The sequence below is a fragment of the Rhincodon typus genome, chromosome 1 (assembly GCF_021869965.1).
Source record: "Rhincodon typus isolate 14 chromosome 1, sRhiTyp1.1, whole genome shotgun sequence".
In the NCBI taxonomy this organism is placed as follows: domain Eukaryota; kingdom Metazoa; phylum Chordata; class Chondrichthyes; order Orectolobiformes; family Rhincodontidae; genus Rhincodon; species Rhincodon typus.
Genome location: NC_063332.1, coordinates 68,251,826 through 68,396,004, shown reverse-complemented (window position 1 = coordinate 68,396,004; position 144,179 = coordinate 68,251,826).

Below are 144,179 nucleotides of genomic sequence, written 5' to 3'. Positions count from 1 at the left end.
AACTGTGAACATTCTGTTATAAAATCAACATTAAGAGGGTTAATTTTTACTCTATTATTGTTCCCTCTAATTCCATAACAAAATTATGCTTTCTGAAAATAAAACCATCTCCAGAGTTTGGCTGGGTGTAAATTTGTCTTTGGTTCCATTATCCATTAATAACTAACTTTTTCAAATTCCAGCAGAATTGCAGCAATGCTATTAAATAGGCAAATATATTAAAGCCTGCTAAATGTTTTAGCTTAAAATCTTATCGTAACGTGGCAGACATTTACGGTTCCATTTACGGACGAGAGGAAATTCTCCACACAGGAATCCGAGATTTAAACCAGACGAATGACTCCATGACAAAGATTACAATTTAAAGATAAATGGAATATAAATGGAAAGTGTTTTATTCTCTCTAAGGAACCACATTTATCAATAGAAAAAGGCCACATTAGTTTAGGATGAGGTTATTAAACTCCTACTGTTAAGTAAGATAGAAGTAAATACTTTTCGAAAGCAACATTCCCTCATGGGGAATATCAGTGTGCTAAATAATGTGGTGTTGAAATAAACATTAGTTTGCCATACAGTGAAAGAGTGGATTTATTTTATCAAACTGTATTATCATAAGTACCAAAAAAGCTATCAAGTAGAAACTGATTCAATGCTACCTCGGCTTCTAGTCTGCTTGATAATCTGTGGAGATAACAGGCAGATACATACATAGCCATGGTTTTGAATTCTCTTCCAAGCTAATACCTTTTTCTGAAAATCAGTGGATAAGTTGCAGAGTTGAATCTTACATTTTTTTGACAAAATCTGAGTAAAGTTCCGTTCTACTGTGTGATTCCGCCTCAAAGCCGAATGAGTTTGTCCCCGTATTTTACCAAACTGGTCGCAATTTGTGCCCTTGCAGCGAGAATCACGTGCTGTCTCTGCCCCATCCCATCATGCATTGTTCCCAGGCCACTCACCGCTCAGCCCAAGACCAGCATCCCTTGTGGCCACACGCTGCCCACCTGCAAGATGATGCCATCTGGGATCTATGGTCCTCGGCAGTGGAAGGAGTGAGAAGAGATGGTGGAGACGGGGAGACTGTCACCATACTCTTCTCCAAGAGGGCCTGGAGTTCTTTGTGGACAAGGTGCTGGAGAGGAGTTCACTGCCCAGTCGACCAGAAGACGAGGCCATGCCACCGTACCATGCCAGCTGGGTCAGGCATCACCACTCAGGTCAGTGAAATCTTCAGGGGGAGGAGGACTAGGCAGCAGCTTGGGAACAAGCTCAATGATCATCTCTGCTCCACAGGATAAGTGCAATATCCTGTTCTCTGCTACCTCTGTCTTACCTGTGCCACCGCACCCACCTCACACCAAGGCTCATGCTCCCACAGTTCCTCTGTCGTATCAAACACTTTACCTGGAACATTCTCACGCTCCCTATCCCCTCACATCACTAACCCTGCATGATCTCTGTGCTGCCTCATCACTTCCTTGGAACATCTCAATGACCTTCCCCAACATATATCAATTCAAACAAAAGGCCTTCCACTTCCACTTCACTTATTTGCCCTCTGTTATGTAATGGCTGGAGAAAGCATCCCATAATAGGCCAGGTGATGGGATCCTAGTTACTCACACGGCTCACGACTTTATAAACCTCTATAAGGTCACTCCTCAGCCTCCAACACTCCAGGGAAAAAAGCCCCAGTCTATTCACCCTCTGCCTATAGCTCACACCCCTTCCAAAAGGATCTTGCCCAGGCAGGAGAAGACAGGGACCACTCTTGTGAGAATGTAAGGACATCTATGTCCCAACCCCAAGTAAATAAATTTGATGTCTCACTAGAACATTGACATTAACCTGGTGCTCAAAATGATGACTAACAAGTGGCTGCGACACCCTCTGTCTCATATCTTCCAGGTTCACTCATCCACCAAGCAGTAGTAGCCTGTCTCCCTCGGAGGAGAGTTCCTTGATCTCTTCAGTTGAAAATGCAAATGAATTAGAGTGGCCATCGTCTGCGCTGCCTCCTGGAAACCCTCTCCCACAACTGCGGAAATCTCCATGGGCTCCATAAGGGTATGCAGTGAGTTCCACATAGAGAGGTCTGCAGATGGAGGGGAAGGAATGCCTTAGGCCTCTAGCACTTAGAGGAGTTAGTAAAGTTAGATCACATGGAATCCTGGGGAAGCTAGCCGATTGGATACATAATTAGCTCAAAGGTAGGAGACATAGTATGGTGGTGAAAGATTGTTTTTCTACCTGGAAGTCTGTGACCAGCGCTGTGGTGTGAGGATTGGTGCTAGGTTCACTGTCTTTCATCATCTATATAAACGATTTAGTGTGAGTATAGAAGATATGGTTCGTAAGCTTGCAGATGACACCAAAATTGGTGGTGTAATGGATAGCGAAGGTTATTTCATGGTACAATGGAACATTGATCAGATGGGCCAATGGGCTGAGGAGTGGCAGATGGAGTTTAATTTAGATAAATGTGAGGTGTTGCATTTTGGTCAGGCAAATCAAGGCAGGACTTATACACTTCGGGCCTTGCTGAACAAAGAGACCTAGGGATGCAGATGCATAGTTCCTTAAAAATGGAGTCGCAGGTAGACAGGGTGGTGAAGAAGGCAATTGGCACATTTGTTTACATTGGTCAGTACATTAAGTTTAGGAGTTGAGACATCAAATTGCAACTGTACAGGACATTGATGAAGTCACTTTTTGAATATTACATACAATTCCGATTATCCTGCTATAGGAAGGGTGTGGTTAAACAGAAAATATTTACAAGGATATTGCCAGGATTGGAGGATTCGAACGATAGGCAGAGGGTGAATAGACTGGGGCTTTTTTCCCTGGAATGTTGGAGGCTGAGGAGTGACCTTATAGAGGTTTATAAAGTCATGAGGCGAATGGATAAGGTGAACAGACAAGGTCTTTTCCCCAGGGTAGGTGAGTCCATAGGTTTAAGATGAGAGGGGAAAGAATTAAAAGGGGCCTGAAGGGCAACGTTTTCATCCAGAAGGTGGTGTATGCGTGGAACAAGCTGCCAGAGGAAATGGTGGAGGCAGGAACAATTAGAGCATTTAAAAGACATTTGGATGAGTACAAGATTAGGAAGGGTTTAGAGGGATATGGGCCAAATGCTAGCAAAATGGGACTAGATCAGTTTAGGATATGCGGTCGGCATGGACAAGTTGGACTGAAGGATGTGTTTCCGAGCCATATAACTCTATGACTCTGTTACAGGCACCTGCTGAGCCACTAACAGGAGATGACCCTGTCTAGATGCACAGGAAAGAGCAGCAGCAGCAGGAGGCATTGACTATCATCATGGAGAAGCTGGGATGATGCAGCCAGTCTGTTGACGCGGTGCCTGTTCTCACTTTGACTCTGCTGCAGTGCAACCATCTTTCTGTCTCCATGGAAACTGCCATCAAAAGACATACCAGCTCCCTCAGGGGCTGCAGGAGAGTCAATGACACCTCTACTCCACTGCACCACCATTTGTCCTCAGGACCAAAGGTAGATTGAGAGTCAGACAAGGAAGCTTCAGTCTAGATTAAAAAAAACCATAAGAGCTGCGGATACTGTATATTAGAAACAAAAAAGAAATTGCTGGAAAAGCTCAAGCAGGTCTGGCAGCGTCTGAGAAGAGAAGTCAGAGTTAACATTTTGGGTCAGGCGACCCTTCCTCAAAACAGAGAAAGGGTCACTGGGCCGAAACGTTAACTCTGATTTCTCTTCGCAGATGCTGCCAGACCTGCTGAGCTTTTCCACCAACTTCTGTTTAAGCTTCAGTCTAGTCCTGGCACCCCCTCCTCACAAAGATGCAAAACAGTGCCATAAGGCACCAAGCCAGGGATGGTATCACACACAGGACCTCCACAGCCTATACTCAGGGCACTGGGGTTATGGACAGGCCCTGCTTGCGCCTTCTGGCTATTGGAAGTTCCAGCCAAGGAGTGTCTACTTGCCCCTGGTGTTTATCTGAAGGAGTTCCCCAGCAGTGATGGTGATGGGGAGGAACAACTGTGATTTCAATGCCGCAGGATAGTCCGAGGCAGGCCTCTTCATGACAATGTGATCAAGATAACATGTGTTGCAGGACAATGTTGTTTCCATGTGAGTGCCCATTGACTGCTTGGAGATGCGGGTCCCTCTATCACAGGCCACTTAACGTGCCCATTGTGAGTCCCTTCACAGTTGTTCTCCTCAACATTGCACTCTGCTCATGTGTTTCAACATTGGAGCCACACTGAGCAGCTTTCTACCAGTTGCTTTCACCCTCAGCATTAACCTGCCACTGAAGTCTCCAACATCACGCTCTAGATGCCCATCCTGTGAAACCTACAGACTTTCTACTTCCCCAGTAGATTACCCAAGCCATGTACATGTGATTCCAACTGCCTACCTGTCCCATCCCTTCCCCAAGAACCTTTCTCAATTAATCCCTGCAAATAGAGTTGACAGAACCACCAGGGTCTTCTGCTTTGAGTGCCTGAACTTCCAACACCATCTTCATTTGCTCAGACTCCTGGATGGTAGACACACATATCCATGATGGTGACAGTCTTTTCCCCATACTGGTCCATATGTCCTGTTCCATGGAGCATAGGGGTATGGCCACCCTCTGCAATGCCACTTTGACCAGCTGCCTGACCATGGCCAAAGCTCAGGGCTGGTATTGGAGGATGTCCTTGACTAACTGTTTTGACTCCCCCTGACTGATGAGATCCCCCATGGACTTTGTTGCAGACTACTCCCTTGAGACTTTCAGACATCTTCTAATTGCTTCCTGCAGGTGCCACATGTTTGGCACAAATGCTGAGGGCATGTGGTGCAGGTGAGTGAAGTGGCACACTGATGTAAGGCCAAATCCACCTTCCCATGATGGAAGACTGCTGCACAGTATGGCCACTTCCTTGGTTGTGCAACTGTACCAATTGCCAAGGCAAGACACAGCAGGGAAAGGCTAGGCAAGGTATGCATTCCATGGCCATGCCAGTAGGCAGCAGGTAAATGTGTTGAAAAAGAAAGATAACAACCTTGATAGACAGCCTGGTCCACCCTATGCAATGGGATCCTTTCCCTGTACGGTATCTGTACCCAATGCAGCTGTACAGTGCCGGTAAACAGTCTGCACTCCTAGACTTGTCTGCCCTTGTAGGGCACAGTGCCAGTGAATTGGAGGATGCTTTGTTGATGTCAATGTCTCTCTGAAAGTAGAATGCCAATGTCCATGAGAGCAGGGTACATGCAGCTGGTGCTGGCAGATTGTGCCCTGCTCTGCAATTTGTCCATTGATGAGATGGAAATCTTTTGGAGCAGGCAGCAAATGAATCTCGCCAAGAACCTACTTTGGTTTCCACTCCTAGTCTTCACAGTGTCTTGTTTGCATGGCAAGTTTATTAAGATTGCAATCTATGGCAAGTTTAATGTTATGAAGCTATTTCACAAGGAATAAAGAGCAACAATCAGGAACTTATCGCTGACTCGCTAGAATTTCCTCCACTTGAGAAAAGTGATCAAGATGTGTCAGGATGTTCAAGATGTTAAGATTTGCCTCATCAAACATCTTGTCCAAAACTATCCCCCATTTCGCCATAATCTGCACTGCTCAGAGCCTAGGAAGATTCAGCTCAAAGATTACATTCTGCTACATAAGTCCGTGATATAGAAATGTATTTGAAATTTTAAAAAAGTTATAGAAAATTCTGATTAGTACTGAAGAAATTTCTAGAAATTTCCTCATGATGGTATGGGCAGGAAGCTAGTTCATTATGATGGAGAATATCTGAGCAATTCCAGCAACCCACTGCTTCAGTGGGAGAATAGCAGAGCCCTTGAACAGATGGTGGAAATGAACACTTTTAGCCAATAATAGCATTTCTCTGTGGCGTTCTGCCAATCTTCCAACAAAACTAAAACAGCAGCTCCCCTAGAAACTCTATAGGAAGGTATTTAGCAGTGACTTTAAAACCTGAGTGTAAGCAAAGGAAAAGCAAGCAAAATAGCATTCTTGAAATGGTTAATATAAAACTTTAAAAATGGAAACTGTGTGGAAAGTCATTTGCAAATGTTAAATCTCAAAACTGAGGAAGATAAGTACAGGGAACGACTTTTAAAAAGATGTGCTTTCGGCAGAGTGTTATTCAAAAGAAATAAAAAGTCTTACCAGCCTTCTTTTGAAAAGTGTGTGCTACTAACCTTAATGCTTCAATTGGTGAACGAGATGTGATACTTGCCAAATTGGGAAGGCCTGAATGTGGACTGTAGTCCATTGGGGATGATCTGGTTCCGTAGGCAGGTACCAAGAAAGGTGATGTGGCTGTAGTACCTGGTTTGCTTCAGGACATGGTTGAGCAGTTTCAAGGCCGAAGAGATTATGAGAGAGTTGCAGTTGGAGAGAGATCCCCTGAGGTTTGTCCAGAGGGAGGAGGGTAACTTCTTCAGGGTAGGCATCCTTAGGAGAGGCTTCGCAGTGGGGTTAAAATTGTATCAGAGATAGTAGGAACTGCAGATGCTGGAAAATCCAAGACAACAAGGTGTAGAGCTGGATGAACACAGCAGGCCAAGCAGCATCAGAGGAGCAGGAAGGCTGACGTTTTGGGCCTAGACCCTGTTGTCTCGGATTTTCCAGCATCTGCAGTTCCTACTATCTAAGATGTGATACTTGAACTTTAGAAAATGTTATAAACCATTACAGCTATGAAGGTCTCACAGGTATGGAACCTGATAGATTTTCTGTGCCATTTCACAAGATATTTTCTAAGCCCTTGCATCTCCACCTCATTGTTAGATGAAGCTTAACCTTTTTACCTATTGAAAAACCAAGGTGAAAGACTGTTATCTGAAGCAAGGAAAGAATCATTTGAAGTTTAAATGCAAAAATAAAGAAAAGTTTAGAAGAGTAACAACCTTCTTGGTGTACATAAAGCACAGAGTCAAGAAATGTTGTAACAGAGGGTAGTTGAAGACAAGATTTAAGAGGACAGTATATTAAACAATTTGATTTTTGCGGTATCCTGTCCAAGAATAGAAAAAGAGTCCACAATATAAGACAGCAATATTCATGTTTTGGGTGCACCTACAGAATGAGGCATTTCTGCAGATAAATGTTTTCTGCAAAAGGAATGAAGTTACATTGAGACAGCTTTGGGTGTTTAGCTCAAATCACAAAACGGGCGAAGGTTGTTGATGGGGAAGGGGAAAGGCAGGAATTGATGACAAAATTAAGTATCTTTGCACTTGGTTTATGAATTCTTTCTTTCCCCTGGAATTAATAGTTTCACAAAAGCATGGACTTCAGAAATATAGAAGACAATTTATATTGTTAACCCTGAAGCCAACACCTGTCAATGATGAAAAATCAATTACAGGATCCATTCGCTTAAATATCTGACATGATTCCCATTTAACACAGCGGTCTGTTAGGGAAATGAAAAAAATACTCAAGGATTCTCTCCATAATTAGAAATTATTTTCTTTATTTCACAAAATCAGTGGTAATGTATAATAGATAATTTGAGGTCCTTTATGTCGATAAAGTGGAAGATTTATTCAATTTTAAGCTATTTTGCGTTTATCTAAGTTAAAATAATAAATCATAGCAATTTGCTTTTAAACACAAAAGATCTCTGATTAAGTAGAGTATTTTTCAGATTGAGCATAGCATTCTGAAATGATCTAAATCCAATCCTGAGGCAGAAATTCCTTGGTAAGTTATTTTCCATTGTTCAATGAATTGAATTGGATGAAATTCTTCTGCCCTAATACATTAATTAACTGTTTATTTTAAATCAGTTAATGACTTTGTTTAAACAGTGGGTTAAGGATCTAAAACCAAACACAATAAAGATTATCCATAGTTGAATTTGCACTGCACCGAGACAATTGACATTTCTATCATCATCAAAGAGCATCAATAGCCCTCCCTTCCACTATCTCTATATTCGCGGGAAGTTCTAGCACCAACTGTTAAAGCATTTTTAGAGATTGAGAGCATGATCAGACTTCAACCTTAACCTCATCTTCTGTACTAACAATGAATCTGAATATTTACTACTTCTATTTATGGACTAACCAAATATTAATCTCAATTGTATGGACAGAGAACTAAAATTCTAGTTCTCTTGCTTTACTGTCCTTAACCTATGCGTTTATGAAATGGAAAATGTGTATTTTTTTTTGTTCTTGGGATGTGGGCTACATTGCCTAGACCGGCATTTATTGTCCATCCTTAATTGGCCTGGACAAAGTGGTGGGGACATGCCTTCTCGCATATGTATAGCCCTTGGAGTGTAGCCACACCAACAGTTTTATTCGGAAGGGAGTTCCAGGATTTTGACCCAGTGACAGTAACAGAACAAGGTATAGTTCCAGCTCGAGGTGCTGGGTGACTTGAAGGAACCATGCAGATTATGGCGTTCCCATGCATCTTCTGCCTTTGTCATTTTAGCTGATAGAAGTTGTGAGTCTTGAAGCTGATATTGAAAGAGCCTTGGTCAGAAATCACACGACACCAGTTATAGTCCAGCAGGTTTATTTGAAAACACTACCTTTTAGAGTGTTGCTCCTTGCTCAGGTGTACACGTTGATTTTTGACCTTGTCCAACCCAGGCACCTCTACATCACAGCTACCATCAAAAGAACCTTGGTGAGATACTTCAGTATATCTTTCAAATGGTACTTTTACATCTGCAGCTATCTGAAAAGTTCTGCAAACAGTACTGAGAGTTTGTTCTTAAAACTGCGATCAACATGCTTGTCTTTCTATGTGATCCTTCACAGCTCTTTCAATTATGGCATTGGTCTTAAGTTAATTAGATACAATCTGTGTCCTTGTGTTTGCAGGCATCCACCCTGGAGGCGTTTAGACTATTGTCTTGGTTTCAGAATATTCCATTCAAGGTGAATGGCAATGTGAGTGCTTTTAAAATATGGGTATTTTATAGATCTTTTTTCTGGAATATCCTTTGTTTTTCAAGACAGTTAATGTGACAGTTTTTTTTGAAACCTGTACCTTGGTGGCCATTTTTTTTTCAAGTCTTCAGTTTCCATTTTAAAAGGCAAGTGAATTCTCACAGAAGCTTTTCATAATGTATTGGGGAGTGTGGAGGGTATTCAATACACTCACCACGGCATGTTTGGAAGTGGGAAGACATTTAATTAGAAGGGAGACTGCAGAGATCCTTGTTCAAACAGGCTTAATGTGTAATCCAGGGACCCAGCACTGGGGAGAAGGAGGCAAGCTGAGAGTCACCATTCTGTTTTTGCTGAAACCCCTTCCACTAACCCCACCCCACCTTTATTTACTGCTGGCCTTGTGATCCTCAGTCTCACCCTGGGTACAGTGCCAACAGCTGTCACTGTTGCCGGTCTCCAGTGGCACTGGTGCAAAAGCAGCAGCTGTTCTCTGATTGGCGGGCAGGACTCCAGGAATGACCTGCCACTTATTTCAACTGAGCTTCCCTAAAGCAAGTAAAAGCCTTTTGCCCCTTCTCCAGCTGGAGAGTGAGACCCCCATTATCCTGATTAAATACTGCTGATAGTACTTTTATCAGAATCATTTTGCCAGGAGGAGTTTCATTTCTTCAGTTCTTAAGATTGTTGTTATATATCTAACTCTGTTTAAGAAACTTCTTTTAACCATTAATGAACACATTATGATTCGTTGTTTTCTGATTTCTCATCCTACTGTTTGAGTATGTGAGTTTATCAGAACAAATGCTGCAACTGACCCTTTTCTGGACTAACAGAAAGAAATAGTCAATGAACTAAGAGAAAGCAGTGAACAATAGTCACTGTGTGATTTGATTGCTTATTTTGACCTTTGTTCATGACACGCCAGAAATAATGGGCGTCATGCATTTAGGGTCATAAGTCATTCTGTACAAATCATTTTCTTACTTTTCAGTTGGCAGTTTAGTTAAAACTCTCAGGAAATGGCTGTCACAATTATCTGTATATTGGTGTTACTTTCATTTCAAAGTTACTTTTCCAAGTGATGTGATATGGTGCTATTGAAAGTCATTTCTTGCCTGGCGTACTTCACTCCCTCGTTCTCTGCATTCCAAGGCCTTTGCTAAAGTTGACCTGTAACTATCCCTGGTGGAGCTTTCCTAGAATTCTTCCTGTTAGCCCCACTCTGTTGACAACAAAGGATGTGCTCTGTATTTGATGGTTATCTAAGAAATGAACATTTTACAACAACAAACTTATATTCTAACATTGTTATATGAGATTATCAAAGACCAGAATATTGTGGTGTTGGTCTAAATATAATGATCAATTGTTTAAAGCTGATCTGATGGGAATGCTTTTCCATTGCTTCAACAGGCAAGCAATAAGACACATGGGATTGGATTTTTCTGTTGCAGACCAGAATTTAGGGACATACCTTATTTACCCATTTCAGTTCTGCTTCTGTCTCAAGATCTCCAGAGTCCAGTCCCTAACTGGCCTGGAAGTAGGCTTGGTTATGAGGCTAAAAGGCCCTCCCTCATTTCCAATAAACTTCATTCTCATGCTTCCAAGGTAATCAGCTGCTCATCCATATACAACTAGATCTTCAAGTCATCTTAATCTTCCCCCTCATCCTGATCCCTCACATCCTTAACTCTTACTCTGCCTTATTAGCCCCTCACCCTCACTGCTCTCATCTCCACCATCTCATCTTTATCTATTCTCCCTCTCAGCCATTATCCATTGAACACAACCATTGAATAGACCATAAAACTTCCAAGTTAAACAAATAAAACTTCAAACCAACTTTGTAAACAATTCAATCACTAATAAAATGGTTAAACAATTGGGATGCAGCCAGGAATGCATAATTACCCACCCCTGCCCCACCGCCCCCCCCAATCCCTTGTTAACAAAGAGACTTCAGAACTATTATCTCGACAGGTGTCCGGATTGAAGACAGACAAAGAATTGGAATAGCTTAACAAAAACAGAAGTTGCTGGAAAAACCCAACAGGTCTAGCAGCATCTGTGGAGAGAAAGTACAGTTAATATTTCGGGTCCAGTGACCCTTCTTCAGATATGATTGTAACGAAGAAAATGTTGGTATATATGTTGAAGATGGGGTTGGGAAGGGGGAGAAATCGATGTCATGGAGCTCAGAAACAGAACAATAGTTGGGCAGACAAAGAAAAAGGTAAAGTTCAGCCTGGGAGAATTAATAGCTCCTAATGGGGACCATGAGTGGCTGACAATGGGTTGTTTGTGATAGCAGTCCTAGTGATGTCAATGCCTAGTGTATAGGGATTCAGGTAAAGACATGGGATAAGGTGCTCAGGCCCTAAAATTATTAAACACAGTAAGGCTGCAGGGGCCACAAGTGGAAAATAAGATGCTGTTTTTTCCAGCTTGTGCTGAATTTCACCGGAGCACTAAAGCAAGGCCGAGACAGAGATGTGGGCCGGGAACACAGTGGTGCATTGAAGTGACAAATAACTGGAAGCATCTGGGTATTTTTGCAGACAGAATGTAGGTGTTCTGCAAAGCAGCCACCCAGACTGTGTTTCAAGTCCCCAGTGTAGAGGACACCATATTGTGAGTAGCCAATGAGATTGAGTTAAGTGCAGGTAAAGCATTGCTTCACTTGGAAGGTGTGTCTGGGGCTTTGGATATTGAGGAGGGAAGAAATGAAGAGGCAGGTGTTGCACCTTCCACGGCTGCATAGGAAGGTGCTGCGGGGTTGTGGGGATGTGTTGGGAGTGAAGAAGACATGGACTAGGGTTTCCTAGAGGGAATGGTCCCTGCAGAAGGCTAACGAGAGAGGGGAAAGGGTAAGAGGGATATATTTAGTAGTGGAATAGCTTAAACATTTGCACATTGTTATCATTTTGGTTACCATCTCAATCATGTGAAATTTAACATAATTTTTTAACAATTATATAAACATTTTAAAATCTTTTGAAGACTTTTCCACATGTATAATGTTGATCTATTACTTGACAGCATGTTAGTTGGCAGAAATAGCAATGGACAAATGTACTAAGGGCATTTACATCTTACATTTCAGACTTACCTCACTGAGCACAGAGTAACTTGTGTTACAGCATTTAATGATGAACTGTAAAAGGTGCAAAACCACTTTGTTTACTGTTTAAACCCATTCTCCCTCTAATCCATGTTTCATACTTTGATGTAGTTGGTGTAATCCCAACATCTGCTAAAATCCATTCCTGACATTAAAATTAGGAAAATGCGAGTCCATTGCACTGTCAGTTGGCTCGATCAATCAGTCAGACAGAACTCTAGTCCTCTCCCTCCCACACTCAACAACCATTTATCTTCTGGATTATTATCCCAGTTTGGTTATTTAGGAGGAGTGATAACAGAAACTGGCAGATGTAGGAGGGGGTTGAGTATCTAGGTGGGATGCTCTTTGGAGGGTTAGTGCGGGCTCGATGTATCGAATGGCCTGCTTCCACCTTGTAGGGATTCTGTGATTCAATGTGATGCATAAGCTGGAAGAAGCATAGAGCCAGCCAGAAGTGATTTTGTAAAATTGAAGGATGTGTTATTATCAAGAAACATCAAGGAACAAAAACTCAAAATTTTGTTCGGTCTAACCACTTTCCCATGTGCCTCAGAAACCTGGATTTTTGATAAAGACCTATAGAAGAAAATCAAGGCCTTTTAAATGTAGATGTTCAAGCATGTGCTAAAATTTCACACACAGATATAAGACAAATCAAGAGGAATTTCAAATTCTAATAGAAGAATAGCGCTAAGAAGTGACATCTAGAAAAAACATTGATGTATTGAAAGGGTTTTCTGGTGCACATTTAATGGAATTATGTAGGGCAGGAACAGCTCCAAGGAAGCAGTGGTCTAAAGCCATGTCAATGTTTTGGATCTGATGCTTCTTTATAATTGCTTGCATTATGCTTGATGTCTTGGCTTCTCTATACAGTTTCTAAAGGAAAATAAACAGTTCTGCAAATATGACAACTAATATGACTTTCTGCAATTTCAGATTCTTCTATCAATTCTAACCCCTGCTTTGAGGATGACATTTAAAGTAAAATGTTATGTCAAAATGAGGCAGTTTGGCATCGTAGTAACACTAAGCTTGTTGAGTATTTCTGCAAACAGTAGGAATTGTCAATAAAAATCAATGAGCTGTACCAATCTCGCTGACTCTGGCCTGAATCTATCCCTCTTTCAAGGTGCAGACTGGGATGTTGTCTTATTTGGGTCCTGGCTTTAATTTTACCTGGTGGTCCTGCCAGATTGGACTCATTAAACCATCTTGTCACCCAGCCCCAGTAGGTGTTCTGGATGATGGGAGGGCAATAATTCCTGAATCCCAACAGCAGTCACTGCTTCTGATCAAAATGCTAGGACTGGAGGCAGACAGCCACTTAATAGATTGACAGCTCTTGGAAATAGGACCCCCTCCCAGAGATGGGCTCAACCCTGGCTTTGCAACCAGGAGGGAGACCACCACCCAGGTGCAATTTAAGGAATTTCTGAAGCCCTACATTGACCAGATTCAGGAATTGTTGGATGCAGGATGGAAAAGGTCAAGTGAGCCATCAAATATTCCCAATCTTAGCAGACTGAGTGGGCCTGATAAATCACTCACATTGCAATGGTCAGCCATCCACTTGTGTCAAAGTAGCAAGTGGCAGCACTGTAGCAGGTGGGAGCAGAGTACTGGACAATGGAAAATCATGGGTACAGCTCAGAGAGGAACTGCTGACAGTGAGGTAAGTCTCAGGGAGATAGACGTAAGGGACTTTCCTTTGCGAGGTGATGGTGTAGTGGTATTGTTGCTAGACTAGTAATCTAGAGACCCAGGTGAAGTTCTGGAGGTTCAAATCCCATCACAACAGATGGTTTAAAAATTTGAATTCAATAAAAATCTAACAAGGACCGTGAGACCATCGTCATGAAAAAATCTTGTTCATTAAGATTCTTCTGGGAAGGACAAGCAATCTCTTTGACACTTAGCAAGTAACTCAGTAGCATCAACCACACTAAAGTCTCAAGAAAAGACTGAAATTGGACACACCATGTGGTATTGATCTAGGCGTTAGATATGACAATGGCAAACGCAACCACGTCAACCCTACAAAGTCATCCTTCCTAACATCCGGGGCTTCTTCGCTTCGGAGGAAGACTCAAAACATGAACTGTTTTCTCTCTCCCTACAGAGGCTGCCAGACCTGCTGAGTTTCTCCAGCTGTCTCTGTGTTTGTTATTAAATTTGTGTACACTTGCATGTGTTATTTGCGGGAAAGGAAACCAACAAAATCTCCTTAGAATTAAGAATGGGTGTGCAAGGGCATCTAGACCGTGGAGAAACCATCCAATTCTAATAACAATTCTAAAATCTTGCAATCATATCATGGACCTGCACTGCGGGGAGTATATAATGGCCAAGAGTGGGCAGAAGGAGCAAGCTGCAATGCTCTGCTCTAGAATAAGAGGAAGTCTTGAGAGCACACACACGTGACCATCTGAAGGTGATAGATTAGCCGTTGCCTAATGTAACTATGTCAGAGCTGATTGATCTGCTATTACTGCATATAGCAGTATTTAGCATTAATGTATAATAATAATGTTACTTTGAAGTCTTAGCCTGAAGACAATTCTTGACTTTGCCTTCTTGCTCGGTCTATGAAGGTCCCTAATTCATACTGTGGCTCAAACCACATGATTATTGTTGAAATAGGTTTGTATAGCCAGAAAACAGGTCCAAAAAATGCCCAGCTGAAAAACCAGCCTAAGAAACTAATTGCCAGTACAGCACAGACCATTTAAAAAGCTGCTGATAGGTCCCTCCTGAATGTTAGCACTGTGAATTGATGTGTGACATTATTACATTATTAGTCAGGTGCTGGGCTGACTGATATCACTAAAGTGTCCTACATCAGGCATTGGGAGCTGTTACACTAACGTGTTACACACTTTCTTCATGCAGCCTGGATACTACAAGACAGTTGATCCAAATAACAGAATGTGCATGTGTATGCCATATCAGATACTTAGGGGCTCATTTGTTATTAAAAACAGTATGTAGAAGCCTATTGAATTTTGAAACGCTTTTCTGCCATTCGTAAGGATTTCTATATTATTACATCATTAACATTGTATCTCAAAAGTAGAGAGGAAGGAGCACCATGGAGAGGAATGCAAATAAATATAAAATAAAGAAGCAAATAAATACAGTTTTCATTAAATACAGAGTTATTTGGAGCTTCAAACAAGTCATGGTGATGGTACCTACCCGATGACTGTTCGTTTTGGGAAGAATAGCCGTTTTAGGGATCAGGATATTCCACACGTGCAACAGAGATAACTGATTCTTTGGTTAAGAGACTGGTATATAGGAAGTGGAATAGAGCTGAGTTTAAAATCTGTATAGAAATTGAAAAGATCAAATCAGGTGGCATTTATTGGGCCAACTTTGAAATGAACCAAAAGTACAATATTGTTTAAGATGAGACAAATACACAGGCTTTTAAATTGCGGTCATCCCCCAGGTTGTTTTCACTTGTGAAATGCTATTGATTACGTTGAGTTTTAAATTTCCCAACTGCAAGATACACTGCAATAATTAACCAAGGCTTCCAGAAACATTCCCTGTATCATCTGGAAGGGCAAGAGCTGTAGGTGCAGGGGAGCACCTTCACCTGCAAGTTCCCCTTCAAGTCACAAACCATCTTGAACTGTTAGTGGGTGAAAATCCTGGGACATCCTTCATAACAGCATTGTAAGTGTAGCTACATCAAGGACCACAGCTGTTTATGAAAGCAGCTTACCACTTTCTTAACAAAAACAAAGTTGCTGGAAAAGCTCAGCAGGTTGGCAGCATCTGTGAAGGAAAAAAACAGAGTTAACATTTTGGGTCTGGTGACCCTTCCTCAGAACCAGACCCGAAACGTTAACTCTGTTTTCTTCTTCACAGATGCTGCCAGACCTGCTGAGCTTTTCCAGCAACTTTGTTTTTGTTCCTGATTTATAGCATCCGCAGTTCTTTTGTTTTTCTTTAACCACTTTCTTAAAATCATTTAGGGAAGAACAGTAATTGCTGGTCTAGCCAGCAACACCCACATCCTGTGAACAAATCAAAAAAATGTTATTGTGCTCTATGGAGATATGGCACACACACAAAATTCCTTCCAAATGTCTGTTTCCGACATTCTACATTCTTTCATGCTCTTGAAGAGAAGAGTATCAAGAGTTTTAGGTTCATGTGCTTTTCCTCAAATTAAAGCAGATTGAAATTGTTCCCTTTTTTGTAGTTGAAACATTGCATAATGCATCTTCAACTCCCAACTTGAATTTTGTGATAGGACTTCAATTCCATCAGTGTTTAAGGGCAGTTTGCCATGCAGTTTTCAAAAGAAAATGATGAAGAAATAATTAATAATTTAGGTTACATATTAAAATTAGGTAAGTCCCAATTTACTACAGCATTGTTTCTTCATATTTGTTCTACATTAATGTTCTGTATCCACTGTTAATATTTACTGAAGAATGCAAAATCACACAGTAATATCTGCAAATTTTCAGAAATGTTGCTAGAAGACTAAAGTTGATTATCTGATGCATTAGAAAGATTTCTAATATTCTCTTCAGTGCCAAATTCTACAATAGCATTGAAAATTTTTTTTCCCATTATTTTGAAGTATAAAAACAAAGGGGATCACTCCAGTGATGTGATGTACACTATAGTGGGCAGAGAACCTTTCCATTATATTTTGACTTGTGATAAAAATGAATAGCTTGCATTGCATATGAACCAGGACAGTAGATGATGGGCAGAACTCTTCAAATAAATATATAGATATTACATAAATGCAAACATGTGACTTGGCACAAGTAATTTACTTTCCATTCGTGCATATTTACTTAGCATATTCCCATATTCCTTTTCCTCTATCTACTTGTCCAATCATAAATCTTGACTGTTAGAAAAAAATTTGTTTCAGCAATTGTGCCTGGACATGTATTCCTTAGACCCTCAGCCCCCTGTGTAGATGTTTTTCGTGATCAAAAACAAAGTTGCTAGAAAAGCTCAGCAGGTCTGGCAGCATCTGTGAAGGGAAAAATAGAGTTAACGTTTCGGGTCCGGTGACCCTTCCTCAGAACTGCCCAGTTCTGCCCAAACCTCTCAACAGGTTTAGTTTAGACACGAATGCAAGCGATAAATTCCAGAGAAGAGATAAGAGTGGCTAGCTTAAATGTCAAGTCATCATTCTGGTGAGTACAGCACTAAGAATCAGCAGTGGATCTGAAAACAATGAAGGGCACGGGGAAACATTTAGCGATAAACCATTGGATTGGAAATAATTCAAAGGTCAACAGGAAATGAGTGGAAATAAACTATGAGGGCAAATTAGCAGGTAATATAAAAATGGACAGCAAGAACTTCCTCAAATACATGAAAAAGGAGGATGGAGGAACAAATATGAGCTTAAGCCCCTTTAGAGAATGTGGTTGGGGAAATAATAATGGTGAATCAGGAAAGGGTAGAGAAATGAATAAATATTTTGCAACAGTCTTTATGGCAGAGAACATTAATAATATTCCAAAAATATTAAATAATGAAGGGGCTAAAGGGGAGAAGGAAATAAATGCAACAACTATCACTGGGGGAAAAGTACTAGGGAAACTAATAGGACTAAAGGTCAAATGTTCCGTGGACCTAATGGGTTGTATCTTAGGATTTTAAAGGACATACTTACAGAGATATTGGATGCATTGGTAGTAATCTTGCAAGAAATCCTAGATTTTAGAAAAACCCCAGAGGAATGGAAAACTACTAATGTCAAGCCAATATTCCAAAAGGGAGGAGAAAAAAAATCAGTTAGCCAGTTAACTTAATGTCTGTCATTGGGAAAATGTTAGGGCCTAATACAAAGGATGCAACAGCAGTACATTTGGGAATACATAATGCAATCAAGCAGAGCCATGAAGTGTCTGAGTCATGGTTTTACGAAGGCGACATCATTTCCAGTAAATTTATTATAACTCTTTGAGGAGGTATCAATTAGGATAGAACAGGGGAACCGGTAGATGTATTTCCAAAAGGCATTCAATAAGGTACCACAGATAAGGCCACTTAATATGATAACATCCTCATAGCATTCCATTGGTAGAGGATAGGCTACTAATAGAAGACAGAGAACTGGGATATGGGGGCATTTTCAGTATGGCAACTGTAACTTGTGGATTCCCACAGTGATCAGTACTTGGGTCACAATCATTCACAATATAAATATTTTAATAGTTTAAATGGTGGACATGAATGTATTATCGCTGAGTTTGTGGATGACGGAAAAATAGTTAGGAAGACAAATACTGAGAATGACATTGAGGCTACAGAAGGATATAGACTGGCTAAGTGAGTGGGCAAAATCCTCTCAGGAAATATACGGTGGTGAAATGTGAGTTATACTCTTTGGCAGGAAGAATAGAGGAGCTGAATATTATTTACATGGGGAAAACACTGCAGAAAGCTTGAGTGAAGAGGGATTTGAAGATCCTTGTCCATGAATCACAAAAAGCCAACATCCATATTTAATGGTTAATAGGGAAGGCAATTGGAATGTTATCCTTAATTTGAAAGACAATGGAATATATATGTAAGGAGGTCTTGCTAAAATGTTAGAAGACACATCAGACCACAACTGGAATACTGCAAACTGTTTTGGTCTCCCTATCTAAGGAAAGATATGCTTTTATTGGAGGCAGTCCAGAGGAAGTTCAATAAATTGATACTGAATATGAAGGGATTTTCTCATGAGGAGGTTGAGTAGGTTAAGCTTATGCTCACTGGAGTTTAGAAGAATGAAGTAACACTTTATTGAAACATATAAGATTTGTAGGGGCTTGACAGCAGGGATGCATGGGATTGCTTCCCCTTGTGGGAAATTCTTGGACTAGAGATCATAATATCATAGAGTAAGGGGTTGCTCAAAGACAAAGATGAGGATGTTATTGTTTTCGGTATCAGAGGGTGGTGAACCTGTGAATTTCTTTATTGCCAAGGAATGTCAAGGCTAGGTTTTTAAGACCATAAGAAAAAGGAACAGGAGTAAGCCATTCCGACCATTGAACCTGCTCTGACAGACAGATATTTCATCAATAAGAGAATCAAGGGTTCTGGGGAAAAGACAGGAAAGTGGAGTTGACAATGATCAAATCAGCTATGATTTCATTGAATGGCAGAGCACCCTCAAAGGGCCAAATGGCCTACTTCTGCTCCTTATGACATCTTATGACTGGAATCATCCCAAACACAAGGAATATGGCTGTGATCATCAGAGACATCACAGCTCTTGGCTGTCATTGCTGGTGTTCCTCAGGGCAGGAATGGAGCAGCTGATTGTTGATCTTACATTCAGCTCCATTGACAATTCTTCCAATAAGAAAGCAAGTCTTGCTTTTAAAACTCACTTCCCGTGACTACCAGATGTCTCAATGCATGTGCAGGCAAGAAATTCTTTGAAAGTGTAAGACACTGTTGTAATGTGGGAAATGTGGCAGGCAATTTGTGCACAGCAAACAACCATAATTGGCAATGTGATAATTAGCAGATAATCTGTTCTTCTGAAATTAAAAAAAAAGCTACAAAGACTCTGCTGATCAATAAACTTCCATTTGTTGATTGAAATAAAATGCAATTTCATCTGCAAATACTACCTGGTTTGGTGACAATGTTCATTTCAGATTTCCAGTATCTACAATATCTTGCTTTAGTATCATTTTTTTTGTGTTGTTGACTGCAGGATAAATATTGGTCGGGAGATTAGGGCTAACATGTTTATTTATCTGCAACATAACAACAGGCAGGCAGATAAGATCTCAGTTAAAGTTCTCAGATGAACGTTAACACCTCTGACAGTGCATCAACACTGGCGTGGAGCACCAGCTCTGATCTTTGCACTCAAATCCTCGAGTAGAACTTGATTCTGTAAACTTAAGACTCAGAGATGAGAATGTTATCATTGAGCCCCAGAACAGCTTATCTCACCATTTAACCAGAAAATGGCAGACTGCATATGACTGCGACTTTTCATAAACTGTTTGGTATTCTTAAAATTTATCTGCAGTATGATACTGATGATAGCCAAGCCAATATTTATTGCCTATCCCTAACTGCCAGTCAACCACATTGCTGAGTGTCTGGAGTCACGTGTACGCAGCCTGGATAAGGATGGCAGATTTCCTCCCCTAGAGAGCTGGATTAGCTGCTACAACAATTGACAGTGGTCACGTTGGCAGTAAACTAGCATTTTATTCCAGACTTTTATTGTATTTAAATCTCACCATCTACCATCATAGGATACACGCACTCCTCATCATTAGTTCCGAAGATGAATATAGCATACTCAAAATTTTGACTCTCTTTCGCAGCACAGATGCTGTTGGATCTGCTGAGTTTCCTCATCACTCTGTATTTGTAACCTGGCACTTGTTCTTCTAATGTTATAAATCTGCCAGATGTGCAGTGGAAGTCATTATAGGATTACTTTAATTGTGTTAGTTAATGTGGAAGGGACTTTACTTTGATCTGTTAATTGTCTGTTAAGTTTAATTATGTGCCTTTTAATTTGTCTATTGCATTAAAAGTCTTAAAATGTGAAATCATGTTGTTTCGTTATTGATGTTAGTGACTGAAAAACTCATCTCTTTTTCAAAGTTATAGGTCTCAATGGGGCTTGCAAAATCATGGCCAGGAATCTGGTTTTGTAATGTTGATTGAGGAATTAATTATTGGTACGTACATCTGGGATAACTCTGCTTTTCTTCTTTCAAATAGTGCTAAAAGATCTTTTACGTTCGATCAAGAGGACAGGCAAGTCTTAGATTAAGATAAACCTTGGTTTAATGTGGCATCCAAAAGACAGCATCAGGACTGCACTGACAGCTTAGATTTCTATGTTCACTTGCTGCAGTGGGATCTGAAGCTTCAATGCTCTGATTCAGAGGCAATAATGCCATCAACTGAGTCATCGCTAACACACTGGCACAATTTGGACCAACCACCAGAGCAGGCAAACAATAAATATCTCAGTTCAATGTATCATCCAAAAAATGACAGCCTACAAACTGGTTTGCAAATGTCAAGTAAACCACAGATGAGCCAAAGGAAGAGTTGTTTTTTTTTTAAAATGTGGGTTCAGGATAAATGAATTTTGTAAAGATGGAGTCAAGCAAGCATTTTGCTCTTTGATAATACAAAATAGGTTAACTCGATCAGAGAAGAGACACAGATTGCACTTTTGAAGCCTCTAAGACATGCCTACGTCAGAGTGTACAGTCACACAATATTCACCATATTAGATCCATTAGTGCCCATTTTATGTCTGTACTGAAAGTTACTCATGATCAACTTTCTAATCCAACATCTCCTCAGTACCACGCTGAAACAATAAGAACAAGTAGGTTACAGACACCACGGAACTGTGAAAGGGATCCAACTTCTGGTACCACAATGGAACAAGATAAAAGATAAAGATATTTAATTTGATTTATTTGATTTATTACTGTCACATGTACCTAGCTACAATAAAAGGTTTTATTTTGCTTGAGGTACAAGCAGATTGCACCATGCAAAGTGCATAAGAGTAATAGAACAGAGCGAGGAATACAATGTTATGCTGAAGAGGAGGTGCACAAAGACAGAGGTCAACATTAAATTTGAAATTTGAGAGTACCATTCAGAAGTCTAATAACTGCTGGGAAGAAGCTGTTCTTGAATTTGTTGTTATGTGTGTTAAAGCTTTTGCATCTTCTGCCTGATGGAAGAGGTTGGAAGAGATTATAACCAGGATGGGAGGGGTCTTTGATTATACTAGCTGCCTTCCCGAGGCAGCGAGAAGTATAGATGGAGTCAATGGATGGAAGGTTGTCTTGCATGATTGTCTGGGCTGTGTTCACAACTCTCCGTAGTTTCTTATGGTCCTGGGCAGAGCAATTGCCATACCAAACTATGATGAACCCGGATTGAATAGTTTCTATGGTGCATCTATAAAAATTGGTAAGACTCTTTATAGACATGCTGAATTTCCTTAGCCTCCTGTTGTGCTTTCTTGACCGTCGCATCAATGTGGTGGACCAGGACAGATTGTTGGTGATCATCACTCCAAAGAACTTGATGCTTTCAACCATCTCCACCTCAGCTTCATTGATGTAGACAGGGACGTGCCCTCTACTTTGCTCCCTGGAGTCAGTGACCAGCTGTTTCATTTTGCTGACATTGAGGGAGAGATTGTTATCTTTATACTGCACCACCAAGCACTCTCTCTCTTTTCTGTGTTCTGTCTTATCATTGTTTGATATCCGACCTACAACAGCGGTGTCAGCAAACTTGTAGATAGAGGTCAGACAAAATTTGGCAACATAGTTATGAGTGTATAGGGAGTACAGTAGGGGGCTGACTATGTTGCCTTGCGGGGCCCCGTTGTTGAGGATTATTACGGAGGAGGTGCTGTCGCCTACTCTCACTGATTACAGTCTGCGGGCCAGGAAGTCGAGGATCCAGCAGCAGTGAGTGGGCCAGAGACTGAGGTGTCAGAGTTTTGAGATTAGTTTGGTTGGAATTATAATGCTGAAGGCGGAGCTGTAGTCAATGAGTAGGAGCCTGGAGTAGGTATCCTTGTTACCCAGATGTTCCAGAGTTGAGTGTAGGGCCACGGAAATGGCATCTGCCGTGGACTTGTTGTGCCATTAGGTGAATTGCAAGGGATCAAAGAAGAATGAGAGGATGGAGTTGATATGACCCATGACTAACCTCTTGAAGCACTTCATAATTACGGAGGTCAGAGACACCAGGCGGTAGTCATTGAAGCACGTTGCATGTGTCTTCTTTGGTAGTAGGATGATAGTGGTCTTCTTGAAACAGGTGTGGACTTCAGATCGTAGTAAGGAGAAGATAAAGATGTCAGTGAATGCTCCCACCAGCTGGTATGCGCAGGATCAGAGTGCATGGATGGGAACTCCATCTGGATCAATTGCTTTCCGTGGGTTCACTCTCAAGAAGATTGATCTGACATCTGCAGCAGTGGCTGAGGGAACATGTGCATCCAGGCTTTCAGGGCAGGTATCACTGTTTCACTGACCTCCTGTACCAAACAAAGGTAAAATACATTGAGTGCATCCAAAGGGATGTATTTTTGTCTGTTATTCTGTTCTGCATCACTTTGTAGCCCATTATGTCATGTAGACCTTGCCACAAATGGCAGGCATCCTTGTGGTTAGTTTGGATCTCTCGCTTAATTCCAATTGGTGGAAGTTATCTGTCTCCTCAGTGTACCAAAGATACCAGGAACATGAATAGTGGCAGGATACTCCATTCCATTCCTCCACCTTTGTTCTCCACTACCCATCAACATTTATACGGAGATCCAGGACCGTGTTGCAACTTAAAATTCTGAAATAAATTGTATAGCATGTCTTCTCTGTCTCTTGCTTTTTTTTAAATTTAGCTGCCTTAAGGAAAAACTTTAAGTTTATTAGCAAGAATTGGGACTTACAAACTTTACTGATGTGACATTGACCTGTTGATTTCATGCCTCTAGAAAGAGGTAGACTCATGAGATATTCTCCTGGGGAAATGCGAATGTTCAATATAGGTATGAATTTCTGAAACTCCACTGACTCTGGACTCTAGACCAAGGTGGATAGTCCCAATGGAGAATTTATTCGAAAAATGTGGATTTTCAACCCCTTGGTTACTGCAGCATGAGGAACACCTTTGTGTAAATCAGGTTTGCCTATCCATTTATGCTGTTGGCTGAAACAATGGTAGAAGTTGCTTCTAATAAAACATCAATATTGCTGCCCTGTCACTGGTTTGTCAAAAATAATGATCAAATGACACTAAGTATTATTAAGATGACTGATCTACAGGACACATAACAATGCAAAATCTACAACTTGATTCTCTTAATTGAATTTCTTCCCCTGTCCATTCATTATTTGTGTTTTCTACTATAACAGGAATGCAACAATGGCAAATTTAACAGTAGGATAACCATACAAAATTTGCATGTATATTGGGTGTTGGTCACTGCTTTCAGTTTGAACAATTTTGTAAGTGTCAGGCATCTTGTACATGTTATATGAATATTGCTGGTGTAAAGCCTATTGAAGGACTTAAACAGTTTGTTAAAAGCAGAGATCTGAGAACTGAAGCTCAATTTTAAACATGTATTGAGTCTACACCTTCTATTTCACTACTTACTTGCAACCTGAGGCACTCGGGCATATGGCCTTCAGGGGTTATTTAAGCACAGAAAATTGCTCCCCAAATTAGACTTCTTTGAACCTTTTTTGTATGAGCCAATTTGTTGACAGCATGGGTCAATTTCAACCTCACAGAGTGAAAAATATTTCACTTTCGTGTATTTCGTATTGCATTTTGACTGATGCTGAAATTCTCCTTGAATGACTGTCAGTCTTGTCTATTGACAGTTTACTCCTGGGATGTAAATTGCTATTGCAATGAGTTTTTTAAAGGAACTGGTCTATTTTATTTTTAATATCAAGTGATTATTCTGATATGCATTCAGGGAAGTAATAAATATTCAACAATTTACTTTTCACTTCATTTTTATGTATTTGTTGAATATTTAACACCTAAGGGGTTTTTTTTGCTCAGCACAAAGGAATAAAAATGAATAAGACAATGTAATTGTCAATTCATTACACACTACAAAATCTCGCCTTACATTAAACTTGCAAGTGGTGAGACAGGACATTCAAGAGAAACAGAAAATTATTACAGCAAAGGACATTTTAAGCATTAGGTCAAATATGATGGGAACCAATGTAACTCCTTTAAAAGAGCATGGTTAGGAATTTTTACCTTGCAAATCAGAAGTTTCCAATGTAAAACAAACTAGTCACTTTGTATGCATTAAGCTTCAAGTCTGCCAGGAACCTTTTAATAATGCAATAAGCAGCTTAAACAGCACAATTTTCTGTTTAAGCTCGTCGACATTATAGGAAAGATTGGTGAGAATGGTATAGATCAGTCTGCATATCGTTTTATAAAGCTTTGCCTGGTAATAATGATTTATGCTGTTATCATCTCAATTGGTCAGCTCTTCAGATAATACTTCACCACTAATGCATAATTTCCCCTCCAACTTGCATTGCTGGTGATTAGTGAAATGCTGGTGTGTTACTGGACTATAAAAACTGGCAAAATGTTATTTCTCTAGTATGTGCTGTATTAGCTAATGTCAGGAGCTCAAAGGTAAGACTGGCCTCAATGATGGAAAACTAAAGAGAAGAAAATCAGTCAGGTTTCTCCTTCTGATTGTGATCCAGCTAAGGACAGGATTAGACTGAACTTTGATATCTTGCACAAATAGCTCCACAACACTCTCAACTTAATTTACACCATGAACAAGATATATTGATGAAATGTGAGAAATCTGTTGCCTTCAGAATTATACCCCTGGGGAGTAATTTTCAAAAGGATGTTCACCATTCAAAACTGTATTCAATAAATAGTATTACATTGTGCACTGTCATATATTTTTAATTAGTGTACAAAGTACATAGACCAAAAAAGCCAATAAAACTAATACCGCAGCATTGTATACAAGTTTAAATAAAAACAAAATACTACAGGTGCAGGAAATCTGACACAAAAGTAGAAAATGCTGGAAATATTCAGCAGGCCAGACTGTTTATTTTCACAAAGACTGAGTTAACTTTTGAGGCTCGTTGTTTTTTTCTTTCATGATCACACATGAACAGCCTCACAGCTAAGATATTAATTGTGAAGTATTGAATCATCCACCCTTCTGACAATCAAAGTTGATATAATCTATCAAATATTGAGCATTAGCTATTGTTGATGCACCTTATACCAAAGAAATACTGAAGGAAATAAGTCAAGATCCTTGCAGATCATTACAACACAATTAGCAAGTGTTTTTCAAGGAATAATATATTTAGAATTTCTACTAATTTCATAGACCTTTTACAGTAATAGAGTCCTACAGCACAAAAGAGAATTCCTTCAGCCCATAAAATCTGCACACACCTATCTACACAAATCCCACTTTCCAGCATCTGGCTCATAACTTTGAATGTTATGGTATCTCCATGTAATTTTTAAAGGCTATGACATTTCTTGTCTCTATCTGCTCACAAGTAATGCATTCCAGGCCCCCATTGCCCCTATTTTTCCTCATATTTCCTCCAAACATTCTTGCTCAACACCTTAAAATGATGTCCCCTTATTATTGACCCTTAAGTTAACTAAGCATTAATGACTGCTTCCTTACACCCCCTTTCCATGCTCCTGACAATCTTATATATTTCAATCAAGTCCCTCTTCAGCCCCTTGTGCTCTAAAGAAACAGCTCAAGACTCTCCAGCCTTCTTCATTGTTAAAATGCTCCAGCCCAGGTAACAGCGTGGTGACTCTCCCCTGCAGTCCCTTCAAAGCAATCACATCTTTCTGATAGCGTGGCTCCCAGAACTGCACACTGTTAACACAACTGTATGGTGATGTTGGTATCCCTTTGTTTCTCACGTGATTTAAGATATTGTGAGAATCTTCTTGTATACATTCGAATACAATCGGAATATTTTTGTGATCTGCAACATCCTGAAACAATTATTATAGTTACAAAATTATAAATGCAATGACAGTCAAAACGAAAAAGAGTCAGTATCAACTGAAACTCAATCTCTCAATGCTAAATACAAGTTTAGCCTGTACACTTACCTGAAAATAATTTGTGCGTCAGTGTCAGGACTGGTTAAATTAGAGACATTTGACATCTCGCATCTTGTTGTGTGGGTCATCCATGCGTAAATAAACACAATCTCCCATGCAATCATTGCTACAACTGTCATTACAGAGAAATGCACATATGTATTGAAGTAAACAAAGTTGTTCACCTCCTCTCATACATGTAGACGTTAACCAGGTTATTTGCAAGTTATACTATTGGAATGATTGCTTTTATTTGGAAAGGCACCAGGAATCTCATCAGGAAGTCTTGATTATTTTACTCCATTCCCTTCCAATAATCCTGTCATTTTATAGATATAGCAGTAGAATAATATTCCTAATGTAAAATGTTGTCTCGATATAGAGAGTGAAATTGTTCTACACCATTGGCATGAAATAGGCTTATAGCAAATCAATATCCACTGAAGTTCAAAGAACAAGCCTTCAAACTCTATTGGGAGACTCATTTCATCATCTCACTATCATTTTTACATGGTTTGAAATTCAGAATCTTGATAATATTTTCCAAGTCAATGGAAAGTAGAAACTGGATTAGAGAAAAATAAGCTGCTAAATTGCTATGAGTTTATTTTGCACTACTGGCGTCAATCAATTTCCACTTGTGATGTTCAAAGGCTAATCACTAATAAATTGTGCTAGTGTAGTACTGACATAATGATGAGTTGTATAATTTTTGTTGTTTGTTAACATTATTGATAAAGTAAATTGACTTTTTGATGCCCTGTATCTCATTTTTTTCTCAATAATTGGAAAACATTCAAAAAAAAACCTGCCTTTCTTCCTGCAGCATCCATTTGAACAGCATTCAAGTGGAACTCACTGTGCGTCCACTTCATCTGGCTTGATCCCTACCATCTAGCTCTCCTGTCAAGAAATTTACACCAAGCAAATGCTCTCTAACACAGGCCCACCCTCAGGCAGAGTGTTGTCGCTGGAGACAGAGTATGTATTAAATCAACTACTATATAACAAAGACTTGTACAGGGACACATGCTGCATAGAACTGATTCAGCAAAATATGGAGCTGTAAGCTATTGGGTGTCCTCTCTTGTGAAGTGAACTGGGGTAGTTAAAATAAGAGGCTGGGGTTGAATGTCAGGGGCTTGGTTGGATTGGTGGCCTGATAGTTCATGAATTGGTTGCTTAGAATGTATAGTAATTAATGAGACCAAAACTAGGGACCATAAATATGAGACAATCAGTAATGAATTTAATAGGGAGTTCAGAAGAAATATAGTTAGAAGAGGCGGGTTGGAATATGGAGGATACTGCCGCAAAGAATTATTGAGGCAAATAGCGTTGATACAATTAAGGGGAAGTTAGAAAAATACATGATAGAGAAAGGAATAGAAGTTATGTTAAAAGATGGTATATGTTGAAAGATGTATGAGAAGAATGGAGAACAGGGGACCTAATTATTGGAGCAGAGAACAGCACTCACGAATCACAGGCTGAGTAGAGTTCTCCCTGCGACACAGGGAAGAATCTGAAAAAAAATCTACATCTGAAAAAGTGACGTCAGAGCAGTGCTGGAGAGCAATGAGCTACAGCTAAGTGATTATAACTAATTTCAGATTGTAATTGATTACATACTTGAGTTTAGTGTTTAACTAATTAGATCTGGAGGATAAAGATAAAAATAAATATGTAGTGGATAAAAGCACAAAAGTGTGCTGAATTTTCATTCAATTAAAATCTGACATAGATAAATTTTAAGTAAAATTTCAAAATGTAATAAAATAAAGGAGTTGATGAATGAAAGTATTAGGCAGAGTGGGAACCAGAACTGAGTTTTAAAAATTCCTCAGTTGTAATTTCATTTTAATTTTAAAGTGAAATAAAAAACAGATGTCAATGTGGATTGTATCCTCACCTCAGCATATTAGAGGCTATGGATCTAATGCTAGCCCTATCAAAATTTGAGACAATTATTTCATCAGTACGTGCATCTGTTGAAAAAGTAGAATCTAAAGTGCAGACATTATGTGGCATCAGGGAGGGGGAGGTTATCTTGACCATTGACCAGAAACTGAGGTGAACCAGCCATATAAATACTGCAACTACAAAAATATTGTATCAGGCAGTCAGTACCTGAGAGAGTTAACTGACATCACAAGACAAGCTCCATCAAACAAGATTTAAGAGGGTTCCTAAGAACAGGAGTTCAGGAACACCTAATACTTTCATGATTCTGCCAACACATTTTGCATATAAGGAAATATACACATCCACACAGAATGTATGTTATCACAATTAGCTTCTTTTCTTAATGCTCAAACACTTAGTGCTCACTGTTGGAGGCTGCCAGGCTCTGTGTGTTGCACTGCTTTGCTGGTGACTAGCTTGGAGGGGAATTTGCAAGTCATGGTGTCCCCATGTATCTGTTGCCCTTGTCCTTCAAGATGGTAGCTGTTTTGGGTTTGGAAAGGACTGGCTTAGGATCTTTGGTGAATTTCCGCAGTATATCAGTAAATGTTTGTGGATGCGCTGCCACTCAAGTGGGCTGCTTTGCCCTGAATGGTGTTAAGCTTCTTAAATATTGTTTGAGTGGCACTCATCTAGGCAAGTGGGGAGTATTCCATCACTCCACTGACTTGGGCCTTGTAGATAGTGGACAGGATTTGGGGTGTCAGTTACTCATTGTAGGATTACAAGCCTTTGATCTGCTTTTGCAGTCACTGTATTTGTATGGCAATTCTAGTTCAGTTTCTGGTCAATTGTAACACCCAGCATGCTAATGAAGTGGGGGTGGGTAGCATTCAGTGATGGTAATACCATTCAATGTCAAGGGAAAATAGATTCTTTCTTGTATGAGATTGTCATTGCCTGGAATTTGTGTGGCACTAATGCTACTTGCCTTTTATCAGCCTTAACCTGGATATTGCCCAGCTCTTGTAGCATTTTAACATTAACTGCTTCAGTAGCTAAGGAGTCAAAGGAGTTCCCATTTTCCTTATGAGGCGATATGGTGGTTCAGTGATTAGCACTGCTATCTCTATGAGTCATGAAGGTTGTTGAACATTGTGCAGTCATCAGTGAACATCCCCACTTCTGACCTTATGTTGATGGAAGGTTATTGATAAAGTAGCTAAAGATGGTTGAACCTAGGTCATGACCCTGAGGAACTCTGTACTGATGTCCTGGAACTGAGGTGGCTGACCTCCAACAACCACAGCCATCTTCATTTCTGCCAGGTATGACTCCAATCAGTGGAGAGATTTCCCCTGATACAAATTGATTTCAGTTTTGCTAGGGGTCCTTGATGCCACACTCGGTCAAATGCAGCCTTGATATCCAGGGCAGTCACTCTCACCTCACCTCTGGAATTCAGCTCTTTTGTACATGTTTGAACCAAGGCTGTAATGAGATCAGGAGCTGAGTGGCCCTGGCCAAACCCAAACTGAGCGTCACTGAGCCGTGCTGCTTGATAGCACTGTTGATGACACATTCCATCACTTTAGTGATGTTTGAGAAGAGACTGATGGGTCTGTAATTGATCTGCTTGGACTTGTCCTGATTTTTGTGCACAGGACATATCTGGGTAATTTTCCACATTGCTGGGTAGACACCAGTGTTTGAGCTGTACTGGATCAGCATTATTAGGGGCGCACAAGTCCTGGAGCAACATACATTCGGTACTGTTGCTGGTATGTTGCCATTCCCTTTGCAGTTTCCAGTACCTCAAATCATTTCTTGATATGTTGTGGAGTGAATCAAACTGGCTGAAGACTGGCAACTCTGCCATTCTTTGACATGAGACTTCAAGGCATCTGGAATCAATGTTGAGGTCTCCTAGGTAGACTCTTTCCCAATTGTATAAACAGTGCCATCACCTCTGCTGGGCCTGTCCTGGGACATGACTTATCATGCTTTCCCACTCTCACTAATGTATACAACGTTTTTTTTCCCATTCACTATCATCCACCCAAAATTGCTGCACCACTAACCTTGCTTGCCCTCGGCGCTACCTACTCACTCACACAGGTAATCTCCTCACATGCACTACAGTAATAGCTGTGCCACATATTTTCAGCTTCTGTAATACCTGTTTATCTCTCATTCCTGGAACAAGACAGCCCACAACAGGACAGAAAGACTTAAAACAGGTGGTGTACTTTCTGCCACTCAGCTCCTAACCCATTATGAAAAAAGAATCCTGACTCTGGCCACCCCAAGCAGGGCCTGGACTGGCGATGCAGGATGACCTTGACTTACAGCATTGGGATCCCCTGAGCAAAAGCTACCCCTTTGATATGACTGAGGTCTCCTGACAACTATGGCAAGCTTACTGGCTTTGTGACTGCCCAAAATGGCAAGGCAAGACAACAGCAATATAAGGCTGGCATCTCTGGCTGGGGATGAAGAGTATAAAAAGGTAAGGCAAGGCAGGGATAACATGAGCAGCTAGGTAGGCTCAGAGTGGTTGAGCACTGTAAGAGTAAGTGAAGAGCCTGGAGATACAACCTAGTCCAGTTCATGAGCTGGATACATGTCCCTGAGCATATGGTGTCCTTGCTGCAGCATTAAATGAGAGTTATTGGTCCATTCTGAGATAAAGCATTGAAGTGCAGAATCATCCTGTGAGTGGATCAGAGATGTACGATGAGGGTTCTTTAGGGGTGGTTGAATGCCATTATCCATGGGCATGTTGCGCATGTGACTGGCACCAGAAATGCTGGTGCCTAGTGTCCAACAAGGGGATGTTTTTGAGTAAGTGGAAAATTGAACCCACTAAGAACCTGCTCTGGTTTCCAACTTGAGTTTTCCCAATGGTTAATTTGTCTGGCGAATTTGGTAAGATTGTGAGTTGAGCTGTTAACAAACTGTTTAACAAGAAATAAAGAATCTCAAATGGGGACTTGCTGTTTCCTGGAAAGAATCTTACCACACTACTTGAGCAAAGTGGAGGAGTTGCAGAAAGATGATCTTGACATCGAGACTACCATCTCACCCCATTGTACCACTCAGCTCACCAGCGTCAACATTGCCTGGTAAGGTTCTGATCTGTGTAAGACTGAAATCAAAAGCCCTCCTCTCTAGATTATGGGTATTTGCCTTAACTTTATAAAAAAACAAGTTCCAGAAGTTTGTAACAAACCTTGAGGCCCCATTATTTTCCTTGCTGAGTTGTGAAAAAGACTAAAATAAACAAAAACTATTGACTAGTGAAGCAGACAAGCCCATTCATTCTAAAACCAGACTTCAAAAACCGCTTCTAAAGAAATCATCAGGGCTACAGAAATACTGAAAGTTTAATTAATAACTTTCATAGACTTGTAGACTCCTATAACACAGAAGAGGCCCTTCAGGCCATCAGATTTGTGCTGACTTATCCAGACCAGTTCCACTTTTCAGCACTTGAATGTTGTGACTTTTTGAGTGTACATTCACATAACTTTTAAAGGTTGTGAGGTTTTCCACAGTGCATTCCAGAACTCTACCACCCTGTGGCTGAAAGAATATTTCCTTAAAACCCCTATAAACCTCCTGCTCTTCACCTTAAAATTATGCTTCCCCGTAACTGACCCTTTGACTAAAGGGAACAGCTGCTTCCTATCCACCCTCTCCGCAGCCCTCATCTTATGCACCTCAATCAGGCCAACCCTCAAAGATAACGAGGTGTAGAGCTGGACGAACACAGCAGACCAAGCAGCATCAGACGAGCAGGAAGGCCGACGTTTCGGGCCTAGACCCTTCTTCAGAAGAAGGGTCTAGGCCCAAAACGTCAGCCTTCCGGCTCCTCTGATGCTGCTTGGCTTGCTGTGTTCATCCAGCTCTACACCTCGTTATCTCAGATTCTCCAGCATCTGCAGTTCCTACTATCTCAGGTCAACCTTCAGGCTTCTCAGCCTGAAAGAAAACTGCCCAAGCCTGATCATTCTCTCTCCACAGCTGAGCTGCTCCATTGAAAGCGGCATCCTGGTAGAATCCCCTCTTCCAGTGCAATCACATCCTTTTATAGTGAGGTGACCAGAACTGCACACAGTACTCCAGGTGTGGACACACAGAAACTGCACAGGTTACTAACTCAAAAACCAGAAGCACCAGCTTTCTTTTAAAAATTTGAAATTCTTCCATTCTTATGCAATCAGCAACAATGAATTAATTTTAATCATCATGCATCGTTAAAAATTTCTTGCAACTATGCAGGCATTGTAGGCACTATTTTTCTCATTATACAATCTCTCATCTTTTCATTTCTAGCCTCCCATTTACTTGTGTTGCAGATTCACCCAGTGTAAACTCCATCATAATGTTTGACTATCAAGCAGTTCCTTTTTGTTAGAGTACCATACACGGGGAATCCAGAGCTGTAAATCAAGATTCACAAATTCAACGGTTATATTGAAATTAATATGTTATTTACTTGATTATAGACTGTCAAAAATTATACATTGGCTGATTGCGGCTGAGCAGTTTTCTGTCAATGTTGCTGTCAAATATCACATTCAAATATCACATAATTCATTGGATGGACAATGATCATCAACCATCGTTTTGATTGGCAGATGCAAAATAATCATGTAGAAAAACTTTTCTTTCTAAAAGAGTGAACCAAATCTCTGTTCTTTCTGAGTATTTGTAGCATTCAAATAGAATATATTTCACATTTGATTCAGTAGATGTGTTCAAACCTATTTCTTAGTACTGAATCTTTGGAGTGTGAAAAACTAATAACATGGGTCCAGTCACTCCAGTGGAATGTTATTACAAGATATAGATCAAAGTTAAAATTCCTCTAGTTCATGTATACATTCTGAGTCTCCTCCTGGTTTTACAATTGGTATCGTGCTGCAATCCTTTTGGCTTAATTCCATTGTTAGCTGATTAGCTACTCTTTAAAATTCCATGCTGCTGTACAGACGCGATTGTGACTGAACTCATGCTGATGGATTCAAGTATTCTAGTTGCTTTGTTGAAAACCTGCTTTTGGATAATCCACCAACATATGCACAGACCAATTATTGCATAAACCTTGCTTTTAATATTTCTACTTGGTTTTACATCGTCTGAATGTAAGCTCATTCTCTAGAAGCAGGCATTATAATGACGGTATTATGATGATCACCAAGACACTTATGTTGTGGCTCCACTGGGCAAATAATTACATAAATTGTATTAAATTTATTAATGTAACTGAATTAGGAATGGCATAACTACCCCGAGACCTGAGCTTCTCTTTTCTGTACAAGGCCCAGGCCCATATGTGCAAGATGATTATGTAGCTGCCTAAATTGCCAGCACTGCGACATAAATTTCCATTGTATATGATCTGTCATAAATTGATTGTGTCACCAGACCTCCTTTTGATTCTCACTTTTTGCCAGGTGTTAAGTGTATTTTACATAACTGCTCAGTTAATTTTGACAAATAGTGGAAAATTGCACTAGTTTCCAAGAATTGCATTCACTTTATCCTTGGATCATCAATCTTTGTGTATAAAAAGTCATCAGGTATTTTAATCTTAGGCCCTATAATTTTACATATGGTAAAATTCAGATGAAGTATCCTAAGGGTTTGTTGTTGCTGATTGAACTTTAAGTGTGCTAAAAGAAAAGTGATCCTTTCTTATACTTTGAAATAAATAAAATGTACAGTTACGGTAAAATTAGTGCCAGCAGTTGTAATTCTGTTTAGTTAAACCTTATCCCTCCAGGAGATCCCAAAGTCAAAGAGATTCAGACATATTTCAACTTTTCTGCCATTGTTTGATTTTTCATTGTAAGTGCAGAGGGTTTTTACCATAAACGTTTAGTTCTTCATATTTGGCATTTTTCAAAGTGAAATAATTTAGATTTTTAATACAGTATTTTGTCTTATATTTATATAATTATACTGCATTTGGAGGAAGACTCACTTTTGAGGCTGAGCTGTAATATAAATGAGATGAGCTAATTATTTCCAAATGCACCAGTACTCACATCACATCATTAAAGAAGCCTTGTAGCCTGTGCATAAAAAAATGGGGAACATTATTTTTTAGTAACTGTGCCTGTGTGATTCTGCGCATGCTCTCTTATTTAAATGGTCTCCTACTGGTTCTATCCTACAAAGAACACAAACCACATGGAGAGCACTAGCAATCTTTGCAGAGCTGCTCCTATGGAAACATTTCTTCTAAGGTCGTAATTTGCAATAGTTAACTCATATGCTTCAGAAAATGTGTTGCTGAATAAAACACAATTTCAAGCAGGTATATTCAAATGCAGTCATTGTTAAAAATCTGCCCTAGAGATTTTATGGTTTATTTCAGTGATATTTTGGCAAGGTTTAGGGAGGTAGAATTTTAGTAAGGTATTTGTGTGTGTGTGCATGAGGTAAAGTTATTAGTTTTCTGGGTTATTACATTTACAGTGGAATAAGCAGAAGCTTTGTTTCTTAGGGAGAGAGGTACAAATATCTTTCAGCTTACTGCTGACCCAAATAGACAATTGTATACCCTCCAACCCCCTTGCCTCACACCCCTCACAACGGTCTCATCCACAGCCTAGCATTCCTGGCTGAGTCCTACAGAATAATATTTGAAATTGAGAATCTCTCCCCACTCAATTGGCAAGTTTGTTGATGAGTGCTAAAATAATTTTCCAACTCCCCAGGAATATGAAACTGAAGTCTGTCACTCAGGATGGTTCATCTCGATCTGAGTTTGGTCAGACAGCATAACCATATTACATGCTGTCCTCCAAATGGTAATTTGTCCCAATGGTCTTTGCCTTCAAGGCTGAAATCACACAGTTACACAAGTGAAAAAACTCACTGAATACAAACATTTAACACAAGCATTGCTACATGAAAGTGTTGGTTTTAAATTGTTTGGAATCTATTATTTATATGTTTAAATACAAAAATGAACATAGAGAAATATAAACTTCAATGTGTTGCATTACTTACAGTCACTGGAGGATGCAGCACTGTGGTTTGCTCCCTGTGTTACATGCAAACATACAAACCTATGAAATACAAGCTGGATTACACCAAATAGCCCCTTGAGATTACTCAGCCATTCCTTAACATCGTAGTTGATCTAATTGTAACCTCAAAGGCACATTTCCACATATCCATGATACATTTTTACCCTCTTGTTTAACAATAGTCTACCTACCTGTGCCTTAAAAATGTTTAGGTACTTTTTGGAAAAGTTCCAGAGACACAAGACCTTCTGAAGGGTGAAAAAGAAACAGCCAATTGCTGTCTTAAAAAGGGAACTCCTGATGTTTGAAATGTGATCCCTAATTCTAGAATCTGCCATAACAGGAAATTTCTTCATTCTTCAATGACCTCACTGAAACAGCACTATGCAAGCTAATTTCCTTCCTTAAAATGTTGGAGCTACACAGCAGGTCTATCTGTATCTCTAAAGTGAAAAATCAGAACTACACTAATTAAAATAACTGATTCCAGGATCTTTGTAACAGAGCCAAATTGATGTCAACCAAGTAGCAGAAGTAAGTATTACATAGAAACATAAGAATAGGTCACTGCCCCCTCCAGTCCATTGTGGTGTTCTATTAGATCATGACTGCTCTGTAGGTTGAGTCCATTAACCTATCTTTGTTCCATTTCCCTTGATACCCTTAAGCTAACAAAAACATATTGATCTCAGTGTTTCACATTTCAATTAATACTGCATCTACTGCTCCTCAGAACAGCATTGTAGATTTCCAGTGCAATTTGTCTAAAAAACACTTCCTGATTCTTTGACTTTTGAATTCCAAACCTGTTGAGATAACAACATTCCAAAAAGTACTGTATGTACCTTTCATTCCAGAAACAAGGTATTTTTCATGTGTTTATTAAAGCAATAATTAAGTTATCAAGTTTTCCTGGAAAAGCCATATCCCCAGAATGAGAACAAGAAAATTTATGCCGTAGAAATTTGTTTGCACTAAATTTGCACTAACATTTAGTGATTTGCATACCTGGGGATCTCATTCATTTTTCTCCTCCATAGTTTCCAGACTCTCCATTAGAAAATATTCCAAATATTCTTCCCAGACTTAAAGTGAGTCATCTCACTCTTCCCACACTGGATTCCACTTTCCAGTTTTATTGACGCATATGGTCTGTCTTTGTTGCTTTGTAATTTCCTGCACCCATCTGAAAAAGCTAATTATGTTCTTTTACTTCGTGTAATGCACAAATGTGCATCCAACATAGAGTAAAAGGCTGAATCCCAGTGCAGAACGCGAAGGATATACTCCACAAAAAAATGGGTATTTATTGGTTGACAAATCAACTCTGGTTGGTTAAGATGTAGCCATGGCAAATGCAATCTCATAAATAGGACATGAGCCATTCGATCACCATGAAAGCTTGACACCAAAAGCTTGGCCACAACAAAGCAATCCTGTGTAATACCAGCTCCCCCGATCAGATCATTGCCCATTGTATATCGTGTACATTCTTGAATGGATCTAAGGCTGCCGTTTTCTGATCTGAACATTATGAAGTGCATCACAAATTACTCTGGAAGGATAAGGGATCCCAAACATTTCAGCAATAGATAAAACTAGCCATTTCAGTGGCAACACAAGTGGTCACTCCACCACAAAAATGAGTAATGTGATATTTGTAACATATTTGCATGAATTTCAATGCTGGAACAATGCCAGTATTATAACTCACATATCCCACACATCCCTTGGCTATTTGCACCATGCAAAATACATACTGCTCTCAAACAGTTAGTGTTGCAAAAACTCAGAACAGAATGTCTAATGTTGGATTTAATTCCACAATTAGGTAGTAATTGCTTAACAGTCCTGAGAGTGATAATAGAGACACTAGCAACCAAATTAAGATTCTTATTTGGGAGATCACAGTATGGTTCACTTAATGTTTGCTGGAAGCGACATATATTCAAATGCAGGGAGCATGTCCAGCTAGTGCAACTTTTTTAAATTAAACAAAAGCGTGTGGTACAATAGTCCCCTATTGTGTTTGGCACAGCAACATCGCAACTAACCTGAGTCAACTTGCTAACCAGTCAGATCCCTTCCTCATACAGCATAAATTGTTGCTTGCTTTGAAATTTGGCATTCTTGCATTTGTGCTGATGAGTCCAAAATAAAAGGATTTGTCAACATATACCTTTTTTTCAGCAATTCTCAGGTCTTTGATTTCTACTCTTAACCTCCTACCTCCCAAACAAGAACCAGCATCACAATATCATACAGCTATTCAATAAACTACTTGAACTTATTTCAGGAGTGGTCAAGAAAAGAAATCAATGTTTCCTAATGTAGTTGAACAAGAGGAAAATCCGTGATGATAAATGGAGTGGTTAGGCTAATGCAGTAAATAAACATTTCTCACTCTGGGATAATTAATATACTTTTGTAACACCAGTTCAATTCCATGTCTTAAATTAGATACTATAGAGCATGTCCAGCTTTTGTGACTTTATTGACATTGTTTTCCTAACATTCCTACAGTGTAGATTTCTACTGCATAAATTTCCTTCTTCTCCTTCTGGGGATATGGCTTTTCCAGGAAAACTTGATAATTATTGTTTTAATAAACACAAGAAAAATACCTTGTTTCTGGAATGAAACGTCTATCTAAGTGTCATTCTCAGAAATCAGACCCTTTCAAGTCACCTGTTCCAGTAATTTTATGTGAGATTTTTATTTAGGTAATCAGTGTTTGTTTGTTCAGAGAATTTCTATCTGTCACTTGCTCTCAATCCCACAAGTAATTTACTACTCCACACCCTTTCTCACAAAGGAAGCAGAACAGCCAAACATATATTTTCAAAAATAATGGATTTGGATCTAAATAGGGATTTAGCCAGTATGCACTTGAAGTGAGCAGAGATTTTAATCAGTCCCTTCGGTAGCTGCTCCAATTGACTTTCAAGGTGCCTTTACTGCTTGGTCTAACAATTTTGTCACATATTGCATCCATGATGAGCAAATTGCCTCAACTTTCTTTTAATTTAGCAGAGCATGAATTCACACACAAATAAGCTGAGGACAGCAATGTCAGCATAAAAGTGGAATGGAAAATTAAAATGACAAGCTCCCGGAGAGGCAGTATCATGCTTGCAGACAAAACAGAGGTGTTCCACAAAGTAGTCCGCAGTCTGCATTTGGTCTCTCCAGTGTAGAGATGACCATGTTGTAAGCAATGATTACAGTCAATTAACTTGAAAGATATACACGTAAATTGCTGCCTCAATGAAAGGACTGATCGATGCCTTCTAAGGTAAGGAGAACGATAGTTAAAAATACTTTCAAATCTCTCAGTTTTCCTACTTCAGTAACATTAATTTGGATTTCCTGGTCTTTGTGGAATTACCCAATGAAAGCAAAGGACCAATTTGTGAGGAGGCTGACGTAAGGCTCAGGGGCATATGCAAATAAATACGCAGCACTTGGCTACTTGTGGGAAAATAACAGTGCTGATAGTTTACACTAAAATGTGAACATGCAGAGATTTCTTTAAGGCCTAATCTGCAGTTTGGAGCTCTGTTCAATCAGTTCAGTATTAGTGCAACTTATATTGCCTTTTATTGAACGTCAGATGAGGTTGTAAATGACCAAGAAAAACATCAGCAGCAGCAGGACCAGACTGCTCATGACAGATCTATCGCTCTACGGGAGCAACAGAGAGGTACAGCTTACAGAAGGCTATAAAAAGGGAATTCAGGGCCTACAAGAATGGGATATGTTTTCTTTCCATATCTAAACCAGTATGTCAGGCGACTCCATCTGTTATGTCACAAAATGGTTTGTATTTGGGTCTGAAAGGTCATAAAAGGTTAATACTGAGGATGATTTCAGATGGAGTTCTGCAGAACAGCTCAGGAACTCGAAGGAATGAAGCCTAACATCCAGGTCGTCTCATGGTCTCTATGACAATGTCTATCATATGAATCACAAAGAGTTAGTTTGTGTGTTCAGCAAGTGATCAGAAAGGCAAATGAGATGATATTATTTATTGCAAGGGAGATTTAATATAAAAGGGGAGGCAATGGCCTAGTGGTATTAAAGCTAGGCTGCTAATTTAGAGATCCAGGTAATGGTCTGGGGACTAGGGTTCGAATCTCATCACGGCAGATGGTGGAATTGGAATCCAATAAAAATCTGGAATTAAAAGTCTAATGATGACCATAAATCCATTGTTGATTGTCATAAAAACCCCTCTGGTTCATTAATGTTCTTTAGGGAGGGAAACTTCCATCCTCACCTGGTCTGGCCTACATGCGACTCCAGCCCATGGCAATGTGGTTGACTCTTAACTGCCTTCTGTGCAATTAGTGATGGGCAATAAGTGCTGGACTAGCCAGTGACACCCTCAGCCCAAAAATCATAGAATCCCTAGAGTGTGGAAACAGGCCCTTCGGCCTAACAAGTCCACACCAACCCTCGGAACATCTCACCCAGACCCATCCCCCTAATCTACACATCCCTGAACACTGTGGGCAATTTAGCATGGCCAATCTACCAAGCCTGCACATCTTTGACTATGTGAGGAAACCAGAGCACCCGGAGGAAACCCACACAGACACAGGGAGAATGTGCAAACTCCACACAGACAATTGACCGAGGGTGAAATTGAACCTGGGTCCCTGGTGCTGTGAGGCAGCAATGCTAACCACTGAGCCACAGTGCTGCCCCAGTTATGAATGCATAAAGAAAAAGAGGAGTTTAGCTACAGGGCATTGGTGAGACCACATCTAAACTGTTTTGGTCTCCTTATTTTAGGAAGGTCTCAACTTCATGCAGTTCAGAAAGAGTTCACTTTGCTGATTCATGGAATAAGGCGGGTGTCTTACGAGGAAAGGTTGGGCAGGTTAGATTTGTATCCATTGGAATGTAGATGAATGAAGGGTGATCTTATTGAATTATACAATCTCCTTAGGGAAAAAACAGAGTGGATGCTGAAAGGATTTGTCTTCCAGGAATATTAAAACTAGGGGTTACTACTTCATAACAAGGGACGTCACTTTTAAGATAGAGTGGAGAGATTTTATCCTCTTAAGATGTCTTGAGTCTGTGGAATTTTCTTCCCCAGAGAACAGTGGAGGCAGGATCAAGGAACATTTCTAAGTCAGAGTTTGACTAATTCTTGACTAACAAGGCAGTCAAAAATTATCAGTGGTGCCAAAAATGTGGAGTTGGGGCCATGATCAGATCAGCCATGATCTTATTAAATGAAGGACAGGGCTCAATAGCTAAACAGTCTACTCCAGGTCCTAATACACATGTTTGTAAAGGTGAGACTGCCATTTACATCAAGGCCATGTTTGACTGAGTATAGCATCAAGCAATCCTAGCACAACTAGAATCTATGGGAATCCGATGAAGAAGTCTCCATTGACTGGGGTCCTACCTGGAGCAAAAGAAGATGGACATGGTTGTTGGACATCAATCATTTCAGCTCCAGGACATCTCTGCAGGGAAGGGTAGTACCCTCAGGGTAGTATCCTAGGCCCAACTACCCTCAGCTACTTCAAAAATGACATTCCCTCCATCATAAGATCAGAGCTGGGATGTTGACTGATGACTCCACAATGCACCATTCACAACTTCCCAGATAAAGAAACACCTCCATGTAAAAATGCAGCTCAGTTTGGGCTGGCAATTAGCAAGTAACATCGACACCATACAACTACCAGACCTTGACAATCTGAAAAAATAGAAAATCAAACCATGGCATTGCCATCACCTCAGCATCAAAAATGTGGGGTTTATCATTGACCAGAAATTGAATTGGTCTAGCCAGATAAATACGCATCTACAAGAACAATGCAGAGGCTAGGCATCATGCAACATGTAACTCACTTCTGGACTCCCTAAGACCTGTCCATCATCTGCAAGGATGATGGAATACTCCCAGCTTGCCTGGATGGTTGCAGCTCCAACAACATTCAAGAAGCTTGACACCATCCAGGACAAAGCAGCCCCTCAATAGCAGCAGTGTGTACTATCTACAAAATGTACTGCAGGACTGTGCCAAAGACCCTTAGACAGCCCCTTCCAAACGCATGACCACTTCCACATAGAAGGGCAAGGACAGCAGACACGTGAGAACACCACCACCTGCAAGTTCTCCTCCAAGCCACTCAACATCCTAACTCAGAAATATATCGTCATTCCTTCACTGTCGCTGGGTCAAATCCTGGAATTCCCTCCCTCTGTAAGTGCATTATGGATGTACCTCTAGCTCATGGACTGTAGCAGGTCAAGAAAGCAGCTGACCACCAACTTCTCAAGGGCAACTAGGGATGGGTAATAAATGCTGGCCCTGCCAGTGACATCCATGTTCTATGAGGGAATTTAATACATGGTTTCAGCTGTGATGGTGCCAAACAAGATGATAGTGTGTTCAGGTATTCGTTTCTGGCTGGTTTCTGATGGGCTCAGTATGTCTTGGATGCATGTGTGACATCCATAGATCCCTGAGGATTATTCATCAAATCCATTGATATGCATTTGGCATGCAACCACAAAAAAATATTTATGCAGGTGTGTGCATGTTTCCCAGGCAATTGCCATGACGCTTTAATGAAAGGAAAATAGCGTGGATGCTGGAAATCTGAAACAAACACAGAAAACACTGGAGAAACTCAGTTCTGAGAAAGTCATGCCAGACACGCCAGGTTCTGTTTCTCTCTCCACGGACGCTGCAAACCTGCTGAGTTTCTCCAGCGTTCTCTGTGTTTATGCCATGATGCTTTCCTTCATGATCTCTTCGCACCTGAAACAAACTTACCTGGCTGCTTAGAGACAAGGGAAACCGACTTAAAATGTGCCTGATGCCATCTCTGAGAAATCTGAGGAATGAGAGCTAGGAGTATTTCAATCAATGCCACGTCACCAAGACGTGCCATTAAACAAACCAAGTTACAGAAGGTTTTTCACAAGCCTGTTTAGTGCATAAATACCAGCAAGAACATGTTGAGATGAATGAACTGTTTGTGCGCTATAAGTGCTTCATAAAACTTTGCATGTAATCCCCTCAGTATCCCAGAAAGTTAATATCCACAATTAAACCTACCCATGGATACATATCCCCTGTTCAGGGACTCTCTATTTTCTAAGAATTCACCTCAAACAGATCATTTCAACTTGGAAAACTATGATCAGGGGAGTCCCTGTGAATTTCATCTGATCTGATTTTGCATTAACAGATTTGCTTTTGCTAAAGCAGATTTATTAAAGCTGTCTCAGGTAGATATTACTGTGAAAATCCATGCAGTCACCAATAATTAACTTGATAAATCACTAATGTATTTGTTATTTGCAAGATCATGACTTAATCCTTACACTGACATAGAAAAATGTCATGTCTAAAGGAATTAGTTCAGATAATATGAGTTGGAATTTATAATGTCGTATCTGAAAAAGAGTGAGTATATTAGACAATAATCCATTTATAATGTGAGATTAATTTACACAAATGCTTTTCAAATAGATTTTACTGCATTTTTATTCATCTTTTTGACAAGAACACTTTTAATTAGATTATTGTAAATAATCACATCCTATGTTGTTTGTGAATAAGAGCAAAAGTGACAGGTCTTTTGTTAGCTTTTTCTGATGTTTAGTTATTTCTTACTTGTTTAATATCTTTGATGTGTGCTAATATTAGACCTGGCAAGAATATTAAAAATATACGTTCCTGCGAAAAGGATAAATAGGGTGGTCACTAGGACTTTAAACTAGTGAGTTGGGGGGGGAAGGGAAAGGGAAAACGACAGGGAGTATGATGGTAAATAAAAAGGTAAGCAGCAGGTTAGCATGTGTGCAGGAGGGTTTAAGTTCGAGGCAGACTATGAAAGAAGCAAAAAGGAAGAATAACTCGGGAGATATTATTAGAGATGTTGGAAATCATGAGGGTAAGAAAGCTAGCATAAAGGCACTTTACCTGAATGCTCGTAGCATTCGTAACAAGGTTGATGAGTTAACGGCACAAATCATCGCGAATGAATATGATTTGGTAGCCATTACGGAGACATGGTTACAGGATGGTCACGACTGGGAGTTAAATATCCAAGGGTACCAGACTATTCGGAAGGACAGACAGGAAGGTAAGGGAGGTGGTGTAGCTCTGATATTCAAGGACGCCATCAGGGCGGTGCTGAGAGATGATATAGGTTCTACGGAGAATGATGTTGAATCCATTTGGGTGGAAATTAGAAATTCTAAGAGGAAAAAGTCACTGATAGGTGTAGTCTATAGACCACCAAATAATAACATCACATTGGGGCGGGCAATAAACAAAGAAATAACTAATGCCTGTAAAAATGGTACGGCGATTATCATGGGGGATTTTAACCTACATGTAGATTGGTCGAACCAGCTCGGTCAGGGTAGCCTTGAGGAGGAGTTCGTTTAGCGTATCCGTGATAGTTTTCTTGAACAGTATGTAATGGAACCAACGCGGGAGCAAGCTATGCTAGATCTGGTCCTGTGTAACGAGACAGGAATAATTAATGACCTCATAGTTAGGGATCCTCTTGGAAGGAGTGATCACAGTATGGTTGAATTTAGAATACAGATGGAGAGTGTGAAGATAAAATCCAATACCAGGGTCCTGTGCTTGAACAAGGGGAACTACAATAGAATGAGGGAGGACTTGGCTAAAGTAAACCGGAAACAAAGATTTTATGGTGGGACAGTTGACGAGCAGTGGAGGACTTTCAAAGCAATCTTTCAAAGTGCTCAGCAAAAGTATATTCCAATGAAAAGGAAGGACTGTAAGAAAAGGGGTAATCTGCCATGGGTGTCTAAAGAAATAAGGGAGGCTATCAAATTGAAAGAGAAGGCATACAAAGTGGCCAAAAACAGCATGAAACTAGAAGATTGGGAAAACTTTAAAGGTCAACAGAAAGCCACAAAAAGAGCTATAAGGAAAAGTAAGATAGAACATGAAAAAAAACTAGCACAGAATATAAAGACAGATAGGAAAAGTTTCGATAAATATATAAAACGAAAAAGAGTGGCTAAAGTAAACATTGGCCCTTTAGAGCATGAGAAGGGGAATTTAGTTGTGGGATATGATGAAATGGCCGAGGCATTGAACAGGTATTTTAGTATCGGTCTTCACAGTGGAGGACACTAATAACATGCCAGTAATTGACAAAGAGACGAAGGTAGGTGAGGACCTGGAAACAATCATTATTACGGAAGAGGTAGTGTTGGGCAAGCTAATGGAGCTAAGGATTGATAAGTCTCCTAGCCCTGATGGAATGCATCCCAGGTTACAAAAAGAGATGGCGGGAGAAATAGCAGGTGCACTGGCGGTAATTTTCCAAAATTCACTGGACTCTGGGGCAGTCCCAGCAGATTGGAAAACAGCAAATGCGACGCCACAGTTTAAAAAGGGAAGTAGACAAAAGATGGGGAATTATAGACCGGTTAGCTTAACCTCTGTAGTGGGGAAGATGCTTGAGTCTATTATCAAAGAAGAAATAGCAAGGCATCTTGATAGAAATTGTCCCGTTGGGCAGACGCAGCATGGGTTCATGAAGGGCAGGTCATGCTTGACAAATCTTTTGGAATTCTATGAAGACATTACGAGCGAGGTGGACAATGGGGACCCAGTGGATGTGGTGTACCTAGATTTCCAAAAGGCCTTTGACAAGGTGCCGCACAAGATGGAACTGCATAAGATAAGGATGCATGGCATTAAGGGTAAAGTATTAGCATGGATAGAGGATTGGTTGACTAACAGGAAGCAAAGAGTGGGGATAAATGAGTGCTATTCTAGCTGGCAGTCAGTGACTAGTGGTTTTCCTCAGGGATCGGTGTTGGGACTGCAATTATTTACAATTTATATAGATGATTTGGAGTTGGGGACCACGTGTAGGGTGTCAAAGTTTGCAGATGACACTAAGATGAGTGGCAGAGCAAAGTGTGCAGAGGACTGTGAAACTTTGCAGAGGAACATAGATACATTGAGTGAGTGGGCAAAGGTCTGGCAGATGGAATACAATGTAAATAAATGTGAAGTCATACATTTTGGTAGGAGTAATAGTAAAAAGGATTATTACTTGAATGGTAAAAAGTTGCAGCATGCTGCTATGCAGAGGGACCTGGGTGTCCTTGTGCATGAATCACAGAAGGTAGGTCTGCAGGTACAACAAGTAATTAGGAAGGCAAATGGAATTTTGTCCTTCATTGCTAAAGGGATTGAGATTAAAAGCAGAGAGGTTATGTTGCAGCTGTACAAGGTGCTGGTGAGGCCACACCTGGAGTACTGTGTGCAGTTTTGGTCTCCTTACTTGAGAAAGGATGTACTGGCACTGGAGGGGGTGCAAAGGAGGTTCACTAGGTTGATTCCGGAGTTGAGGGGGTTGACTTATGAGGAGACACTGAGTAGATTGGGATTATATTGGAATTCATTGGAATTCAGAAGATGAGGGGGGATCTTATAGAAACATATAAAATTATGAAGGGAATAGATAAGATAGAAGTAAAGAGGATGTTTCCACTGGCTGGTGAAGCTAGGACAAGAGGGCATAGCCTCAAGATTAGAGGGAGCAGATTTAGGACTGAACTGAGAAAGAATTTCTTCACCCAGAGGGTTGTTAATCTATGGAATTCCTTGCCCAGTGAAGTAGTTGACGCTACTTCAGTAAATGTTTTTTAAAAAAAGGAAGATTTTTTTTGAACAATAAAGGAATTAAGGGATACGGTGAGAACGCGGGTAAGTGGATCTGAGTCCGCGAAAGGATCAGCCATGATCTTATTGAATGGCGGAGCAGGCTCGAAGGGCCAGACGGCCTACTCCTGCTCCTAGTTCTTATGTTCTTATGTTCTTATCTGCTGGGAAATCCCAGCCTTACAATTACACTCTTGGTCAGAAAGAGAGGAATCTGAGAACAATGAATTCATAAAATGAATCTTTGTTCAAGAATAACTTTGTGCAGTATCAGTAATCTTCCCTTACTTCCTCTACCCATTACATGCACGGTTATGTTCAGCTTATCGTCAAAAGGAGTACAGCTTCAAACTTCCAAGAGGGCCATGTGGCAATAATTTTCAGAAAAAGTATATATTATCAAAAAAAATGTATGTGTTTCCAGGAGAGTAACTGTTTTCGGACGTTTTCTTTACTACAGACCCACTCTGCTCCCGCACAGCTTTATTTTTAATAAAAATATGCACCAATCAGATGAATTTTTCAAAAATTTGTCCATGTGATGTGGGTGGTGATGGCTAGGCAAGTATTTCTTGTCAATCTCTAATTTCCTGCAGAAAGTGGTGATGAGTTGTCTTCTTGAATCATTGAAGTCTGAGTCGTCTAGGTACACATAGTACCTTTAGCGAGAGAGTACCAGAACTTTGATTCAATGATAGTGAAGGCATTGCAATTTATTTCCAAGTCAGGATGGTGAGTGGTTTGTAGGGGAACTTGCAGATGGTAGTCTTCCCATGTATCTGCTGCTCTTGCCCCTTTGTTTGGTAGAGATTTCGGGTTTGGAAGGTGCTGTTGGAGGAAACTTCATGCGTTACTGCAGTGCATCTTATAGATGATACACACCACTGCCTCTCTGCCTTTAAGGTGAAAAGAGTGAATATTGTAGATGGTGGTTACTGATCAAGAGGCTGCTTTGTCCTGGATGGTGTTGAACTCCTTGGGTGTTGTTGGCTTTGCTGTCATCCAGGCAAGAGGGAAATATTCCACCATACTCCCTTCTGTGCCTTATAGATGGTGGACAGACTTGAAGGAGTCGGTAGGCAAGTTACTTGCCACAGACTTCCTTTGTTCTGACCTGCTGCTGTAACCACAGTATTTATATGATTACTGTCCAGATCAATTTCTGATCAATGATAATTCCAAGGATGGTGATGGTGGAGGATTCAATGATGGTAATGCTCTTGATTTGATCAGGTGACTGTCGATTCTCTGTTATAGAGCCATACAGTATGGAAACAGACCCTTCAGTCCATCTAGTCCATGCTGACCATTTTCCTAGACCAAACCAATCCAACTTGCCTGCATTTGGCTCATATCCTTCCAAACCTTTTCTTTTCATGTACTTATCCAAATGTCTTTTAAATATTGTATCCACCACATCTTCTGGCAGTTCATTCAACATATGAACCACTCTCTGTGTAAATAGTTGCCCTCATGTCCTTTTTAAGTCTTTCTCCTCTCATATTAAAAAATATGCCCTCTGGTTTTGAACTCCCCTACCCTGGGGAAAAGACCCTTGCTATTCATCCTGTCTATGACCCTCATGATTTTATAAACCTCTATCAGGTTACCCCTCAACCTCCTATGCACCAGTGAAGAAAAGTCCCAGCCTATCCAGCTTATCTTTATTATTCAAACCCTCCATTCCTGGCAACAGCTTGGTAAATCTTTTCTGAACGGTCTCCACTTTAGTAATATACTTTCTGTAGCAGAGCAACTACAACTATACACAGTACTCTGGAAGAGGCCTCATCAACATTCTGTACAATATCAATATGACATCCCAACTCCTGTACTCAAAGGTCTGAGCAATGAAGGCAAGCGTGCTAAATGCCTTCTTAAACATCCAGCCTACATGTGACGCAAATTTCAAGAATTATGTTCCACAAAACTCTAGGTCTCTTTGTTCAACAACATCACCCAGGCCCTACCATTAATTGTATAAGTCCTGCTCTTGTTTGTTTTACCAAAATACAGTGCCTCGCATTTATCCAAATTAAACTCCATCTGCCACTCCTCAGCCCATTGACCCAATTGATCAAAATCCCTTTGTAATCTTAGATAACCTTCTTCATTGTCCATTGTACCACCACTTTTGGTGTCATCCGCAAACTTACTAACCATGTCTTCTAATTCTTATCCAAATTGTTCATATAAATGACAAACAAAGTGGACCCAATACTGCTCCCTGTGGAACACTATTGGTCACAGGCCTCCAGTCTGAAAAAGAACTCTTCACCAGCACCCTCTGTCTCCTATTGTCAAACCAATTTTGTATCTCATTGGCAAACTCTCCCTGAATCCCATATGATCTAATGTTACTAATTAGTCTACCAAATCGAACCTTGTCAAAGGTTTTACTAAAGTCCATGTAAACAATGTCTACCGCTCTGCCCTTTGGCTATCTCCTCAAAAAACTCAATCGAGTTTGTGAGACGTAATTTCCCTCACTCAAAGCGATGCTGACTATCCTTAACCAGTTCTTGCCTCCAAATGCCCATAAGTCCTATCTTTCAGAGTCACCACCAACTTATCCACCACCGATGTCAGACTCACAGGTCTATATTCCTAGGCTTCTCCCTACAGGTTTTCTTAAATAAATGCACAACATTAGCCACCCTCCAGACTTCCGGCATCTCACCCATAGCTGTAGATGATACACATATTTCTGCTGGAGGCCCTGTAATTTCTTCTTTAACTTCTCACAACGACCTAGGATACACTTGATCAAGTCTCAGAGATTTATTCACACTTACGTTTTCTGAGAACTCCAGCACTTTCTCTTCTGTAATGTCTCTGTTGTAGGAGATGGTCACAATTCCCAACATTTATGGAACAAGAAAACTGGATTGGCAATTAAATATTATCAGGTATGACACTTTTAGGGAGGGAAGGAAAGAGGAGAGTTGGATAAGCTTTGCTAGTTAAAGGTAACGTAACAGCAGCGGAAAAAAAATATATTTACCAGTCAGATAGTTAAATAATTCATTGTGTTAAAGAATGTGAAGTGAGTCATGCCCTTAACAACAATAACTTTACATTGATATAGTACCCTTAATGTAGTAAATCATTCCCTATCTCTGGAGCATTACCAAACAATAGTTTGTACCAAGTTACGTGAAAACGTATTAAAAATGGAATTCCATAAGCTCAGACAAAGAAATAGCTTAAGGAGTGACTTGAATGGAAAGAGAGGAAGAGAGTGGAGAAGTTTAAGGATGTAAATTCAGAACTTAGGATCTTGGCATCTGAAGACGTAGCTACCAATGACATGCTTTAGACCACCAAATAATGGAAGAGAATCAGTTAAAGAAATAAAAAAAAGGAAGAACTGTGAATTTTGGAAATCAGAAATTGCTGGAAGATCTCAGCAGGTCTGGCAACATCTGTGGAGAGAAATCAGAGTTAACGTTTCGGATCCAGTGGCCCCTCTTGAGAACTAATGCTAGCTAGGAATTGGATGTTATTTATACAGAAGATAGGGTTGGCGAGGGCAGTGGGAGGGGGTGCTAGTAAACAATAGGTGGAGATAGAGCTCAAAGACAAGGAAAAACAGTTGAATGGACAAAGGAATGGTTAAAGGTCAGACTGGGGGAATGAACAGATGCTAATGGGGGCAATCAGTGACTGACAATGGGTTGTTAGTGGTAACAGCCCAAGTGATGCCAAGGCCTGGTGTGTGGGTGTTGGGGAAAGCATGGGGAGAGGTGTTCAAGACCTAAAATTGTGGAACTCGATATTAAGTCCAGAAGGCTGCCTGGTTTTTTTTGTGGGCAGCATGTAAGTTTTCTGCGAAGTGGTCACCCAGTCTGCACTTTATTTCTCCAAGATGTAGAGGTGCCGGTGTTGGACTGGGATGGAAAAAGTCAAAATCACACGACACCAGGTTACAGTCCAACAGGTTTGTTTGAAATCACAAGCTTTGGGAGCACTGCTCCTTCGTCAGGTTCAGTGAGAGAAGGTAGACAGACACAGAGTTTACAGGCAGAGAGATCAAAGGATCATACAACTGGTGTGAGTGGACTGAACAAACATAAAATAGCTGAAGGAGAACTCTGTTAGAAAGGAGACGCAAATTTCAATTGATTAAGATGAAAATTTCAGAATCTATTTCAAGTCACTGCCCGGAGATAATTAAAGGTTTTAATAGTGTCTGCCTAACTTTCCAAACTTCAATCATGCAGAGATACAAAAGGTGACATCTCAGATCAGACACTGAATTGTAGGTGTGAGGTCTCGTTCAGAATCTGTGTCCAGGTTCTAACCTGAAATCAGGCTGGCTTTATTACGAAAGCAGGAATTTATAAAATGCCACACTGACTGACTGTGACTACAAATTGTGTGTTTTTTTGAACAAAATAGAATGTTTCTGCAAATAGACAAACATCTTGGATGAAATGATTCACCCCATAGATTTATGTGTGTGTGTCTGTGTGTGTGTGTCTGTGTGTGTGTGTCTGTGTGTGTGCCTGTGTCTGTGTGTGAGAGAGACAGTGTGTTGTGTGAGAGAGTGTGTGCCTGTGTGTGAGCCTGTGTCTGTGTGCGCGCGTGTGCGCGTGTGTGTGTATGTGTGTGTGCGTGTGAGAGAGAGAGACAGTGTGTTGTGTGAGAAAGTGTGTGTGTTAGAGAGGTGACGCTGTCAAAACAGGGCAGCATCACCTCTCTCACACAGACACACATTCTCTCACACAAACACACTGTCTCTCTCTCTCATACACACACACACGCACACACACACGCACATGCACACACGCATACACACACACGCACAGACACACACATACACACACACACACACACACACACACACACACACACTCACATGCTCTCTCTCTCTCACACACACAGACACACTCATAAATCTATGGAGTGAATCATTTCATCCAAGATGTTTGTCTATTTGCAGATACATTTTATTTTGTTCAAAAAGCACTCAATTTGTAGGCACAGTCAGTCAGTGTGGCATTTTATAAATTCCTGCTTTCGTAATAAAACCAGCCTGATTTCAGGTTAGAACCTGGACACAGATTCTGAACGAGACCTCACACCTACAACTCAGTGTCTGATCTGAGATGTCACTTTTTGTATCTCTGCCTGATTGAAGTTTGGTAAGTTAGGCAAACACTGATAAAACATTTAATTATCTCCGGGCAGTGACTTGAAATAGATTCTGAAATTTTCATCTTAATCAATTGAAATGTGCGTCTCCTTTCTAACAGAGTTCTCCATCAGCTATTTTATGTTTGTTCAGTCCACTCACACCAGTTGTATGATCCTTTGATCTCTCTGCCAATAAACTTTGTGTCTGTGTGCCTTCTCTCACTGCACCTGATGAAAGAGCAGTGCTCCAAAGCTTGTGATTTCAAATAAACCTGTTGGACTATAACCTGGTGTCATGTGATTTTTGACTTCATTTCTCCAATGTAGAAGAGACCTCAAAAGATCACAGAAAAGACCCTGAGCTCCCATTTGCCTGCCGGTTCAACATGCCACTGTCTTCCCTGATCAACATGTCTGTCTCAGGCTTGCTGCAGTGCTCCAGTGAAGCTCAGCACAAGCTGGAAGGACGGCACCTCATTTTCTGCTTAGGGAGCCTGTAGCTTTCTGGACTTAATATTGAGTTCCACAACTCCAAGTGACATGCCAATGCATAAAGCAGGACTTCAGGGGAATGTTACATGTATCGTGAATCCTAAATAAGGGCGTTGTCATTGAACAAGATTGATAGTGAAAGGTATTGTCTTCAATGATAGATGCTGAAATGAAACAGGCAGATTTTGAAGAATTAAGAGTTTTTATTCCTCAATTAATATACAGCAGTGGTAAATGTGCCTTTTGAAACTCAGCAGAAACAGTTCCCAAATAGGCTTTCTATGCTGTAAAGGCCAAGATTTTTAAGAAAATTTGTATTTATATCCCAACCTGTTTTAAAACACATAGACAGCTTATTGGGATATTTTCCTGGGTGACATTTAATTCTGTTAAAATTCTAGATGAAAGAATCATAAATCATATAATTGACTGAGAGTGTTTTGTTGGCTTCTGCTCATAATGGCCATTATTTTTGCAACAAAACATCCTCTTTCTCATAAAAACTGAAAGAACTGCGAATGCTGTAAATCAGGAACAAAAACAGAAGTTGCTGGAAAAGCTCAGCAGGCCTGGCAGCATCTGTAAAGAAAAATCAGAGTTAACGTTCCGGGTCCGGTGACCTTTCCTCAGAATTGATAGTGGCTGGGAAAACGTCAGTTCATATGCAGTAAATAGGGAGGGGGACGTGGTAGGGATTAAACGATAGGATACAGCCTAAAGAGGGAGAAGAACAGTTGGACAGGTAAAGGAGTTGATAACAATCCAGCTGGGAGGGCGAATAGTTGTTAATGGGGACTGTTAGTGACTAACAATAGATAGTGTGGAATGGCAGGCTATGTGATAACAAGGCTTGATGTGTGGGGTGGGGGGCTAGGACGTGGGAGACTTTAGGCCCTAAAATTACTGAACTCAATATTGAGTCTGGAGGGCTGCAGGGTCCCCAAGCGGAAAATAAGGTATTGTTCTTCCAGCTTGCACTGAGCTTCACTGGAACACTGCAGCAAACCAGAGTCAGAGATGTTGGCCAGGGAACAGGGTGGTGCGTTAAAGTGTCAGGCAACAGGTAGCTCAAGACCTTTTTTGTGAGCAGAACATAAATGTTCTGCGAAGTGGTCACCCAATCGACCCTTCGTTTCCCCAGTGTAGAGGAGACCACGTTGTGAGCAGCGAATGCAGTAGACTAGGTTCTGGGAAGTGCAGATGAAGTGTTGCTTCACCTGGAATGTACGTTTGTGTCCTTGGAAACTGGGGAGGGAGGAGATAAATGGGCAGGTGTTGCATCTTCGCCGGCTACAGGGGAATCTGTGCTGTAGGGCTGTGGGGAGGTGTTGGGGGTGAAGAAACTGTGGACCAGGGTGTCCTGGAGGGAATGGTCCCTGCAGAAGGTGGACAAGGGCGAGGAGGGGAATATGTGTCTGGTGGTGGCATCTTGCTGGAGGTGGCTGAAATGGGTCTGATGATCTTCTGGATGTGGATGCTGGTGAGATGGTAGGTAAGGACAAGGGGAACCCTATCTCTGAGGGAACAGAAGGGGTGAAAGTGGAAGTGCGGGAAATGGGTTGGACCCGGTTGAGAGCCCTGTCAATAACAGTGCTGGGGAATCCTTCGTTGAGGAAGAAGGTGGACATTTCGGAGGCTCCTTTGTCTAGGTTGGCCTCATCTGAACATAGGTGATGGAGATGGAGGAACTAAGAGAATGGGATGGATTCTTTACAGGAAGCAGGGTGTGAGGATGTGTCGTCCAAGTAGCTGTTGGAGTCAGTGGGTTTATATGGATATTAGTGGCCAGTCTATCCCCAGAAATGGAAACAGAAATGTCGAGGAAGGAAAGGGAGGAGTTAGAGATAGACCAGGTGAAAGTGAGGGCAGAATGGAAATTGGAAACAAAATCGATGAACTTTTCCAATTTCAGACGAGAGAGGGAAGCAGCACCGATGATATCATCGCTATATCGGAGAAACAGTTGTGGATGGGGGCCGGAATAGGACTGGAACAAGGAATGTATCACATACCCCACAAAGAGATAGGCATAACCAGGGCCCATGTGGGCACCCATGGCAACCCCTCTTACCAGAAGAAAATGAGAGGAGTTAACAGAGAAATTGTTGAGGGTGAGGATGAGCTCGGCCAAGCAGAGGAGGGTGGAGGTGGGTGAGGATGGTTCAGGTATTTGCTCCAGGAAGAAGCGGAGAGCTGTAAGACCCTCCTGATGGAGAATGGACATGTAAAGGGATTGCACGCCAATGGTAAAGGGGAGGCAGCTGGAACCTGCAAACTGGAAGTTTTGAAACCAGCGTAACGTGTCACAGGAATGTCACAGGAAACAACTAAAATAATGACACTTAAGCCAGTAGTATCTAAATCAGTTTTAGTAACAAGTATAGGTTAGAACTTAAACTTGAGCATAAAAATTTAACCTGTCAATATACCCTAATTAAGTTTTGATGCCAGAAATAGCTAATGCTAAAGCCATCTGTGACTCCTAACTGAGATCACTTGCCTACAATAATTTTTATGCAGAAACAATCCTGTCAACTCTACATGTCCTCCTTACTAACATCTAGGGGCTAGTGCCAAAATTTGGAGAGCTGTCTCACAGACTACTCAAGCAACAGCCTGAGAAAGTCATACTCACAGAATCATGTTTTACAGACAATGTCCCAGACACCACCATCACCATCACTGGATATGTCTTGTCCCACCAGCAGAGCAGACCCAGCAGAGGTGGTGGTGAAGTGTTATACAGTTGGGAGAGAGTTGACCTGGGAGTCCTCAACATTGGCTCTGGACCCCATTAAATCTCATGACTTCAGGCTAAATATGGGCAAGGAAACCTCTTGCTGATTACTAAGGACTGTCCTCTCTCGGCAGATGAATCAGTACTTCTCCATGTTGAACAGGATTTGGAGGAAGCACTGAGGGTGGCAAGGGTGCAAAATGTCCTCTGTAGCAGGTGATGATGGAGCTAACAAAAGGGAAAAACGTACTTGACCTCATCCTTACCAATCTGTTGGCTGTAGATTTTTCTGTCCATGCCTTTATTGGTAAGAGTGGCTGAAAAACTCCACAGAGGCTTGTGTCATGTCACCAAGTCACTTTTTATTTATATGTGGAAAGTCCTCTTTTTATCTGTCAGCCAGACCTTCCTGATTGGACCAGATTCACAGCCCCAATCAGGGAACTCATATTCTATGAGGTCCACCTGGCTGACATTGTTACATTTACTGCAGTGACCATTTCACATTCCTTTTGGAGGAAAAGTCCTGACTTCACATTGAGAATATCCTCCATTGTGTTGTGTGGCACTATCATTGTGCTAAACAGGACAGACTTCGAACAGATCATATGACTCTAGACTGGGCATCCATGAGGTGCTTTGGAATAGCAACAGCAGCCAAACTGTACTCGGGCACAATCTGTAATCTCATGGCCCAACGTATCCCCCGCTCAACCATTACCATCAAGCTAGGGGATCAACCTTTGTTCAGTGGAGAGTACAAGAAGGCATGTCAAGAGCAACACCATATAGTCATAGAGATGTTTATTTAAGAAAAGTAGTTAGGAAAAGCAAGTGAACCGTAGACCAGTGATGGATAAGGTGTTGGAGGTGATTCTGAGGGACAGGTTTTACGTGTATCTGGAAAAGGCAAGGACTGATGAGGGATAGTCAACATGGCTTTGTGTGTGGGAAATCATGTCTCACTAACTGAGAAGTGACAAAGAAGATTGATGAAGGCACAGCGGTGGACATTCTCTTATATGGGCCTCAGTAAGGCATTCAACAAGGCTCCACATGGTAGTCTGGTTCTCAAGGTTAGATCACATGCAATACAGGTAGAGCTAGCCATTTAGATACAAAGTTAGCTTGAAGGTAGGAGACAGAGGGTAGTGGTGAAGCGTTGTTTTTCAGACGGGAGGCCTGTGAAGAGCAGTGTGCCTCAAGGATCGATGCTTTTTCTCATTTATATAAATGATTTGGATGTGAATATAGGAGGTATGATTAGTACGTTTGTAGATGACACCAAAATTGGTGATGCAGTGGACAGCGAAGAAAATTATCTCAGAATACAATGGGACATTGATCATATCGGCCAACGGGCCGAGGGTTGGCTGCTGGAGTTTAATTTAGATAAATGTGAGGGGTTGTATTTTGGTAAAGCAAATCAAGACTTATACACTTAATGGTAAGGTCCTGAGGACTGTTGCCAAACAAAGAGACCTTGGGGTGCAGGTTCATAGTTCCTTGAAAGTGGAATCTCAGGTAGACAGGATAGTGAAGAAGGTGTTTGGTATGCTTGATTTTATTAGTCAATGCGTCGAGTATAGGAGTTGGAACATTATGTTGCAGCTGTACAGGACATTGCTTAGGTCATTTTTTGGAATGCTGTGCTCAATTTGGGTTTCCCTACCATAGGAAAGAAGTTAGGAAACTTAAAAGGGTCCAGAAAAGATTTACAAGGATGTTGCTAGGGTTGGAGGGTTTGAGCTATACGGAGAGGCTGAATAGGTTGAGGCTATTTCCCTGGAGTGTGGGAGGTTGAGGGGTGACCTTATAGATGTCTATAATCATGAGGGGCATGGATAGGATGAATAGCCAAGGTCTTCATCTTAAGGTAAAACTGAGTCTAAAACTGAGGACATAGGTTGAAAGTGAGAGGAGAAAGATTTAAAAGGGTCCTAAGGGGCAACTTTTTCACGCAGAGGGTGTTACATGTATGGGATGAACTGCCAGAGGAGATGGTGGAGGCTGGTACAATTATAACATTTAACAGACATCTGGATTGGTACATGAAAAAGAAGGATTTAGGGGGACATGGGCCAAATTCTGGCAAATAGGACTGGATTAATTTAGGACATTGTACCTAAAAATGGGGTGTCAAACTAGTGAAGCCACCAAACAAGTTTGCTTGCACACCAAACAGCTTAAGCAGCAAGCGATAAACAGAACTATGTGATCTCACACAAAGAGATCAGACCTAATCTCTGAAGTCCTGTCACATCTAGTCGTGAATGATGGTGGACAATTAAAGAACCACTGGAGGAAGAGGCTCCACAAATTTACCCAACCTCAGCGATGGAAGTACCCAACACATCAGGCAAAAGGTCAAGCTGAAACCTTCACAGTAATATTCAGCCAGAGGTGCAGAGTGGATGATCCATCTCAGCCTCCTCCATTGGTCACCAGCATCACAGATTCTAATCCTTGGCCAACTTGATTTACTCCACATGATATCAAGATACTGGAGACACTGGATATTGCAAAGGCTGTGGGCCCTGACAACATTCCATCAATAGTACGAAGACTTGTGCTCCAGAACTAGCTGCTCCCCTAGTCAAGGTCTTCCAGTTACAGCACTGACATCTACCCAGCAATATTGAAAATTACTCAGATATGTCCTGTACATACTAAGCAAATTAATGTCCCATCAGTCAACTCTTGATCATCAGTAAAGTGATGGAAAACATCATCAATAGTGCTATTGAGCAGTACTTGTTCAGCAATAACCTGCTCAGTGACGCCCAGTTTGGGTTCCACCAGGGCCAATCAGCTCCTGACCTCATTACAGCCTTGGTTCAAACATGAACAAATGAACTGAATTCCAGATGTGAGGTGAGAGTGACAGCACTTAAAATCAAGGTCACATTTGAACGAATGTGGCTTCAAAAGGACCCAAGCAAAACTGGAAATAATGGGAATCAGGACAATCTCTCCACTGCTCGGAGTCCTACCTACCATATAGGAAGATGGTTGTGATTGTTGGAGGTCAGTTTTCCCAGTTCCAGGACATCTCTACAGGAGTTCCTCAGGATAGTGTCCGAGGTCAAACTATCTTCAGCTGCTTCATCAATGACCTTCCTTCCATCACAAGGTCAGAAATGGGGATGTTCACCAATGATCGCACGATGTTCAGAATCATCTGTGACTCAGGAACAAAAACAGAAGTTGCTGGAAGAGCTCAGCAGGTTTGGCAGTATCTGTGAAGAAAAAATCAGAGTTAACAGTTCGGGTCCGGTGACGCTTCCTTAGAACACAAGAGTCACTGGACTCTTGAGTTAACTCAAGTTAACCCAAGAGTTAACTCTGATTTTTTTCTTCACAGATGCTGCCAGACCTGCTGAGCTTTTCCAGCAACTTCTGTTTTTGTTCCTGATTTACAGCTTCTTTCGGTTTTTATCATTTGTGACTCCTCAGATACTGAAGCTGTCCATGTTCAAATGCAACAAGATCTGGACAATATCCAACCTTGGGCTAACAAGTGGCAAGTAATATTCCGGCCACATATATGCCAGGCAGGACTATTTCCAATAAGAAACAATCTAACCACCACCCCTTGACATTCAATGACATTACCATCAATGAATCCCCCACTATCAACATCCATGATGTTACCATTGACAAGAAACTCAACTGAACTCATCATATAAACACAGTGACTGCAAGAGCTGGTCAGAGGCTGGGAATACTGTGGCAAGTAACTCACCTCCAGACTCTCTAAAGCCTGTCCTCCATCTACAAGGCACAAGTCCGGAGTGTGATAGAATACTCCTCACTTGCCTGGATTGATGCAGCTCCAACAACACTCAAGAAGCTTTACACCATCCAGGACAAAGCAGCCCGCGTCTTTGGCATTGCATCCACAAGAATCCACTCGCTCTACCACTGACGCTCGGTAGCAGTGTGTACTAGCTACAATCCTTACCTGGCACCTTCCAAACCCATGACCACTTCCATCTAGAAGGACAAGGGCAGCAGATATATGGGAACACCACCACCTTCAAGTTCCCCTCCAAGCCACTCACCATCCTGACTTGGAAATATATCACCATTCCTTCACTGTCACTGGGTGAAAATCTTGGAATTCCCTCCCTCAGGGTGCTGTGAGTCAACCCTCAGCACCTGGACCACAGCAGTTCAAGAAGATAGCTCTCCACCACCTTCTTAAGGGCAACTGGGACAGGCTAAAAACACTGGCCAATCTGCAAAGACCACATCCCATGGTGAATTAAAAAAAACTTAAAGAAGATATTGAGAGTTTGCTGAGCAATCCTCTGAAATCTTGTTAATTTACCGAGCTATCTAGGTAAATGAAAAACAACTGGAACAAAAACAAACAACAGAATTGAGTTCTGAGGAAGGGTCACTGGACCCGAAACATTAACTCTGTTTTTTCCTTCACAGATGCTGTCAGACCTGCTGAGCTTTTCCAGCAACTTTGTTTTAATTCCTGATTTACTGACCTCCGACCCGCAGCCTCCAACCTCATCGTTCCTGAAACCCGCACCCCCCGCTTCTATCTCCTTCCCAAAATCCACAAACCTGACTGCCCTGGTCGACCCATTGTCTCCACCTGCTCCTGCCCCACTGAACTTATCTCCACCTATCTGGACTCCATTTTCTCCCCCTTGGTCCAGGAACTCCCTACCTACGTCCGTGACACCACCCACGCCCTCCACCTCCTCCAGAACTTCCAATTCCCCAGTCCCTAACACCTCATCTTTACCATAGACGTCCAGTCCCTATACACCTGCATTCCCCATACAGATGGCCTAAAGGCCCTCCGCTTCTTCCTGGCCCGCAGGCCCGACCAGTCCCCCTCCACTGACACCCTCATCCGCTTAGCTGAACTCGTCCTCACCCTCAACAACTTCTCTTTCAATTCCTCCCACTTCCTACAGACAAAGGGGGTGGCCATGGGTACCCGCATGGGCCCAAGCTATGCCTGCCTCTTTGTAGGTTACGTGGAACAATCCCTCTTCCGTACCTACACTGGCCCTAAACCCCACCTCTTCCTCCGTTACATCGATGACTGTGTCGGCGCCGCCTCGTGCTCCCACGAGGAGCTCGAACAGTTCATCCACTTCACCAACACCTTCCACCCCAACCTTAAGTTCACCTGGACCATCTCTAATACTGCTCTCTCCTTCCTGGACCTCTCTGTCTCCATCTCTGGCAACCACCTAGAAACCGATATCCATTTCAAGCCCACCGACTCCCACAGCTACCTAGAATACACCTCCTCCCAAACACCTTCCTGCAAAAATGCCATCCCCTATTCCCAATTCCTTCGCCTCCGCCGCATCTGCTCCCAGGATGAGGCATTCCGCTCCCGTACATCTCAGATGTCCTCGTTTTTCAAGGACCGCAACTTCCCCCCCTCAGTGGTCGAGAACACCCTTGACCGTGTCTCCCGCATGTCCCACAACTCATCCCTCACAACCCCTCCCCGCAATAACAACCAAAACAGATTCTCCCTCGTCCTCACGTACCACCCCACCAACCTCCGGATCCAACGCATCATCCTCCGACTCTTCCGCCATCTGCAATCCGACCCCACCACCAAAGACACTTTTCCCTCCCCACCCTTATCTGCTTTCCGGAGGGACCACTCTCTCCGTGACTCCCTTGTCCGCTCCACACTCCCCTCCAGCCCCACCACACCCGGCACTTTTCCTTGCAACTGCAAGAAGTGCTACACCTGCCCCTACACCTCCCCCCTCACCCCCATCCCAGGTCCCAAGAAGACTTTCCACATCAAGTAGATGTTCAGCTGCACATCTGCTAATGTAGTATACTGCATCCGCTGTTCCCGTTGTGGCCTCCTCTACATCGGGGAAACCAAGCGGAGGCTTGGGGACCGCTTTGCAGAACACCTACGCTCAGTTTGCACTAAACAACTGCACCTCCCAATAGTGAACCATTTCAACTGCCCCTCCCATTCCTCAGACGACATGTCCATCCGGGGCTTCCTGCAGTGCCACAACGATGCTACCCGAAGGTTGCAGGAACAGCAACTCATATTCCGCTTGGGAACCCTGCAGCCCGATGGTATCAATGTGGACTTCACAAGCTTCAAAATCTCCCCTCCCCCTACCACATCCCAAAACCAGCCCAGCTTGTCCCTGCCTCCCTAACCTGTCCTTCCTCCCACCTATCCCCTCCTCCCACCTCAAGCCAAACCCCCATCTCCTACCTACTAACCTCATCCCGCCCCCTTGACCTGTCCGTCCTCCCTGGACTGACCTATCTCATCCCTAACTCCCCACCCACACTCACCTTTACTGGCTCCATCCCCGCCTCTTCGACCTGTTTGTTTCCTCTCCACCTATCTTCTCCTATATCCATCTTCTGTCCGCCTCCCCCTCTGTCCCTATTTATTTCAGAATCCCCTTCCCCTTCCCCTCCCCCATTTCTGAAGAAGGGTCTAGGCCCAAAATGTCAGCCTTCCTGCTCCTCTGATGCTGCTTGGCCTGCTGTGTTCATCCAGCTCTACACCTTGTTATCTCAGATTCTCCAGCATCTGCAGTTCCTCCTATCTCCTTTCCAGCATCTGCAGTTCTTTCGGTTGTTAAATGAAAAAAAATCTCAAGGATATAGGAAGCAAAGGCTTGATTACAGAAGCCATTGATGACTTTGATGGAATTTCAAGACATATTTAAAAGTGAAAACATGGATCACATATCATGGGTGAACCCAATTATCTCTATTTAGAAAATATTTTAAAATAATGGGCACTGAGGATAAAAAAGAATTTTAATACTAACTTCTAAGTCTTGCCTTTTACCTCTTACTCAAAGGCATAATTCATAAAATTCTGTAAATTTCTAAAGTTTACTGATATAGAATTAAAGATTTGAAAAAAAACTTTCAATTACCGTGTTGCATTTTATCTCACATATCACTTGCCGAAGATTTAGCTTCTGCGATTCAAATACCTTCTTCAGGGTTCCGGAATGGAACTCTTCCTCCTTCAAAGGGGCACTTAGTCTGTGAGCCACATAACAAAGTAGTGACTGGTGGTAGTTTTTCTCATTCTGAAGCTTAATCTGTTGATCTGTGAGGCAATAGACAAAGGACTTCTTCACAAGCAGTAACTTGTTCTTTCTGGGGAACGTATGATCCTGGGACCACTGTTCTGGGTCATTTTCCACCTATTTTTGGGCAGGCAGCATTAGGTAGCTATACTGTGACATCATTGAGGGCAGTATATTTGGCAGGGCACCATCCTCCTATTGCATTTGAGGATGGAGCTGGAAGGGGCATGAAAATATCAGGACAGGCTGGCATGTCAGTCTCAAGGCCAATCTTATTGGGGGAAATGTGTTCAGAAACTTAGGAAAGTCATCTGCCTCTGTGAAATGTCAAATAATTAACATCACAAAGCGGCTTGGCAAAGGTAAAGTTAGGAGGCCAATCAAGAATTTCTGATCAAACTGCAGTTTTCCTTTTGTGGTGATTGGGGGAATGTGGGTTCCAGATAGCTGCGGTGAGGGGGCAGGCTGCCAACGCTATAGGAGGTGTTGCCATGCTGGCCCATGGTAGTTGAAACAAAGATTACCATGTCAAAGGATTTCCCCATCCATTCATTCTCCACTGCACCACAGTGCTGACCCAGCTGCTTTACTGTTTTGTTTAAATTCTTAAATTTTAAAATGTTTGTTGTGGGAGCACTTTCTCATTTGGGTGCCTCTCAGTAACTTACCTTTTCCTGCTCTGACATTGGAATGCCTTTTGTTAGCCCTTCCATTGTGAGAGCCACTCTTACTTTGCCAAGGAATTTATCTCCACATCAATTAAGAGCTCTCTCATATTTAAATTATACATTTGCACATTTCCCTACCATTGGCTCAGAGACAGGTTTCTGACCCTAAAAACAAAGCTGGCTCCTATTTCTCCCTTCTGTGGCAAAAATTCATCCTAACAAGTATGATATTCTTGGTTGGACTTTGGTTATAGAAGCATGCTGGATCCATCTCAGTAAAAGATTCCCTAATGCACAGAGTTCTTGCTCTAAATATGCTTTTCTGATTGATGATAGTGGTGATGGTGAGACAGTGATGGGGTAAGGGCAAGGTGGATGGGTAGGAAGGGGGTTAGTAGCAGTGAGATGGAGTCAGGCTACCTGATCGCAGAGGCAGAGAATCTGCTGTTGTGGGGCTGGGAGAATGCCTGGTTACAAGGTCGCTGGGATTTTGACCAAAACATATCAGATGATTTGGACCCTCTGGCCCACAGCCAACCATACCCTCATTCTCCCTGCCCATCCTGCATGCCAACTCATTCACCAACTACTCCCTTTGGCCATTTATATCATCTATGCCAACGCATGTCTATTGACACAACTACACACAACGTACATAACCAAAGAGCCAAATAGTACCATAGGCCAAGTGTGTATTTGCTGAGAGAAAAATAAACACTCCTTCACAAATCTCCTTGTAAAAACAACTGCTCTTCCTACAACTTTACAAAGTTTCAATCTGACAGGCCATTAATGTATCTAAACCAGAGGATGCAAACACTTCATACCACCTGATCTTGTCCAAATAAACATTGAGACATTGACAAAAAAGATCACTGGAAGAACAAATTATTGTAGCCACTTAAAGATGTCAATCAAACAAAGTCAACAATTTGTTTCAGTTACCAAAATATAACCCCTACTCAGCAAATGCTTTTATTGATCTTCACTTAAAGACAAGCGTGCATATAATCTTTCATTGCTCGAACTTTTGCAGATTTATTTCCATTCCAAAACTCTAACTTCACAGGAAGTGTAGCAGAAATACCACTGACATGCAGAGATGAAGTCTCTCATAAAGTTGCAACATCAGAATGGGAGCTATTGCAAGGAAGTTGCATACTGGTGATTTTGAGGAAAAGATGGAGAATTCGACAGGATGTTGTATGTAAACTTCAAAACAGCACCTGGCAAAGGACAAAATGAAAGGATAAATTCAAACCTAAGGTTTTAGTATAAACCCAGAGAGCAGATACTAACCAAATGATGGGGAGAAAATAGTAAGCGCTTAAAGTTTTCGAGAAGATTTGTAACTTGGGTTGTGGATGAGGTTAAAGACATGCTTGCCAAGCTGGTAGGTTTGGCTCAGCGAGCATGTTTACAACCTCATAATAAGTGCTTATTACATAATCCATGTCTGGCTGAGAGAAAAGTACTTCAAAGTATGATTCTGTTACAGTTTCCAACTTAGTTCAAGAGCATGGATGCAGACATTCTGCAAGTTAATCATATTTGTAAATGCTTCTAAGCCGTGAGGAACAATAGTTCCAGAGTAGCCTCAGGGAGTATACAATGAGTTGTTTAAAATGTTAGATAATAGTAAAATGGAAGGACAGAAAATAATATTCGACCCATGTCCTCTTTTGATACTGTTCTGCAAAGATAAACACAAGTAGACCTACATGGAAACGTGTCCAAATCAATGCAAAGTAGCAGTCAAAAGAATCAATAGAATATTGAACAACACAGCTAGAGTAGTGGAACAGGATGCAGAGGAAGTAATAAATAAATACTATGGTGCTCATTGAGATCACAAACTGATACAGCAATAAACACTAAGACAAATCAGAAGAGCAAAAAAGCTGATGCCTCATAGCAAAACATAGGCTTGCAGGAAGGCTGAAGAATTTTGGGCTTTTCAGGCTTAATAAAGTAGATGTTTGAGATGTTTGTATTTAAGACCTTATATTTAAGACAGTTATGGGAAAGGAAAAAATACATACATGGGATTCCTGTCCAGCCACGTGCTTGAGTATAGTCTCTCTCCTAACCAATGGGGTAGGACATTACCATGTTTGTGTTGGACACTTGGCACTCACAAAGGTACATCTACCCAGAGCTTTCCTTTTATGACATCAAGTTGATCTTAGTTACGTTATCTAAGATGATCTGAATTTCCTCTAAGTGAAAGAAAAAGCACTGTTCAAACATTTATCTCCAGTAGCAGCCACCTTAAAAGCTTAAATGTTTCTTTGTAATAGCAATTATTTTGGATGGGAGCAGAGTTTTCAAAACAGTAATGCACTCAAATCAGCTCAATAGAATGCTAACTCGAGTCAGTGTTCAGTGGAGGCCTAACAAGAGTGAATTGACAGAATTCCCAGCCTATGAGTCCTGATCAAAGTTGTTGGTACTGTGTTATATAAGCCGTGGAATTATTTATGACATTGAAGGAGGGAATGTGGCCTATTAAGTCTATGGCAGCTCCCCGCAGGGAAAGAGAGTCAATTTGCTCATAGATGGAGGATTTTAAAGAATGTTTGCAAAAAAGAAAATGGGCAGTGAGATGGAGCGATTTAGTGCGGAAGTTTCAAAGCTCAAGGTCTGGGCAGTTCAACAATGATGGGGCTAAGGTTAGGGTTAGAAGAGATTGCCGAGGTAAGGAAGTAAGCTAGTTCATCAAATTGTCTATTGGTGATAATGAAAATTGGCTCAGTGAGTGACTTTAAGTTGTGAAGTGCTGGGCTCAAGGCTTACTTCTTGACAAATATACAAACTGCTCCTTTTATCCTCTTTCAAATGAGAAATTAAACCAATGCCTGTTCTATTTTGATTCAGAATGGCAATGTGTCAAGCCTGTGGTATCTTAAAACACCCAGGATACCATTGTGATTCAGGGCAAACACATCTGCATTAAACGTTTCTGGCTCAAGAAGCTTTGGTTTAGAGTAATTAAGTTTGAGGCTAAAATGCAGACTTGGCAACACATTGGGGGAAGCTAATGTTACCTGATGTTTTCCACCAGGAAGCAATGCATAAGACCACAAGATGTGGGAGCAGACGTAGGCATTCAGCTCAACAAGTCTGCTTCACCATTCCAAGGTATTATGGCTGGTCTGATAATCCTCAAATCCAATTTTTTGTCTTTTCCCTATCATCCTTGATTCCCTTACTGATTAGAAATCTGCCCTTCACAGCCTTGAATATACTTAACAACATGATAGTAAAATGTAGGGTATGCAGGGTAGTTTGATCTTAGAGGAGAATAATAGGTCGGCGCAACATCGTGGGCTGAAAGGCCTGTACTGTGCTGTACTGTTCTATGTTCTTTTAACCCAACCTCAACAGCCCACTGTGATAAAGAACATGACAGTTTCACTACCTTCTGAGAGATGAAATTCCTCCTTAAATGGGTGATACCTCATTCTGAGTTTATATCCTCTGGTTCTAGAATCTCCCACAAGGGTAAACAACCTTTCTGCATTTACCCTAAAAGTTTAACATGTTTCAATAAGATTGCTCTCATTATTCAATATTCCAACATGTACAGTGCCAACGTATGGAACCTGTCATCGTAAGACAGTCCCTCCATGTCTGGTATCAAACTAATGAACCTTCTCTGGACTGTCTTCAATGTCATTATATCTTTCCTTGGATAGAGGACCAAAACTGTTCAGTATATTCCAGCTGTGGTCAGACTAATGCTTTGTATAGTCTTAGCAAACCTCCCTATTTTTATACTCCATTCCCTTTGAAATAAAAGCCAACACTATTTTCCCTATTAACCATTGAACCTGATTGCTAGCTTAGAAAGCTGTAGCTTTGTGCAGTCTCTCTCTATTGAAATAATACTCAATTCCTCTATTCTTTCTGCCAAAGTTTATAATCTCACAGTTACCTACGTTATATCCCATCCATCAAGATTTTTCCCGTTTGCTTAACCTGTCTATATCCCTCTACATATTCTTTTTCATCATCACCACTTGTATTCCCATCTATTTTTGTGTCAACTGCAACCTTGGCTTTGGTATATTCACTTTATTCATCAAAATCATAAATATATATTGCAAATAATTGTGGCCTCAGTACTGACCCCTGTGACATTTCACTACTTACAGTTTTCCTTCTTGAAAATTCCCCCTTATCTCAACTGTCTGTCTTGTATTAGTTAATAAATTCTCCACCCGTGCTAATATTCTACTTCCAACAGGGTTTTTATCTTATTAAGTAGCCTGATCAAACGCCTTCTGAAAATCAAAATATATTACAACCACTGCTTTCACTTTTATCTATCTTGCTTGTTATCTCCCCAAAGAATTCTAGTATGTTTTTCAGACACGATTTCCTCTTCATGAGGGCTTGCTGACTCCATTTAATTCTGTTATGTATTTCTAAATGTTCTGCTATGACATTCTTTATAATGGACAGTAGATTTTCCCAATAGTATGCATTAAGCTAACTGGTCTATAGTTATCAATTTTTGTTTCCCTTCATTTTAAAATAAATCCGCTATCCTCTGGGACGTTTCCAGAACATAAGGATTCCTAGAAGATTATTGCTGGTTCGTCCGCTATCACTGTAGCTCGTTCCCTTAATATCCTAGGATGCATCCCAGCAGGTCCAGGGGGCTTATCAGTCACACCACTTACAATAGGATCTTCTGATTTGCCCAATGGTCACAACAGGAAGATCTAACTGAAACTGAGAGAGATATGGGGACCAAGATGGCAGGAATGCAAGAATGTCAGTCTCTCCAATCGTTTAATAGAAATGAGTTTCCATCAGCTTGGTTGGATGGGAGTAGACATTGCAGGTTAGATCAGAAAATTGAAGGCTGCATCACGTTGCTGAAAGCCATTCAAGCTAAAGAAGCAATAATATAGTAGCAATACGTGATAGTTTCATGAGAGGGCTTGATACTGTTCTCTGATGGAGAGATGGCACTTTTAATAAAGATTGGTATTTGTGCAATAGTTAGAGATGACCTTGGTTCAGGAAATACAACTAGTGTGGGTGTGGAGATAAGAAATAATAGAGGAAACAAGTCACTAGTGGGAGTGGTCTGCAGGTACCTTGACAGTAACCACAATGTAGGATTAGATTTAGAAGAACAAATATTGGGTGCTTGTATTAAACGGACAATAATAATCCTACTTAAATCTCTGCAAAAATGAAAAAGCAACTTGTTGGCAATGAGAGCCTGGGTGAATAATTCATAGAATTTTTTTAAGTTCATTTCTCAGAGAGCATGCTCTGGAACTGACCAAAGAGCAGGTTATATTAAACTTGCTCTTATGTAAGATGATACACCTAATTAATGATATCAGAATGAAGCACCCCTTGGCAGCAGTGATTATTATATCGGTTAATTTTACACACAGTTTGAAAGGGGGAAGATTGGGTCTCAGACAAGAATGTTAAACTTAAATGCGGAAAACTATGTAAAGGGTAAGTGCAGACTTGATGAGTGGAATGGCTTGTTTCTGCACTGTAGGGATTCTATTTCATAAATGTAGTGTCTTTCTACTATAAAGAAACATTCTAAAAAGATGACCTACCATCTGTGGGTAACTAAAGAATGCATCAAGCTTAATGAAAAATCATTAAAGTGTACAAAGATGCAGGGCAGATGATTAGTCAGAATATAAAGAACTGCATAGAATGACTGAAAGGTTAATCAGGAGGATAAAGGTAGAATATAACAGGAAACTAGCTAGAAATATAAAAATAGATAGTGAGGGTTTCTATTGACATTTAAAGGGGAAAAGAGCAATAAATTGAGTGTTGGCCCTCTCAAGAGTGAGAAAAGAAATATTGACAATGAATAATAATGAAATGGAAAATAAAATGAACAAATATTTTGCCTCTGTCTTCATTATAGAGGACACAAAATATTCCTGTAACAATAAATCAGGAGGTGGAAGAGAGAGAAAGAAACTTAGTGCAATTACAATCGAGCAGGCACGAAAAAAGCAAATGGGACTGTGAGCTAACAATTCTCTTGGTTCCTTCATCGCTGGGTCTTAAAAGAGGCAACTACTACTGAGATAGCAGATGCATTGATACTGAATTTCAAAAATTCTATAGATTCGGAAAAGATTCCATTTAACTAGGAAGTAGCAAATATAACCCCTGTATTCATGAAAAGAAGGAATCAGAAAACAGTATAGGTCAGTTAGCTTGACATCAGTCATGGAGGAAGGTGTTAGAATCTATTTTAAAGAGTTTAAGACTGGGCACTTAGAAAACCTCGAGGTAATTGTGAAGAGTAAGCATGGTTCCATTCAAGATAAACCATAGAATCCCTATAGGATGGAAGCAGGCCATTTGGCCCATCAAGTCCACACTCACCCTCTGAAGAGCATCCCACCCATAGCCACGCCATCCCTATAACCCAGCATTTCCCATGGCTAATCCACCAAGCCAGCACATCCCTGGACACTATGCGCGTGTGTGTCATTGCCAATCCACCTAACCTGCATGCCTCTAGACTGTGGGAGGAAACTGGAGCACCTAGACGAAACTCACACAGATGTGATGAGAATGTGCAAGCTTCACACAGACATTTGCCTAAGGGTAGATTTGAACCCAGGTCCCCAGCACTGTGAGGCAGCAGTGCTAACCACTGAGCCATGGTGCCCCTCCATGTTTGATCAATTAATTGGACTTCTTTGAATGAATAGCATGCACCGTGGATAAGAAGGGGTATGCAGATATACTGTACTTGGGTTTCCAGAAGGTATTTGATCGGGCCATAAGGAAGGTTATTGAAGAAAATACAAGTTCATGGGACAATATGTTAGCATGGATGGAAATTGGCACAGGCTTGGAGGGCCGAAGGGCCTGTTCCTGTGCTGTAATTTTCTTTGTTCTTTGGGCCATCTGGCAGAAAATAGGAAGTATTCCTAACGGGGTCTCTGCCTGATTGATATAACATCATAAGTAGAATCCTGCAAGGTCTGTTCTGAGTCTACATTCTTTTAGAATTTGCATCAATGATTATGTGAGAAGAGCAAAGGCATGGTAGCTAAGTTTGAGGGCACCACAAAGATAGGTAGGAAAGCATATTGTGTAGAAAACACGAGGTGTTTGCGGATTATTATATATAGATTGAGGTGAATGTGCAAACATCTAGCAGATGAAGTACAATGAGGAAAAATGTGAAGTTGTTTACTTTGGAAGGAAGAATAAAAAAAGAGAATAGTACTTAAACAGAGGATGATTGCAGGATTCTGAGGTGCAAAGAGATCTAGGTATTCTGGCACATGAATCACAAAAAGTGGCATGCAGAAAGCTAATGGGATGCTGGCCTTCATTACTGAAGAAATTTAATGTAAAATTAAGGATACTATGCTTCAGTTATGCAGAGTATTGATAAGATCACATCTCGAATACTGTGTGCCTTTTTGCTCTCCATATTTAAGGATGGTCGTAAATGCATTAAAAACCATTCAGAGGAGCTTATTTTTATTAATGCACAGAATATGGGCGTTGTTGGCTAGGCCAGCATTTGTTTACCAACCCTAATTGCTCAGAGGTCAGTTAAGAGTCAACTACATTGCTATGGCTCTGGAGTCATACACAGGCCAGACCAGGTAAGGACAGTAGGTATCCTTCCCTAATAGACATTGGTGAACCAAATGCGCTTATGTATACCAATTGAAGAGGTTACATAATCACCATTGAACAGACATTTTATAGGTTGGACAGACTGGATTGTTTCTACTGAAGGGGCCATTTGTTTGAAGTTTATAAGATCCTGAATGGTCTTGACAAAGTGGACAGCAAAAGGATGTTCCCTCTTGGGATGTTCTAAAGTAAATTAAATTAAAATTGATTTTAAAATGCCCTCAGCACACGTATAATATGCACATGTTTTAGTACCCCTGCCAGTACTGCCAGTGACATTGTTCCATCTCATTCCATCATATCTATTGTGCTTATTTGGGGACTGCCATATTTTTACTGGCAAATATTTCACAAAGTATGCATGCGCAGAGCTTTCCGAATGCACAATGTAAACCTTTCAGGGGTGTCAGGTGACAGACTTTAAAATTAAGGGTTTTCAGACAGAGATGAAGAAAACTTTTTTTCTCTCCGAGGGTTGTGGGACTTTGGAACTCTCTTCCACAGATGGTGATGTAAGTGGGATTGTTGAGTATTTTTAAGGCAGTTAAGATAGATTTTCTTAGCCAAGGGAATCAAAGGTTATCAGGGGTATATGGGAATGTGGAACTAAAATGCAAACATATTAGCAATGACCTTATTGAAGGGCAGAGCAGTCTTTAAGGGCTGCCTGGTCCACTTCTGCTTTTATTTGATTTGTTTGTACAGTGTTTCAGCTCAATTTAAAGATCTCATGGAATCAACTGGATTCTCATCAGCCTCCTTCCTGAGTACTGAGTCCAGTTCTGGTCGCTCAGTTATAAGAAGGATACTATTAAGGGTTCAGAAGTCATTTACCAGGATATTGCTGGTTATGGAAGGTTTGGGTTATAAAAAAGGCTAGACAGGCTGGGACATTTTCATTGGACAGTAGGAGGTTGAGAAGTGACCTTATAAAAGTTTATAAAATCATGAGGGGTATATATACAGTTAATGGCAGTTATCTTTTCCCTAGGATGGGGGATTTCAAGACTAAGGGGCACATTTTTAAGGTGAGAGGAGATAGGTTTAAAAACCACATGAGGGGCAAATCTTTTGCACAGAGGGTGGTTCACGTGTGGAATGAATGTCCTAAGGAAGTGGTGGATGTGGGCATAGTTACAATGTTTAAAAGACATTTGGATAAGTACATGAATAGCAAAGGTTTGGAGGGATATGGGCCAGGAGCAGGTAGGTGGGATTAGTTTTGCTTGCGATTATGTTTGGCATGAACTGCTTGGAAAGAAGGGTTTGTTTCCATGCTGTATGACTCTATGACTCCATAACGAGCAATAAACATTGTTTAACTGGCCGTTCACTGTACTGTAGTTTACAAAAATAGCTAAAATCTTCACTGCAAACAAGACTGTAAAGTAATTATTAGATGGAAAGTGCTTTTGAATATTTTTGATAAATGTAACTTTTCTCAAATATGTCAACTCAAAAGAGATTTTAAGCCAAAACATAAAAGTAAATTAAAAGTAAAATCCAACATGGAACTAATTCAATGATAGATTGCATATTACCCTGCATTTGATTTGTGCAATTTCTTGAAGGAACAAGCAAATTAGAACCCCAAATTATTCAAATTACACACAATTTGGATGTTCACAAATTAACTAGAAAAGACAGGGGCAATGAGGTGCTCAAGCGAATATTGAAAGGTTCTTCCATTAATTTTTATTTGTGTTTTGTAGCTTATCTCAAAAGCGTTTCTATTAGTTTGTGTACTTGATGTTCAGCCTATTTAAATTCTGACGGATAGAACACAGAAAATGAGATATTTTGAAATGAGAAAGGCCTGTGATTTTTTTTAAGCCCAGAAAATAAGTTCCCTTTTGTTCATAAAATGCAAAGCCTGTCACTGAGAATTGACAGGTTTACTTTCCCTCCATTATTTCACAGATGAAACCTATTTTCACAAATTGACCTAAGGCCATATTTTCACATGGAATTCTCAAAGCAGCAAGTGTTGTTTTCCTATTTTGGTTATGCAAGTAAAATCACCTTTAGCTTTTAAAGGCAAAAGTGATCAGGATATTATCATGAAATATTGTGTTGTGTGCTGACTCAAATTTTCCTTTATAAGATAGCACAATAAATGTTCCTCTTCAGTAAACCCAACACTCTACGTCTGTTTGGTAAAGAAGTAATACAGTAAATTTCTTCAACCTCTATAAATGGCATCCCCTCCAGCAAAAGACCTAACTGTTCAGAAGACCCCACCCCGATCATGTTGTTATAAACCTACCAAGAAACTAACAGTTTTCTTTGATTTTCTATAATTCCTCCAGTAACCCAAGGAGAACAGAAAGCATAAAAATTGCTCCTTTGCAAAAGCAACACAATAGATTTTAAATTAACTCCATAAGACAATATTGTTACTTTTTGAACATACGTCCTGTAAAGATTAGGTTGACCCTAATGCAAGTATGAATATTTTCCAGACTGAAACACTATACATGTCCTGAAACAGGTATTAATGCAAAAAGGATATTGCCATTGTAGTTATAAGAAACGATCTATCGATTATGTTTCAAAGTTCATCTGACCACAATTAACTATAAGAACTTCAGCATTTCTTCAACATTGCACTAGCTTATCAAAATCACAGAAACAATCAAATTATAGAAATACAGACTGAGTCTTGCATCCTTTTTGAGCTAAGTGCCAAATGTGTCCAGTTCTATGGAAACATTCTCTCCATAAGACCTAGCAAGATTTCTCACAATATCTTACCAAACTCACCTCATTACCCTGTCCCTATGGCACTGGTCATGTCTGATTCAAGAGCCATCTTACCTCACACCACTTCCAGAATAACTCATCACTCCACAGATATCCACTGCAAGACCATCATCCCTGGCACCCACATCATCTTAAAAAAGACGGGATACATCCAGAACATCGCTGATAAACTGTCATTGCCCCTGCCAGCAGTGAAATGGCACAACAGCCACACTGTCCATGGCACATAGCTGACACTCCCTCGCATATAGACTCTGGGGCTCAAACCATGCTGTGGTGAATCAAACCAATACCTTGGTTGGTATCCTTTAAAATGCTTAGCCACAACAAATACCCACTGGATGTTGCTCATTAAAATTTCACTTTTGCCTCTGTCAAATTACTGGTTAGTAATCAATATTTCCTTTGAGTAAGTAGAGAAAGAAAAGGTTACATTTATGAAATCCCTTTCATAAACAGTGGGCATTTCAAATGGTATATAACCAAAGTGTAGTCACTGTTGTAATGATGAAAAGCTGGCAAATAATTTGTGCTTAGCATACTCCTACAAACAGCAAAGTGAGAATGACCAAATAACTTTTTTTTTTGCGACGTTGATTGAGGGCTAAACTTCTGTCAGAACAGTAGAGATAGCGCCCCTCCTTCTTCTTCAAAATCATGCCAAGGTATCTTTTATGTCCACCCATAGGTAGATGAGGCCTCAAGTAAAGTTCTCATCTGAATGACAGCACCGCCAGCATTATAACATTCCTTCAATTCTGTACTGAAGTGTCAGCCTTGATTTGGATACTCAAGCCAGGAGGTGGGACTTGACCCTGAAAGCTTGGAATTCAGGCATTTATCACCAACAGAAAGTCTTCCTCTGATTCCCACTGTCTCTAGTTTTGCCCTGGCTCCTTGGTGTCACACTTGGTCAAATGCTGCATTGATGTCACTCTCACCTCACCTCTTGAGTTCAATTCCTTTGTCCATAATTGAACCAAGACTATACTGAGGGCAGGAGCTGAGTAGAACATAAATAGATCATCTGTGGAATGTGGAAAATTACCCAGCAATGTCCTGTTCATAAAACAAAACAGAGCCTGGCGACTATAAGGTATGGCAGCAGAATTTGGTCTATCAATCATGTCTGATATGTTTCTCAACCCCATTCTCCTCCCTTCTCCCTGTAATCCTTAATCCTCGTAATAATAAAGAACATATCTATCTCTACCTTAAATACACATCAATGACTTGGTCACCACAGCCTTCTGAGGCAATGAGTTCCACAGATTCACTACTCTCTGGCTGAAGAAATTCCTCCTCTTCTCAGTTCTAAAAGGTCATCCCTTCGCTGTGGATGTGCATTCATCCTAGTCTCTCCTTCTAGTGGAAACATCTTTTCAATTACCACTCCATCCAGGCCTCTTAGTATTCTGTAATTTTCAATTTGAGCCCCCCTCATCCTTCTCAATTGAATGCAGACACAGAGTCCTCAACCACTCCTCATATGCCTTTCATTCCCAGTATCAATCTTGTAAACCTCCTCTGTGCCCCCTCCAACAGCAGCACATTCTTGCTTAGATATAGGGCCCAAAACTGCTCTCAATATTTCATAGAATCCCTACAATGTGGAATCAGGCCCTTCAGCCCAATAAGTCCACACTGGACCTCAGAGCATCCCCCTCAGACCCATCCCCCTATAACCCACCTAATCTACACATCCCTGAACACTAGGGGCAATTTAGCATGGCCAATCCACCTAGTTTGTGCATCTTTGGACTGTGGGAGGAAACTGGAGCACGCAGAGGAAACCCACGCAGACACAGGGAGAATGTGCAAACTCCACACAGACAGTCACCCAAGAGTGGAATCGAACCCGGTTCCCTGGCGCTGTGAGGCAGCAGTGCTAACCACTGAGCCACCACGCACACTGCCCTATTTCAAAAGCCATCTGACCAGAGGCTTATACAAAATCAGCAATACATCTCTGCTGTCTTATTCTAGCCCTCATAAAATTAATGCTAACATCATATTTGCCTGCCTAACTGCCAAATGAACCTGCATGTTAACATTAAGAGAATCCTGAACTTAGACTTCTAAGTCTACTTGTGCTTCAGATTTCCAAAGCCTTTCACTGTTAAGAAAATAGTCTATATCTCTAATCTCCTAACCAAAGGCATAATCCTGCACTTTCCCACATTGTATTCCATCTCCACTTCTTTGCCCACTGTCCTCTCCTGTTCCAAACCCTTCTGCAGCTTTCCCAATTCCTCAACACTACTGTTCCTCCACTATCTCTGTGTCATTTGCAAACTTAGCAAAAATGCCCCCAGTTCCTTCATCCAAATCGTTAATGTATAACGTCAATAGTTGTAGTCCCAACTCGAACCCCTATGGAACTCCACTGGTCACTGGCGGCCATCCTGAAAAAGACCCTTTATCTCTTACTCTCTGCCTTCTGCCAGTCAGTCAATCCTCTGTCTATGCCAGTAACTTGCCCCGAACACCATGGGCTAAACTTATTTAGCAGCCTCCTGTGCAGCACCATGACAAAGGCCTTCTGGAAGTCCAAATATATCACGTGCACTGGCTCTTCTCTGTCAAACTTACTCATTACCTTCTCAACAAATTCTAACAGGTTTCTCAGGCATGACCTCCCCTTAATGAAGCCATGCTGACTCAGATCCAAACTCCAATGGATCACATTGTTTACTCACAAACTGAAGCTCAGTCTTCTTTCTCAGATGTAGCCACTCTTGTATGAGTGCAGCATGATCTGTTTGCAATGTGGGCAGTCCATCTCACATCAGCATTTCTAATTCAGAGTTGAGTATGGAATGATTTATCATGATAACTCAATAAGCACAATCATTCTAAATGAGTCTATTAAAATTAGTGTTGCAATTCCATTCTCAGAATTGTGGGATTCTCTCACAATTTAGGGGTAGATTTTCCATTGCCTGGTGATGTCTGAGAACATATATAACTTTCCATCTTTGTGCATCTATAACATTAAACGACTGTATTTAATAAATATTTTTGTCCATTATAATTTTCTTCTCTGTCTGTCATACAACAAGACACAGTCTAACTTCTGTGTAAGACTTTAAAAAGATATGAAGTAAACAAGAACCAAAATGTGTGCAAACTTTGAATGAATTAGCTATTCAAATTTAAAAGCAGAGGGGGACATTTCACACAGAAACCAAAATGCCTCTAACATCTATCTGAATTTATAAATCAAATGTAGAAAAGAGAAAGAAAGTCAAGGCTATGACCTGCAGCCTGAAGAAACCTAGAATTTCCACAGGGATTGTAAAGAGTTCCATTGTAACAACATCAGAAAATCGGTGAAATCTTCAAAACAAAAATGTATTTTTGCTGTGTTCTGGGTTTAATTTGATAGCCAACCAAATTTATTCATGGACATTAGAAGAATTCCTGTGGAATTTATCTCTCCCATTCTTGTGCACACTTAACAACAATTTGTAGTCTTTAAAGGACCTTCATTTAGTAGCTGCTTTGGCCAACAGGATACTCCCGAGGTATTGGAAGTGGTCAACATTCTCTAAGGCCTCCCATAGACCTTAATGGTCAGGGGTTCACTCCACAATGCTGGGCCAGGTTGGTGGAAGACCTTGGTCTTGCAGATGGTCAGGGTGAGACCCATGCTCTCATATGTCCTTGCAACGGTGCTGACGATAGTCTGAAGTACATCCTCCGAGACTGCGCATACGCGAGCATCATCTGCATACTGCAGCTCGGTGACACTGGTTGGGGTGACTTTAGTTTTGGCTTGAATGCGGCGGAGGTTGAATAATTTGCTACTGGTTCTGTAAGTTAGCTCCACTCCAGTGGGGAGCTTTTCAGCAGTGAGCTGAAACATTGCAGTGGGATAGATCGAGAACAGTGTTGGGGGCGATGATGCAGCCCTGCCTGACACCGAACTAAATGGGGAATGGGACGCTGGTGGGGCCATTTTCATTACCACAACTTCCATATTGTTGTGGAGTCGCCAAAGGATGGTGACAAATTCATGGAGAAGGACACTCCATTACGCTTCCCGATTGACAGTGTCAAAGGCCTTTGTGAGGATGAAGAACGCCATGTACAGGGGTAGGTTCTCTTCTCTACATTTCTCCTGAGGGAAAGGGTGTTCGAGGACAACAACATCAGAATTGACAACAAGATCATGGTTTACAGAGCAGAGGTGTTTCCCACCCTCCTATATGTCTCTGAGACATGGACTGTCTCCAGCAGACACCTCAAAGTGCTGAACCATTACCACCAATGCTGTCTGTGCAAGATCCTGCGAATCCGGTGGGTAGAAAGATGCACCAAAACTTATGTCCTTGACCAGGCCAATATCTTCAGCATTGTGGCACTGACTGCCCTTAATCGGCTACAATGGGCTGGGCAAGTCATCCGCATGACCAACATGAGACTCCCCAAACAGCACTGTACTTCTAGCTTCGAAATAGCAGATGAGCCCTAAGGGGACAGAGGAAACGCTTCAGTGATACCATCAAGGCCTCACTTGCAAACTGCAGCATTCCCCCAGACACCCGGGAATCACTGGCTAAACACTGTCCTAAGTGAAGGGGGAGCATCCAGGCAAGCATTGAGCTCCCTGAGACTTACCATCAAGAAAAAGAGGGAGCCAGGCAAAAACAGCGAAAAGAGCGAGCTGCCACACCAATGCCCCACCCACCCCTTCCTGTGACCACTACCTGCCCCAAGTAGCTGCATCAGTCTGTACAGCCACCTACAGACTCACTCTGAGAGTGGAAGTGAGTCATCCTTGTCTGCCAGGGACCACCAATGAGATGACCTCAGTACAAAAATGATACATTCTGCATTAATGGTACATGTGCCCCTCTCGAATAGTGTAGCACCTGCTGAGAATAACACAGTCCTTTTTACAGATATAAAGTGCTCTGTCCCCCACTTGCATCTGTCATACTTTAAAATGTTAAAGTAATTTTACGAAAAGAGAAATCGGCAATGATTTCACAATGGCTTCTTTGCACTTCCATCCTGCCCACTTCAAAATTTCCAGCTATTAGTCTTTGTGACTTTAGAAAGATGGCTCAACACAATATAACTCCACCTTAGCAGCTGCCTGAAAGATGCATTGACAAATGTTGCAGGGATGCTCTCATAACTTTTGAGGTATATTTTGAAAACCTTTAAAGAAATTATGTAAAAGTAATTGTACCATATCTGCAAAGGTTTGACTGGTTGCCCATTGAATTATGATAAGAAATTGGTAGAAGCCTGCTGAAAGTTTTATGTTGATATCTGTTTTCTCATGAGCAGCACTACATAAGAAACAGAACAGGTTTCCAAATGTTTAAAAAGGCTTCCAGCATTGCAATCATCCTTTTAAAATCCTTCATTCCACGTTATAATCTCAATTCCACACCCTTTAAAAATGTTTGGGAAATTATCAGAGCCTATTACCAATTGCCATCTTAATGAACAAAAGGCTGCATTGGCCACATAAATTTATCTTGAATCGTATACTGAGTAGGGAATTTATGTACAAAACCAAAGTTGCTGGAAAAGCTCAGCAGGTCTGGAAGCATCTGTGCAGGAAAAAACAGAGCTAACGTTTCGGGTCCGGTGACCCTTCCTCAGAACCGGACCCGAAACGTTAACTTTGTTTTTTCCTGCATAGATGCTGTCAGACCTGCTGGGCTTTTCCAGCAACTTTGTCTTTGTTCCTGATTTATAGCATCCGCAGTCCTTTTGGTTTTTATTTAGGGAATTTATGTAACTGGTCCTTCCTTGTCTTTGACAAAAGCAGCTGGTTTATGTTTGAGATAAAGAAAAGTGCCTATCATCTTACATGGAAGGTTTGATTGTATCTAACTCCAGTTCCTTCTGTGCCAGTTGCCTAAAACGTAATGAGCCAGATCTTCAGGTTTGTAGGAAGTCAGAGACTTGAGATGCATGGGGATTCCCAGCTATCCGGACATACTGACCACATGGAAATTGCTCAGGAAGACTAAACATCCGATGACCAACTGCCCTGCATCGAGAACCTGCTGAATAATATTTCCAATGCTGAATTAGAGTAATAGGCTTCAAAGGGCTCTGAATTGCTTTCATTAATGGGATGTGGGCATCATTATTTTGGGCCAGTGTTTATTGTTGATCCGTCATCACCCTTGAACTGAATGTCTAGTTAGACCATGTCGAACAGCAGTTAAGGATCAACCACATTGCTGTGAGTCTGAAGTCACGTGACGGCCAGATCAGGTAAAGATGGCAGATTTCCATCGACATTAATGAACTATATGCTTTCTGTACAATGGTCAACATAGTCACCATTTGGCTAATCTTTTATTCTGGACTTTTGCTGAATTCAAAATTCACCATCTGCCACACGCTCTGGCTTACTACTACAGTCACAATACCACTACTTCACTGCCTCTCACTCAACTAGATAGTTACCCAAAAAATGTTAGGCAGATTTTAAATAAAAGTTCTAACACCTGGATATCTATATATCTAACTGGACTCCCTAACTGACAACCTAAAATATTATGTCTGACACTATCCCTCACCCCAAATGCCTTCCTGAAGCAACCCCTCTATTGACTCTGGTTACTATCCTAGCATCAGGACAACTCCCTGTCTCCTACCTACCACTTGAAATAATCTGACAACATTCTGCCCCTCCTGAACTAAGACCCATACCCTGACCCAACTAACCCATACATACTAACCATAACTATTTGATTACCCTATGACCTCACAAATACACAACCACTTGATGAATTTAATACTTCAACCTCCCTCCCAGACTTGATCTGACTCCACCTCTGACTCAACGATAGCCTGACGCTCCTGCCTTTGGTCTGACCCAACTTATCTAATCCCTCCTCATCACTTGATGATCCATCTGATCCAACTAATGTCTCCATTAGCCAATTACCCACAACTCTCTAATACTCTGAAATTTGCCCTAACAACCTTCCAGACTCGGTCTGACCATCCCCATAACCAATCACCTCCCACCATGTGACCTACCACCACTACCCCACACCCCCTCCCTAACCCCTCACCTATCTGCCATCTAGCACCTCATGCAGATACATGCTGCCCTACCTCCCTCACCAACCTGTCACATACCCCTTACTCCACCTGCCACCCAACCTTCACCCACCCAGCTGCTATCCTTTACACACTTACCGTCCTTCCATAGCTTCTCAAAGCAGGTTTGGGCACTTAAACTGTTTGTTTACTGGAATAGAGCAGCTAGTTCAGTAAACAGTGGGTGTGGCCATTCTTTGAGAATGACTGAGTTTGGTGACTTCTGTAGCATCTCCCATCAGAAGACTGGCACAAAAGAAAAAACAAATAAGCAACTATGTAACTCTCTATCTGAACTGTATTGAAAATAAGAATTCCAACAAAGAATCTGAAAGGAGGTGACAGTGACCTCCCAATTTTTCTGTTTGTTGTGGACCCTCCTGGCTGTATCATTGACTGAGCAATTGTGTCACTATCATTGATTTCAACTGACCAGTGGTCTGTGCTCTGGTTCCTCACTCAGTAGTGCTGTGATCTGCAGTTCCAAGTTGCCGTACTTGTTTTCAGGTTTGAAGCCAGGACTCACTGCAAGTAGCCGGCCTTTAACACTGGCCCTTGTACCTGCCTCTGCATCATCTGGAGTTAATGCTGATGTATTTGATTGTCCAAACTGCAACAGCATTGAACAGGCCCTGTAACTGCAGGACATTGCTTGCCATTGTGTGATTTGGTTACAGTGTTTCCACACCGTGTCCGCCCCATTTCTGGATTCACCTCCAGGACCCATGCTGCTGGAATTCAATTCACTCAAACACTGTTGTATGATTTATCATATTCTTTTAGTATTGAGTGCTAGAGCCTAGAGCAGTAGTTCCCAGTCTTTTCAGTAACAAGGCACACTTCAATGAGACAAACAATTCTACTCACATTATTCAGCCGAATTGATTGGTCATAAATATCACATTTACTTGCATTTACTATGGTTACGGTCTTATTGAAAGATTTGCAACATAGTGAATACAACAAGCTAAAGAAGGTTCAAATGCATTAATGTTCCACGTTTCATAACAATGCATTTTCAAAATCTGCTCAACTCAATTGTTTGTAGCTATTCATGGCCCTAAATCTGTCTCACATACTGCACTCAGTTCAGGGGTCGGAATTTGCAAAATACATTTCGTATTTGTAGCAATATTTTTATAATTATAATTTTTATTAAATAATCAAACTGATGCGCAATTGAAATTCAATGGAGCAGAGCAAACTCAAAGTAGAGTAAATTGCAATTTAACGGATTGGTGGGAAACGTGGGCCTTTCAGTGTGCACAGAGACTTTTGATGTGGGTAGGAATTGATGAGAGGACTACCTACAAATCCAACTCCACTGACAACAGCTCCTTCAGTCATTAGCTTCTTTTGTCTCATTTTAACAAAAAAGCGCATAAAGGCCATTGTTTGGCCACAAGATCCTAATTTTGCTGATGGCCCCCTGCATTTAAAATGTCCATGTATTTTAGAACTGAGATCCAAAGACCTCACCTTTAATTTGATGATTACTTTTGGTTCAAATTGTTTAAGATGAAACGTAGAATGTCCTTATCTTTGTTCAAAATTTCATGGGACACATGGAAAATCCTAATGGTACACTTCAGGTCTCCGGCATCCGCAGTGCCTTGCTCTTGTATGTACTTCCTTTTCCTAGTCCCATATTTTTCACTTGTCCACAATAAATATGGCCTTTTAAATGTGCCTTTTAAATTAACTTCATGATCATATCCCTAAATTTAATTCCAAATCATTACTATATGCCATAAAACAGCAAGGACCCAAGAACTGAGCCCTACAGAAATTATTGGAAACAAAACAGAATTCTAGTCACAGAAACATCTGCTTTTTATCTCTCAGGCATTATTGGTTTAGTCCCATGGTTCTCACCTTTTTTGATGAATCAGCCATTAGGAACCTCATCAAAAACCTTTCTGAAGTCCATGTAGAGTACATCAAATGCAGAACCATCATCAACATTTCTGGTTACTTCCTCAAAAATTCAATAAAACCTGACAAACACAAACATGCCTTAACAAATCCATGTCGACCAAACCTGATTAATCCATGATAACAAGGTGTAGAGCTGGATGAACACAGCAGGCCAAGCAGCATCAGAGGAGCAGGAAAGCTGACGTTTCAGGTCGATATCCTTCTTCAGAAATGGGGGAGGAGAAGGGGATTCTGAAATAAATAGGGAGAGAGGGGGAGGCGGATAGAAGATGGATAAAGGAGAAGATAGGTGGAGAGGAGACAGACAGGTCAAAGAGGCAGGGTTGGAGCCAGTAAAGGTGAGTGTAGGTGGGGAGGTAGGGAGGGGATAAGTCGGTCCAGGGAGGACGGACAGGTCAAGGAGGCGGGATGAGGTTAGTGGGTAGGAGATGGGGGTGGGGCTTGAGGTGGGAGGAATGGTTAGGGAGGCGGGTCGAGCTGGGCTGGTTTTGGGATGCGGTCGGGGGAGGGGAGATTTTGAAGCTTGTGAAGTCCACATTGATACCCTTGGGCTGCAGGGGTCCCTAGCGAAATATGAGATGCTGTTCCTGCAGCTTTCGGGTCGCATCATTGTGGCAATGCAGGAGGCCCAGGATGGACATGTCGTCCAAGGAGTGGGAGGGGGATTTGAAATGGTTTGCGACTGGGAGGTGCAGTTGTTTAGTGCGAACCCAGTATAGGTGTTCCGCAAAGCGGTCCCCAAGCCTCTGCTTGGTTTCCCTGATGTAGAGGAGGCCACAACGGGTACAGCGGATGCAGTATACCACATTAGCAGATGTGCAGATGAACATCTGTTTGATGTGGGAGGTCTTCTTAGGGCCTGGGATGGGGGTGAGGGAGGAGGTGTAGGGGTAGGTGTAGCACTTCCTGCAGTTGCAGGGAAAAGTGCCGGGTGTGGTGGGGCTGGAGGGGAATGTGGAGCGGACAAGGGAGTCATGGAGAGAGTGGTCCCTCCGGAAAGCAGATAAGGGTGGGGAGGGAAAAATGTCTTTGGTAGTGGGGTCAGATTGCAGATGGAGGAAATGGATGATGCGTTGAATTCGGAAGTTGGTGGGGTGGAACGTGAGGATGAGGGGGATTCTGTTTTGGTTGTTATTGCGGGGAGGGGACGTGTGAGGGATGAGTTGTGGGAAATGCGAGAGACACGGTCGAGGGCATTTTTGACCACTGTGGAGGGGAAGTTGCGGTCCTTGAAAAACGAGGGCATCTGGGATGTCCGGGAGTGGAATGCCTCATCTCGGGAGCAGATGCGGCGAAGGCAAAGGAATTGGGAATGGGGATGGCCGTTTTGCAGGAAGGAGAGTGACAGGTGTTGTATTCTAGGTAGCTGTGTGAGTCGGTCGGCTTGAAATGGATATTGGTTTCCAGGTGGATGCCAGAGATGGAGACAGCGAGGTCCAGGAAGGAGAGAGCGGTATCAGAGATGTTCCAGGTGAACTTAAGGTTGGGGTGGAAGGTGTTAGTGAAGTGGATGAACTGTTCAAGCTCCTCGTGGGAGCACGAGGCGGCGCCAATACAGCCATCGATGTAACAGAGGAAGAGGTGGGGTATAGGGCCAGTGTAGCTTTGGAAGAGGGATTGTTCCACGTAACCCACAAAGAGGCAGGCATAGCTTGGGCCCATGCTTGTACCCATCGCCACCCCCTTTGTCTGTAGGAAGGTGGGAGGAATTGAAAGAGAAGTTGTTGAGGGTGAGGACGAGTTCGGCTAAGCGGATGAGGGTGTCAGTGGAGGGGGATTGGTCTGTCCTACCTGGACTGACCTATCCCCTCCCTAACTCCCCACCTACACTCACCTTTACTGACTCCATCCCCGCCTCTTTGACCTGTTTATCTCCTCTCCACCTATCTGCTCCTTTATCCATCTTCCATCCGCCTCCCCCTCTCTCCCTATTTATTTCAAAGCCCCCTTCCCCTCCCCCATTTCTAAAGAAGGGTGTAGGCCCAAAATGTCAGCTTTCCTGCTCCTCTGATGCTGCTTGGCCTGCTGTGTTCATCCAGCTCTACACCTTGTTATCTCAGATTCTCCAGCATCGGCAGTTCCTACTATCCCTGTCCATGTTTGTTAAAGTGCGGATATATTCTGTACCTCAGAATTCTTTGCAATAATTTATCTACCAGCATACCTTGAATGACTAGCCTTTCATTTCCTAGTCTCTATCTTCTGTCCTTTTCACATAATGGGATATAAAAGACCATAAAATGTAGGAGCAGCAGTAGGCCATTCAGTCTGCTCTGCCATTCAATGAGAACATGGATGATCTGATGATCCTCCACTTTTCTGCTTTTTCCCCATAACGCTTGATTGTGTTACTGTCCAAGTCAGTCTCGAATATACTTAATAATCCAGCCTCAACAATACTCTTCGGTAAAAAATTCCACAGTTTCATAAACCTCTGAGAGAAGAGATTCCCCTCAATATCTGATTTAAATTGGTGAATCCCTATTCAGAAATTATGCTGTCTAGTCCTTGACCCCTAAAAGGAGAAATAGCCTTTTTGCATCTATTCTGTCAAGTCCCGTAAGAATATAATAGATTTCAATAAGGTCACCTCGCGTTCTTCTATGTTCCAGTGAGTACAGATGTAATCTACTCAATTTCTCCTCATAAGCCAATCCCTCCTTACCTGGTACAAGCCTATTGAAGCTTCTCTGGACCACTTCCAATGACAGGATACATTTCAGCAGGTTTGGCAGCATCTGTGGAGAGAAAGCAGGGTTAACATTTCAGGTCCAGTTGCACTTCTTCAGAGCTGTGTTTTTTGTCCAGTATCTTTCCTTGGATAAAGGACCCAAAACTGATCACAGTATTCCAACTGTACTCTAAAAAGTGCCTGTAGTTTTAGGAAAAACCTCTCACTTTTATTTCTCCTGAAATATAGGCTGACATTTCCCTTCCCAATTACCTGCCAAACTTGAATGCTAGCTTTTTTCACACTCCTGAAACCTTCTTTTCCATAGCTACCTGCAGCCTTTTCCTATTTAAATAATAATCAGCCCCTCAATTCTTCCTGCCAAAGTGCATAATCTCACATTATATTCCTTCCACCAAATTTGTGCCGATGCGCTTAATCTGAGTATAATTTGTGAAGATTCCATCCTCTCTCCAATTAAACCTATCCAAACACCATTAGCAAACTTTTCCTTTAGGAGGTCTGTCCTGCTCCAGTTCAAATGTAACCTTTCCAAAATGTGCAGTTCCCACTTCCTGCAGAAATTGTCCTAATGCTTCAGGAATCTAAAGCCCTCCCTTCTGTACCATCTCTCCAGCCACACATTCACTTTCTCTAGCCTTATATCCCTATACTCACTAAAGTGTGACACTAGAAATAATGATGTAATAGTACGGTATTTGGGAATACATAATAAAATAAGGATGTAATAGCAGAGTACTTAGAATGACATAATAAAATCAAACAAAGTCCTCCACCATTACTTCATGAGGGGGAAATCATGCCTAACACATTTGGCTTTCCAAGAGGGTTTGATAGGTTCTGAACATAAAGCTACTTAATAACATATGAATCCATGGTATTGGTGTAGTTCATTAGCATAATTAGATGATTGGCTAACTCATAGAAGACAGACAGCTTGGGTAAAGGGGGCATTTTCAGAACGGCAACCAAGTCTATTTCACCATGTTCCAATATATCACTCAGCAATATCCACAAAAGACCAGAATCTCTTGCATTCACAATATCTTTAAAAGCCGGCTAAGCATCTGGATGAGCATTGGCATTCCAAAAACTGGCCTAAAATTGCTTGCTAATACTCGACTTTCAAAATGGCATGAGTATTAGCATTGCAACCATTTAGTGCCTTCTTCAACCTTGCATCAAAATAACCTCCAGTGTGTTAGACAGTCATTAGTAATGTTGCCTTGCAATAACAACTTTATCATTCCAAGTTCAGGTGAATGAGTAAAAGTAAAACGAATGAGCGTGTCCATGTAGTTGCGCAGCAGTGAGCAACGTCAGCATCATGCTTGTGCCAAGTGACATCAGTGTTCACTCTAAACACACTGCATCTGCTGCAAACAGTCAGTTATTTACCAAAGTCTTAAGGGAATAGTCCTCAGTAAAGTCACACACCCCACCAAAAAGAAAAGGAAACCCCAGCAATAAAAACAGGATAAAGTTGTTCTTGGCAGAATTATATAATTTACAATGTCCTAATCGGTGCAATTCTGTGGATTTTCTTCACTGGGAATACTGTGTCGGTTTTCCTGCATTGCTCAGGTATGGTCGATAAAAGGGTACATGCGACTTGGATGAGGCATGGACTTAGGACTTCCTTACATGAGATAACTCTGCTACCAGCAGTAGACATGCCATCTAGTTAATGGAGGACACAGTTAACCCCATCTACTGCTAAACATTGCTTCTGTTTCTCACACACCTCCTGTTCATCTTCCATGTTGGCATCAGTGCCATTATTTTCCTCTTGTGGAGCATCTATGCTGAAGCAATCCATTTCGTTACCATCTCCTTATATGTTGGGTTGAATTATATAGCACGATTTTTGGTACTTGAAGCAAAATGTTCTGACATGCTTTTGCAATTTTGCTGGAATGGATGAGCAAATTAAATCTTTTCACTATCTGCATGATTTTTCTCATGCTTAGTAACCAGAGAAAAGCATCTACTTCAGTTATCAGACACAGAGTAAACACACGTTTTGTCAATGCAGATTAAAAATGGATTTATTTTTCACAGTATTTTAAGACATTACGTTGATATATGAACATTGTTGGGAATATATATATATAAAAGAATGAAGTGAAAAATTGAAAGATAAGACATTTTCTGGATTAAACAGGGTTTCCTCGAGGAGTGGGATTAACAGTTTCATGTTTTATGTAAACCAACTGCTGGGGGGAGAATCAGTTTACAGGAAAATCAAGTAAAAGCAAATTTGGAGAAACAGGCAAGAAAGCTTTCAAGGACATAAAAGATGTTTTTTTTGCCTTCATGACTGGAAAACTTGGCTTTTAAAAGACTGAAGGGCTGTATGATGATGGTTGCCTGGAAACCTTTCTTGACTTTGAATTCTGTTTTGCAGATCAAGGTGGTCAATTAGGAAGATACCACAGAAACTGTGGGTCTCTCTCCTATGATTCTGCTCTCAGTTGAAGTTCCTAGGAAACGTTTCCAAATACTAGCATTTCTAAAACAAAAACAACCATTGCTGGAGGAATTCAGCAGGTCTGGCAGAATCTGCGGAGAAGAGGAGAGTTAATGTTTCAAGCCCAGTGACCCTTTTTCAGAACTAATAGTAGCTAGGGATAGATGATATATGTCCTGAAAACAGGGGTTGGGACAGTGGGGGGAGGTGGAGATGGAGCCTAGAGAAAGAAAGAAAGTTAGGTAGACATATTAAGCCAGGGAAGAAGAAAAACTGATAATGGGGACAATGAGCAGCTGGAAATGGGCTGGCTGTGCTGAAAGCAGATCATACCATGGAGGGAGGTATTCAGGCCCTAAAATTATTGAACTCAATGTTGTGTCCTGAAGGCTGCAAAGTCCCCAAGTGGAAAGTAAGGTCTGTTCTTCCAGCTTGTGCTGAGTCTCACTGGATCACTGCAGCAAGCCTGAGACAGAGATGTTGGCCAGGGAACACGGTGGTGTGTTGAACTGGCAGGCAACTGAAAGTTCAGGGTCAGTTTCATGGACAGACATAGGAGTTCTGCAAAGTGGTAACCCAGTCTGTGCCTCAATTCCTGGCATAGAGGAGACAATATTATGAGCAGCAAATTCAGTAGTCTGGATTGAGTGAAGTGCAGGTAAATCTCTGCTTCACCTGGAAGGTGTGTCTTGGGACTTGGATACTGGAAGGAAGTCCCCAGTATTTCTGACTATCTTGTGATAAGTTTGTCAGTGACCATGTTTTAAAGACTTGAATTCAATCAAAATTGATGTTCTACAATCAATTAATAGTTGCCTACAATTTGACATTGTCAACAGAAAATTAGATAAACTTCCAGAGAAGTCATCAGCTTTGAATTATAACCCTTACCAACAGCACTTTTTTTTTCCCTTTAGCCATTAATTTATTATCTCTGCAGAGGTGATTTTGTGTTGTGTAAGTGTGTCTGAGTTTAAAGGAATATGGTTTTAATTTTGGACCTTAGCTTAGATGTTAACCAGTTTTTGCCACTTGCTTTAAGAATACATTTTCTTCATAATAAGTGGATTATTTTAAGTTTATTAAAGAAGCCTAGTGAATGTCTGTTTTGTTCTAGATAGTAGTATAAAGGAGAAGAAGCTAACTATTTTAGTAATTGAATCAATGCATTTACACTAATGGTGTAGATTGGATTATCAGTGCATTCTTCCTGTCACACTCTTAACAATATAAAACTTGAATAATTTGATTTTTCCTTAAACTAACATACATGTCCATATGCTAATAAAATATTAGAAGTAAACATTTGTAAATGCATAATTATAAACCTGAAGATGTTTACTATAAGATTGCTATTACATGTTCATTACAAAACCAGATTGTAAAATGCATTTACTTTTAATAAAAGGAATGAATAATTCAAATTTTGTTCCAGCCTTGTCAAATGTCTGAATATTAAATGATATATTTCCATGTTTTTCATTTCATACTAAATCGTAAATTTCATATTTGAATCCTGAATTTCTAGTTGACCTCGTTCTTCAAAATTGTTAGATTGGAGAGAAGACTACTTCACAGGATAATGCATTAATTAGCATGTGTTTTTTATAAATTATTTGCAAGTGTTATTTTGTACCCCAACACTTAATTCTATTAATCCCAGCATGAAACTAAATATAGCAGAAACTTTTTAATGGTAAACTTCATGTGAGGAAAGTATTATTATCCTGCATATGTTATATATGAGGAAACACAGTATGAGAAGCTATTTGGTGATTGAAATAATGTTTCCATTAACTACCATTTAGTATCATTTACTGCAGAGTATTTTAGTTTCAGCCACAAATTACTTTTGTGAAGATTGATCTATTCACCTTAAAATATTAATTTCAAATACCACACTTCATATCCTTCTGGTCATGGCTGCAAAATAAGAAGTTCTGATGCTGAAGCATTGCTGTAAATCTCTGATATAGAATTATTTACTCAATCTTCATTTTCATTCTCAGGTGGAAAGATCAGGCCACAAGATTTTCATCATTCACTATTTGCCAGCTCATTTTACTGGTTGCCCTTTTGTTAATCTATCTCCCAAGTTAAATAATGCTTTTAATTCCCCAGCAAGTTAGTTCAATTAATTTCTTTGTGTGCCTTATGACTTTTTTTTATTATCACATCCATTTTGCTAATGGTTGGAAATTACTCATCACTTGACTGTCATATTCTGTCACATCACAAGAAGCATAATTTCTTTATTTCCTGGTACAGATGCCAAATTCTTAATGGTTTCTTGATGTGGATATATCTTGTTGCCTAGTTCCTTCAATAATTGCATATCTACATATTTTGCCTGCACTCTTGTATTTTATCTAATTGCAGTACCACTTTGGTTTCAAGCCACGTTATACATAGATGTTGCCCTTAGATATGATCAACTATTCACGTCACTTCTTTTAATGTTGACCAAAAACATGACAAAAGTCTTAACACTTCAAATGATAAATCTTTATTTTAATACCCCTTCTGTTTTCCATGAATAAAGCATCATATATTACAGGTACACAACCTTGTGTTCTGAGGAAGGGTCCCTGAACTTGAAAAGTTAACTCTGTTTTCTCTCCACAGATGCTGCCAGACCTGCTGAGTTTCTCCAGTAAGTTTTGTTACTGTTTCAGACTTCCACTCTCCAGAGTTCTTTAATTTATCTTGTACATCAACTGCCTGAAAGCAAGTCATTATTTTAACTTCTTTATTGAATGCAGACAGCACAGTTTCTATTGTCAATCTTGAAAACAGAATTATTTACGGGCTGCCTATCCTCACTTATTAAATCAGTGTTTGTAAATTTAAAGCTTTTTTTCTGTTAACCTTATTGTGGTTGCATGTACTTTGTTAAAAATTGTAGCATCACAAGGGATATACAAGACCCAAGCATGTTCTGAACAAAACATAGAAATATAGAAAATAGGAGCAGGAATAGACCATTCAAGTTATCAAACTGCTCCGCCCAAACTGATACATTCCCTTTCTGGACAAAAAGGACTGTTTTATTAATGATAACAAGTCTGAATATAGACTCCCATAGCCATTTATACTTATAGATGCTCTCAAAAAACTTCTTCACAGTCAATTAAATGATTTGGAATGGTCTGCTTTACTTCCTACAATCTGCTTCAAAAGGAATTACTAATCCTCGTCTTCTTCTTCTTCTGCTTCACAGTCTGTTCAAATCCCAGAACATCTTTTTTTTATTGAAGCTACACCGTGCATTTATCAGCAGTTTAAAGATGGACATGGATGTAATAGTTCTAATTTCAGTCAGTGCAATGAATGTGTCATCTAATTTTTTAATGGATTAGACAAGGTAATAAGGTGACTTAGTTCTCATTACTTTGTACAATTCAGTCAAGCGAGATCAAGGAATTCTAAGCATAAGTTATATGTAGAGTCATAGAGGTCTACAGCATTGAAACAGACCCTTCAGCTCATTTTGCCCATGCTGCCCAGTTTTCACAATTTAAACTAGTCGCATTTACTTGCATTTGGTCCAAATCCCTCTGTACCTATCCGACCAATGTACCTGTCTAAATGTTTCTTAAAGCAGAAATAGAATACACTTCATCTTTAAGGTTGCTTTAAAAGCATTGATTATGATCTGGCCATGTTCACAAAACTAGTCAAATGGCTGGCTCAAAGGAGTGTGTTTATGCCAACAGCACCCACTTGTGGACCTGTAGGTCTACCATATCTCCTGTCCTCATCTCTGACTGTTGGGTGTTGGATTTCCATTAGAATGGTCCTTGCTCATGAGCAAAATGGTTTGCCATTGCCTTCTGCAAAATGGCTGAAACTCTCCACTTTTAATGGCTGCCATCAAGTGTATTAGAAGGATTTACTAGCTGTCAGTCAGCATGACTGGCCACATTATAAATAGATCTTCCAAGGCCAAAGGGTCCTGGTTGGGATTCGAACCCAGAATCTCTGATCCAGAGGGAGGAATGTTACCATTTTGCCACAAGACCTCCTATAGACCTTTGAATAAGCTCTTCAAATCTAGTTTTTAGTTACAAAGAAATGACCAAATAGCTTTCAAAAATTTATTAAATATTTCAAAATTTTTATTTTATTGGGAAGCTGACTAGTGACTGCTAATAAAATATTTTGTGTTACAGACATACCTCCAGAGTTTTCTTATTCACAATGGTCAGGTTCTTTTTCTGTATTGGTACATATGATATTGGCATCACTGGCTATTCCAGTATTCACTGTCCACCCATAATTACCCCAAGAAGTTGCTGGAGAGTTGCCTGCTTCATCTGCTGTAATCCTTGGGATGTAGGGACATACACAATGCTACTGGCGAGGGAAATCCAAGATTTTAACCTTGTGATAGTGAAGGAATGGCAATATAATTCTAAAGCAGAATAATATGATCTTGGAGGGTACTTTGTAGTGTTGAAATTCCCATGAGCCTGCTGCCTTTGCCTTTCTAGGTGATAGAGGTCATAGATATGGAAGGACCACTCAAAGGAGTTGTTTCAGCGGCGGGAGTCCGGGAGGAAGCGCGATGGCAGCCTGGGAAGGTAAGCTTCCACCCAATAAATTTGGGAGTTAACTAATACCCGAGACACTACACGGGTAGTGTCTCCCACCCTTCCACCTCCTCTAACCTAATAATAACGACTAAGTGTGGTGAGCAGGTAAGCTATTTGCATTTTTTTTTCCTCATCTCTTTGTTATCTTTCGGGTGGTCACCTAGACACCAAATCCTCTGGGAGCGGGTCGGAAGGCAAAGCCGGAGTCTGTTTGAGTATATAACGGAGTAAACTTACTGGTGCAGCGAACACTGCGAAATTAAAAAAAACGAATTAATTTTAAATAATTAACTAAGTAGAGATGGCAGGCCAGGTGATGTGTTGTAGCTGAATGATGTGGGAGCTGACTGATCCCATTGAGAACGGCAGTGACCACATCTGCAGCAAGTGTTGGCTGCTTGAGGAGCTCCGGCTCAAAATTGATGAGCTGGAACCCGAACTCCAAACACTGCGGCACATCCGGGAGAGGGAGAAATACCTGGATGCTGTGTTCCAGGAGGCAGTCACACCTGGTAGATTAACTAATGTTAATTCGATCGGCGGGCAGGGACAGCAGGGTGTGACTGCGAGCGAGGCAGGTAGAGGGACCCTGCAGACAGGAACACAGGAGCCGCAGCCCTTGACAGTGTCCCATAGGTATGAGGCACTTGCTCCCTGCGTGGATGAGGAACAGAGCTTCAGGAAGGATGAGTCAACTGACCATCGCACCATGGTCCAGGAGGCCATTCAAGAGGGGGGAGCAAAAAGACAGATTGTAGTTGTAGGGAATTCCATCATCAGGGGGATAGACAGTATCCTTTGCGAGCAGGATAGAGAATCCCGCATGGTGTGTTGTCTGCCCAGTGCCAGGGTGCGAGACATCTCTGACCGGCTTGAGAGGATACTAGAGAGGGAGGGGGAGGATCCAGTTGTTGTGGTCCACGTAGGTACCAACAATATAGGCAGGACTAGGAAAAAAGACCTGTTTCAGGATTATGAAAAGCCAGGAACAAAATTAAAAAACAGGTCTTCAAGGGTCATAATCTCTGGATTGCTGCCTGAGCCACGTGCAAATTGGCATAGGGAGGCGAGGAACAGGGAAGTAAACATGTGGCTAAAAGAGTGGTGTGGGAAAGAAGGTTTCCTTTTCATGGGGCACTGGCATCAGTTCTGGGACAGGAGGGATCTATACCGCTGGGATGGACTCCACCTGAACAGGGCCAGGTCCAGTGTTCTGGCAAAAAGGGTAAATAGGGTAGTTAATAGGACTTTAAACTAGTAAGTAGGGGGTAAGGGAGAAGTGAGCGTAGAGGGAGAATAACAATTAATGTAAGGCAAAGCAGCAGGTTAGCAGGTGACGAGGAAGCTTCAACTCCATTGAAAATTAGGAAAAAAGTTAACGGGAAGGAGAACTCAAGAGCTGTTCGTAATAGAGGTAATAGGACCCAAAAAGAAGGTGCAAAAACTGGCATAAGGGCAATTTATCTGAATGCTCGGAGCATTCGAAACAAGGTGGATGAGTTGACGGTGCAAATCATGGCAAATGGGTATGATTTAGTGGCTATTACAGAGACATAGTTACAGGATGGTCATGACTGGGAGTTAAATGTCCAGGGGTATCAAACTGTTCGGAAGGACAGACAGGAAGGTAAGGGAGGTGGTGTTGCTCTGATTTTTAAGGATGATATCAGGGCGGTCGTGAGAAATGATATAGGTTCCACTGAACAAAACGTTGAATCCATTTGGGTGGAAATTAGGAATAGCAGGGAGAAGAAGTCACTGATAGGTGTGGTCTATAGGCCACCAAATAACGACATCATGGTAGGGTGGGCAATAAACATAGAAATAGCTAATGCATGTAAAAATGGTACAGCAATTATCATGGGGGATTTTAATCTACATATCGATTGGTCAAACCAGGTCGGTCATGGCAGCCTTGAGGAGGGGGTTATAGAATGCATCCGCAATAATTTCCTTGAACAATATGTAATGGAACCTACGAGGGAGCAAGCTATCCTAGATCTAGTCCTGTGTAATGAGACAGGAATAATTAATGATCTCACAGTTAGGGATCCTCTTGGAAGGAGCAATCACAGTATGGTCAAATTTAAAATACAGATGGAGCATGAGAAGGTTCAATCCAGTACCTATGTCCTGTGCTTAAACAAAGGAGACTATGAAGGAATGAGGGAGGAGTTAGCTAAGGTAGAATGGGAGCAAAAACTTTATGGTGGGTCAATTGAGGAACAGTAGAGGACTTTCAAAACGATTTTTCACATGCTCGGCAGAAGTATATTCCAGTGATAAGGAAGAACTGTAAGAAAAGAGAGAGCCAGCCATGGATGTTGAAGGATATAAAGGAAAGTATCAGATTGAAAAAAAATCACAGACAAAAAAGCAAAGAATAGTGGGAAACTAGTAGACTGGGAAATCTTTAAAGGCCAACAGAAAGCCACAAAAAAAGTTATAAAGAAAAGTAAGATAGATTATGAGAGTAAACTAGCTCAGAATATAAAAACAGGCAGCAGAAGTTTCTATAAATATGTAAATCGTAAAAGAGTGGCGAAGGTAAACATTGGTCCTTTAGAGGATGAGAAGGCCAATTTAATAACTGGGAATGAGGAAATAGCCGAGACATTAAACAGTTATTTTGTGTCGGTCTTCACAGTGGAAGGCACAAATAACATGCCTAAAACTAATGGCAAGTAGGTTATAGCAGCTGAGGACCTAGAAACTATCATTATCACTCAGGAGGTAGTGCTGGGCAAGCTAATGGGGCTAAAGGTAGACAAGTCTCCTGGCCCTGATGAAATGCATCCCAGGGTACTAAAAGAGGTGATAGGGGAAATAGCAAATGCACTAGTAGTTATTTACCAAAATTCACTTGACTCTGGGGTGGTTCCCGCAGATTGGAAAATAGTCAATGTGACTCCACTGTTTAAAAAAGGAAGTAGACAAAAAGCAGGTAACTATAGGCCAGTTAGCTTAACTTCGGTAGTGGTGAAAATGCTTGAATCTATCATTAAGGAAGAAATAGCAAGACATCTGGATATAAATTGTCCCATTGGGAACACCCAGCATGGGTTCATGATGGGTAGGTCATGTTTAACTAATTTGGCGGAATTCTTTAAGGACATTACTTGCATGGTGGACAATGGGGAACCTGTGGATGTGGTATATCTGGATTTCCAGAAGACATCTGACAAGGTGCCACACCAAAGGCTGCTACATAAGGTGAAGTTGCACGATATTACAGGTAATGTATTGGCATGGATAGAGGATTGGTTGACCAGTAGAAAGCAAAGAGTAGGGATAAATGGGTGTTTTTCTGGTTGGCGGTTAGTGGCTAGTGGTGTGTCTCAGGGATCAGTGTTGGGACCACAATTGTTTACAATTTACATCGATGATTTGGAGTTGGGGACTAAGTGTGGTGATTCAAAATTTGCAGATGACACTAAGGTGAGTGGTAGAGCAAAGTGTGCAGAAGACACTGGAAGTCTGCAGAGGAATATGGATAGTCTAAGTGAGTGGGCAAAGGTCTGGCAGATGGAGTACAATGTTGATAAGTGTGAGGTCATCCATTTTGGTAGGCATAACATTGCCTGCAAAAATAGTTGACTCGCCAACTTTAAGGGCATTTAAATGGTCATTGGATAAACATATGGATGATAATAGAATAGTGTAGGTTAGATGGGCTTCAGATTGGTTTCACAGGTCAGCGCAACATCAAGGGCCGAAGGGCCTGCACTGCGCTGTAATGTTCTATGTTCTATGTTCTATGTTCTATAACAGCAAAATGGATTATGTTTTAAATGGTAAAAAATTGCAGCACTCTGCTGTGCAGAGGGACTTGGGTGTCCTTGTGCATGAATCGCTGAAGGTGGGATTGCAGGTGCAGCAGGTAATTAAAAAGGCAAATGGAATTTTGTCTGTCATTGCTAGAGGGATGGAGTTTAAAAACAGGGAGGCTATGCTGCAGCTGTATAGGGTTCTGGTGAGGCCACACCTGGAGTACTGTGTGCAGTTTTGGTCTCCTTACTTGAGAAGAGATATACTAGCACTGGAGGGGGTGCAGAGGAGATTCACTCGGTTGATTCCAGAGTTGAGAGGGTTGGATTATGAGGAGACACTGAGTAGACTGGGATTATACTCATTGGAATTCAGAAGAATGAGGGGAGATCTTATAGAAACATATAAGATTATGAAGGGAATAGATAAGGTGGAGGCAGGGAGGTTGTTTCCACTAGCAGGTGAAACTAGGACTAGTGGGCATAGCCTCAAAATAAAGGGAAGCAGATGCAGGACTGAGGTCAGGAGGAACTTCTTCACCCAAAGGGTTATGAATCTGTGGAATTCCCTGCCCAGTGAAGTGGTTGAAGCTACCTTGCTGAATGATTTTAAGGCAAGGCTAGATAAATTTTTGAACAGTAAAGGAATTAAGGGTTATGGTGAGTGGGCGGGTAAGTGGAGCTGAGTCTCAAAAAGATCAGCCATGATCTTATTAAATGGCGGGGCAGGCTCGAGGGGCCGGATGGCCTACTCCTGCTCCTAGTTCTTATGTTCTTATAAAGGAGACTTGGTGAATTACTCCAGTGCACCTTATAGGTAGTATACACAACCACCACTGTGCATCAGTATAAAGCGAGTGAATGTTGAAAGTGGTGGACAAGGTACCAATCAGGAGGTTTACTAAATCCTGGATGGTGACAAACTTCTTGAGTGTTGATGAAGCTGCACCCATCCAGGCAAGTAGACAGTATTCCATCATAGTCCTGACTTTTGCTTGTGGATCATAAACAGACAGGTATATAATCACTAGATTAAGATCTGTTGTCAAAATGTTCAAAGACTTACTCGGAAGTTTGAAATGTTAGTCTTGCAAACTCTGCTTTACCTGCTAGTATAATTATTGAATTGCCTATGTGTAGTCATATTTTTCGAAAAAAATAATCATGTTATGTCAATTCCCCTAGTTTGTACACCTTAATGAGACACATTCATGATCACTTCACTTTATCATAGCATGTGACTCGAGGGTATAAAGATTTCATACTCCATCTTACTTTGGCTCACTTAAAGCCTGATACTCTGAGCATGTTTCTCTATTGCAATTTAACAGCTTAATATTAGTCCAGATGTTTATGTGACAGAGGAATGTAAAGTTTGTGCATTATAGTTAGTTGTAATGTCTGATGAATACATCAATAGTGCAATATCCTCACCCAGTTTATTATGTTGAGGGAGATGACATAAGCATTGCCACATCAGTTGACATGTCTATTACAGGCAAAATTGTACAAGGACACTGCAGTGCTGTAGCAATTCTACTATTGAAATGGTGACTACACTTCAGAACTATTTAACTAAAGCACTTTAAAATATCCTGGAACCATGAAAAACACTACTCAAATGCAAGCCTTTTTATCAACCCTTTCTTCTTTTAGAGAGAAATCTCCCTCCACTTGGCAAGTCTTTTATATGTGCTCTGTGTTCCAGTCTTCCAGTTAGACAAACTGATAACGTTCAGTAAATTAAGGTCAATATAAAGTCAAGAAGCTGGTTTGTTTGAACAAACAAATGGATAAACAGCATAATATTTGAGCTCAAATGAACGTGTCATCTTAAAGTTAATAGATATAGACATTTGGAGGAAGTTTGAAATGAGGTAACAAAATAATTATTGTTCCTGGTCATACTGGAAGACATTTTCAATGCCTGGTATATTAATATATGAACTCCGCAGCAATGGTTGGGAATGGTTGTACAGAGAATGTTTAAAGTGGTGCGAATATATATAATTTAAAATACATCACTTATATGCAACTCATTTCCAAGTACATTCTGTGGGAATAAATTGGTCAAAATCTTGACAACTAACATTAAAGGCAGTAACAGTATAATAATAAACAATGTCAAATGCAAATTAAAAATTCCTTAATGGAACTAAGACAATGGAGCTTGTGGACAGGATACAATAATTACGTTAACCCACTCGGGACAATATTATGAATAAATTAATTCAAAAGGGAGAGTTAACTGCCAGGAGTTTAGCTTCATTGCACTGCCTGTCTTGTAACATTGTTCTTAAAATACCAAAAACTCAATACACAATATTCTGACTGTCTTAAATTGATGGCAGAAAAGTCTGCACAATGGGTGTCCAAATATCTGCTATATTCCTAACAAGAATTTAATTGCTGTACGTGTTGGGGCAGGATACAGCAATTTTAAAAATACTCCTGTAGTCACACCGTCCAATTTCCTGGTGTAAATGTATCTAAAATTACTCAAACAAAGAAGTGCAGTATGTTCAAAAGAATTGATAAATATTTGTTGGACAATTTGACTAATTACAGAGGACACCTTGCTGAAATGGAGAAACTTGAGTCTGGAATCAGTTTTTGAAATGCCCTTTATAATCTATAAATGACAAACACAGTGCCTGGGATCTTAAATACTTTGCCCAGTTGGCTGGTGGCAAATAAATCAGTTAAGGTTTCAAAAGAGAGTTGGATTAGCACCTAAAGTGAAAAGTTCGCACAGCTACATGGAAAGATGTGGGACTAGTTATGTTACTACTACAGATAACTCTCAAAAACTCAGTAGTGCTGTAATCATTCTATTACTATAGCCATTGGAAGGTATTTCCTCAAGTTCCTTAATATTATATTCAATGTCAAGGACAACAACTCTCCCCTCTCTTCTGGCATTTGGGTCTTCAATCTAGCCCATATTCATGAAACATTAAACTGTCCTCATTGCTGATGCTGATTGACCTATTGTGTACTTCCAGTATTTTCTGTTTCCAAGGCAGATTTTCAGCATTGGATTTTTAACCGTTTGTTTATTATACTAGTAATGCTTACCAGGATATCATGTTTTTTTGTCTGAATTTTGCCTCTGACAGACAGCTCCTTTGTCCATGCTGTCGCTAGATCTGTCAATAACTCTTGTGAAAAATACTGAAGCAGGATTATACGGAGCAAACTGAAGCACTGGGTCCCAGGTATCATGCAATATGTTTTCAGGCACAGCAGTATGGAGCAGCCATTTCTCAAAACATCAGTTATGTGACATTTGTAAAGGGAACCCATAGCTGTGCTCATGACTTCTGGTAACAGCACTCTGCTGCAAATTGTTCTGGATTGTTGATTCTGGAGAGAAAAGCAATAACACAGGATAAAGGTTGCTAGAAATCTTCAGAGCAGTAGTATTTCTTTGTAATGTGTTGACTCAAGCTTTCAAATTGCAACTACAAATTTCTCAGTTCTCATTAATCAACAAGTTTTTACACGCCATCCCCAAAAAGGGAACCAGAGATGATTGGGGATGACCAATGACTGGCACTTGCCTGGTGCCCGTGTTACTTGCTGCTTACCAGCTGAATATGGACACAGGTTATTTCAGCATCTGAGGTGTCATGAATGGTGCTAAATTTTGTATAATTATCAGTGAACATCCCTCTTTCCGACCTTATGACGGACAGATGGTCATTGATGAAGAACCAAAAGTTGATTGGGCCATGGATACTACCCTGAGAAACTATACAGAGATGCCCTAGCAGAGAGATGATTTACCATAAACACCCTAAACCATCTTCTTTTGTGCTACGCAATACTCCATGCAGCAGAGAGCTTTCCCCCTCATTCCTATGGACTTTAGTTTTGTATGGGCTCTTTGATGCCACAGTTGTTCGAGTGTTGCCTTGATGTCAAGATTAGTCACTTTCACTCATCTTTGGAGTTCAGCTCTTTTATCTTTGTTTAAATCAAGGCTTTAATGAGATCAGGAGCTGAGTGGTTCTGATGGAACCAAACTGGGCACCAATAAGCAGGTTATTTCTTTGAAAATGCAACTTAATAGCACTATCAATGACCCTTTCCATCATTCTGCTGATGACCTAGACTAGATCGATCGGGTGCTTATTGGCCAGGTTGGATTTGTCCTGTTTATTTGTAGACTGGGCATACCTGGGCAGTTTTCTTTTGGAAGCTAGCACTGTCAACAATCTTTACCATCACTTTACTGAAGATTGAGAATGAAATGACAAAGCGGTATTTGGCTTGAATGGATTTGTCCTGCTTTTTGTGTACAGGACATACTTGGGTAAATGCCCACAATGTCAGGTAAATGCTAATGTCATACTGGAACAGCTTTCGTAGGTGCAAAGCATCTTGCAGGAGCATCTCTCTACCTTTGATAAAGGTTAAAAGCAGTGTGCGTGATGTATCTGTTTTATAAAAGCAATCACTGAAACCTGCCACCTTTCAGATCAAAGCAAGGATTGTGATGTAAGTGGCTGTGAGGGTGGTCGTGCCCACAAAATGTCTTCACATTGACTTCCTTCCAAACCTAAGCAGGTGATATCTCTCCGTTCCCCATCTGCCGCTATATGAGAAAAATGATTGACACTCTTCAGGCCAAGAGCAGGGAGCACAGCGCACCTTTCCTGACCAGAGAGAAGCAGATGAAGCTTATACATGACTTTGCCAGGAAAGTGGGCTTTCCCACTGTTCAAAGCTGCCTTTGCCCGGACTGCTTCTAATTACAACAATGTAACACAACCATAAGGCAGAGATAGTAAGAACTACAGATGCTGGAGTCAGAGAGTAACACAGCATGGAGCTGGAGGAACACAGCAGAAGTCTGAAGAAGGGTCCTGACCTGAAACATCAACTTTCCTGCACCTCTGATGCTGCCTGGCCTGCTGTGTTCCTGCAGATCCACACTTGACAGTGTGCTACACAACATTGCTCAGATTAACGTCCACCTCTAACAAATCCCCTATACTTGCATTACTTTGTTGTTGATTTTTCAATAACATTGCCGCCAACCTGGATGTCCCCACATAACTCTCATGTCAAGGTTGTGAGAGATGACTCTCAGGTGAAGTGGGAAGCAGGTAAACCTGGGAAAGAACAATGTCTAGAACCAACTCAGATGTTTATTTGTGCTGAGCCCCTGTAGCATTCTAGTAATCAGCAGTGGTTCTTTTAAATTTGCACAGTCTTGCATAACATAGTCAGGTGGAACATGTGTCACGCCACTTGGTGAAGCATGAGAAACTGCAGCTTCCTCTCATCTTGGTTATCTTGAATTGTTGTGGTCTCACTTGTTACATTTTACCCACAAAATTCATTCATAATGAGCCAAAGAAAAAGCTGCTGATTATAAAGGGTTTCCTGCTGAGGAAAGACAGTAAAAACAATTTACACTTCAAATGAAGTTACTTATCAAAAAGTGCTCAGGAACAAAAGAATGTACAGCAGACATTGCTACAGCTCTTGACTTGTCAGCACAACAGTCACAGAAATTATTAAGAAACATTAATAAAATAAATGAGTTTGGTAAGATAACAACACCTTTGGCTGCAATTCAATTATGTGAAAATAATCAGCATGAAATTATGATGGACATTTTAGTTCCCAGCTGATGTAGTAAGTTATGGGTGCACCATGTAAATTATTTAACATGGGACCAGTGCCCTTATCACTCTTGGGGATACAAAAACATTTCCCTTTTCACCTGCATTTGTGAATTCAAGAAACTGCTTCCCAATTCTGACTTTGCCAGCCAGGCCCCTATACACCAATAAATACCTTGACCAATTATGCCTCTCAAGTAGTAGCCCACTGTACTCTTCGCAAAGCTATTTCAAATTCTTCATAGACTCATTGACATATAGACATTTAAAATGTAGAAAGAGGCCATTCAGGCATTATCTCCAAGCTGGTTAATAACAATCTGACTACACTAATTCAATTTTGCAGCTTTTGGCACCTAGCCCTGTAGGCTAAGGGAATGCAAGTGACTATCTAAATATTGCTTCAATGTTCCAAAAGTTTTTGACTCAACCACTCTTTTAAACAGTGAGCTCCAATTCCCCACCACCCTCTGAAAGAAAAAAAATCTACATAACTCTTTGTGTTCTACCTGTTCCCTTAAATCTATGCAGCCTCGTTATCGACCCCTCAACTAATGAAAAAGTGCCTTCCTATCACCTCTATCTTTGCCCCTCAAAATCTTATGCACCTCTATCGGGTCACTTATCAAACTTCATTGCTCCAAAAAAAACAGCTTTCTTCATAGTTCAGACCCTCCAGCACAGGTGGTATCCTGCTAAATCTCCTCTGGATCCTCTTTAGTGAAATCACATCCTTCCTTTAATACGGTGACTAGAACCCCACTTCAGTTGTGGCCTAACCAGTATGTTATACAATTCCAACATAGCCTCCCTGCCCTTGTACTCGATGCCTCAGCTGATAAAGGCAAGTATCCTTATGTCTTGTTAACGACCTTATCTACCTCTCCTCCTATCTTCAGTCATCTGTGGACGTGCACACATCTTTAGCGATGGAAAGGGATCGGTATATACCGCAGGGCAAGAGTTATAGCTGGGGGAAAGGCAATTATGAGGCGATGAGGCAAGATTTAGGATGCATAGGATGGAGAAGGAAACTGCAGGGGCTGGGCACCATTGAAATGTGGAGCTTGTTCAAGGAACAGCTACTGCGTGTCCTTGAGAAGTATGTACCTGTCAGGCAGGGAGGAAGTGGTCGAGCGAGGGAATCGTGGTTTACTAAAGAAGTTGAATCTCTTGTCAAGGGGAAGAAGGAGGCTTATGTAGAGATGAGGCGTGAAGGCTCAGTGAGGGTGCTTGAGAGTTACAAGTTAGCCAGGAAGGACCTAAAGAGAGAGCTAGGAAGAGCCAGGAGGGGACATGAGAAGTCTTTAGCAGGTAGGATCAAGGAAAACCCTAAAGCTTTCTATAGGTATGTCAGGAATAAAAGAATGACTAGAGTAAGATTGGGGCCGGTCAAGGACAGTAGTGGGAAGTTGTGCGTGGAGTCCGAAGAGATAGGAGAGGTGTTAAATGAATACTTTTCGTCAGTATTCACACAGGAAAAAGATAATGTAGTCGAGGAGAATACTGAGATACAGTCTATTAGACTAGACGGGATTGAGGTTCATAAGGAGGAGGTGTTAGCAATTCTGGAAGGTGTGAAAATAGATAAGTCCCCTGGGCCAGATGGGATTTATCCTAGGTTTCTCTGGGAAGCTAGAGAGGAGATTGCAGAGCCTTTGGCTTTGATCTTTATGTCGTCATTGTCTACAGGAAGAGTGCCAGAAGACTGGAGACTAGCAAATGTTGTCCCCTTGTTCAAGAGGGGGAGTAGAGACAACCCTGGTAATTATAGACCAGTGAGCCTTACTTCGGTTGTGGGTAAAGTGTTGGAAAGGATTATAAGAGATAGGATTTATAATCATCTAGAAAGGAATAATTTGATTAGGGATAGTCAACACGGTTTTGTGAAAGGTAGGTCGTGCCTCACAAACCTTATTGAGTTCTTCGAGAAGGTGACCAAACAGGTGGATGAGGGTAAAGCGGTTGATGTGGTGTATATGGATTTCAGTAAAGTGTTTGATAAGGTTCCCCATGGTAGGCTATTGCAGAAAATATGGAGGCATGGGATTGAGGGTGATTTAGCGGTTTGGATCAGAAATTGGCTTGCTGTAAGAAGACAGAGGGTGGTGGTTGATGGGAAATGTTCATCCTGGAGTTCAGTTACTCGTGGTGTACCTCAAGGATCTGTTTTGGGGCCACTGATGTTTGTCATTTTTATAAATGATCTGGATGAGGGCGTAGAAGGATGGGTTAGTAAATTTGCGGATGACACCAAAGTTGGTGGACTTGTGAATAGTGCGGAAGGATGTTGCAGGTTACAGAGGGACATAGATAAGCTGCAGAGCTGGGCTGAGAGGTGGCAAATGGAGTTTAATGCGGAAAAGTGTGAGGTGATTCACTTTGGAAGGAGTAACAGGAATACAGAGTACTGGGCTAATGGTAAGATTCTTGGTAGTGTGGATGAGCAGAAAGATCTCGGTGTCCAAGTGCATAGATCACTGAAAGTTGCCACCCAGGTTGATAGCGTTGTTAAGAAGGTGTACAGTATGTTAGGTTTTATTGGTAGAGGGATTGAGTTTCGGTGCCATGAGGTCATTTTGCAGCTGTACAAAACTCCGGTGTGGCCGCACTTGGAATATTGTGTACAGTTCTGGTCACCGCATTATAGGAAGGATGTGGAAGCATTGGAAAGGGTGCAGAGGAGATTTACCAGGATGTTGCCTGGTATGGAGGGAAGGTCTTATGAGGAAAGGCTGAGGGTCTTGAGGCTGTTTTCGTTAGAGAGAAGAAGGTTAAGAGGTGACTTGATAGAGACATACAAGATGATCAGAGGATTAGATCGGTTGGACAGTGGGAGACTTTTTCCTCGGATAGTGATGGCTAGCACGAGGGAACATAGCTGTAAATTGAGGGGTGATAGATATAGGACAGATGTCAGAGGTAGGTTCTTTACTCAGAGAGTAGTAAGGGCGTGGAATGCCCTGCCTGCAAAAATAGTAGACTCGCCAACTGTAAGGGCATCTAAATGGTCATTGGATAAACATATGGATGATAATGGAATAGTTTAGGTTAGATGGGCTTCAGAATGGTTTCACAGGTCGGCGCAACATTGAGGGCCGAAGGGCCTGTACTGCGCTGTAATGTTCTATGTTCTATAAAAATTTCTCTAATCTTCGGAACCTTCCAGAGTCCTTGTATTCCTTTGCCTTATTAGCACCACCCCCAAATACATCATCTCTTCCTTTTCAAGTTTGAATCCCATTTCCCATTGCTATTCCTAGCTGACTAGTCTGTTGATATCCAGCTGCTCTTTACTATTTACCAGCCTACCAATTTTGTGTCTGTAAGTTTCTTGATAATGCACTCAACTGTTAAGTCCAAATCAGGAATGCACACTATGAACAGCAAGGGTCCCAGCACTGAGACCGACAGAACCCCATTAGAAACAAACTTCCAGTCACAGAAACATCCCTCTCTCATCAGCTTCTGCCTCCTTCCTCAGCCAACTTTACATCGAAAGTGTCACATTTTCTCGTTATTTTCTTGTTTTATTGACCATTTTGCCATGAGAGGCCTTAACAAAAGTCATTCTGAAGTCCATGCAGACCACATCAAATAACACTCATCAACACTCCTGGTTTCCTCCACAAAATGAGAATCAAATTTGTCAAACACAACAATCCCTTCACAAATCCATTCTGACTATACATGATTAATTTGCTTTTCTCAAAATGCACATATATTCTGTCCCTCAGAATTATTTCCAATCATTTTCCCACCACTGTACTTAAACTAATTGACCTTTAATTTCCTAGTCTTTCCCCTCCTGTTTTTTTTCTAATAATAGGGCAACTTTAGCAGTCTTCCAGTTCTCTAGCACCTAACCTGTGGCCAGAGCTGAAAATTATTGCCGGGGGCTTTGGTATCTGCCCATTTGACCACTTCACAGCCTGAGTCACATCTCCAATCATGTCAACTTTTGGTGAGGGTTCGGGGGGGAGGTGGGGCTGGTTGGGGGATGGTGTTGTTGGTGATGATGGTGGGGGTGTGGGGGTGGTTGGGGGCAGGGATTCAGAAACCCATCCAGCTCTATGAATTTCATATTAGAAAGGCTAGGATTCCACTTTCTACTGAAGAACAATCGCAGAACTTTGAGAGTGAATGCAACATTTTTTTTTCCATAGATAAGTCATTTTATGTATAATATATACTTCCAGCATTTAGAAATAAAAAGAAAAAAATCACTCAGAAGGTATTGCTTCTGCAACTAAGCACTGTGTGAAGTGTTTTAGGCCAATTCCAAAAAGAAAGTGTTTCTCTCTGCTCACTTATCAGAACCACCGTCATGCTATCTGGCTCGGTGCTTTGTGCTTTTTTTATATTGTTGCTATGCAATAAATGTACCCTAATTGCTGTAAAGATGTGAGCAGGTTAAACATGACTTATCTTTCAATTAGCTGAGAAATCATCTGGCAACTTGCCATCAGGCAACCAAAGACTGTTTCTTAGTGATGTACATCTCCACTCCAAGGAAAATGCTGAGCTAATGATGGCAGAAGAAAAAAACACAAATTTATGACTGGAGACAAAATATCTGAAATAATCAATATTTGTTACTTTCTATCTTATGTAAATTTCACAAATATTTTGCAATGAAGCTACAAATAATTCTACAAGAGTAATATCAACACAATAGGAGATGATTTTTGTCACAATATTTGCATTAAAATATTTCTTCAAAACATGATTACTTGGGCTGATTATAATTGGAAATAATGCCATGACAATATTGGAAAAATGTCTGATCTAGTATATCACTAGATAGTGATCGGTTATGTCATTTTTTTAACCAGATAATAATTAATGCATTTTTATTGTTAATTTACAGTCATTAAGTGCATTTATGTACTAAATCAATAGTTGAGATAGAGTTTTTGTAAAAGTACAAGAGAATTCCTTCTTTTCATGATTTTGATGCAACACAGTAAAAACCAGGAGCCACCAGCTCTTTATCCACAAAAGCGTTGTCCTGCAGTGATAAACTGCACCTCCAGTTCCTCGAAAACTCAATCAGTTAAATTCTATCTGCAATTCATTAAAGTTTGCATTCTCATCCCAAAATAGATTCAAATCTCATAGCTGATCACTGAAATGTAATTATATTGGGTGCAAGCCAACAAATTTGGGATGTATCATTCTTTCAATGTCATATTGTTTTTAACCTTAAAATCTGGAAAAGCAGAATAGCTTCGGTATTAGTCAACAGTTTGCAATCAAAATACTTTGGTTCATACCTGTCCATTATTGATTATAATTGTAAACAGACTGACAGAAGAGAACCAAAGAAATTCCACCTGGATGCATGGAAGTGGGATCATTAGTAAAGAATTAAATATTCATTTCATATTCATCAACATTCTCTCCTCTTACAGCATGAAAAGATTATTCTGTCTTATCATTGGTGTGAATTGATGAGTGCAAGACAAAAGGCTTCAACAAAATGTGTCTCTTCAGCAATACTCAAGTACTTGCTTGTTTCATCCTTCTGATAGTTTTCAATAGGACTTTTTTCCTTTCAGAAGTTCAAGGAGAGTAGCATTTGTATCCAAGCTTTCCCACAATCTAAGACTTACAGCAGTATAGTGTACACAGCAGCTGCAAATTGAACACTTAACTGTGCCAGTGAATGCCTTACATTTGACTTCCTGAAGAAAAACACGTTAATGAACTCTTTCCTTTCTTTTTGATTGGAGTGTATTAAATCTATTAATTAATTACTTGAACAATTGAGTAACTTCATATCTAAGCTCACGATTGCAAGATAAAATAGCATTAGATCAATGAATCAGCCTATTAAATATGGAAAAATTCATTCCAAGACAGAGAAAGCCAACATCAAAGGACAAGAAAGTTACTTAGATGTTTGTATTTCCCTCTTATGTTATCTGATCAGAATTCCCAGGCTGTTCCCAAATCATAAACTAAATTAATTGCAGTGGTTTTCTGTGTGGAATAGCATATGTGAATGTTAAGATCTGGAGCACTAAGAATACAGAGATCCATTTCCAGAATTCTCAGATACTTGACTTCATAATTATTTGTTATTGGGTTGCACATGAAGGAGCTTTTCCAAAATCACCTACAATTTGATTATAATGATTGAAAACGACAAGAGCATTAAATTACATAATTATGGTATATGATGTTTAGTGAGATTGAAAATTCATCCTGTTACTACTTGCTGCAAGTTTAAAGGCTAACCTAGCTGACAAAGTTAGGAGTCATACCTGGAGCAAATGAGTATGGTTGTTGTTGTTGGAGGTCAGTCATCTCACCTGTAAGATCTCTCTGCAGGAGTTCCTCAGGGTAGTGACCTAGGCCCCTAGGCCTAACCATTTTCAGCTGTTTTATTGATGACCTTCCTCCATCATAAGGTCAGAAGTGGGAAGGGACACTGACGATTGCACAATGTTCAACCCCATTTATGACTCATGAGGTACCGAAGCAGTCCATGTCCAAATGCAGCAAAACCTGGACAATATTCAGGTTTGGCCTGATAAAGGGCAAATGATTTTTGCGCCACTCAAATGTCAGGCAATGATTATACCCAGCAAGATAGAATCTAACCATCATCCCTTGATATTCAATTTGTTATGGTCGATAAATTACCCACCATCAACATTCTGGGGTTTACTGTAGACCAGAAACTAAACTGGGCTAGCTATATGAATACAGTGGCTACAAGAGCAGGTCAGAGGGCAGGAACCCTGCAGTGAGTAACTCACTTTCTGTCTCCCCAAAGCCTGTTCACAATCTACAAGGTATTGATTGATTTGATTTGATTTGATTTGATTTATTCATTGTTGTGTGTATTTTGTTAGAAAGTATAGTGAGAAGTGTTGTATCGTGTCGCCATGCTCCTGTACCATGTTAAAACACAGAAAAATAAACAAAACATAAAATATAAAGGCAGAAAATAAAGAAATTAAGAAAGTTATGAGTGCAATAGAATACTCCCAACTAGCCTGGCTGAGTGCAGCCCCAACAACACTCAACAAGCTTGACAACATCCAGGGCAAAGCAGCCTGCTTGATTGGCATCACATCCACAAGCATCCACTCCCTCCACCACCGATGCTCAGTAATAGCAGCAATACTATCTACACGATGCACTGCAGAAGTTCACACAAGATCCTCAGACAGCACCTTCCAAACCCATGATTGCTTCCATTTAGATGTACAAGAGCAGCACATATATGGGAACACCACCTCCTGCAAGTTCCTCTCCAAGCCACTCACCATCCTGACTTGGAAATCTATCACTGTTCCCTCATTGTAACTGGGTCAAAATCCTGGAATTTTCTCCCAACTGTTACTGAGGTTGTACCTACTCAAATTGGACTGCTGTGGTTCAAGAAGGCAGCACCTTCCAATGCGTGACCAGCAAAGGCCAAGAAATGGTGGCCCAGCCAATGAAGCATGTATCCTCTGAATGAATAAAAAAAATGCAAGAACAGGATAAGAACGGTAGGAATGTGAGGATGACTGCTGTCGTCCTGAGATAAGATTTGAAGCAAATGGCAAAAGAAGCAAGGGAGACATGAGGAGAAATGCTTATACACAGCAAGCAGTTTGGATCTTGTGTGCATTTTCCGTGTGCAGTGGAAGCAGGGTCAATTGAGGCACTTAAGATGCACGGCAGCTCCAACAACAATCAAGAAGCTTGACACCATCCAGGATACACAGCAGAAATTCACCAAGCCTCATTAGACGGCATCATCCTAACTCATGACCACTTCCTTCTAGAAGGACAGCAGATTTTTATGAACACCATCACCTACAATTTTCCCTCCAAGCCACGCAACATCCAGACCTGTAAATAAATCGCTATTTTTTCAGTGTTGCTAGGTCAAAATCCTAAACTCTCTCCCTAATCGCATTTTGGATCTATGGACATCATATGGACTGCAGCGATTCCTGAAGGTAGCTCACGACCACCTTCTCAAGGGCCATTAAGGATAGGCAATAAATGCTGGCACAGCCAGCAATGTCCATGCCCCATGAATTAATTCTAATAAAGCCCCTTTCAAAGACTTAACTGTAGTCCTTGACTGTTTCAGTGCCAGAGTTGGCCGTGAGTGCCTTGAATGTAAGAGAATTCACAGAAACCATTGAGTTGGAAACTGCAATGAAATTAGCTGTATCCCCTTGAAAATCAGTGCCAAAAAATAGCTGTCCATAAACAACACCTATTTTCAATGTAAACATTGCTTCATGACCACATGGATGCATTTTTATGCTCCAACACGGGCACCTGATGGACTATATCATAGTGATCGAAAGAATGTCCTTCATAATAGAGCTGTGCCTAGTGCTGACTGTCATAGGTAATCATCAGCTCATTCACTCAAAGCTGAATCCCCATTTCAATTCTAAGCCCAAGACCTGGAGATACCACGACAAAGAAAATGTGAGTTAGCAACCTGCAAATTTTATCTTGCAGAAATAATTATAAAATAATTAACTTTTATAGATATGTCTGAAACACCCTGAGCTCACTGCCGATTCCATTCCATAAGAATTCCAGGAATACAACAAAACTGGATTACTGGATATTTCCAATGAGCTTATTAGATTCAGCACCAAGACGAACTATAACTGTTTTGATGAAAATGACTAGGAAATCTGAAATTTTCTTGTCGTAATGCAGTCAGCTCTTCTTTCTGTACAGTGCTGAGGTTCTGTATGGTCATCATGTATGCTCCCCAGAGCACATCCATCAGCACTGCCAGAACAGCATTGTCAAAATCCATTGGCAGCATCACATCACATTGAAGCCCTGGAAACAGTTAACGTCACCAGAATCAATACTATCCACCTGAGAAACCAACTGAACTGGGGTGTGGGAGGTAGTGGGTGGGGGATTGTCACATCGACCAGATGTAACTTAAACCTGTTTAAGTTTATGTTGCATGTTCAGTGAACTACTGCTAAACAGAATAGAGTGATGCCAAACAAACATTTCAAGGACCCCTTCAGTAAGTAAGAGAAAAGGAGGAGTAAGCTAGCAGTGAGTACACCTTCACTGACATCTACTAAGGGAGAATCTATAGGTCCCAATTAGGCCTGACCAGTCACCAGTGTGTCTGCACCTTATGAGTACAACCTTGCTAAAATCCACAGAGAAATGCCAAGAAGAAGAACTTCTTCCAGGATTGATATCCAGTAAACAGCACTAATGGCAGAAATATCTCACATATGGTACCATAAGTGAAGTGATCTATTACTAATCCAGAACCAGGCAATACTGAAAATAAGCACCATCTGTTGCAGCAAAGCATTAAGACTTATCAGGAAAAATGCCCAAATTCAAATGACACTAGAAGATATTGATAATTCCCAAAGAATATGAAAATTCTTAGCTTGGATTTTTGCTTCCTTCTCTGAACTACTATTATTGCATTTATATTCGTTGCTCTGTTTCATGTGGAATTAAATTGGATAGGATTTTCACCTAGTCTTCCATATCTACCCAAACCTTGGTATATTTTTCTGGGTAGGATCTCATCAGATATGCACAGCTATCCTGACGTTTCGGGCCTAGACCCTTCATCAGAGCAGAGAGGCTGCTATGATGCTGCTTGGCCTGCTGTGTTCATCCAGCCCTACACCTTGTTGTCTCGGATTCTCCAGCATCTGCAGTTCCTACTATCTCTGCACAGCTATCCTGCCAGGATTCCTGCCATCATGAGGGTACCCATTAGTACCAGCAAGGAAACTCTGGAATACTGTTGTAAGTGGCTGTTGTAACATCAAAAGAGGTGATAATTGACTTCAAAGGGGTAAAGATGCACTGACGATCAGAGTATAGGCACTCCCCAAAACTTATCAAAGTCACTGCCAAGGTTGAGGTTGGAATCATCAGCTCTAGCTGGTGAGGTTGGAGGTGTGATGACCATTTTATTAGGTGGGATAGTCTTGTCCTTGCCTTCCTAAATCTGCCAGAATTAAGTCCTTGGCCCAGGAAGGTCCAGGGTGACCTGACCACCTTGCCACCAATTGAGGCTCTTTTATGGCCAATTATTGACCATTTCAGGGCCTCAGCCACTGCTGCCAGTATTTAAGCAGCTTCAAGGGTACCTGTTTCCACATGATATGCTGGACAGTTAAACAATGCAGCCAGTTTATAACTCACAAGGGTGTAGCAGGCAGGATGCTTGCCAAAAGGATCTCAGTACCTTTTTGAGGGATTCAACACCAAGAAACAGGGATGAGTCTACATCCCCACCCTAGCCACTGATCCCTCTGCTCCCGTTGCCTCTGACCATCAGCATGCAAAGCCATCCTTCCCACCCCCATTAGCCCACATTAATTATCTGTGTCCTGGCTCACTCTCTGATCCTTGGATTCCAGTGGGTGTTCTTCCTACAGCACCTACAGCATCTTCTTTTAAATGCACCTGAGCATAAGAGCAGCTCTTGGAAGGAGGGTTCAATTGACATGTGGTGGGCCTTCCTGCAAGGAGGTCACTAATCCACTGTCCAGCCACAGGACAAAGCCAGCCACCTCAACAGGACTCTCCCAGTGACTCTTGGAAGCAGTGGTAACTTTGAAAATTTTTTGCAAACCCAGACCTGCCACACCTGCTGAGTGGAGATGGAGAGGCCAGTGACAATACTGACGAGGGAAGTAAGATCCTGTCAGGCACACTGAGGCTAAAATGCATCTCACTTTCAACCTTTCCTGGTTTTAATCAGGAACATAGACAGGACTTGCCCGATATCAATTTAAATGAGGTAAGGAGATTGTAATGGCTTTGAATCAAAGATAAAAGTCTTTTGCTTTCAAATGTATATGGTTCAAATCAGAAATAAAACAGAAAATGTTGCAAATGTACACAGGAGCTAAATCTTATGGGTTACCAGCAAGTGAGAAAACAGGCAAGTTGACCTGTAAATGAGGGCTATTTGTCATCAATGCCAACCTACCCATCCCTGACCCAGCATAGTCATAAAAGAAATGAAACCGGATGGACCACCTGGCATCAGCCTAGGCACCAGAAAAGACAACGGCAGAAACAGCCCTGTCGACTATGCAAAGTCCTCCTCACTAACATCTGGGGGTTAGTGCCAAAATAGGGAGAGCTGTCTCACAGACTAGTTAAGCAACAGCCTGACATAGTCATACTCAGAGAATCATACCTTACAGACAATGTCCCAGACACCACCATCACCATCACTGGATATGTCCTGGCCCACCAGCAGGACAGACCTGGCAGAGGGGGGTGCACAGTAGTATACAGTCGGAAGAGTGTTGCCCTAGGAGTCCTCAACATTGACGCTGGACCCCATGAAGTCTCATGGCTTCAGGTAAAACATGGGCAAGGAAACCTCCTGCTGATCACCACATACCGTCCTCCCTCAGCTGATGAATCAGTACTCCTCCATGTTGAACAACACTTAGAGGAAGCACTGAGGATGGTAAGGGCACAAAATGTACTCTGGGTGGGGGATTTCAATGTCCACAACCAAGAGTGGCTCGGTAGCAGTACTACTGATCGAGCTGTTCGGGTCCTAAAGGACATAACTGCTGGACGAGGTCTGTGGCAGGTGGTGAGGGAACCAACAAGAGGGAAAACATACTTGACCTCTTCCTTAATAATCTGCCAGCTGCAGTTGCATCTGTCCATGACAGTATCGGTAAGAGTGACCATCACACAGTCCTTGTGGAGACAAAGTCCTGCCTTCAAATTGAGAACAACTTCCAGCGTGTCGTGTGGCACTATCACCATGCTAAATGGGACAGACATCACACAGATCTAGCGACTCAAGACTGGGCATCCATGAGGCACTGTGAGCCATCAACAGCGGCAGAATTGTACTCCAGCACAATCTGTAACCTCATGGCCCGGCATATCCCCCACTCCACCATTACCGTCAAGTCAGGGGATCAACCCTGGCTCAATGAAGAGTGCAGGAGGGCATGTCAGCAGCAGCACCAGGGATACCTGAAGATGAACTATCAACCTGGTGAAACCACCAAACAGGACTACCTGCACGCCAAACAGCGAAAGCAGCAAGTGATAGACAGAGCTAAGATATCCCACAACCAACGAATCAGATCTAAGCTCATCTGTCCTGCCACATCCAGTTGTGAATGGTGGTGGACAATTAAGCAATTCACTGGATGAGGAGGCTCCACCAATATCCCCATCCTCAATGATGGAAGGGCCCAGCACATCAGTGTAAAAGATAAGGCTGAAGCATTCGCAGCAATCTTCAGCCAGAAGTGCCGAGTGGATGGCCCATCTCAGCCTACTCCAGTGGTCTCCAGCATCACAGATACCAGTCTTCAGCCAATTTGATTCACTCCACGTGATATCAAGAAATGGTTGGAGACACTGGATACTGCAAAGGCTATGGGCCCTAACAGCATTCCAGCAATAGTACTGAAGACTTGTGCTCCAGAACTTGCCGCTCCCCTAGCCAAGCTGTTCCAGTACAGTTACAACACTGGTATCTACCCAGCAATGTGGAAAATTGCCCAAGTATGTCCCGTACACAAAAAGCAGGACAAATCCAACCCAGCCAATTACCGCCCCATCAGTCTCCTCTCGATCATCAGTAAAGTGATGGAAAATGTCATCAACAGTGCTATCAAGCAGCACCTGCTCAGAAATAACCTGCTCAGTGACGCCCAGTTTGGGTTCCAGCAGGGCACTCAGTTCCTGACCTCATTACAGCCTTGGTTCAAACATGGACAAAAGTGCTGAATTCCAGAGGTGAGGTGAGAGTGACAGCCCTTGATATCAAGGCTGCATTCGATCAAGTGTGGCATCAAGGAGCCCTAGCAAAACTGGAATCAATGGGTATCAGGGGGCAAACCCTCCGCTGGTTGGAGTCATACCTGACTCAGAGGAAGATGGTTGTGGTTGTGGGAGGTCAATCATCTCAGCTCCAGGTCATCTCTGCAGGAGGTCCTCAGAGTCGTGTCCTAGGCCTAACCATCTTCAGCTGCTTCATCAATGACCTTCCCTCCATCAGGAGGTCAGAGGTGGGGATGTTCGCTGATGATTGCACAATGTTCAGCACCATTTGTTACTCCTCCGATACTGAAGTAGCCCATGTTCACATGCAACAAGATCTGGACAATATCCAGACTTGGGCTGACAAGTGACAAGTGACATTCGTGCCACACAAATGCCAGGCTATGACCATCACCAATAAGAGACAATCTAACTACTGTTCCTTGACATTCAACTTTATTACCATCACTGAAACCCCCACTATCAACATCCTGAGGGTTATCATGGAACAGAAACTCAACTGAACTTACCACATGAACACAGTAGCTTCAAGGGTAGGCCAGAAGCTAGGTATACTGCAGTGAGTAACTCATCTCCTGACTCCTCAAAGCCTGTCCGCCATCTACAAGGCGCAAGTCAAGAGTGTGATGGCATACTCCCCACTTGCCTAGATGACTGCAGCCCCAACAACTCTCAAGAAGCTTGACACCATCCAGGTCAAAGCAGCCCGCTTGATTGGCACTACATCCACAAGCATTCACTTCCTCCACCACCGACGCTCAGTGGCAGCAGTGTGTACCATCTACACGATGCACTGCAGAAATTCACCAAAGATCCTTAGACAGCACCTTTGAAACCCATGACCACTTCCATCTAGAAGGACAAGGGCAGCAGACATATGGGAACACCACCTCCAAGTTCCTCTCCAAGCCACTCACCATTCTGACTTGGAAGTATATGGTCATTCCTTCACTGTCGCTGGATCAAAATCCTGGAATTCCCTCCCTAATAACATTGTGAGTCAACCTAGCCAGTTCACCATCACCTTCTCAAGGGCAACCAGGGATGGGCAAGAAATGCTGGTCAGCCAGCGATGACCATGTCCCACAAATGAATCGAGAAAAAAAAGCAGCTGTGGAGATGCTGAGTGAGTTGCCCATTCAATGCCCAATTGGGCCATTAAATGAGCCTTGAATTCCCAATTTCATTCTGCAACAGCTCCAATATAACTCGCCTCACCCTGTGTTTAGTTTGGCAAGTTTAACCCTATGTGGACTACCTGTAGCACTGGGGGATGGTTTTATTTTGGAAAAGCATAGACTTTTCTGGGTGTTTGATTGACATCTTCCGAACAATGAAAGGATTGCATTTGATTTTGGTAGGTAAATAGAATGAATTATATTGGTTGGAATAACTGGGGCCATTTGTACGTAAACTGCATGAGCACAAGATGTCAAGAGGTTCTTCTTTTCTCAGGATACCATCAACACTTGCTTCTGCTTGCATACTGATTGTGATTCACTGCAAACATGGAAAAAAAGAGCTGGATGGGTCCTGTGACTGATATCATTGTATATAAGATGTGGGTAGGGCACTTGGCAATGTATCTCTTAGAACATATTTTCATGCCTTCAGGGATTTAAGTGGAACTTCCCCAGACATTTTTTCCTTTGAAAAATGTTCGGAATCTTTTTCTGTTTGTTAATTCCTGTAAATTGCTTTCATGCTGGTGGGATGGGATGTGAGAAGGTGGGGAGCTGATGGGGATGAGTGTTTTGTTGTAATAAAGTAGGATCAATGGGTCAGCCGATCCACTCTGTTGGGTTTCTTTTTCATGTTCAAATGTGCAAATTTTATTTCAGTTAAGTTGTGTGCAAAAGTATTAGAGAAATAAAATGTTAAATAAAAAACACTAAAAGCTGGAAGGCAAGAAGTGGAAGGCAAGTGGGAGAATTTGCTTGGTAAAGGTAACAGATAAAATCTGAATTGATTAAAGGCAAAAGAAGTTGTAGAAAACCTGCAGCCCTTTGTGTACACTCCCTGGTGAGGCCATGGTGCAGTTAATTCTTTAGGCCATGACCCAGATATACTGGATCAATGTGTTTGCCTGCAATTCTGCTGGTCTGAGGCATATTTCCCAAACATGTCAGTCTCAATCTTACACACTGAAAGCTGCAGAAAAAGAAAAATTATGAGTGGTATTCAATGTGCAGCAGACCCCATTCTCCCCCTTTTACTCCAACCCAAAAGTTAAAACTTTTACCCTTTGCTTTTCAAATATATACTGAATTGATTTCAAGGAGAGTTTTGCATTGTGATTAATAGAATCCTTGAATCTTAGATGAAGACCACTTGGCCAGTTGTGTTTGTGCTAGCTGTGAAACACCAGTCATGCTTGAGCAGAAACTTTTATCTTATTCTGTAGATCTTTTGAATTATTTTGAATAATTACCTCTGGTTGTTAAAAACCGATTTCCAGCAGATGCTGGAAATCAGAAACAAAAGCAGAAATTGCTGGAAGACCCCTCCATCCACTCTACCTTCTGCATAAAAATAACTTTTTCCTAGCTACCGTCAGTTCTGAGGAAGGGTCACCGGACCCGAAACATTAACTCTGATTTCTCTCCACAGATGCTCCACCTCTGGGTGGCACGGTGGCTCAGTTGTTAGCACTGCTGCCTCCACTCTCGGGCGACTATCTGTGTAGAGTTTGCACATTCTCCCTGTGTCTGCATGGGTTTCCTTCAGGTGCTCTTGTTTCCTCCTACAGTCCAAAAATGTGAAAGTTAGATGGATTGGCCATGTTAAATTGCCGATGGCGTTCAGGGATGTGTAGATTGGGGGGGGATGCGTCTGGGTGGGATGCTCTGAGGGTTGGTGTAGACTTGTTGGGCCAAAGGGCCTGTTTCCACAATGTGGGGATTCTATGATTCTAGACCTGCCGAGCTTTTCCAGCACTTTCTATTTTTATTACCTCTATTTATTGCCCTATTTACTAGAAAGAATCATTTTTCTGTCTTCTATCAAAACGTTTCATCATTTTATTTTCCGTTTATTGAGGTCAGTTTCTACCTGAAATTAACCAGGCCGTAACAGCCTCAAACTAGGCTATGTAGCCTCATTGTGCAAAGGTAAAGCAGCCAGATCTAATTTGAAATTAATCTGCCTCCCTGTGTCTCAAATACTCCAATTGAATTAGCAAACCTTTGAAATATAAACACATTCAAAAGTCGTAAATATTAAACAACCCATTTTACAATTACCCTATAACTGCTTATTCTTTGAGATATAACAGTTTCTGGATGGCATACATGCTATGCAAAAAAAACAACATGCATTAGAAGGAACTATGCCACCTACAACAAATGGATCAGGTTAAAGACGAAGAGAGGGTTCCACAAGTATCCTCAGTTTCAACAACTGTTGAACTCAGCATGTGAGTGCACGTCAAGGTTGACTCATCAGGAAAATGATTGCAAAAATTATCAACAGTTCTATCAATTAATATTATCTTAAAACTGTTTTCCTAATATTAACCAGCTCACCCATGCGCCATTTCAGTCCTGCCCGGTTCCATCATCTTGAACTAAATTAAAACTTTGATCCAAATGTGGCCTGTGGTTTTATGGTAAGAGAATGCTGCCACCAATCCTTTTACGTGGTCTTACGGTTTATTTGATTTACACTTGTAGACAATTATTGAATATGAATAAGAAGAGGCTTAAGAGAGGCTACAAGATGTAATTTACTGCATGACTGCAATCAGGTACAAGATACATTAGTTTGACAGACACTGCTACTAACCCTATGAGAGACATGTGGATATAAGCCTGCATTTCATGAGACCCTGAGATGTACTGCTTATTGCCCGTCATCATCAGATTTGCTAGCATGGGGGCAAGGTGGTTTATTGAAATGTCAAGTTACTAGAAGGTCAGGGGTCATTCCTACAGATAGAGTGGACGTTTTACGCAAAGCAGTCACCCAGTCTGCATTTTGTCTCACCAATTTAAAGGAGACTGTAGTGTGTGCGGCAAATATGGTAGACTAGATTGAATGAAGTACAAGTAAACTTGCTAGTTCACCTGGAGAATGAGTTTGGGGTCTTGGACAGTGAGGACAGAGGAAGTGAATGGGTAAGTGTTATACCCTCTATGATTGCATGGCAAGATATCATGGGATAGTGAGGAAATGTTAGGAGGATTGTGCCAGATTGTCACAGAGAAAACAATCTCTGCATAATGCTGGCAGTGATGGGAGGGAAAGACATGTTTGGTGGTGGTATTGTGCAGGAGGCAACAAAAATGATATACCTAATGGGGCTCAATTTCTCATTTGATTGAGATTCCTAACACATCCACAGAGTGGGATAGACGACACACTCTTAGCCCAGCAGTTTTGTTAAATATTTAAGTGCTCAACGATCCAGGTCATCAGATGTGTACCAATGTGACGCAAAAAGTAGGAGTTATGGGATGATGTCTGACCCTATAAAAAGGGCAGCTCACAGGAGCCAGAGAAGATTTGTTTATTGGTGCTCCTTGATTCCAAGGTGTTCCAAGGTCCTGCAGTTTTTTGAGATCCCCCTCTGTTTTGCATTCTGTGCCTAACTTTCATTTTTTGCTTCCTCAATTCGCCATTCTTCATGTGTGTCCTTTGCAGCAAGAAACGCAGCAGGACTTGATCTTGTTGTTACTTGATATTTGCTGTGAACACTACAGCCTGTCACTGATCTGAATCAACAATGGAAAACTTGTTGATTTCCTTTCCCCTAGCTCTCTCAGGTATTATTGAAACTAAAGTAAAAATCACATTTGATAGTCAGGGTGTTGCAAGCACAGCAGTAGGAGCCTTGTTGTTCATGTTGAGGGCCTGCTCGTCGAAGTTAATCAGAGGTCTGCAATGAATACAGTCCTGGGTGTCCACCCATTGATCTAGCAGGAGGGTGCAAATGGGTGCTACAGGGGTATTAGGGGATCACTGCCAAAAGGATTGGGGATTTATGGCTGGATGGAAAGCAGAAGCATTTGTGAAGGTGGAAACGCAGACAGTGAAGGACAAAATCCTGAGATGAATGTTGAGGGTATGTGGAGTGGTAATGATAGGCTACAGGAGGTGTGGGGGCTTATTGACAGTGACCATCACTGTAGCCTCCACAGGAGAAGCAGAGAAGAGTAGGGTACGCACCATTAATGTTAGGGTTCAGGGATAGGGAGCACTGTTGGAGACAAAGTTTGGTGTGGTGAGTTGGGAGAATGGGTGTAAATGAGCTGTTGGGGTAGATCAAGGTAAAATGGGACATGGAGGCTCTGGGAATGAGGTGGAGCATCTGTGGCGACACAACCAGTGTTACTGCTTCAGGTTTTCGTTTTATGATGAAAGAAATCGCAACTCTGTCTCCAATTTTCACTCATTTGTCGGCTGTGCAGAAACAGCAGGATACCCCAACTCCACAAACTAGGCCTTTAAAAATGGCTGCCTGAACTTCCCATTTTTGCATGTGAGTTAGGGGAATGTCAGCAGGTCGGAACAGAAATTGGGGTGGGAGACACAAAAAGAGTTTAAGACTACGCTTAATGTGAAGGCGGGATAACTGAAAATTGTGCCTGGAGGCTCTGGTACTGTGTTCAACATTACAAAACAAAGAGCAAGTACAAATGTATCCATAATGTTCAGGCCTGTTTTAAGATGACTTTATCTAAACACTTCGAGTTTCAGGCACTTACCTCACAAAAACTAGAGTGGAGGTAGCTGAAGATTTTAATTACCAGCTACCTCTGTAAACCACATGCATGAAGACTGAGCCAAAGCCATTCTCGCCTCTGTGCAAATTGAAAATGCCATGCTCCAGGGTGAGATTTAGGATATTGAGCACTTCTGCTCCTTTTGCCCCAATGGAGAGACCCTCTAATGTTGTGAAAATCGGGACCTTTAGCCTTCTCTCCAGAAATACTGCCAGACATGCCAAGTATTTCTATAATTTATTGTTTGAGATTTCCAGCAGCTGCAGTATTTTGCCTTTCTGGATCTGAAACCAGCTTTAGCTCTGTAATCGCCAGGCCATCTAACTCAATACAAGCTGGAGACTGAATTTGAAATGTCATATTTCTCCATAGTATCCTCACTTGTAAAACAAAATCTCAGAGCATTTAACGTGGCGTGGAGCTAGACATCATGAACAAACAATGCTTGTAGGAAGCATTTCATGCACTTTCCGTCCACTGAGCTCTTGGATTGGACCAGCCTGCATCTTGGGGCTGTTTGCTTGCTTTTTCTCAGCACTTGCTCACTTATTGCTCTCATGCATGCTCACACCATCTATGCTTTGTATTTCTTGGCCATGTCAGTTCACATGCTGGTGCTTCTGCCAGAGCCAAGGCTGTAAATACTGCCATATCAACAAGGCACAGACATGCAGGCTTGTTACTCTGTCTGAAGGGATAAACGTCTTAAAGTAGGGCACCAAGAGACACCAAGTTAAGATGTACAGCATGTGCCATGGCCAACATGCTGCACTGGTATTTGGCCAAATGGCCATGTTGGCCATGGGAATGTGTCTTCCATATAGTCAAGGGAGACTCCATTTAGGTCAGGGAGTCCCAGTACCATCATTCAGGGGCATAGTCCACCCACATTCCGAGACTTATGGGGAGGCGATGGCCTGGACTGTTATCACTGGACTGTTATTCCAGAGACCCAAATAATGTTCTGGGGACCCGGGTTCAAACCCCGCCATGGCAGATGGTGGAATTTGAATTCAATAAATATCTGGAATTAAGAATCTAATGATGACTGTCAATCCATTGTCGGTTGTTGGAAAAACCCATCTGGTTCACTAATGTCCTTTAGGGAAGGAAACTGTCATCCTTACCTGGTCTGGCCTATATATGACTCCAGACCAATAGCAATGTAGTTGACTCTTAAACTTAGGGATGGGCAATAAATGCTGGCCTAGCCAGCAACGCCCTCATTCTGTGAATGAATAAAGAAAAAAAACTTGGCCAAGGTCTGCTGTCAGCTTGGGACAATCAGCATCTGCTTCCACACTGTAGGGATTCTATGATCTGGGGATCTGTCCAAATCCAGTCTAAGCATTGGGCAACGATCTCCTCTGTAGGCCCGGCAGCAGCAGACAGAGGAATGACATTTAACAGTTAGGGAGCAGGGTCTAGTCGCTCATGACGAGGGCCTGCTCGTCAGAATTAGTCAGAGGTCTGGGATGAATAAGTCCTGGGTGTCCACCCAGGATCTGGCAGGACGGTGTAAATGGGGGCTATGGGGTAACAGAGGGTCACTATCAAAAGGAGTGCAGATTTAAGGCTGGTTGGGAAGCAGAAGCATTTGTGGAGTTGGGAACAAGGACAGTGATGGAGAAGAACCTGAGATAAATGGCAGGGATATGCAGAATGGTAGTGGCAAGCTACAGGAGGGACAGGGGTTATTGGCAGTGACCATCACTGTGTGGCCTCCACAGGGGAAGAACAGAGACTGAGAATGGGGTGAACAACACTCCTGGCATTGACTAAAACAATTTGTTTGCTCCTGGTGCCCTCTCACAATTCAGCTTGAGGGCTTCCTGGTCTATGATGGAGAGGCAAATTATCAAACAAGAACTTCATAAGAACATACAAACATGAGATTAACAGGGGCAGCAGTAGCTGAGGCAGCTTCTCGAACATGCTCAGCTCATCAATGTCATCATGACTGATCTTTAACCTCCATTCCACTTTGCTGTTCTATCCACATATTTCTTGATTCCCAGCAAAACATTTACTGAACCACAAAGAATTTTCATGTCAGAAACTGAAAAGAATTCATAGCCACTTCTTGCTCTGCCTCACAAACGTAGGGTGCTTTCCACGTCTTCATGAATTAGATAGTTTTTAGATTTGATTTCTTTTTTGTGTTAATTCCATTCTGTTGAAAGAATCCCATAAATGTTCTTCATTTAATAAGAAGATACATGTTGCTTCAGATCAGCCGTTATTGTGTTTGTGCCAGATTTCAGACCATTTCCGTACCTCCTGAAATGGTAAATGACAAAGAGAACAAGTTATAACACAACAAACCAGCTAAACCTCAAACTTCCTTCCTATGTGTATGGAACAACATATTTTGGCAAGACTTTGCAAGAAAAATGTAATTTACTACATTTGTGCTTTAATTTAATTTGACCTGTCAATTACTAACTTTTAAAGGGCAAGCCTACATTACTGACACATATGAAGAGTGACTCAAGTATAAAACAATTTGAAGCCAGAACATTATTTATTACAATGAGCTAGTCAAAAGGTATTAATTGAACCGTATGGAATTGTTAATGCAACAATTTAATGGTCAGGCAATTTTAAAAATTGTTATCTTCAAATCTATCAGTGTCAGAACTCTATTTAGATTTATTGAAGTAGTCTTTTTCACAAGTTCATTATTTTGGAAACAAGGAAGATGGATAACTTTAAATAGGAGTAACTATGATAAGCTCATAGGGTTGTTGAGACTCTCCTATGTGCCTTTGATGGTTGATCAGTGGTTGATGGTGAAACAAAAAAATTGATTATTAAACAGCTGATATTTCCATTGTATTCTTTAAACCCCATAACTGTGGGTAGAGTTATATTTTAAATTTCAGGGTTACCTTATGCAAACATGTACAACCAGAAGTCATAATGTTTAAATTAATTATTATGATCTACAATAACTTTGTTTTCAGCGACTCTGTCAGGAAATTAAACATCAGTATTTTGTTGATCACAAAAGTAACATTGGACATTCTTCATGGATTGGATTGCTTTTTAATGACAATACTACTTTAAGATTTTTGATAAGCAGTTTGTACAATCTAAAAAAGTGCAGCAAAATTAAAGTAAATTTCATTAACATCTTCAGATTCACCTCCACAGGTGCACTAAATTGAACTGAATTGAATTGAATTGAATTAGTTTTGTTGTCACATGTACTCATATGAGTATCGTGAAAAGTTTACAAGTCACCACTTATGGCACTATCTTAGGTACACAGGTAACTAGATACAGCTTCTTAAGAACAAATCCTTAGGAAAAAGTAATTAGAAAAGTAAAGAAATAAACAAGTCCGGCATTACAGATCATAGAACTAAATTAGAACAAAAAAGAAATAAAATGTTCAGAATAACAGTCTATCCAACACAGCCCATGCTGGCACCTAGTCTCTGATAACTTTCAGAGAGACCTCCACCACCTCACTGCCATCTATACCTACTCCCATCTTCGTAGGAGTCGCCACACTTTAGGTGCCAACTCTTTGCTAATGCTCCCACCTCACTGACGCCACTGAACCCACACTCGCCCCTTAACCAGGAGTCCCTAGCTCGGCTGCTGCCTCGATGACCCCAGGAATCCCCAAGCTGGCTATAACACACTGTTGCCACTGCCACACCAGTGCCAAGTACATTGTGAAATGCTCTTGTTGGAGACCAGTAGAATCCTTAGAGAAACAGTAGAACTGGTTATGGACATTGTCTATTCAGGGTTTCCCCTGAAGTAGGGGACCAGGCGAACCCCAGAGTATATCGGAACCCATGTCTGTAAATCCCATCAAAGTTAAACCTATTGGAGTTTATAATGACAGTGATAAATTGTATTTAATTAATGTATTTAATCTAGTTTGAAGGGCTGGGCAATATTTTGATCAAAGAAGTGGAATTTATGGATTTTCCTAAAGTAAAAGGGAAGCGAACAATTTAGGAAAGGAATTTGACAGCTCAGAGCCCAGGTTGCTGAAGGCACAACCGCCAGTGCTGGATTAGAGGGAAATTGGTGAAAAAGTGGTGAGTCAGCTAAAGGAACGAAGAATATGGAGTAGGGCCTGTGAATATGTACAATGGATTCTTATCCCAGTGACAGGGGGTTTTGGCTCAAGTGGTAAGGCCTTTGCTTCAAACCTCTATGGGTAGGCCCAGCAGTAGTACATGTCAATCAGGTAGTCGTCAGGCCAGCATTAGCCCTTTCCTAGGACCAAGACCCTTGGAAACGGTGGAAGGGGTTGGATGCAGAGGTCTCATCCTCTGAGAGTTGCCAGCGATTCAAAGTAGCAGTGCTCATTGAGGAGGCAGTGGCTGTTACCAGAATGACAATCATGTGAGGCCTAGAACCCTAGCCTCAGGTGAGTGACAATCATTGGAGTTTTGGAGTAATGATCATGGGAAAGGGGCCATTAGGAGGTGGCAGGGAGGGCAATAAGAACAGGATGACATTAGCTACCAGTGTGTCCTCTCTATTTCAGCAAATGAGATGTGGTATTTTAAATGGCAATTAAGGGCCTTGATAGACAGTGAGTTAGCACAGATTCCAGCCCAGTCAGGAGAAATCCCCAATTGCAAACCTCCCACTTGACTAAATAGGCCCTCCACCCACAATTAAAGCCTGGAAGTAAATGGAGCAATCTAATTGATTAAGGAAAACTTGCCTTGTTTGCATTTAATTTTATTGTCCTATTTTAACCTTTGAAGTTTCGCAAATTGAAAATATACAATGATATGACTATTGACCTATCGAAGTCATATTTCATTGATCGCCACCGCAGAAAGATGACCTTTGAACAAATACATTTCAACTATCAAACTGCCTGATGGCAGTGAAACAGATGAAAGGCTGAGCGTTTGTTTTTGACATGCCAGGGGATGAATGAACCAGTCTCAGGTCCAAGGTTCACTCTAAACTTAGATTAATAATTGATTAGTTTTCATTCTGTGTGAATACATACAGTGTCCCAGCCCAATATTGATCACAAAGTTCAATTACCCAACTGATGAGCAGGAAGTCCAGTCAGGGGTGAGTGAATGTCATGAAATTGGATACAGAGGTTAACATAACAGTTTGCAGAGTGTCACATATCAGGGAAAAGGAAGTTATACTGATGAGGAGCCACAACTTTAATGCAATATGTTTTTTCCTTTAAATTCTTTAAATGCTGAATTTTGCTCTCTTTGGTTCAGTTTGGATCTCTGTAACAACCTTGTTAACGTAAATTAGGCCCATTGACCTGACTGGCTGAAGTTAGATATTCCAAGAAACAGGAACTGAAAATTAGTGGTCCTCCCCGAATCATTCTATACCAGTGATAAAGTTCCTGAAAGTATCCATCTGTCCCATGGGATAGGCAATGGTAGTGGTATTATCGCTAGACTATTAATCCAGAAACCAGCTGATGTTCTGGGGACCCAGGTTCGAATCCCACCATGGCAGATGGTGGAATTGGAATTCAAATAAAAGTCTGGAATTAAGAATCTACTGATCACCATGAAATCATTGCTAATTGTCAGAAAAAAACCCATCTGATTCACTAATGTCCTTCAGGGGAGGAAATCTGCCACCCTCACCTGGCTTGGCCTACATGTGACTCGAGACCCACAGCAATGTTGTTGACTCGCAACTGCCCTCTGAAATGGCCGAGCAAGCCACTCAGATGTACCAATCGCTACGAAGACTCAAAGAGATGAAACTGGGCGGATCACCTGGCATCAACTGAGGTACTGGAAAAGACAACAGCAGAAACAGCCCTGTCAACCGTACAAAGTCCTCCTCACTAACATCTGGGGGCTAGTGCCAAAATTGGGAGAGTTGTCTCACAGACTAGTTAATCAACAGCCTGATGCAGTCAAACTCACAGAATCATACACCAGTCCCAGACACCACCATCACCATCCCTGGATATGTCCTGTCCCACCGGCAGGACAGACCTAGCAGAGGGGGCAGCACAGAGGTATACAGTCGGGAAGATGTTGCTCTAGGAATCCTCAACATTGAATCCAGACCCAATGAAGTCTCATGGCTTCAGGTTAAACATGAGCAAGGAAACCTCAAACCTCATAAGATTACCACATACTGTCCTCCCTCAGCAGATGAATCAGTATTCCTCAATGTTGAACAACACTTAGAGGAAGCACTGAGAATGGCAAAGGCACAAAATGTAATCTGTCCACCACCAAGAGTGGCTCGGCAGCAGTACTACTGATTGAGCTGTTCGGGTCCTAAAGGACATAGCTGTTAAACTGGGTCTGCGGCAGATGGTGAGGGAACCAACAAGAAGGAAAAACATACTTGACCTTATCCTTACTAAACTGCCAGCTGTAGTTGCATCTGTCCATGACAGTATCAGTAAGAGTGATCATCGCATAGTCCTTGGAGATGAAGTCCCGCCTTCATAGTGAGAACAACCTCCATTGTGTTGTGCGGCACTATGACCGTGCTAAATGGGACAGACTTTGCACAGATCTAGCAATTCAAGACTGGGCATACTTGAGGCACTGTGGGCCATCAACAGTGGCAGAATTGTACTCCAGCACAATCTGTAACCTCATGGCCCGGCATATCCCCCACTCAACCATTACCATCAAGTCAGGGGATCAACCCTGGCTCAATGAAGAGTGCAGGAGGGCATGCCAGCAGCAGCACCAGGGATACCTGAAGATGAGCTATCAACCTGGTGAAACCATCAAACGGGACTACTTGCACACTAAACAGTGAAAGCAGCAAGTGATAGACAGAGCTAAGTGATCCCACAACCAACAGATCAGATCTAAGCTCTGCAGTCCTGCTACATTCAATTGTGAATGGTGGAGGACAATGAAACAACTCACTGGAGGACGAGGCTCCACAAATATCCCCATCCTCAATGATGGAAGTGCCCAGCACATCAGTGTAAAAGATAAAGCTGAAGCATTCGCAGCAATCTTCAGCCAGAAGTGCCGAGTGAATGGCCCATCTCAGCCTTCTCCAGTGGTCCCCAGCATCACAGATACCAGTCTTCAGCCAATTTGATTCACTCCACTTGATATCAATAAACGGTTGGAGACACTGGATACTGCAAAGGCTATGGTCCCTGACAACATTCCAGCAATAGTACTGAAGACTTGTGCTCCAGAACTTGCTGCTCCCCTAGCCAAGCTGTTCCAGTACAGTTACAACACTGGTATCTACCCGACAATGTGGAAAATTGCCCAAGTATGTCCTGTACACAAAAACCAACCTGGCCAATTACCGCCCCATCAGTCTCCTTTTGATCATCAGTAAAGTGATGGAAGGTGTCATCAACAGTGCTATCAAGCAGCATCTGCTCAGAAATAATCTGCTCAGTGACGCCCAGTTTGGGTCCCGCCAGGGCCACTCAGCTCCTGATCTCATTACAGCCTTGGTTCAAACATGGACAAAAGAGCTGAATTCCAGAGGTGAGGTGAGTGTGACAGCCCTTGATATCAAGGCTGCATTCGATCAAGTGTGACATCAAGGAGCCCTAGCAAAGCTGAAATCAATGGGTATCAGGGGGCAAATGCTCAAATAGTTGGAGTCATACCTGACACATAGGAAGATGGGATAGTAGGAACTGCAGATGCTGGAGAATCTGAGATAACAAGGTGTAGAGCTGGATGAACACAGCAGGTCAAGCAGCATCAGAGGAGCAGGAGGTTGTGGGAGATAAATCATCTCAGCTCCAGGACATCTCTGCAAGAGTTCCTCAGGGTAGTGTCCTAGGCCCAACCATCTTCAGCTGCTTCATCAATGACCTTCCCTCCATCATAAGGTCAGAAGTGGGGATATTTGCTGATGATTGCACAATATTCAGCACCATTCGTGACTCCTCAGATACTGAAGCAGTCCATGTTCACATGCAACAAGATCTGCACAATATCCAGGCTTGGGCTGACAAGTGGCAAATGACATTCGTGCCACACAAATGCCAGGCTATGACCATCACTAATAAGGGCCAACCTACTCAACGTCCTTTGACGTTCAATGGTGTTCCCATCACTAATGGGATTACCATTGACCAGAAACTCAACTGGAATCACCACGTCAATCCAGTGGCCACAAGAGCTGGCCAGAAGCTAGGAATACTGCGGCGAGTGACTCACTCCCTGACTCCTCAATGCCTGATCACCATCTTACAAGGCACAAATCAGGACTGTGATGGAATACTCCCCACTTACCTGGATGAGTGCAACCCCAACAACACTCAACAAGCTTGACACCATCCAGGACAAAGCAGCCCGCTTGATTGGCACTACATCCACAAGCATTCACTTCCTCCACCACCGACGCTCAGTAGCAGCAGTGTGTACCATCTACAAGATGCACTGCAGCAATTCACCAAAGATCCTTAGACAGCACCTTTGAAACTCACAACCACTTCCACCTAGAAGGACAAGGGCATCAGACATATGGGAACACCACCACCTCCAAGTTCCCCTCCAAGTCACTCACCATCCTGACTTGGAAATAAATCACTGTTCCTTCACTGTCACTTGGTCAAAATCCTGGAATTCCCTCCCTAATAGCATTGTGGGTCAACCCACAGCAGAAGGACTGCAGCGGTTCAAGAAGGCAGCTCACCACCACCTTCTCAAGTGCAACTAAGGATGCGCAAGAAATGCTGGCCAGCCAGCGACGCCCACATCCCACAAATGAATAGAAAAAAAATGTTGGCATTGCCATAACAAGCGATGGGACTGGACCAAGTGCCAAGGGGCAAAGCATTAGGAGTTCATGTGATCCTGGCCCTGAGAAGTCTTGTAATAAGGTCATTTCAAGTACAAAAATTGGTCATTTACATTTTTAAAAACACTGAAATATAAAGCTTGCCCATAAAATTGTTTGCACACAAGACAAGCTCCTTGTGATCAACACTTTTTTCTCAATCGGTCATTTCAAACTTACAATGTAGGGGATAACCAAATAAAATTAAACATAAATCTCATTCTATGAAATGTAATGATATCAAAATGAATGAGCCATTGAATAATGTTTCATAATTCAAGCAAATGAATGATATCACCACTTCTTTTCTCCATAGTTATTGCATGACAACACTCCTCCTTTGAGAGATTTGTTCTGAAGAAGCAGATGCGTCATTTTACATAATAGTAAGTGAGGATTATGACATTCTTTCCCTTTTGAAAGAGCTGCAGTGTCTGGAACCTGAAGATACATGGAGGCAGAACATATTCAAGAAATGATACATAGTTAGCTGAAAGCTCCCTGAAAATGCCCGTAATACCTAATTTACTTTCCAAGGCAGCATTGGTAGGCCAACAGCAGAACATGATAGGAATGATAAACAGAATCTCTTTGCTGATTGTTTTCTCATACCTTTCGTGTGTTTCTAAAGTGTAAAGAGCCGAAAGAATCTGTAAAGTCTCTGGCTTACATCCACTTTACACCTTAGCATGAATGTGAAAAAGTGTTACAGAAAATGGAGGATGTGTGTATTGATTAAGAACGCTGTCAGGCTTGGACACAGCAACATCAGGAAAATCTGCACATAGTGAGGAATAAACATTAACAATGGACTTCTGGGCAGAGTAGTGGAGATGAAACCCATGGATCATGTAGGAAAAATGAGATGTGACAATGAAGAGGATTGTTCTGCATGGATGGTTGTACCATAAACACCTAATGATTTTGAGGATGGAGGGTGGGTGAACGTTAAAAAGAAAAGTAGAAAGAAATGTAGTCAGTGGTATTCAGAAAATACAGAGGGGAGTATGAATAAACATCTTGGTCTGTCAGGACCAATTCAATTCTCATCTCAGTCGCAGTGCAAGTGTTGCAGTGTGAGAGACTTCATTAAGCAACATCAGAGACAATGGACAGACATGGCACTACAAAGCAATATCAAAGGAAGAGGAAAGCTTCTATCTAACTGGTAAATTAAAAAATGTTGTCTTCTCTGAATAAGTTCCTTAATAGTTAACTTGTTCAATAACACTATGTCACCCACATATCCGAAAATAGCACATAATTGTATTCATTTATTGACATGTATGGAACAAAATCATAGAGTTTAAGAATTAGCCTACGTTAAACAAAATTAAAATTTAGGTGCCAATTCTTTTTCTGCATTTCACTGTAGGTGCACCAATCACAACCACCTTCTGGGGTGTGATGTGTCAATCATATGATTTGTGTTTAGTCAGTGAGCAGCTGAAGTATAAGTCAGATGTATAAGCTTGGCCTTCTAGTTAATTGGACTTGTATGTATTCTTATTTTCAAATGAAGAACCAACATTACTGTTTTAATAAACTTTATTGTGTTGTGTCAAGAAGAAGAACATAATGTGGTGACAGCCTAGTTTTGAAGCTTTAGCTGTTAAATATATACGCACTGACTCTTCACAAGCAGCGGAAGCAAAGAGCTGCGTGAAACTGAAAACTCACCATGTATAAATATTTCTGCAGCTCTCCAGGAACTGTACACATCGTACCTTCATTCTGCAATTGTTCCAACAAGCAAGCACTGGGACCCCGTGAGATGATTCCTGTTTTGAAGAACTGCTGCAAAGTTTAAGCAGGAACAGAAATTAAATAGCTGGCTCTTTAAGCTGAGCTCACAAATAGGAGAAGCTTATTGATTGCTGCTTACTATCCCTTCAGGTGGTTAATGGGAAACAAAATGCTGCAGACTGAGTTGAAAGAAGGATTCATTCAATTATAGTGTGTGAGGACTAATGCAAGCCTGTGAAATTTCTTGTTAATTGTTTATTTTAGTTTTGATGTCTGCAGTTCCTGGGAACTATGTTCCTGACATAATCACAGAATCCCTACAGTGTGGAAACAGGCCCTTCGGCACAACAAGTCCACACCGACCCTCAGAGATCCCACCTAAACCCATCCCCCTATGACCCAAATAACATACACATCCCTGAACATTATATGGGCAATTTCACATGGCCAAACCACCTAACCTGCATACCTTTGGAGTGTGGGAGGAAACCCACGCAGACATGGGGAGAATGTGCAAATTCCACACAGACAGTCGCCCGAGGGTGGAATCAAACCCGGGTTCCTGGTGCTGTGAGGCAGCAGTGCTAACCACTGAGCCACCGATTGTAAATCATACTTTACACTCAGTACCAGCAGTCTACTGGATGCACTACAGAAATTCACCAAAGATCCTTAGACAGCACCTTCCAAACCCACAACTATTTCCATCTAGAAGGACAAAGGCAGCAGATACATGGGAACACCATCACCTGGCAAGTTCCCCTCCCAGGCACTCACCTTGGCTTGGAAATATATCATTGTTCCTTCACTGTCACTGGATCAAAATCCTGGAATTCTCTCCCTAAGTGCATTATGGGTCTACCTACAGCACATGGACTGCAGTAGTTCAAGAAAGCAACTCAGCACCATCTTCTCAAGGGCAACTCGGGATAGGCAATAAATGCTAGCTCAGCCATTAATTCCTACATCCCACGAGTGAATAGAAAAGAAAGCGAGAGGCATTTACCCAGAAGTGACTCACATCGATGGCTACTTTAAATGTTTGTTTAAAACTTGGAGCTTCATGGACAGGCCCACTAATTAACATGGGCTTTCAGCTGTTGATTTCTCAGTACGTGCTAACATTTGACATTTTTTTGTAGTTAGTCTGTCAATGATGCAGCTACCGTTTGCACTGCATACAATCTAGTCTATTGCATTCGCTGCTCACAATGTGGTCTCCTCTATGTTGGAGAAACAAAGTGTAGACTGGGTGACTGCTTTGTGGAACACACATTCTGCCCACAAAAAAGACCCTGAGCTTCCAGTTGCCTGCCACTTCAACACCACCATCCTGTTCGCTGTAGTGCTTCAGTGAAACTCAGCGCAAGCTGGAAAAACAGCACCTCATTTTCTGCTTGGGGACCCTGCAGCCTTCTGGATTCAATACTGAGTTCAATAACTTTAGGGCTTGAACTCTCCCATGCTCTTGTCCCTACCCTCACACAACAGGTCTTCTTCTCACGTAGTCTGCTATTACACATAACCCATTGTTAGCCACTAACCCCATTGTTAGTCCCCATTAATAACTATTCACCCTCCCAGCCAGATTGTTATCCACACCATTGTCTGTCCAGTTATTCTTCTGTAACTGTGGGCTGTATCACCACCTATCATTTACTCCTTACCCCCTCCCTTCACTCTATCTTCTGCATATAAACTGACATTTTCCTAGCTACCATCAGTTCTAAGGAAGGGTTACCAGACTCGAAACGATAACTCTGATTTCTCTCCACAGATGCTGCCAGACATGCTGAGCATTTTCAGCAATTTCTGCTTTTGTTGTTGTTGATCCCCCACTCACTTGGCATCCTACATATGGGACACAGTCGCTCCTGTCAACTTACTCCCTACCCAGTGCCATTCTACTTACCTGGCCTCGTGCCACCCTTCTTACTTGGCATCCTATCCCATGCTCATCTGACACACTACTCTCACACTTCCTCCACTTCTTCACTGTTTGACAGCATCTATCAATGTGGTTGTCTCTGATTCTGTGCCTTAAAATTTCAGAATATGACAGCTGAATGCTCTGAAAAGGGGGCTTGGTTTGTCTTACCCCAACAGTTCTGCAGGTCAAGAGAACTATCAAAATACAAACATAGCTCCATATTTCTGAAGGAGCTCTGATTGAAATCTCCTAGCAGAAGTGCAGTGGTCTCTCCTCAAAACTGAAGCAAAATTCGAACAATAAACAATATCTGAGCAATCCTATTGCAATTAATATGAGATCTTAAGATGTGACAAAAGCATAGCACTGTGAATCAGTATTCTGGAAATATATAGCAGCCTCCCAGAAAGATCATCATAATTAAAGCTGAATCAATGACCAAATCACCAAGACACTGAGAATATAGCTGTGAGGAAGGGTCTCTGGGCCCTAAACGTTAACTCTGATTTTTTTCTTCACAGTAGCTGCCAGACCTGCTGAGCTTTTCTAGTAACTTCTGTTTTTGTTACTGAGAATATAATTCTCTGTGTTAAAGTACACTCAGGCACAATGTTGTTTTCATTTGCTGCCATCTAAATGGTTTGATTATTTAAAGATAAAGCTTTAGTTTAGAACAAAGAAGGGGATGTCATAGTAGGATGTGTATATACCTGTGCATAAATTGTGTCTTAACAAGATGTGTGGTTTTAATCACATGACTTTTGTTCTGTCTATAAGCAGTGGAAATAAAAGTCAAAAGTACACAGTATAAACTGCATCCAAGAGAAGGTCTTGGACCATTGCTGATTGGACCCACTTATCTTGAATATAACTTGGCCAGCATCTGCCCTGGTCTATCTATATTGACACCTAGGTCAAGAAAGCACAACACCTCTACTTCTTCAGTAGGCCAAGGAAATTCGGCATGTCCACAATGACTCTTACAATTTTTTTATAGATGCACCATAGAAACATCCTATCTGAATGCATCACAGCATGGTATAGCAACTGCCACAAGAAACTACAGAGAGTCCTGAACACAGCCTAGTCCATCACACAAACCAGCCTTCAATTTGTTGACTCTATCTATATTTACTGCTGCCTTGGGAAAGCAGTCAACATAATCAAAGACCCCTCTCACACCCTCTTCCACTGGACAGAAGATATAAAAGTTTGAATACACGTACGAACAGATTCAAGAACAGTCTATTCCCCACTTTTATCAGACCATTAAATGGACATCCTAAATGTTATTGTTGATCTCTTTCTGCACCTTCTCAGCACCTGTAACATCGTATCCTGCACTCTGTTCTGTTAACCTGATGCACTTGTACAGTACAATTTGCCTGTAAAGCATGTAAGACAGCACTTTTCACTATACCTCAGTACATGTGATAGTAATAAATGAAATCAAGTCAAATCATAATATGCTCTCATCGGTACTGTGTAGTGTCCCAATTCGTCCTTCATCACTTTGCTGCAGTGAGGATTCTATCTTCTACATCACACGACAGATAGGAAGTATGTCTCCTTCATCTTTCACAGAATAGAATTCTCTACCAAATAGTAAACAATTATTTGACATATCCATTGAAGGGTAGGAAGACTTTGAAAATGTTTATGATTACCCAGTTTGTTCAGAGTCTTGGCATGAAAATAAGTGTGATATGTTTTCAAAAATATGTTTAATTATTATTCATTGAAACTTCTTCTGTTAAGTTTACTTTCATAACACTCTACATATGAAAATTTAGTAGTAAAACCAGAGAACGACAAAGATCATTGAATTTTACTGCAACATTCAGCACAAGACAACTTTATGCCCAGGCCTTTCTCATAACCTTTAATATTTATATCTTTGAAATATTTATCTGCTTCCATTTAAAAGTCTTCATGGGTTCTGTCTGCATTATTTCTTATAATATGGCATTTCATGACCTAATCACCATCAATATAAAAATGAGTTATTTTAAAATCTATCATGTTTGTTTCCTGTGATGATCTTAAACTTGTCTTTTTATGATCAAATAATTGGCTAGCGGGTCAATCAGACCTTAGAGAGAAATAGTTTAATGTGTAAGATCTTTTCTTCACAATCTAAAAACAAGGTATTAATTTATTCTGTACTTTTATGTGGTAATCAGATAGTAGTGCGCTTCCAATATTTTACATCTTTCATTTCAGTTTTTAATATACCATCTATTTCTTCAGATTTCCAATATGTGTGGTTATCTTTTCACCTTCATATAAAATTCGATACTGGTTGCTTCCAGCTTCTGAAATTTATTCAGTCGGATTCAAGTGAACAAAATGATTGAAAGTATAAATGACACCAAACAATTCTGACTACTCTCACTGTACCGTGATTGTCCTGCCAACTGATCCACTAAGAAATGAATGAAATTAATTGTAAGAAAACTAACCAGAATATGGTTTTATTTACAATGCAAATGTAAATTTATAATAATCATTTTTTATGAATTAGAAGACACAAATAGCATTCCAAAATTATTAAATAATCAAAATGGAAAAGGAGGAGAAAGAAAAATGTACAATTACTACCACTAAAGAAAGAGTACTGTGGAAACTAATGAGGTTAAAGGCCAATAAGTCCCCTCGACCTGATGAGTTGTTTCTAGGATATAAAAAGAAGTTGCTACAGAGATAATGAATACACCAATAGTAGTCTTCTAAAAATTCTTAGATTCTGGAAAAGTCCTAAAGGATTGGAAAACTGCCAATGCAACACTTGATTTTATAAAGCAAAGGAGACAAAAATTAAAGTCTGTGAAGAGGAAAATGTTAGAATCTATAACAAAGCATGTAATAGCACAACATTTAAAAATACATAATATACTCAAGATAGGATGTGAGCGTTGGTGGCGATGTCAGCTTTTATTTCCTAACCTGGCTGCCCTTGAGAACGTGGTGATGAGTGGGTTTTGTTGAAGCACTGTTGTCCATGTGGTTAAAGTACACCTAAGTGATATTGGGCAGGGAGTTCCAGGATTTTGATCCAGTGGCTCTGAAACAATGTTGATTTTCCAAATCAGGATGGTGTGTGACTTGGAAGGGAACCTGCAAGCTCCAGGTATTCCCATGGGCCTGCTGGCATTGTACTACTGGGTCAGGAGTCTGCGACCAAAGGCTTTGGAGTTGCATTTGTCTCTTTGACAGTTCATTTGTGATCCCAGTCTTGGCCGGTTGTACCTAATAAGAATTAAATTGGCCTAAAATAATTATGTCAACTAAAATGAGAGCCAAGTTTTTATAGTGGGGATAAAAGGTCAGTCATGATGCTGCACTTCATATTTAAAAAAATTAAAGATTAGAGTTTAGATATCTATCTAAAGATTGTTTGACAAAATCATCATAACGTTCTAAGGGAACATTTTGAAATAGTCTGGCTATATTATAGTAATAGATTATGTCTTTGATTCAGGGATAGGTATGATGGATGTAACCATTATTATTTCTAATATATTTGAGACAATAAAATATTCTGAATTGGCTAATAAAAGGTATTTATTATCAAGAAAATCAATAGCTAAAACATTGTCTTAATGTTAGGCATCATAAGTTAATGTTTATTTTAAAGGTGTATCGACTGATAATATTATAGTTTAAAAAGTAAAAAAAGAGAATTCAGAGTTATGTATATCATAATTTCATTTTTCTCCATTGATACATAAATTCAATACCTGTTGTATTTATGATGTGTGCTAATTATGCATATTATCAAATATGCTTGGCAATTTGCCACATATTTTGTTTAGCGATATTGAACTATTATCTTCAGTCTCCCATTAGTCTTTATTTAGGGCACTATTTTTGAAAGACTCTCCAATTATATTCCAGGTTATAGGGGTGAAGTCATAAAAACAGAAGGTGCTGAAGAAACCATCAGGCCATGTAGTCACTGCAGAGAGAGAAACAGGCTTGATGGTTCAGAGCAGAAGAAAAGTCATATTGGACTCAAAATGTTAACTCTGTTTCTCTCTCTTCAGATTCTGCCAGACTTGCTAAGATTCTCCAGTACTTCTCGGTTTTATTTCAGATCTCCAACATATGCAATACGTTTACTTGGTAAAGGTGAAGATACTGTTGAACATGGAACATAGAACATAGAACATAGAACATTACAGCGCAGTACAGGCCCTTCGGCCCTCGATGTTGCGCCGACCCGTGAAACCAATCTGAAGACCATCTAACCTACACTATTCCATCATCATCCATACGTTTATCCAATGACCATTTAAATGCCCTTAAAGTTGGCGAGTCTACTACTGTTGCAGGCAGGGCATTCCACGCCCTTACTACTCTCTGAGTAAAGAACCTACCTCTGACATCTGTCCTATATCTATCACCCCTCAATTTAAAGCTATGTCCCCTCGTGCTAGCCATCATCATCCAAGGAAAAAGGCTCTCACTGTCCACCCTATCTAATCCTCTGATCATCTTGTATGTCTCTATCAAGTCACCTCTTAACCTTCTTCTCTCTAACGAAAACAGCCTCAATTCCCTCAGCCTTTCCTCGTAAGACCTTCCCTCCATACCAGGCAACATCCTGGTAAATCTCCTCTGCACCCTTTCCAATGCTTCCACATCCTTCCTGTAATGCAGTGACCAGAACTGTACGCAATACTCCAAGTGCGGCCGCGCCAGAGTTTTGTACAGCTGCATGACCTCATGGCTCCGAAACTCAATCCCTCTACCAATAAAACCTAACACACCATACGCCTTCTTAACAATGCTATCAACCTGGGTGGCAACTTTCAGGGATGTATGCACATGGACACCGAGATCTCTCTGCTCATCCACACTACCAAGAATCTTACCATTAGCCCAGTACTCTGTATTCCTGTTACTCCTTCCAAAGTGAATCACCTCACACTTTTCCGCATTAAACTCCATTTGCCACCTCTCAGCCCAGCTCTGCAGCTTATCTATGTCCCTCTGTAACCTGCAACATCCTTCCGCACTATTCACAAGTCCACCAACTTTGGTGTCATCCGCAAATTTACTAACCCATCCTTCTACGCCCTCATCCAGGTCATTTATAAAAATGACAAACATCAGTGGCCCCAAAACAGATCCTTGAGGTACACCACGAGTAACTGAACTCCAGGATGAACATTTCCCATCAACCACCACCCTCTGTCTTCTTACAGCAAGCCAATTTCTGATCCAAACCGCTAAATCACCCTCAATCCTATGCCTCCGTATTTTCTGCAATAGCCTACCATGGGGAACCTTATCAAACACTTTACTGAAATCCATATACACCACATCAACCGCTTTACCCTCATCCACCTGTTTGGTCACCTTCTCAAAGAACTCAATAAGGTTTGTGAGGCACGACCTACCCTTCACAAAACCGTGTTGACTATCCCTAATCAAATTATTCCTTTCTAGATGATTATAGATTCTATCTCTTATAATCCTTTCCAACACTTTACCCACAACCGAAGTAAGGCTCACTGGTCTATAATTACCAGGGTTGTCTCTACTCCCCTTCTTGAACAAGGGGACAACATTTGCTAGTCTCCAGTCTTCTGGCACTATTCCTGTAGACATTGACGACATAAAGATCAAAGCCAAAGGCTCTGCAATCTCCTCCCTAGCTTCCCAGAGAATCCTAGGATAAATCCCATCTGGCCCAGGGGACTTATCTATTTTCACACCTTCCAGAATTGCTAACACCTCCTCCTTATGAACCTCAATCCTGTCTAGTCTAATAGACTGTATCTCAGTATTCTCCTCGATAACATTGTCTTTTTCCTGTGTGAATACTGACGAAAAATATTCATTTAGCACTTCTCCTATCTCTTCGGACTCCACGCACAACTTCCCACTACTGTCCTTGACTGGCCCTAATCTTACTCTAGTCATTCTTTTATTCCTGACATACCTATAGAAAGCTTTAGGGTTTTCCTTGAAGGTGTTGAAGGTGTTTTATTGCAATGCACCTCATAGACAGCACTCACTGCTGCCACTGTACACCAGTGGTAGAAAAGGTGAATGCTGAGAGTGATGAATGAGGTGCGAGTTAAGTGAGCTAATTTATGTTGGTGTTGATTTTCAGGGCATTGTGATCACATTAACCTAATATAGGCATTTGAGAATTTGTAGCAATTTTGAAACAGTTTATTGAATTTGGTAAGGAGCAGCAGTTTAGATTTGATACACCATGGTGTGGAGGGGCCGGTGTACAAGGTCAAAAATCAGACAACACCAGGTTACAGTCCAACAGGTTTATTTGAAAACACAAGCTTTCGGATCCTCGCTCCTTCTTCAGGTGTTAGTGAGAGACGTAGCATCAGACACAGAATTTAGAAGTAAAAGATCAAAGGGTCATAGAACTGATACAAATCTATTGGACAAACCCATGATGGCTGTTAAATCTTTAATCAGTTAGAAAGGAGATGCGCATTTCGATTAATTAATGTGCAAATCCCAGAACTTCTTTCAAGTCACTGACCCGAGATAACTAAAGGCTTTATTAGTATACCAGCAGTGACATATCAGGTCAGGCAATACATTTTAGATGTTTTTTTTTCTGAAGAATGGTCTAGACCCGAAACGTCAGCTTTCCTGCTCCTCTGATGCTGCTTGGCCTGCTGTGTTCATCCAGCTCTACACCTTGTTATCTCAGATTCTCCAGCATCATCAGTTCCTACTATCTCCGTAACATTTTAGACGTGAGGCCTTGTTTAGAATCTGGCTGTGTTTTAACTTGGAGTTAGACTGGTTTTATTTCCAAAGTAGGAATTTATAAAATGTTGCATTGACTGTATTGCCTGACCTGAGATGTCACCTCTGGTATACTGATGAAGCCTTTAGTTATCTCAGGGCAGTGACTTGAAAGAAATTCTGGGATTTGCATATTAATCAATCGAAACCTGCATCTCCTTTCTAACTGATTAAAGATTTAACAGCCAGCTTAGGTTTTTAAATACGTTCACATCAGTTCTATGCTCCTTTGATCTTTTACATATAAATTCTGTGTCTGATGCCATGTCTCACTAACACCTGAAGAAGGAGTGAGGCTGTGAAATTTGTATTTTCAAATAAACCTGTTGGACTATTACCTGGTGTCATGTGATTTTTGACCTAGATATGATACATTAGTTATAATACACTAGATAAACAGAGGGAATATAGAATCCATGACAGTTGAGAACAATGTATCAATCCCAAAACCATTCTGTGTTATAGAAGAGCGGGAGCTGCAGACTGGAGCAGTTGAGTGTTCCTCTCAGAAGTCTTGCAGGTTTTGGTAGTAGTTTTCGGTAGGAACAGGCTTTGTCCTTCCCTCAGACAAGTGCATGGGAATTCCTGGTCTTCTCCCTCCCTTCAATCCTGCTGATATGCTATGCCAATCACCTGGCTGATCCCTCTGGGAAATGACTACGGGCAGCTATTCATAATGCCAGGGTAACTGTTATCCTCTTGCCCGCCTCCTTCTGAGGGTTAGTTTCTGGCTCACACTTCTACTCTTCCATTGAAACAGGGTTGCTCAATGTATATAGGTCAGATTTCCTTTTAATTTCCCTAATATTGTGCCTTTAATTTCAGTTGTTATATAAAATAGTTTACTGCCCCCGTAGACAGACAAGTGCTGGAGAAACTCAGCAGGTCTGGCAGCATCTGTAGAGAGAGATGCAGAGTTTACATTTTGAATCCTGTGATACTTCATTAGAACCGAAAATAACTGGTTTAAGGATAGTCTTCATGTTGATGACAGATGTGGGGTTGGAGGAGGGATGGGGGAGAGAGAATAGAGTACATGGAGATGATAAACAGTGAGAGAGAAAGAGATAAAAAAAAAGGCTTAGGCAAATGAAGAGATTGCAGATGCTAAGTCCCCAGAGAGATAGTTGCTAGGTGAGTGCTAATGCAAAGAGCTGGAAGCAGCTTCTAGACAATAAGACCTGAAGGTTGGACAAAGGTAACAAACAAGGATTTGTTCTGAATTTGTTAAATTCAGTGTTCAGTCCTGAAAGCTGTAAGGTATCTAGTCAGAAGATGAGGTGTTCATCTAGCTTACATTGAGCTTTCTGGAGCACTCCAGGAGGCCTGAAACAGAAATGTTGGCATGGAAACACAGTTTTTTTGAAGAAGGGTCCAGGCCCGAAACATCAACTTTCCTGCTCCTCTGATGCTGCTGGCCTGCTGTGTTCATCCAGCTCTACACCTTGTTATCTCATGGAAACACAGTGGTGTGTTGTAGTTGCAGGCAACTTGAAACTCAGTAACAAGATCAGAATTTGCTGGAAAAGCTCAACAGGCCTGGCAGCATCTATGGAAAGAAATCAGAGTTAACAGTTCAGGTCCAGTGACCCTTCCTCAGAACTGAGGAAACGCAGTGTCATTTTTATGAACGGAGCATAAAAAGCAGTCACCCACTCTGTGTTTCATCTCCCTAATGGAGAGGAGACCACATTGTGGACAGCAAATACAGTAACTAGATTGAGTGAAGTGCAGGTAAATCACTGCTTCACCTGCCTTGGGTATTAAGGAGGGAGGAAGTAAACAGGCAGCAGTTACACCTTCCACGATTACATGGGAAGGTCCTGTGGGAGTGTGAGGAGGGGTTGGGATGCTGCCTGGTCTCTGAGTTTCTCCAGCACTTTTGGTGTTTGTGTTTGTATTTCAGATTTCTAGCATCTACAGTGCATTGTTTCTGCTTTACTGTCCTAGTTTTGACAAAAATTTTAAAATCTCTGTCAGGTTGGGTAAATGTAAAACTTGGTTCTGTCTCCTCCAGGTAACAGCATTAAACCAAAACCTGAGTGAAATTGGTCTCATGCCAATGGCCCAAAATAAATTCTGGACAATAGAATGATTTATTTAATTTTGTTGGCCAAAAAAGAAATTCTTCTGAGAGCACCGGGAGATTCAATCATTTTTCTTTAAATATTTCCATGCTGGGCATATTTAGATATCACATTATAATTGAAAAACAACTGTATTCTTCTGAAGAAGAATTTTTCTGAAGAAGGATCCAGACCCGAAACGTCAGTTTTCCTGCTCCTCTGATGCTGCTTGGCCTGCTGTGTTCATCCAGGTCTACACCTTGTTATCTCAGATTCTCCAGCATCGGCAGTTCCCACTATGTCTGTATTCTCAGTCCATCATTTAAATATCAGCACTGGTCATGTGACTAAGTCATTGCATCGTAGAATCATTCCAGAATTGAAGGAGGTTACTCAGCCCATTTTGAGCATGTAAATTCTCTGTAAGACAACTCAGCTCATCCCACTTGTGTAACTTCTCCTGATTACTGACCTGAAATGTTAATCTGTCTCTCTATAATGCCTTCTAACCTGCTAAGTATTGTAATGCAGTCTTTAATCACTGCTGAGTCAGCAGCTAGGATTCCTTGCCATTATGGAAATACCATCAGTGTATTCATAGAATCCTTACAGTGTGGAAACAGACCCTTCAGCCCAACAAGCCCACACCAATCCTCAGAGCATCCCACCCAGAACCATCCCCCGATAACCCACCTAATCTACACACTCCTGAACACTATGGGCAATTTAACATGGCCAATCCACCTAACCTGCACATCTTTGGACTGTGGGAGGAAACCAGAGCACCCAGAGGGGACCCACGCAGACACAGGGAGAAGATGCAAACACCACACGGACAGTTGCCCAAGAGTGGGATTGAACCTGGGTTCCTGGCGCTATGAGGCAGCAGTGCTAGCCACTGAACCATTGTGCCACCCCTAAAAGCCTACTGCACCTGGTATTCCCAAGCAGTCTCCCATCCAAGTACAAACCAGACCTGAGTCTGCTTGTTTCAGAGATCAGGCATTTTCAGACTAATATGGCCACAGGGACTGCAGTGATCTCTCGTAAATTGGGCATTGGCCAATAAATGTCATTGTCATCCATTTCCAATTTTTAATATTCAATGTTTAAGCTTTTTTTCTCTTTCTCTTTAAAAATACAATGTGTGACCCACTGCATGTTTCTGATGTTGTTCACTTGTAATTTTCAATATTCATAAATAGGGGTGGCCATTGTGGCTCAGCACCAGGGGCCCAGGTTCAATTTCAGCCTCAGGCAACTGTCTGTGTGGAGTGTGCACATTCTGCCTGTGTCTGTGTGGGTTTTCACCAGGTGCTCCATCTTCCTCCTACAGTCCAAAGATGTGCAAGTTCCGTGGATTGGCCATGCTAAATTACCCATTGTGTTCAGGAATCTGTAACATAGATGTTAGGGAAATGCAGGGGCACAGGGTACAAAGTACAGGAATGGGGCTGGGTGGGACGCCCTTTGCAGTGTTGGTGTGGACTTGTTGGACCAAATGGCCTGTTCGACATTGTGGAGATTCTATATTTTAAAAAAATGAACTGGATTTTATTCAGAGAGTGTTTGCACACTTGGGCTTAATTCTGTAACAAGAGAGAAATGGCTGGACAGCAGTATTGATGCAACTCCACCTGAAACAACTTTATTGAATGATAATCTCTCATGAACAGAAACCCAAGATGTTTTGCTGAGAAGTATCAAAAGCACGAATTGACAGTGATAGGTGTGAGACACATTTAGATCAGGTCTAGCAGTGCAAAACCAACTGTGCATTCATGAGCTGTTGTAGGCCATCATTAACAGCAGAATTACACTCAGTTACAATCTGAAACTTTGTAGCCTAGCATAACCCTCATCAAAACAGAGGATCAATCTGCTTCAATGAAGAGTGCAGAAACAAAAAGGCCATAAGACTATAAGACATAGGAACAGAAGTAGGCCATTCTGTCCATCAAGTCTGCTCTGCCATATAGTGAGATCGTGGCTGATCTGATAACACTCAACTCCACTTTTCTGCCTATTCCCCATAATCCTTGATTCCCTTACTGATTAAAATTCTGTCCATCTCAAAATTGGCTGTGTGTAATGACTCAGCCTCTACAGCCCTCTGTGGTAAAGAATTCTACAGATTCACTACCCTTTGAGAGAAGAAATTGCTTCTCATCCCTGTCTTAACTGAGTGACCCCTTATTTTGAGATGGGACAGTAAATAGCAGAACCCTTAAGAGTACTATAGGCAGAGGGATCTGGGTGTACAGGTACACAGGTCACTGAAACTGGCAATGCAGGTGGTAAAGGTAGTCAACAAGGCATTGGGCATGCTTGACTTCATCGGCCAGGGCATTGAGTTTTAAAATTGGCAGATAATGTTGCAGCTTTATAGAACCTTAGTGAGGCTGTATTTGGAATATTGTGTTCAATTCTGGTCGCCACACTACCAGAAGGATGTGGTGGCTTTGGAGAGGGTACAGAAAAGATTTACCTTGATGTTGCCTGGTATAGAGGGCATTAGCTACGTGGAGAGGTTGGAGAAACTTGAGTTGTTCTCACTGGAACAATGGAGGTTGAGGGGGGACCTAATAGAGGTCTACAAGATTATGAAGGGCATAGACAGATTGGACAGTCAGAAGCTTTTTCCCCAGAGTGGAAGAGTCAGTTACCAGGGGCAAGGTTTAAAGGTGGTGTTCGAGGCAAGTTTTTTACACAGAGGGTGGTGGGTGCCTGGAACTCGCTGCCGAGGGAGGTAGTGGAAACAGATACTATAGTGACTTTTAAAGGGCGTCTTGACAAAGATATGAATAGGATGGGAATAGAGGGATACAGTCCCTGGAAGGGTAGGGAGTTTTAGTTGTGACAGGCAGCATGTCAGTGCAGGCTTGGAGGGTCGAAGGGCCTGTTCCTGTATTGTAATTTTCTTTGTTCTTTGTTCTTTTTGTTCTTTGTACCCTCTGGTCCTAGACTCTCCCACAAGGGGACATTTATCCTGTCAAGCTCCTTAAGAATCTTATATGTTCCAATAAGGGCTCCTCTCAATCTTCTGAAATCCACCTGGCAACATGCCAGAGGCAACACAAAGCATACCCAAAAATGAGGTGCTAATGGGGGTAACAACAACACACAGGACTACTTGAATCAGAGATAGTAGGAACTGCAGATGCTGGAGAATCCGAGACAACAAGGTGCAGGGCTGGATGAACACAGCAGGCCAAGCAGCATCATAGGAGCAGAGAGGCTGACGTTTCGGGCCTAGACC